General features: G+C 41.9%; 2 protein-coding genes across 4 annotated transcripts in view; one reads left to right on the top strand and one right to left on the bottom strand.

Annotated features, from left to right (window-relative positions):
• The first annotated feature begins 410 nt into the window (after positions 1-410).
• On the top strand, positions 411-71493 carry slc5a9 (solute carrier family 5 member 9). 2 transcript variants are annotated; one of them, XM_053321749.1, is made up of 14 exons: positions 411-504; positions 11780-11898; positions 37141-37212; positions 39216-39320; positions 41034-41198; positions 41305-41410; positions 43797-43877; positions 45280-45485; positions 49551-49686; positions 52699-52806; positions 56371-56521; positions 57180-57348; positions 65009-65224; positions 71182-71493. In XM_053321749.1, the coding sequence occupies exons 1-14, from the start codon at positions 483-485 to the stop codon at positions 71491-71493; spliced, it is 1968 nt and encodes a 655-aa protein (XP_053177724.1). In that variant the 5' UTR covers positions 411-482. The 2 variants fall into 2 exon arrangements, with proteins under 2 accessions (XP_053177724.1, XP_053177725.1); XM_053321750.1 differs by lacking the exon at positions 11780-11898 and having other exon boundaries at positions 468-504.
• A 7317-nt stretch (positions 71494-78810) lies between these two features.
• Positions 78811-108469, bottom strand: part of trappc8 (trafficking protein particle complex subunit 8) — a 79611-nt gene continuing 49952 nt past the window's right edge. For both annotated transcript variants that reach the window (XM_053322040.1, XM_053322039.1), the window contains 11 exons: positions 104966-105123; positions 91711-92150; positions 87435-87591; positions 87179-87275; positions 86564-86632; positions 86407-86465; positions 85638-85844; positions 84524-84625; positions 83617-83756; positions 80648-80737; positions 78811-80276 (listed from right to left, as the gene is read on the bottom strand). In XM_053322040.1, coding sequence (XP_053178015.1) covers positions 80042-80276; positions 80648-80737; positions 83617-83756; positions 84524-84625; positions 85638-85844; positions 86407-86465; positions 86564-86632; positions 87179-87275; positions 87435-87591; positions 91711-92150; positions 104966-105123 — 1754 coding nt within the window. In that variant the 3' untranslated portion in view covers positions 78811-80041. The remainder of the gene's footprint in view (positions 80277-80647; positions 80738-83616; positions 83757-84523; positions 84626-85637; positions 85845-86406; positions 86466-86563; positions 86633-87178; positions 87276-87434; positions 87592-91710; positions 92151-104965; positions 105124-108469) is intronic.

Here is a 108469-nt window from a genome sequence, read left to right on the forward strand (position 1 = left end):
TTAATCTGCAAACAACAATTATTAAAAGGCCATCATGCCTCAAGTGACATGACATTATTATTTAATATAATGCACAGAGTTGCTTCACAACCAACAATAATATTATCTCTGGATGCTGAAAAAGCATTTGTCTCACCAATAATTTTTCAATACTTTATTTATTGTTTCCTGATTTATGAGAATGTAGCGATTTTGGATGCTTAAACATGTTTAATCTGAATGCTGGGCTCATCCAACTTTTGGTACATTTCCCTGTGGTGACCTCATGCATGTCAGTCTTTGCCCACTGATTATAGCTAACCCGTGAAGTTTGACTGACTTGATAACTAACTGATTAATAATTAAGCTAAAGGTTGACCCCATAAACTCACATGCCTCTATTGGGTTTACAAGCAGGATTAACTCACTACTCCTACAGAGTAGAAGCACTGGCGGACCAAGTAGCTACAGAAGTCAACACAGTCTGGAACACTAGAATCAACATGTCTGCTAGTCTCACTACAGGTCTGGATTTTCTTTCTCTCAGTTTTATGCTTATAGGTTCTGTGTGCCACTACTACTACTACTACTACTACAGCTTTACCACAACTGGATTTATTTGTATGGCACATACATCAAAAGCTGTCCATATCTATTCCTATCTTACATGTCCATACATGTATGGACATGTAAGATAGGAACAGTGGTAAGCCGAGAGACAAATTATAAATGAGACATCCATGTTATGCCACAAAAAATAACAATTCAACAATTCTTAACAGGCAGTGGCAACTCATTATATAGTCTGCTTGGGCTTTTCACTCTTTGTGTTATTTTACCTTCAGCCTGAGCTAGACATTTGTTTTGAAGACCTTTGGGCCATGGGGTATAATAAGGAAGTAGCAGTTGAGCAACGTATCTTTGGTGTCTGTTAACAAAGCACTATTGCTGCATGCATTCATGTCCATGTAAGAAAATATTTTTCACAATATTGGAAGAACCAGTTTTATACAAGCCTATGCCTAAGCCTAACAAACTATGCATTTTCCTTTTGTGTTTGGTTAATTTGCCTTCATCAGAGCAGTATCTCAGGTTATTTCCAGATTCTTTACATGCAATTCATCATTAGGCATACAAATCACTTGAGACTCTAGATTATTTTTCACAATTGTCTTTACAGCATTGATTATTTCCCCCTAGAGATAGAACATATTTACAAGAAATAAGTAAATTAAGTATTTCTCGTTTGCCAAGTTTTCTTGTGTGCACCATCTTTTCAAGAATGTACTCTTGATTTTGGAAAACCAACTACCTTTGACCTATATTGATGTAAACCTATACAAATCAAAGTTGAGAATTATCACTATAAGGTTATTCTCATTACTTAGTTTCAAATTGAATGTGCTGAAGATCCTGCATTTTTATGGGAGGAAAATGATTTGTGTACGGAAGTAAATAATGTGATTTTAATGAATAATCAATTTATTTAGAAAAAAATACAACCAGCAAAACAAACAGGTGTATGTAACTTTTTGTCCTTTTTTTAAACATTTTATTATAGGGGGAATTTCCATTGACATAAAAGGTTTCATGGAATGACTCTGGATTGCAATTATTTCTGGGACAATATATTGTCCAACAAATTAGTTGTCTGCCTACTGAGTAGAACTAGTGCTGTTAAAAAGTCAGCATTTGCCTTACTCAGCGTTGTGTTGTGTGGAAGGCAAGGACTGTCTTTGAGCAATTTATTTTCTAGTCAGTAGCAACAGCAACTGCAGTTGTGAAGAAACAAAACATTTACAGAGTTTCCTTTGCATAAATGCTTTCTGTGCCTGTGTAACATCATGAATAAAGTCACTAAATACCCCATGCTAGCAAACACAGTCTAAACAGTACACTCTAGTTTGGCAAACTACATAGCAGTCCGACGACACACACAGACCTCAACAAATCCCCCAATTAGCAGATTTATGGATGAAAATAAATAAAATTACAGCTGTAAAACATGACAATGTTAATACATTGACTTCACATGTATTTTTATGTAACGTAACTTCAAATTTACAACAAAAGCAGAAAAAGTACCAGAGCAAAGAAGTTGCATAACTTCCCAGGAAAAGGCCAACATGAAGAGGATACATGAAACCAATTTCATATTTCCACAATTTCATGAGAACATATTGATAACATACAACAGCAGAAATGCTAACCCACATCCTTAAAATAAGTCTGTGCTTCGATCTATATGGTATTCTTCCATGATGTACAATGCCCTTTTCATAATACAGTAACAATATCAGACTAATACACATACTCACACCCAGTATCAATTTCATTTAGGTTTTTCTGTTATGTTCTATATGAAGTTAAATGATAAATAAAAAATATTGGCATTATTTTTAAACCATCCTCACTTTACTTTTAGTGTCTCAACCCTTTGCACAGTATTGTATATGTATCATATATTTTTGTTTTAGTTAGGGTTAGGGTTCAGTGTATCATTTTCTAACTTCAAATTCATTTAACTTAAGGAATTATGATTCCAGGCTTATTAATATTCCCTGTAAAGAAAGACTGAAAGTGGACTAGGTTCAGTAGGTTGATGCCACTATGATTTAATTAATTATTGAAGAAAATTAATCTTTTTTCAGCCCGACTTAAAATAATTCATCCACCATGCACAATTCTAATAAGCAATTACTCCCACTCAGGCTATTTTAATGTGTTCACCCAGACCCTAAGGCTACACTGTCATGGGCAAGTCTTTTTGTTTTGTAGAACTGATTTTTCATTGACATTAATTGGACATTCAGCCCATCTGCCATTAGTACTTACAGCGTGGCATCCTATACTGTCTTGCTTAGTGACAGCCTGTACTTGTACTTTGTATGTATTGTACTTAAGTGAAGTGAAGTTTATTCATTTGATATTAGTATCATATTGGAATTGCAACATACAATTATGCACCAGATGCACTGTGTTTAGGGTTTTTTGCGAAACGCTAGATTTACAACACCTGGCTTAAAAAAAAGTCAGAATATAAAAATCAAGTGTAAAGAAGAAATGAAAGAAAGATATGAAAGGAAGAAGAGAACACACACGAATAAATGCATAAAAATGCAGGTATTTTCAACTCAGATGGCAGACAGTTCCATAGTATGACTCCTTTAAAAAGAGAAAACTGATTGTCCTAATGCAGTTACCATTTATTGATGGCCATGTCCTGACTCTTCTTGAAAGCTAGAGACAAATTCACATCAAGCAAAGAAGAAGCATGACCAGGCATTAAAAATAAGCTTTAGGTTGGAATAGCATATGAAGCTTTTTTAAGCCAAACACAAGTTTCTACAAGATATGACAATGTTTTTTACTGTATGATAGAGCTGAGCTGTGCTGAAAAGCAGATACTTTCTGATGAGCCTGAAACAGTTGAGATTTGCCTTTTTGCAGTGGTTGACTTTGTGATGACACTGATGACTTCATTCTTCATTTTTACCATAAATATTTCATTATTGTGTTGTTTACATAAAGATTGAAACATTTTTAAAAAAATATTTAGAGGCAAGCGAGAGGGCTCAAGCCATTGTAATACAGATAGGGATCCAGTTAGCTGGTCAGTGGCCTCACAAGATGTTCTGGAGCAGATGTATCATCGACATTTGGCAGCCAACCCCAGGACATCTCTCAGATAGATTGCCTTTTTGCATTAGTTGACTTTGTCAACTTCACTGTAGCGGCTATCTCATCCGATGCTCTTAACCACCACTTTTAAGCAGTCCAACTCACTTTTCAGCTTGACGCACACAAGGATCCTCGGAGGCAGTAACTTCAGTTCAAAAAACTTTACTTGAACAAATAAAGATAAGTTACAGGATTCTTCTTATACTGTATGGTCAAAAAACTGTGTAGCTCCCTGGGCTGCTCAAACTAGTCTGCCTAGGGGGCGTTGCTTCATGGTCACAACAACACTAAAGGAGCAATGCAAAATTTAAAGTAACACTTTTCAATATGGCTCTTACATTCCCAGCCCCTAATTGCTTATGCCAAGAGCAGAACAATTACCAGACATTCTTATGCCAAGGGCCATATATAGCTACAAAAGTAACATTACACTATCTAGTAAGATATAAAACTCTTTACATAATGTCTTCAACATTCCTTTTTTTTTCTTCTCTCCTGTTGTGAAGTTCCTCTGTGGTGTCAGCCACTTTTGTCTCTCCTGAAGGAGTGGCAAATATTCTCTTGTCCATCTTGTCCAAAATAGGTTGGCAATATACTGTATCTGCCTCCATCGACGCCGTGCGTACTGATCATCTTTGTCGAAGACTCCTGGTGGGATGTTGGGCTGCGTTTTCATAAGTAATAGGTGATTAGGGGTTAAGGCTTCAACATCATTAAGGTCATCTGAGGACTGGGTTATAGGTCTACTATTTATGATGGCCTCAACTTCGCACATGACCGTTTGGAGTCCTTCTTCATCTAGTGTCTGTTGCTGTAACACAGAGCTCAACACTTTCCTTATAGTGCGAATTTGCCTTTCCCACACACCACCTTGGTGTGAGGCTGCAGGGGTGTTGAAAATCCATTTGATACCTTTTTCTGTCATAGTGTTCTGTATTTTTGTCTGATCCAAGTTCTCCAATGCTTTTCGCAGTTCCTTTTCTGCTGCAACGAAGTTTGTTCCATTGTCTGAGCGTAATATTTTTACCTGTCCTCTTCTGCATATAAACCTGCGTATGGCGTTGATGCAGGAATCTGTGTCCAGGCTGTGAGCAATTTCAATGTGCACGGCCCTTACAGTGAGACATGTAAAAATTACACCATATCGTTTAATGAGGCTTCTTCCACGCTTAATTTCAAAGGGCCCGAAGGAGTCAACCCCCACGTTGGTAAAGGGTGGCTGATCGGGCTGTAGCCTGACTTCAGGCAGGTCGGCCATCTTTTGTCTTCCAGCCTTAGCATTAAGCCTTCTACACACTGTGCATTTTGAGATAATCCTTCTTACCGCTGCATTAGCTTGAGGTATCCAATATTTTTCTCGCAGCACTGCCAACATATAGTTGCGACCACAGTGTCCGACTTCTTGGTGGATGTGTTGCAGTAAGAGGTTGGCTATGTGTGAGTTTTTAGAGAGGATGGCTGGATATTTAGCCTCTTGCGGCATTGCAGCTTTATTAAGACGGCCTCCAACTCTTAGTGTACCGTCTTGCAACACGGGGTCAAGTCTGTAGATCTGACTCTTTTTCTTGACTGGAGAATGTTCTCTTAGAGCACAGATTTCTTCTGTGTAGTGTTGTCGCTGACTCAGCTGTATTAACTGTGTTTCTGCTTCATCCAGCTCTTCAAGTGACAATGGATGCTGTTGTAATGCTGATTTGAACTTCTTCATGTTTTGTGAAATGAGCCTTTTCTGTTTTTCAGGATTGTTCTCTGACTTATTAACTGTTTCAAGCTCTTTTCTTTTGTTTTTCAATAGCAGTAGTGTCTCTTTTAGTCTGAGAAACCACGCGACAGCTCTTTTCAGTCTTTGCCATGATGAGTAGTAAGCAGTAAGCTTGTTGATCGTGTCATAGTTCTCTTCTGTGCTGGTTATGAGTACCCGAGCACATGTTTTGATTTCTGGGTCTTCTTCTCTGACCAAACACTTTTCATCCAGTAGTTTTGGCCATTTACTTTCAGGTTCTGCCAAGAAATCTGGGCCATGTATCCATACTTTGTTCTGCAGGAACTTCTTCACCTTGACTCCTCGAGAGCCCTGATCCGCTGGATTCAGCTCTGTGTTAACGTAGCGCCACTGAGTAGGATGGGAATGATCCCTTATTGTACTGACCCAGTTTGCTACGAAGGTTTTGAAGCGAGCACTTTCATTTGTTAGATATCCTAGCACTGTAGTGCTGTCAGTCCAGAAGGTGGATTTCTCTAATGGGATTTTAAGCTCCTCTTTCAACAGACGGTCCATTTTGACTGCCACGACCGCCGCTGTCAGTTCCAGTCTCGGTATTGTAACATGTTTTAAGGGCGACACTCTTGCTTTTCCTATGAGGAGGGAACAGTGCTTTTTGTTTTCATGGCTGGTAAGCAGTAAATAGGAGGCAGAGGCGTATCCTTCCTCACTAGCATCGGCAAAATGATGCAACTGTGCCGACTGTGTGGATCCAAACTCTTCTGTTTTGATACATCTTTGTATGCTGAACTCTGCCAAGCTCTGCATGTCCGCTAACCATTCCTGCCATCTTCTCGCATGTTCACCTTCGATCTCCTCATCCCAGCCATGTTTCTTTTTGCACAGGTCACGCAAGATGAGTTTTGCAGGCAGTACGAGTGGTGCTAAGAAGCCCATGGGGTCAAAGACGGAACTTACTGTGGACAGGATGCCACGTCTGGTGACAGGCTTGTTTTGCATGTTTATCTGGAAGCTGAACTTGTCCGTCTCTGTGCACCACTGCACACCGAGTGCGCGCTCCATCGGCAGGGTGTTGTGGCTCAAATCTAGGTCTTTGACTTCTGGTGCTCTTTCACTGTCTGGAATAGATGTCAAGACACTCTTACTGTTACTCACCCACTTGGTAAGATGGAAACCTCCTCTGGCACATAAGGCTGTGAGTTCTTTTACAAGGTTGATTGCTTGCTCACTTGTCTCCACTGCCTTAAGGCAATCATCAACATAAAAGTGTCTTAGCACGGTGTCGACTGCCTCGGCACTCATCATTTCCTTTGCATCCTCTGCAGTTCTTCTTAGTGCGTAGGAAGCGCAGCTGGGAGAAGACGTAGCACCGAAGAGGTGTACATTCATTCTGTATTCTTCTGCGTCACAGTCAAGGTCTCCATTTGACCACCACAGAAAGCGCAGTAGATCTGCATCTTCCTTCGGGATAAAACATAGATTCCACATCCGCCATCAGTGCTACTGGATGCTCTCTGAACCTCAATAGGACACCGATGAGGTTGTTGGCGAGGTCAGGTCCCTGGAGTAACTGCTCATTTAGTGAGACACCCTGGTATGTAGCTGTGCAGTCGAAGACCACTCTTATTTTCTTCTTTTTGGGATGATATACCCCGTGGTGAGGGATATACCACACACGTCCGTCGCTGCGGCTGAGCTGCTCAGCTGGTATCTTTTCAGCGTATCCTTTGTCAATGATGTCTCTCATGAATGTTATGTAGTCTTTATGAAAGTCTGGGTTTCTCTTTAACTTCCTCTTGAGATTGTCAGCGCGCTGCTGAGCCATGCATCGGTTATTTGGCATTTTAGTGTTCTCATTTCTCAGGGGTAACCTCAGACTATAATGTCCATCAACTAACTTTGCTGAGTTTGAAATCAGGTGCATGAACCTGCGATCATCCTGAGACATTTCTTCCTTTTCTTCACAGCTTCGTTCAGGGAAATCTGTGTTGTACTGTTTCACTAACAGTTCTTCTATTTCACTCACTTGTATGCGATTGGATGTGTAACTGTGTAGCTTACCACTGTCTGTTTTTTGGCTGTATTCTCTCCTCAGAGGTCCATTGATCACCCATCCCAGGGCTGTCTTAACTGCATACGGCCCCTTTCCATCACTGTTTATGACTTGCCATGGCTCGATGGCTTTTGGGACGTTGGCACCAATAAGCATTCCCACTTCTGCTTCGAGGTGGGGCAGGCGTACTTCTTTCATATAGTGCCATTGTTCAATATCTTCCTGCAGCGGAATATTAGCTTTCTTCACAGGGATGTGGCTATGTGTAAACACCTTTGGGAGTTCAATGTATGTGCTTTCTTCGAGACCACACACCTCAAGATCTGAAAGGACAACACTTTATATTATCTTGTGACTATCAGGGTTGTCTTGAGCCATTGTGTCGAGGAGGAACTGGGTGCTCTTTCCTTTGAGATTTAACTTCCTCTGAATGTCTTCAGTACAAAATGTCGCTGTACTGCCAGGATCGATAAAGGCGTAAGTTTCCACATATCTCTCGCTCTTTCTGGACTTGAGTTTCACTGGTACAACAGCGAGCACACATTCATCATCTCCAGCCCCAGTGTTTCCACATGACTCCTGATCCAATGACACATAGGCACTAGAAACTATGTCGTTCTCTGTGCTGTTTTCGTCTGTCCTTTCTGGATCTCTGTCATCCTCCGTCTTGACATGAAGTATGTCGGGGTGAGACTGGGAACAAACCTGGCATTTATGTCTCTTCTTGCAATTTTTACTGAGGTGCCCAAACGTGAGACATCCAAAGCACAGGCCTTTGGATTTCAGAAAGTCTATCCGTTCTGTGTTCGTCAGCTCTTTGATTTTATTGCAGACAGCAAGGGCATGGTTTTTTGGCAAAACAGGCAGGGGTTATGAAAGGCTGATACAACACCTTTTACAGCACTCTTTTTCTTTGCTGCAGCCTCGATGGTTGTGCCCTGTACACTTGTAGCAAATGCTCTTTGTCAAGTCTTCCTGAGATTTCTCTCCATTGTGTCCTTTTCTTTTCCTTTGTTGGCTTGTGAACCTTCAATGACATCTCCAAAAAGAGGATCCAAAGCTACTTTGACTTGCCGATCTATGAAGTCAACTAGGTGAGAGAACCTTGCTCGTCCTTTTCCTGCTTCATGTATTTCAAATGCAGTTGTTCTCCACTTCTCTCTTATCTTGTAGGGAAGCTTTGAAATGACAACTCGCATATTGGTAGGATTATCCATTTCCTCCATGAATTCAATATCCTCCATTGTATTTCTACAGCCAATCAAGGAAAGAGCGTAGGCGCTCAATGCCTTACCATCTTCTGCTTTAATCTGAGGCCATCTCAGAGCTTTGTCCATGTATGCATTTGCGATCTTCAACTCATCACCATATTGTCTCTGAAGCAACTTTCTGGCCTCCTGGTAGCCTCTATCTGGTGCCATGTGCTCACAGCTACGAACAAGCTCCTGCGGCTCCCCGCTGGTGTATTGCTCCAAGTAGTACAACTTGTCCTGATGACTGTCAGTTCTGTTATCCACGGCATGCTCAAAAGCCCTGATGAAGGATTTGTAGGTGAGAGGGTCACCTTTAAAAACTGGAATGTCTTTAGAAGGGAGATAGGACCTTGTCTGTTGCTTCACAAGCATCTCAGTAATAGCATTTTGCTTCTGCATGACTTCAAACAGTCCTTTTTCAGTGTTTGTTACCTGTGTGAATCCACTGTCACGAGGTTCATTCTGCTGTGTGTTTGGCGAAGGCTGTGCCAACAAGCCAGGAACATATGCTTCTTGTCCTCCTCCAGCAGCATTTGAAATCAGTAGAGTATCCCTCTCTTCTTTGGGTCTGATTTGTGAGTACTTCTGTGATACTTCACTATGACAGCTTCCCTTGATACTGTCATATTCCTTCAAAACTTTGAGCTTTGCATTGGATTCTGCAATAGCTGTCTCGAGGTCATGTTGCTCCATTCTGGCTTTCAACTGCAGCTTTTCAATCTCAAGCGCTTGCTTCTTTTTTAGTGCAGCTGAACGTGCCAACAAAGCTGCGTGCTCTGCTTCTTCTTTCCTTCGTGCTGAGGACCCAGTTGCTGATGAGGAAGTAACTGAACTTTCTTTCTTACTGTAACGACAGCTTTTAGCAACTTGAGATATACTGTCTTCTGCTTGGATGTCATCATGAATAATCATGCCTTCTGTCTTCTCATTTACAGCTTTATATTCACTTGCATCTTTGCTATCTGCTGCCTTCCTTCTCATTACAGCACACCAGTTCTCAGTGTTTTCAACAAAGTCTTTCACAGGTGCTGCTCTTGGTTCATACCAGTTATGCTGATCAGCTTGTCCTTCATCTTCATCCAGTAAAGCAACAACTACAGCATTACTTCCTTCAAACTCTGTGTGTACTTTGTGAAACCTGCCATGAAGCATATCTTCCACTACCTCCACAGGTGAACCATCAAGCTTCATATTTTCAATTTGTTTCATCATGCCTGTCAGCTGAGAGAGCTTACCTCTTCTGGATCCAATAAACTGGCTTATTTTGGCATCAATTGCTTGTTGTGTGGGCTTTGGCGCCCTCTTCTGGTCGGACTCTTCCATGTTTACAGCGCAACCACAGGACTTGAATTCAGCTCAAAAGTGTCCGTTTTCCAAAGGAAAAACAATGTCCATCAGTGTCTCCACAGGCACACCATGTTTCACAGTTGAACAGGTAATATCCACACCCACAGCAATGAAAGGCATCCACATCTGCGCTGCGCAGCTCCGACAGGTAATTAGAGCCACTTGACTGACTCCAGCGCATTAGCTTTCCTTGTGGCTTACTTAGCAGCGTTGCAAACCATCCATAGGCTTACTGTCTTCAACGATGAGGTCTTGTGTTGATTCCTCCTCCACCCAGAAACGGCTATAATCCACAAAAGGCCGTTCTTCTTTTCTTCGGAGCCAAGTTTTTTGACTCTTTATGTAGCGGCTATCTCATCCGATGCTCTTAACCACCACTTTTAAGCAGTCCAACTCACTTTTCAGCTTGACGCACACAAGGATCCTCGGAGGCAGTAACTTCAGTTCAAAAAACTTTACTTGAACAAATAAAGATAAGTTACAGGATTCTTCTTATACTGTATGGTCAAAAAACTGTGTAGCTCCCTGGGCTGCTCAAACTAGTCTGCCTAGGGGGCGTTGCTTCATGGTCACAACAACACTAAAGGAGCAATGCAAAATTTAAAGTAACACTTTTCAATATGGCTCTTACATTCACTTATGACCTCATTCTTCATTTTTACCATAAATATTTCATCATTGATATACATGCTATAATAGGCACAGAAGGTGGATCTTTCCCTATCGCTATCCCTCACACATTGTACGTTTCCCCTAAAGCAGTGGTTCTTAACCTGGGTTCGATCGAACCCTAGGGGTTCGGTGAGTCGGTCTCAGGGGTTCGGCAGAGCCTCATTTTTTTTGAAAATGACATGAGAGTGGCACTTGCCAAGGTGAAGCCACGCATATCTGAACTGGTCTCTCAAAGGCAACAGCAGAAGTCACACTGATTTGCAGGTATGTAGGCCTAATTTGTTGTGAGTTTATGCATTGTGTTGGTTTTGTTCTTTGAATAAGGTGATGTTCATGCACGGCTCATTTTGTGCACCAGTAAAAAAAATATATCTATGTCTTGAATTTGAAAAAAAATCATATTTTACTTTTCACTAAAGAGGGGTTCGGTGAATGCGCATATGAAACTGGTGGGGTTCGGTACCTCCAACAAGGTTAAGAACCACTGCCCTAAAGTAATAGGCTGTGTCCGAAATCACCCCCTAACCACTATATAGTGCACTATATAGTGACCACGCCATTTTGTAGTGGTGTCCGAATGTTTAGTGATTATTAATGTTCCCTATATAGTGCACTGAATCTATCCCACAATCCACCGCGGAATGTAGTGAGCATCCGATGGTCACTAACCGGAGCAAGATATCCCATCATGCATTGCAACGAGCGGAGTAGTGTCCGAGACGTTCCGCCGTTGAGTCCACTATATAGTCCACTATATTGAATTCACTATATAGTGAGTAGGGAGTAGTGAATGAGTGAGTGATTTCGGACACAACCATAGTCAAACAATTGTGAGGCATGGTCAGAGAATTGGAATTTGTGAAATTTGGATATATCAACATGCTGTGGCGCAGTGTGGCAGGAGACTGCTCCCACAACATGACCTTAATACAAAGACCTTTTTATTTATTTATTTTAGTTCATTATTTATATTTCTTCTGTGTGATTTGTTTTACACATTTGGGTATGGTGCATTGATTAAACAGAAGTATAGTTAATAGGTGAAATTCTTGTTCTGTTCTTGTCATGCAGAAAGAGGCTCCTCTGGGTTCTACAATACAGCACCTCTCAGCACAGGTCTCGGTGTGGAAACTGCTGACATCGCTGTGGTTGTTGTCTACTTAATCTTTGTCATGGTGGTTGGAATCTGGGTAAGACCTGGAAGTGGCTCAAATCATTTTACATGAACACCTTAAATATATCGTAAATAATTATATAAATACCTATGAGTGCACTCGAGAGTACCCATGAGAGTACATATATACATATATATATATACATATACAGGGACGTGTACACGATTATAGAGGGGCAGGGGCTCAAAGTCAGAAAAGGGGGGTATGTGCATGTGCGAATTGCGCCAAATTTTTTGGCATTGTGCTGCAGGCATAATCAACATGAATCAAGTTTAAATACAGATGGTAATATTTCAAACACAGATAACCTACAGCTTATATCCCCAGAATGCTGAAATTATTATTATTATTATTATTATTATTATTTTGTTAGCCCAGACAGTAGTAGCAAAGTCACAATAAACTTTATATCTAAACCTCGGACCTGTACTTCAGACCTGTAGTTAGGGAAATATGCTTCTCTCACTCACTCACTCACTCGCCCGCTCCCTCTCTCTCTCTCTCTCTCTGGCGGCTCTGTGAGCGAGCGGAGCCACAAGGGACAGAGAAGTGGCAGGCTCAACACACACATCAAGCCTGTATTACAAGAAAATGGGTAAACAAAACAAAACACACACACACACAGAGGGCACTTTTTAATACGAGGCTAAAAGGGCAGGGGCTCAAGCACCCCTAGGGCCTATGTGTGCACATGCCTGTATATATATATATATATATATATATACAGAGAGAGAGAGAGAGAGAGAGAGAGAGAGAGAGAGAGAGAATGTTTAATAAAAAGAAAAAAGTTACTAAAAATGATTGGACTGTACATGGGTAACACATGGTGTCTTTTTATATACAATGTATGTGTTGTTCCCTGATTTAGGTCAGGCCAAGTTGTAACTTGATGGTATATAATTAACTACACTGCCCAATCATCAAGTGCTATGAAAGTATTCTAAAACATACTCAGAATAAATATGCTAAACCATCTAAACTAAATTTACCAAGACCCAATTTGGGTTTGAAAAGTTCAGCACTTTTTTCATGTCCCCTTGATAATTCAGTAGTACAATAACAGATGGTTACATGGTAACCTAGGTTCTCTGAGTGGAGAGACTATCTCTCCACCCTACATATTCCATATGTACGGGGACTGACCCCACAGGGGCAGCTGTTGTGGATTGCTCTTTAAGACACATCACCTGTGGTGGCCACACTGATTAGCAACCTGGGGCTATGTAAGCACCACACCTGTGTGGCCACTCCGATTGACCTTGATTGGAACATGTTTCAGAGCGCCTAATAGCTGGAGAGATAGTCTCTCCACTCAGAGAACCTAGGTTACCATGTAACCATCCGTTCTCTATCGTGTCAAGACTATCTCTCCACCCTACATATTCCATATGTACGGGGACTCTGTAAGACACACCGCGTGGAAACCAAGCAGACGACAATTCGAATGAGACGTCACCGCCACCAGAACCACCCACGTGCTCAAACCAAGTAACTATGTACACATCTACACTGTATACACACCCCTGACCCCAGCGCGAGACGCCACCAAGGCCCATCTGGCCCCACCAGACGCTAAGGCCAGCCACAAATGGGTGGAAGGTCATCTAGGCTGCCAGGCTAGCCCGAAAGAAAAGAAAATGACATCACTCCGAGCCAAAGTGCTCTTTAAGAGCTATGGCACTGGAGGCATGGTATGTTCGGCCATGTCCTACTGCACCATGCCCAGCACACGCTCAGTGAACGGGATGCCGGCTGCCACATTCATGCAGTAAGACCTTATAAAGGTGGACGGGCTCGACTAAGAGTCCGCCGTACAAATCTCAGACAGGGGGGCACCTCTCCACAAGGCCCAGGAGGTACCGAGGCCCTGTGTGGAATGTACACGTACCCCTTCCGGGGCAGGCACACCTGCCTCTTTATATGTCTTTTATGTGCTCTTTAGCACATTGGCGGGCTTCTTGAGCCTGCTGAAGCATCACCTTGGCATCTGGTCCAAACATAGCAGATGGGACCACAGGCAGCCTGAGTAGACGGGCCCGGTCTTCCCCCTGTAACCGTGATGAGACAGCCAGAGATGGCGTCTAACCATACAGAGCGAGGCCAGGGCCCTACCGGTCGCCACCGCCTGCTCCTTCATCAACTTGGCCAAAAGAGATGGCACCTGCTGCACCTCCACAGTTATATCAGAGTCTCCCACTAACTGGCTCGCCAGCTGGTGTTGGTACAAGGCTAGAATAGCCCTGTATAGCCATAGCCCCATGCAGCTTATTGAGCATGGCATCCATCATCTTGGTGTTCCTGCTCGGGCAACTCGGTGTCCCCAAGGCTGACTTAGTGGGGGACATCAAGGGCCCCAAAGCCTGATCCATGGGAGGAGGAGGTCCACAGCCAATCGTCTCTTGACCATGCACACCTGCCAGCCTTCTGTACAGACCTGACCAACAATGGACTTCAGATGGTGTTTCAACAACAGATCCTTCACGTCAGAAAGGCAGCCTCTCCTCCTGTCGATGATGCTATACTAGCAGCTGAAGCTAGCCCTCCGTGTGCTAGTGTGGAAACAGACGCGGGCTTGAACAAAGCTTTGGAAGTAACGACGACAAATATTGCTCTTATGATGGATGAAAAGTTGGAGAAGATGGCACATGATATAAAAAACAACATTTCCCAGAGTTTGAGAGAAGTCACCGAACGTGTTGGCGAGGCGGAGCAGAGGATCCACCTAAAAGCACACTTTGCTTGGGGTCTTTTGAGTTGACTCATAATGCGTCTCTTTAAGCTCCAAATGGACACCCTGGTATTTCTTATTTAATAAGTTTCAGTTATTAAAGAAATGCAGGTAGTGATTATTCATGCAATTTTATTCAGCAATAAGTTTGCTCACTGCCAGCCAGGCAATAACAATTGTTCTGCTTTCCTTATTCATTAACATAGGGATATCTGTTTAATCTTAATCTAGCACCCCTCTGTCATTTTATTTCATTTATTTTAATCTTTAATTTTTACTTGCCATCAGGATTTATAACCTAATTTACCAAATGCCCCCCCCCCCTCCTTTTTTTAAATTTGTATTTATTTATTTATTTTTATGAAGGTTAGCCCAATTTACTTTGGTTTCATCAGTGGTAGGGAGACTCATATACTCTTAGTCACTTTAATTTAATTAACTGTGCCAGCTCAATAAGAAGTATGCTTGCATTTAGGGATGGGCGAGGGGTCTTTCAATCTGAAGAAGGGTTTGAGTTTACCCTTTGTTTGCTCTTAAGTTTAAGGGTCTGGGTATGAGTCAGTGAAAGACCTAGTGTTACTGTTTGTAAATAGTTTCGTTTCAGAGTTGGCCACTCTTTTGTTACAAGTTTACAATGCGCTTAGTCTGAGCTTCACTAACTCTTGGAGGTTTAACCCAACTACTCAGTGACCCCAAATGTATCTCATACTTTAAGTCAGAATCTTTTATTCAATAAATAAAACTCCAGATGTATCTCCCTCAATACTGTGGGAAACCTGTAAAGTGTATGCTAGGGGCTTAATTATTTCCTACACAAGGAGTAAAAAACGCAAATCTCTGGAAGCCCTAAGGAAATTAGAGGGTGAACTGTCCAATCTTGAAAGGACGTATGCTAAATATCCATCTGAGGCTAATATGAGGGCAATGTTGGCCACGAGAGCATCTCTGAATTCTCTTCCCACAGAGCCGAGCAAAGTATTAGATTTGCTAAACTAAGACTATATGAGTGTGGCAACAAACCGAATAAATACCTTGAAAGACTAGTAAACAGGAAGAGAGATTCTCAGACAACTTCATCTATTAAAGACACAAATGGAATTAGTAAATCTGACACAAACAATATTAATAGGGTGTTTAGGGATTTTTATAGTAGTGAGGAGCCCCCAGGAGTACAGGATCTGATTGATAAATTCATGTTTAAACTCACTCTACCTAAATTAACAGATGAACAAAGACAAGACAAGGAATGAATAAACCGATTATGAAACAGGAGGTTCTGGAGGCACTACAGACCTTACAGTCAGGGAAGGCCCCGGGCCCTGACGGCTTTAGCTGTGAATTCTATAAAGAATTTAAGTCAGAACTTATGGAGTCTTTTCTGGAGATGCTAAATGATGCATTCATTAAAGTGTTCTTACCTAGGTCCCTCAATGAAGCTAATATCAGTCTCATACTTAAAAAGGGGAAGCCAGCTGATGAATGTCCATCGTATTGTCCTATTAGCCTCTTAAATGTCGATTTTAAAATACTTTCCAAAATATTAGCACGACACCTTGAGAAAGCTCTTCCCTCCATAATAAATGTCGATCAGACAGGATTTGTTATTGGTAGGAACTCTTGTAATAATATGAGAAGGCTGTTAAATGTAATGCAACTATCACATCAGCAAAAACTGGCCAATATGGTGATAAGTCTGGATGCAGAAAAGGCCTTCGACAGGGTCGAATGGCCTTTTCTTTTTTCTGTTCTTGACACTTTTGGGGTAGGAGACACATTTTGCAGTTGGGTTAAACTATTGTATAACAGACCACTCGCAGCTGTTCGGATTAATGGGCAGACCTCTTCTTACTTTTCCCTGGGCAGGATGACCAGTGAAGGGTGCCCGTTGTCCCCACTGCTGTTCACGATAGTTATAGAGCCCCTTGCGGAAGCTATAAGGAGCAGCCCAGATATTACTGGAATCTCCACTGGTGGAAAAGATCACAAAATAGCCTTATACACAGATGATATTTTGCTTTTTTTAACAAATTCACAGACATCTGTACCAGCTGTTTTAGAAGTAATACACCAATTTAGTGAATTCTCAGGGTATAAAATTAATTTTCCAAAATCTGAGGTTATGCCTCTGGGCAACCCGTGTCGCCCTACCTCATCTCCATTTAAATGGTCACCCCAAGGTTTCACTTACCTGGGGATCTCAATTACCCCATCATTAGACGCGTTGTACAAGGCTAATTTTGAACCTCTTCTAAAACGCATTAAGGACAACTTAGTCAATTTCTCTCTACCATTGTCTATGTTGGGGAGGGTCACATTGCTCAAAATGAATATTTTGCCAAGACTCCTTTATTATTTTCATATGGTCCCTATCTTACTTAATAATGAAATTATTAGGAGGGTGAATAGCTGTTTCAGCACATTTATTTGGAATAAAAAGAAACCACGATTAAAGATGGCTAAGCTACAGATGTCTGTGGAGAAGGGCGCCTTAGCTGTCCCTAATGTCAGGTTTTATCAGCTGGCTGCACAGCTTCATTACATAGCCGATTGGATTAATGATGACCCGGAATCAGTGTGGATAGATCTAGAAGCACTCAATGCAGGTAGCCCCTTACCAGGTTTGTTATTCTCCCAAGACTTAAAGAAAATTAAGAATGTTACAGCTAATAATATCATAATTAAAACAAGTCTGCACGCCTGGCAAGCAATAAGAAAGCTGGAAGGTCGTGCAAATACACTGTGGGATTCTAACTCTGAACCCAAGTTTGTCGGAAATGTGCTTAAACTGCCATGTGGAGGTGGGGAGTTATGGGCACTGCGTTTGGTCATGTGCACATATAGAAGGGTACTGGGGTAAAATTACTAATAAACTCAATTAGATTTCTGATGTCTATCTTGACCCTGTGCCTGAGGTTCTGCTCCTAGGATTTCCTAGCCCTCATATTAAAGGCTCTTATCAAAGAAGGCTGTTCAATATTCTCACATTCGCTGCCCGGAAAAATATGTTGCTTAAATGGATTGATAATACACCTCCTACAATTATAGGATGGCATAGATTGATTGAGCTAATACCTATGGAATATTGAACGTACAGATTCAAATGTAAAACTGCAGGTTTTTTTTTAAACTTGGACATCCTTCTTTAGATATGCTGGTAAAAGACTCACAAATATTGTCTTAAAGGGAATGACTGACTGTAACACAGACACCTGTCAAAATGACATCTTTGGGTCGTAAGGTCAGATTTCTACTTGTTTGGTGATCAATTGTCATTTATTTATTACTCAGATATTTTGTTTCATAAAAGTTGTTGGAAACATTAAATATTTTAATTTTGAAGGTATGCATCCTTTTTTTTTTTTTTTAAGTATATTTATTCGGGCTTTTTTTGCCTTTAATGTACAGGACAGTGGAGAGAGACAGGAAACAGGGGGAATGACACGCAGGATAAGACCGCTCGGCTCGGGATTCGAACCGGGGTCACCTGCAACGAGGACTGTAGCCTCAACACATGGGGCGGGCGCTCTACCCGCTGAGCTATGCTCAACCCATGCATTCTTTTTTTTATTTTATTTTTTGTCAAGACTGTCGGTTGTTGCATCACTGTCAATTGTAATGGACTGAGCGCTCGTATGTACATGTTTATATAGGTGCCATGACTCCCACTGTATACCTATACAACTGTATACAATCACTTTTTCTATTAGGTAGTGGGCTTCAGTGTAATGTGTAACTTTTGTGGCCACTGTTTGTAGTGTATGTTTGTATGTTTATGGAAAATCATAAACATATTTGTTAAAAAAAAAAATAATAATAATAATAAAAGCCAATTAAAATAATAACATTAATTATGTTTAGTATCAAATATGCACACAATAACCAAACCCTTTCTGGTTATGTCAGGAGAAGAAAAGTCAATAGGTGAAATTCTTGTATTGGATATTGGAAGCCCTTTTGAGCCTCTGGCTCAGTTGAGTTCACAGAGTACACAAGCTATAGACAACAAATAACAAACAATTTAACTGGCACTTTTATCTGGAATTAAGATATAAATGTACTTCTTACAACTTGTTTTATAAGCAACATACTACATATATGTGTAACACCTGCAATACGAGGATCCACTGGCATTACATTTATATTTGATTTGTCTCGTTGTGTAACTAATAAGGTTATTATCAGGCTGCCCTAACAAGTCTCTTAAGACTCTCCAGTTTGCAGAGATTGCAGTTGCATGTGTAATAACAAAAACTAGGAAAAGAGATCATATCTGTCCCATTTTAGCTTCACTACACTGGCTTCCTGCAAAACCTGGAATAGAATTTCAAATATTTCTCGTCACCTACAAAGCCCTTAATGATCAGGCTCCATCACATCTTAAAGAGCTGTATGGAAGCGATGGAAAAGGAGCTCAAGAAAAAGATTGAAAGATTTCGATCACCTGATTCATCAGCCTTGGCTGCTCCTGAGGAGGTGGATTGCCCCTGGGCTGAGTCAGTGCCTCCTCCAAAATACTTAAACAATGCTCCTCGGGAAGTTTCATAGTCAGTGCATTGTGAAAGCAATCAAAAGCCGGTTTGCAGCAACTCTTGACTCCAAGGATGCATTGCTGGCTGTTGTCTCACTGTGGAAGTTTAAACTTTGCTGGGTAAGTGAGAAACCAAGAAAAGACTACATCAAGTTCCTGCACACTACAGAGTGCAGCTTTTTGTCAGAGGAACCTCCTGCCCAAATGCCTGACCCTCATCCAGCTGCTGCCGCCCACAGTGAGGATGACTATTTTTCTTCTGATGCACAGCCAGATGACTCAAATGCACCCATGTCCGTGGAAACAGAGGTAACAGATTATCTCAAACCCATGATGGAAAGCCTGCACCACTTTCCAAGAGTTAGAAAAGTGGCACTCCGGTATCAGGCTGCAACACCATCCAGTGCACCAGTCGTAAGACTTTTCAGTGTAGGAGGACTTGTACTCCTGTTGCACTATGATAAATACTTTAGTGGTATGGAGTAGCTCTGTAGAGCCTTAGGCTAAGATCAAGGCTAAAGTAGTTGTGTTCGGACGTTTGTATTTTACTGCCCTCCGAAAGGCTCGACAAAAGTACATCGATGGTTAAACTCGTGTTTTCCTTGATCTTCTTTATTTTCACTTGTTAATGATCACAGATTCACAGCCTCTCACTCAGGTACACAGTTGATTACACTGGTACACAGGTTACACACAGTGGTTCACACAGGTCATAAACCTGGAAGGAATAACCAAAAAATACCAAGTTATATAAACCATTTTCATAAAAAATATAATTCTTAGCTTCTTTAACTTCTTTACTTTAAGTAAACATTGACCACTTTAATATGTATTAACACAATAAACCGTAATGAATAAAGTGCACCAAATGACTAAATAAGTGTCAGTAACAGTCAGCACAGGATGCTAATAGTGCTAGCATAACACGCTAATGCTAACGAGCGGAAGCGCTAAAGCTAACTAGCGGAAATGCTAATGCTAGCTCGCGGCGCTAATCGCGAGTACTAATCGTGAGCTATAAATAGCAAATAACACTCTTATTCGTCTGCTGACTAAGAGACAAGCTCGAACACATTATTCACAATCTGCTTATAGTTCGCAGGCTTATTTCTTACGCTAGTAGCTCACCACTGGGCCATGTACTCCTGCCGAAATCCCGGACACAACTGATGTGATCCGTAAAAACCGGAAGTCATGTTGTTATACCGGAAGTCATACTAACTTTTCAAAATAAATACAGCAGTACACAATGTATAAAATAAATGACTCAGAACTGCAAATAATGATTAAATAATGAAAGTCTTAACACCTCCCACTTGGCTGATTGATCAGAGATCCAAAGAGGCCACAATTAACAGTCATTTGAGTCTCTCAACGTAAAGTGTTCTTCAAGAATAAGTGTTCTTCATAGATCCAACATGAACACAAAGCTAACTAAGGAGGTAGGCACCACCACCTTGCCTCCCTACTGAGTGCAGGTTTGCCCACTAATCACTCAGTTGCCTCCCAGAGTTACCTACTAACTAAACAGAGTCCCTTAGGTACCCTTGGCGAGGACTTGTCTACTTCAAGTAGTCCTCAACTGGAATCAAAACCACCAGCCTTCGCACGTCCCTGCGAAGCACAATGGTTGTAGGTAAGTCAGAGACTTCACTCCGTACTCTGTGGGGGCCAGACAGTCCAATGCAGATTTTCAAGTCCACATCCCGGACGATCCCTTTCTTGTCAGGATATGTAGCAACGACTCGGCCAAGTCGAAACTGTCCTCTCAAGGCATTTTGATCTGCTAACCAGACCACGTCACCAACCTTGACACTTCTCTCTGTTCTGTGCCACTTGTGCCGGATAAACAAGTTTGGGCCAGCCAACTCGCTCCACTTTGACCAGAACTTGTCAACTCCAGCTTGGACGGCTCTTAGCCTCCGCCAAGGATGGGTTTCCATGTTTATTCCGTGCATGTCTCCTCCTAGTCCTGTACGTCCCAGGATAAGAGAGTTAGGAGTCAGGTACTCCACTGCGTCTTCTTGCTCTTGCGCCTTAGCATCAATGGGTCGATCGTTGGTCAAGTTAGCTGCTGAGTAAAGAAGGGTTTGGAACTCTCCCCAGGTGTAACAGCTAGTTGATCCACAAAGACTGTGAAGAGCTCTTTTGATGAGTTTAACCGCTGCCTCTGCTGCTCCATTTCTGTGGGGCGCGTCCGCAGGGTGGAAGTCCCATTGCCATTCTGTACCATTTCTGGCAGTCATGTCCTCAACAGAATCCTTCTGCAAGCAGGCGAGATGTCTGTGTAGCTCTTTTAGTGCAGGTTTAGCGCCTACGAAGTTTGAACCTCTGTCCGACCACAACTTCTTGGGATGCCCCCTGAGCGCTGTGAATCGAGAGTAGGCCTGAAGAAAACTCTCAGAAGATTGATCATCGACGAGGTCGGCATGGACGGCTCTAGAAGCCATGCAACAGTACACTACTCCCCAGACCTTCTTCTTAACCCTCTTCTTGATGGAGTCTCTCACCTCAAAAGGGCCGAAGAGGTCTAATGTGGTGTACTCAAAAGGGTTTGCTCTGCTGGTACGTTCCCGAGGGAGGTCGCTCATCACCTGCTGGCACAATCTGGCTCTCTGCTTCTTGCAAGTGAGACACTCATTGATCACCTTCTTGACTATCCTCCGACCTTGCACCACCCAAGCCTTTCTTCTTGTACGCAGAAGTGTGGCGGCAACGCCTTCATGATTTGACTCATGAGCTTCTCTTGCCAGCAAGGTTCCAAGCCATGACTGGAAGAGGATTAATGGAACAGCTGTTCCGTCTTCGTTCCAAGACTGGACTCTACCTCCACACAGCAATAGTCCTGTTTTGTCGTCTTTGAACACAACCAGGCGGTTTAGAGTCGTGTCATGAAATTCCACGCCGTCCTGGGACGCAAGAACCAGATCTTGGAAAGCAGTTGCTCTTTCTTCTGCAGATAGCCTTGAATACTTTGCCTCCCACTTTGCTGGATCTGAGATTTTTAACCAGAACTCCACAGCTCGTCGAGTCCAGGCAACGGTCCCACACAACTTTGACAGCGTACTGAACCGCTTTGGTTCAACAAGGCGCACAAGAGCTACACCACTAAGTTTCCTCTTTGGTTTCTCTACTGCCGAAGTTGGCTCTTGATCTTTTGGTGAGGGCTGTAGCGGGAGACGACTATGGTCATCGGATGAGACTCCCATGTCTGAACTGACATCAACTTGGCTGGAGTTTGGCATTTTCTTCGACTGAGCTCTAGTGGTCACAGCTGAGAAAGCTTTCCTCTTAAGCCTTTTAACGTCATCAGCAACGGTAGCCACTATCTCACTGGCTGTCTTCACTGGCCACTCAGCCTCTGGCCACTTTAGGAACTCAGGTCCTCTTTGCCACTCAGACTCTTCACCGAGCTCCTCAGGAGATGCTCCCCTTGTGATGATGTCTGAAATGTTGAGGTTTCCTTCAACCCATCTCCAATCTTCTACTGGTCCAGCCTTCTGGATTTCGCCGATGCGATTCGCGAAGAACGTTTGATAGCCATAACTATCCTTCTGGATCGCTCCCAAGATTGTTTGGCTATCTACGAAGTGGATCCAGTGGGTGACCTCAATGCGGCAATGCTTCTCGAAGTATCTTTTAAGACGAGTTGCGAAGACAGCGCCGCATGTCTCTGCCTTGATCACATCCCCTTTTTGGTTGAGAGGAGTGAGTTTGGCTTTTGACTCAACCAACCTCACAACAACTCCGTTCTCTGTTTCCCACCGAAGGTAGAGCACAGCTCCGTAGGACGCCTCACTTCCATCTGAAAACGTAACTCCTACTGGGCGGCCAATGACTCCACGTGGTGTAAGGCTTCTCTCGAATCTGACGTGACCAAGTCTTACGTACTCCTCGAAGAGTCTTATGGATGCCTCCCGAAGTTTTGGCGAGAGAGGGTCGTCCCAAGTGTCTTTGGTCGAGTTGTCTTTCCCAGCTTCTTGGTAGGATTCCCTTACAAACATAACACCTTTCTGCTTAGCTGGTGTAGCAAGGCCAATGGGGTCGTAGAATGCTGCAATTTGACTTAACAACACTCGACGCGTTAGGGGGTTTGGCGTGTTACTTCTGACTTCATCTTCTCGCAGGTCGAGTCCCGTTCTCATTTTGCCTCGCTTCTTTGAGAAGTTGATGGACATCATTATCCGAAGTTTGTCTGTCTCTGGTTCATAGCCGACTCCTAATGCTTTGCTCTCTTCGTCTTGCATTTGGTTAGGCAACACCAGAGTTTTGGGCGCAGACACGACTTTCTCGCTCTTACTGGAGTTCGCTGTTGATTCTGACCTCCCACTTTGGCCAGAAAAGATCCATGGTTTAAGGGAGAAGCCTCCAGCTTTTAAGATCTCTTCCACTCCTTTGGTGATCCTTTCCAGTGTCTTGACTTCATCGTGGGAAGTTAAGATGTCGTCCACGTAGCTGTCTTCTACTAGAACTCGACGTTCTTCAACCATAGCAGCGAACTGTGGCAGGTTTGCCGTTTCTCTCATGGCAACCTGGGCTATGCAGCCTGCAGGCTTGTCACCGATGTTAACTCTGACTACGGCAAAGGCTTCAATATCATCTTCCGGGCGGTCTCTCCAAAGAAAACGATGAAGATGCACTTCTTTGTCTTTTAGCCAAACGGAGTTGTACATTTTTTTCACGTCTCCTAAGGCAGCATACAATCCACTCCTGAACCTCAGAAGGACTCCTCTGATTGGATTGAGGACATCCGGACCCTTGTGCAGGAGGTCGTTCAGACTCACTCCCAAGAATTCTTGGCTGCTGTTCCAAACAATCCTAACAGGCGTGGTGGTTGAATGAGGATTAGGAGCAACCAGGTGACTGATGTACCACTTTGGTCCCTTCCAACTTTCAGTTTCCTCTTTAGTGAGTTTGGCGGCAGCTCCCCTGGAGACCATATCGTGGATCTGCTCTCTGTACGCAGCCTTCCAATCTGGCTCCTTTTCGAGACGTTTTTCTGTGTTCAGAAAGGTTGCCTCAACTGCACGTCGGTTATCAGGAAGCGTCGCAGGATCTCCTTTCCATGGGTAAGCCGCATCCCAGTGAGGGGTTTCGCAATGCTTGTCCGCTTGCACGTAGGTGAGACATTCTTTGATTTTTTCCAGGTCCCTTTCCTCTCCCAGGGTCATTTCCTTGCCTCCAGGGGGACACCTACCACATTTGCAGCCACCACATTGAGGATCACAAGCTGCGCCAACGCTATCCCACTTGAACCACTCGAACACTTCTTTGTTGGAAGTTGCAGTACTTCGGATGATCGTCTTTTCGTTCTCCACTTTGGCTTCGCTAGGTGCTGCAGGGTCCACAAGGATCTCTCTGTATGCTTTTGATGCTGTTCTCATTGATCTTGCGAAGTGCGTGTCAGACCTATGCACTGCAAGGTCAACTTCTTCAAAAAGTTCAGGGTGAGTTCCACCGACAGTCTTACCTAGAGGTAGGGCTGGGCGATATGGCCTTTTACTAATATCCCGATATTTTTAAGCCATGTCACGATACACGATATATATCTCGATATTTTGCCTTAGCCTTGAATTAACACTTTGATGCATACAATTATGCCAGTATGATGATTCTACACTAAAACATTGTTCATACTACATTAATATATGCTGATTTTAAACATTCATGCCAAAAGGGTGAATCACAACTAAACAAATTCATCAAAACTGTATTTATTAAACAGCTATTAAGCAGTGGCACAAACATGTCATTTCAAAACAAATAAAGTGTCTTTTATGCATGATGTAACTAATATGACACATCAAAATAACACTAAATTAAAGTGCACATTTTGTGCATAATGCCACTAGGATATAAAGGTAGAGCTGACTCTGCTACGTAGATTATATCAAGTGTGTCGATGATCTTTCTGAAACCGGGCTTTTAACCACACTCACTGGGGCCATGTCTATCTCTGTGTGGTGGGTTACTGCGGACGTTATCTCCTTCTGTTTTTGACTGTTTTAGTCGTATTGCTGTTCTGGAAAAAGAAGACGCTAGACTCAGACGCTAGACTCAGTTGCGTCAGTGCTTTCTTCAATATGTCACTGGCCGGAGATGTGCTCTTGTGGAGTTTCAAGCACACATGGTGATATAACTTTGTTGTACTACCAGCTTTTGTGGTGACGCTTTTATGACATACTTTACATATTACGGTTTGTTGTTCAACGTCCTCCCTCTTGTACCCAAACCACCGCCAGATGATGGATCCTGAATTGTTTTTTGGGGAATTAATCTCCCTCCTCCACTTGTCCATATCACCTGCTGCTCCCGCGACCTGAGATCGCTGCTACTGCTGCTACATGCTACCGGGCATATGACGTTGCACGCACAACAGAATGTGATGTACGTAACTAGGTGCGCTTGTTTTATCTCTCTGTGCGGAGAGATGAGAGAGTGAGAGAAACCTGTAGTTCAACGGGCCGCGACTAAAAACAAACTGCGTGTAAATTGAATGTATACTCGAATATTCACGATATAGTCATTTTCTACATCCCACAGAGAACAAGCCGCGATACATCGAGTATACTCGATATATCGCCCAGCCCTACCTAGAGGTCCATCCCAGAGGACGAGGTCTCCCTCTACTTTGGTTGGCTGTGGGACCAGGCGACCTTCCCTGTGGCTTACTAGAAGGTCGATCTTCTTGGGGCGAATCAAGTCGTTGATTGCAACATCAGGGAAGAACCTTTGTAGTTGCTCCGGTGTGACTGCTTGGTTCACCATAGCAATGTTGTCCAAGCCGTAGCAGAGGAGTTTGTGTTCTGTTACTGTACCCTTGGGGGTCTTTATTCTTAGTCTCAAGGTGTACCTTTTAGTAGAAACTGTCTTTTCCATTCCTCCGACTCCTTGGACAATCATCTTTTTTTTTTTATATATATTATTTTTTATTACTTTTTCAGTTTATACAGAAAAGTCTTGTACAAAAGCATAAAAGTGCCTTATACTACACAGAACGTGGTGAACAGACAAACAACAACGACAACAAGAACCCACACTGTGAGAGAAAGAATAAATGAATAAAATAATAATAAGTACAAAAAATCATTACAAATAATAATAGTTTAGAGGCAAAAAAAACCAAAAAAAAAAAAACAGGAGATATAATCAAAAGATGTAAAGTACAGACATGTCATGAATCAGAGGGATAGGTAAACAGATATTCAGGTATTACAGCATTACTATGGTATTTGGTTGATTTCACAACTTAAGTGCGGCTCCCTTTAGAAATGTCAGACCAGATGAGACCATAGAGGCCCTTCTGTAGAGTCTGTGCACTCTCCATGCCGATATAGTCTAAAAAAGGATTCCAAGTTTTGTAAAACAACAGAGGCTTGTCCTTAAGCCAGTAGGTCATTGCTTCCAGGGGAATAAGTTCTCTTATACTCTGCAGCCACTGTGGTAGCTTTGGAGGTTTGTCAGAGATCCACTGAAGTAGGATACAACGTCTAGCACCAAACAGGAGCACATTGAGCAGTCTCAGCATACTAGAATTAAGGTTCAGCGCAGGATGTAAACCAAGGATACAAGACAGTGGGGTTAGGTCCAGGTCTTTACCAAATATATCAGAGATTTCTTTACAGACCATTCTCCAGAAATTTTTAATGAAAGGACAATCAAAGATGCAATGGTAGTATGATCCCTCTGATATCTTGCATTTATTACAGTATTTTGAGAGTGTGGGATTAAATTTATTCCTTAGCACTGGTGTAATCTGGAGTCTGTGGGTGATTTTGAATTGAAATTCCTTAACTTTGTTAGTGGACAAACAGCCGATAGAGCTCGACCACATATCATCCCACTCCTCATCAGCAATTGATACCCCCAGATCGGCCTCCCAGAGCAATTTAAGATGACCCGTGCCCTCAACTGAGGGAAACAGAGCACCATATAACCTGGTAATCAGTTTTTGGGGCTCAGGGTCCTGTAGTATCTCTTCTATATTAGAGCTAGAGAACCCACCAGGACATAACCTTGTTTTGGAGGAGATAAAACTACGGACCTGCAGGTACCTAAATAAATGTCTGGAGGGAAGGTCGTATTGTTCGATTAACTGGTTGAAGGATTTGACCGTGCCATCGGCTACCAAGTCTCCTATAGTACAAATACCCTTTTCAGACCATAAAAGAAAAGCGTTGTCTTCAAGACCAGGGGGAAACTCTGGGTTAAAGTGAATGGGGGTGGAAAGAGAGAGGCAGTCCTCCTGAGTCCCTATTTTATTGAAAATTCTCCAGACCTTTAATGTGTTTTGGAGGAGGAAATTTCCTCTTACTTTGTCCAACACCCATTTTTTAGAAACATATACAATATTACGAAGAGGAATTGGATCCAGAGAGGCAGCCTCAATGCCAAGCCAAGTAGATCGGGGGTCGTTCCTAAACCATTCCCAGAGATAGCGGCCGAGGCAAGCCAGTTGATAATATTTAATATTCGGCAAGGATAACCCTCCTTCTTCTAGGCGAAGATGTAGCTTTTGTAATTTCAATCTGGCACGTTTGTTCCTCCACAAAAAGGAAGATACAGAACTATTCAGGATAGAGAGTGACTTTCTAGTCAGAAGAACTGGGACCATTTGGAATACATAAAGCAGACGAGGAAGTATGTTCATCTTAAAAAGGTTTACCCTACCTATAAGAGATAATGGAAGACTGGTCCAGCGTGCCAGATCATCTTTAATTTTACGGATTAAAGGTACAAAATTGGTTTTATAAAGACCAGAGAGGGAAGGAGTTATATGTATACCAAGGTAAGTGAACCCAGAAGGTGACCATCGAAAAGGTGCTCCACTAGAGGGGGACCAGGGGGTGTGGAGGGTTAGGGGCATAGCTTCTGACTTTGAATAATTAATCTTATAGCCCGAGAACTGGCCGAAATTTCCAATAATTTCAACAATTCTGACAATAGAAATCTCAGGGTTACTTAGAAAGAGCAGCACGTCGTCCGCGTAAAGGGAGATGGTGTGTTTCTGGGGACCTATGTTGATGCCAGTCACCTGAGGATCGCTCCTTATCGCCTCTGCCAAGGGCTCAATGGCGAGCGCAAACAGAAGAGGAGAGATTGGACAGCCCTGGCGTGTGCCACGCGCAACTGAAAACGTGGGAGATTTCCAACCATTTGAAATGACGGAAGCACGAGGGGAGTCATATAAGAGAGAGATCCATTTAATGAAGCTATCTCCTAAATTAAACTTAGAGAGGACATTAAGTAAATATGACCATTCGACTCTGTCGAAAGCCTTCTCGGCATCGAGAGAGACTACGACTGCTTTAGCTTTCAGATTTGCGCCAAATTGAATAATATTCAGCAGTCTCCTAATATTATTGCAGGAATTACGTCCTTGAATAAAACCAGTTTGGTCCATTGAAATAAGGTCTGGAAGAACACGCTCTAATCTTCTAGCTAAAATTTTTGCAATAAGTTTTCTATCAACATCAAGCAAAGCGATTGGTCTGTATGAGGAGCAATCGTCTGATGGTCTGCCTTTCTTCAGAATCAGCGAAATGTTGGTATCCATCATAGTATTTGGAAGGTGGCCAGAATTAAACGAATGGGATAACATTTTAAGCAGAGGGTCGACTAACAGGCTCTGAAAAGATTTAAAAAACTCGGGAGTCAGGCCATCAGGGCCAGGGGCCTTGTTATTTTGCAGTTCAGTAATAGCAGCAATAACTTCCTCTCGTGAGATGGGGCTGTTTAACAGATCTTTCTGGGTCTGAGAAGCCTGAGGTAGAGTAATGGCTGACAGAAAATTTTTCATCAGGGCCTCAGATTGAGACACAGTTTCAGATTTATATAAAGATTCATAAAACCCTTGAAAGCTTCTATTAATATCCTTACTATAATGGACTAAGTTACCTGTCCCATCTTTTATTGCAGAAATAGCTTGTGAGTCAGATCTGGTCTTAACTAAGTTTGCCAAGTATTTACTAGACTTATTCCCAAACTCATACATTCTGTGTTTGGAAAAGAACAGGGATTTCTGGGCCTCTGATGACATCAGTGTATCTAGGGCTGCTGTTGTAGTATCAATATGAGATCTCAAGTCACTGGAAGGGTTGGTGTCAAATTCTCTCTGGAGCTTCTCTAATTGTTGTTCTAAATTCTGCCGTTCTGCCTCCTTTTTGTGTTTGAGATGGGCAGAAAAAGATATTGTAATGCCCCTAGACACAGCTTTAGCAGTCTCCCAAAGCACATTAGGGGAGACATCTGGGGTATCATTCTCAGCCAAAAAGAGCTTGAACTGTTCAGTAAAGCATTTTATAAAATCTGGGTTTTTAAGCAGGTGGTTTTTAAAGCGCCACTGAGGCGGTGGACGCTGTTCTTTACTAGACATAACTAAAAACAATGGGGCGTGGTCTGAAATAACGATATTACCAATTGAGCATGAGAACACTTTTGAGAGAGCGTGGCTAGGGGTGAAAAAATAGTCGATCCTCGAGGAGGATTTGTGTGCCTTAGAATAAAATGAAAATTGTTTGTCTGTAGGGTGGAGGGCCCTCCAGGTGTCGATGAGATTTAAATCTTTACAGCAGCCCACAAGTGACTGACTAGCACTAGCATTAGACCTCGATCCAATATGGGATTTGTCTAGGCGGGGATTGAGACAGCAATTAAAATCGCCTGCAATCACCGAGGATGCAACAATCCAATCAGAAAAAAGGGAAAATGCTTTGGTGTAGAAGTCAGGAGGACATATTGGTGGAGCATAGACATTTAAATAAGAAACAGTGTCACCATATAGAGACCCCGAGATCATTACATAGCGTCCAAGTTTATCACTCTTGACCTTCACTTCAGTAAGAGGCAAGGCTTTATGGATCAGAATTGCGACCCCTCTGCTCCTAGATGTAAAGGAGGAATAAAATATCTGGCTAACCCAGTCTCTCTTTAATCTCTGGTGCTCCTCATTACTCAGGTGGGTCTCTTGGATGAAAGCTAGTACCTTTTCCCTCTTTAAAAAGTTAAGAACTTTCTTCTGTTTAACAGGGCTCTGCATCCCGTGTACGTTCCATGAGCAAAGTTTAATTGTTGAGCTATCAACCATAGTCAAGCGAGTTTCGAATAGCTGAAAGCATGCCTGAGATATCAAGAAACAAAAATACAAGAAAAAACAAACACATGTGTGGGAGATAAAAAACATATGAAAATAACAAAGCCCGCCCCACCCCCCCAGTACTTCCCCAAACGAAGCACCAGAATCCTAAACCACTGTGCATCTAAACTGTGCACTAGACCAGTACTCCCGGTGTAAATATGCATTAGCAAAACTACCATCAGAGGAGAAATTTTACACATGAAATTAAACTGTTATAACAATTTCAACAGATTAAAGAAACAATATCCCAACCGGCCACCCGGGTGGCATCCCAAACACTTGGAGAAAACAGGTTTCAAGCAGTATAAATTGTCGAGTCAGGCTTAATGGGAAAAAAAGAGGGGGAAAAAAAAGGGTGGGCTGTTTTGTAACAGCCATCACAGTCCCATACATCATGTGGCATAGTAAATAGATTGTGGAGCCAGTTTATCAAAACAGTTCAGTTCGCATTGTCTGTGACTCACCCTGAAGTAGGACGTTGTGGTGTGAAGAACTTAGTCCCAAACGTTAAGTCCACGGATTTCTGCCTGATCGACCGGGTGCATAGTCCCTGAGTGTAGAGATAACAAGACCCGGAGAAAACTTAACCATTCGGGGCAGGAGATGTAGGGCCCGTCCGCGGTGGCCGGGCTGGGCCAATCTTTTCCTCGTAGTATTTTTCGGCGGCCTCTGGGGTGTTGAATATGTGCTTCTCATTGTTGAACGTGAGCTGCAGTCGTGCGGGAAACAAGAGGCCATACCTGACCTTGGCAGCTCGGAGTTTCTGCTTGATGCCGGTGAATGCAGCTCTCCGTTTAGCAACGTCCACGGTGAAATCCGGGAAGATGCGCACCTGGTGTCCGCGGAACATCAGCGGAGCTCTCTCCCTCGCAATCCGGAGGATCCGTTGTTTAACCTGAAAGTGATGGACCTTGACAATCATCGGGCGCGAAGGGGTTCCTGGTTGGGGCTTGGGAGCTAGAGAGCGGTGGGCTATATCTAGCAATGGGAAGGCTCCGGAGTTGTCAATGCCCAGCAGCTCAGCAAAAACGTCTGACATGAATGAAGTTGCCTGTGGCCCCTCGGTGTTTTCCGGGATTCCCAAAACCCTCAAATTGAAGCGTCTGCTTCTGGACTCCAAGTCTTCAGTTTTCGACACAAGCGCCATGCTGGTTTTACTCAGCGCCTCACATTTTGCCTCGAGCTCGGTAACCCTGCCGTCAATATCTTGAAGTGAAGATTCAACATCTGTGAGATGAGAGGCGTATGAATCAATTGTGGATTGAAGATTGCCAATGGAGGTGCGGGATTCGTACCGGAAGGATTCAATCAGCTTGACCACAGAGGAGAGGGAAGGCTCGTCGTCCTCCGAGTCGTCGTCGCCATCATGTGGATGCGGGCTAGCAACAATGTTAGCTTCAGCCGTATTCCGCGTCGAACGGCCTCTCTCGGCCCGTTCTTGGCGAGAACTGCCTTTCCCTGTCATCTTGCGGATCTTATCGACGAAAATTGGGCCGTGTAGGAAGGCAAAAGAGTAGTTTGCTATCTTATTTTTAACAAAATGTGCAGGAGCTGGTCAGGACGCGTCTACTCTCTATCCATGCTCCACAGCGCCTCCCCGGACAATCATCTTGATGCTCTCACCTTTCAACTTGAGACGCTCTGCGGCTTCAGTGGAAATGTAATTTGTGTCTGACGCCAGGTCAATCAAGGTGCCGATCAGCTGGCCTGAATTTGTCGTCACTTCCAGTAGCATCATTATGACTGGGTACTCTTTCAACTTGTTGCTGCTGCTGGCGCATAGTGACGTCGAAGCCTTGTTTGAGAAAGCTTCCTTGAACTCCGCTTTTAGCTCTGGAGAGAGTTTAGCAAGAAGCTCCTCCTGCTTGTCAGTCAGTCCAAGTCCTCTTCTCTCTTTTGAATCACTCTGCACTCTGTTCGTCTTTTCCCTCTGCTTGATCGGTGGCTTTGGACAGAGCAAGTAGTTGTGATCTGAGGACGCTCCTCTTCGACAGTCATCCTTTGAGCAGAGAAACTTCAGGTTGCAACTGCCGTCTTCACCATGGTGGCGCAAGCACTTGAAGCATGCACCTGCTTTCTTAAGATGAGCCTTTTTACTTGACAAATTGAGTCTTTTGAAGACTTTGCAGGCAAACAGTTTGCCTGCATGCACATCGTCTCCACACACGATGCATGAGTTTGGTGGAGAGTTTTGAGTGTTTCCCAGCGTAGCTCTAGTGAACGCTTTCTTCTCTCTCAACCTCTCAGGTTTGTTCACTGGGCTGGGTTGTATTTGAAGTTGATCTAACTCCTCAAGAATGTCTTCTTGCCTTTTCAGGTACTGCAGCAAACAGTCAAAGTGGTTGCGTGATGAAAAGCCGCTTGCAGGATCATTCTTGTGAGTAAACCACTTTTCTTTAAGTGAATCAGGCAACTTGCTCTCAATCGACTGTGCTACTATTCGATTTTTCACAGCATCTTCTTCACCCAAGACTTGGAGATCATGAAGAGCTCTCTCAACGGCCTGAATCAGTTCAATTGTCTTTCTTGGTTGATTTCCCTTCACAGGGGGAAGTTCTTGAACTTCTCTTGAGATTAGTAGCACTATTTTTGGCTTGTTTCCATATTTATTGTCTAGAACCCTGAACACGTCGGCAGCGGATCCACAGCTGGATAACACAAGGTCCCTCTTGACTTTGTCGTCTAGGTTTCCTAGAAGGTGGAATTTCCTCACTTTCTCCAATCCGTGTGGGTTTCCTAGCCGCTGCAAGTCTTCCCATTCAGCTTTCCAACGGTAGTAATCTCTCATGTCACCGGAGAATACGGGCAGCCGTGCTCGTTCCAGACTAATGAGGGGCTTGACATTGTAAGTTCCAGAGTTCATGCCAGAACCACCTTGCAGTGCATTGAAGGTTCCATGTGGCGTGCTTGCTGCATCTGGGAATACGCCGTAGCTGAGATTTGGTGGACGGTTGGGCGAGCTAGGCTGGACGCCTCCTACAGGAAGTTGAGTTTTCCCAGGGTCGAATAAGTCTGGCGGTTGAACACCAGGAGGCGCTGCTTCCTCACTAGGCTTGCTTTGTTGACAGTCTTGGTTTAACTCTACCGCCTCAGCTGGTTCCTCCTCTTCAGCTCCAGAAAAGACCCAGCCTTGGTTGTCGTCTTGCCACGCCCACTCGTCCCATAGTTTCTCACGACGTTTTCTCAGTTTCCTGATGCAGCCTTTTGACTCTGTTATCTTGGGTCTGGGGATAAAACTCATCCATTCATTTACCTCTCTTTCGGGTTCACAGATCTCCCGTTCCAGGCTTCTATTCATCAGGTCGCGTTGTTTCCTGGTCAGCTGTTTGCAGTCGGTTGCCTCAGCTTGGTCCAAGGCTGATTCAGCTTCATGGGCGAGGGTGGTAATTGCCTCCTCAGCAAACCTGGTCCAGAAACACTTTAGGACAATCTGTTCAGTCTCATCAAACTTACGGTCACATTCTGCTGTTTTAGCATCAATTTGCGCCGCCATTTCTTCGGCATGTTCATCGCCTGCTTCTGTCAGGGCTGTTACGTACTCGAAGCCTGCATCTCTGACTCTTAAGTGTTCTGATTTAAAGCTTCTCCACTCACCTATCAGTTCACTTTCTCCTAGTGCGTTCGCTCTGGAGGTGAGATGGTTGGCTCTCCTGGTGAAAGCGGTTTGGACTGCTGAACGCCTCTGCTTGAGCTTCTCCAGCTCCTCCTTTGAAGCTGCCATGTTGTTACCTTTTCTTGCGTTAACCAAAAGTTGAAGCTTTTTATGCCACTTGGGTTTTAATAGTCTTTTGCCTCTGCTGGACTTGTAGACTTTCTCCCTTCTTCTGGCTTTAGCTTATTGTTTTCTTGGCTAGCGAGCAGGTGAGCAGACAGAGTGGTTGAGGGCTGTTAGCTGAGCTCAGCGTGGTTAAACAGTCTTCGGGCTTTGTCCGTTTTACAAGGTTTTCCAGTTTATTCTTATGTAAGCTGGTGCCTTGGTTTATGACTGTTCGGACGTTTGTATTTTACTGCCCTCCGAAAGGCTCGACAAAAGTACATCGATGGCATAACTCGTGTTTTCCTTGATCTTCTTTATTTTCACTTGTTAATGATCACAGATTCACAGCCTCTCACTCAGGTACACAGTTGATTACACTGGTACACAGGTTACACACAGTGGTTCATACAGGTCATAAACCTGGAAGGAATAACCAAAAAATACCAAGTTATATAAACCATTTTCATAAAAAATATAATTCTTAGCTTCTTTAACTTCTTTACTTTAAGTAAACATTGACCACTTTAATATGTATTAACACAATAAACCGTAATGAATAAAGTGCACCAAATGACTAAATAAGTGTCAGTAACAGTCAGCACAGGATGCTAATAGTGCTAGCATAACACGCTAATGCTAACGAGCGGATGAATGACTCAGAACTGCAAATAATGATTAAATAATGAAAGTCTTAACAAGTTGTGTTCATTATTATCAGCTCTTGCTTGGCTGTATATTTAGCCCTTGTTTGGCTGTAAATAGGAGGGAGGAGATATCGTTGCTGTTCAAGTTTTTTCAAAGTGCTGTGTGAAATGCAAGAAAGGTAAGAGTCGCTTTAAATCTTTGTGTGGCTGCACTGTAACTCAGGAGCTAATAAATGAGGCATAGAAAAAGAGTTTGTATCATGTCGTGGAAAGGTTTTGGTTGTTTAATTATTCTATCATTACATTATTGTAATTCTGCTATTCATGGTAACCACTACTTGTAGATGCAATATAGACCTCATTAGATTTTAATGTTGCCCCCCTCCCCACTATATTTATGAGGAATTACAGTTAACTGAGGACTATTCGCCATGACAAAATATTGTGCGCCTTCATTTTGTAATACCTTGTCCTAAATGTTTATTTTGATTATAGTAACTAAAGAAACTTGGAAGTAACTTGCCCAATACTGTTCAGCATCCCATGACTTAAACGCTACGTCCCTCACCTTCAGGAGAGAGTGTACGTCAGCATTCAGCCAGGGTTTCTGGTTGGCAGGCCTTATGTTCCCACAGCTCTATGTTCCCACATTTCTAAGACATTATTAAAAGTTAGGCCTTATGTTCCCACAGCTCTATGTTCCCACATTTCTAAGAGATTATTAAAAGTTAGACCCTATGTTCCCACAGCTCTATGTTCCCACATTTCTAAGAAATTATTTAAATCTAGACCCTATGTTCCCACAGCTCTATGTTCCCACAGCACCTATGTTCCCACATTTCTAAGAGATTATTAAAATTTAGGCCTCATGTTCCCACAGCTCTGTTCCCACATTTCTAAGAGATTATTAAATGTTAGGCCTTATGTTCCCACAGCTCTATGTTCCCACATTTCTAAGAGATTATTAAAAGTTAGACCCTATGTTCCCACAGCTCTATGTTCTCACATTTCTAAGAGATTATTAAAATATAGACCCTATGTTCCCACAGCCCTATGTCCCACAGACATGTGGGGTGTCCTGGTACCTCTGTGAGGCTACGAGTGAAAGTCCCTCATGAGCAATTATTTACAAATTAAACACTGGGGCGGGTTCAAAGCTGTCCTGATTGGGACATCTTTTTGTGCTAATAATGGACCAGCCCTACTCCCAACTGAAGAATATTATTGTAATTGAATAGGTTAATTTATCTTTAAGGTATATTTATTTTAAGTTATTCAAGAAAATTTTCCATTAAGAATTTTAACTTAACTTAATTACATTTAACCTGTAAAGTGTGGTATATTTAATCACATACATTTTAGTTTACATTTATCAGATCACAAATAACCTATTCACTCAGTAAGTGCATAATCACACACATCTCTTCTTTTAGCATAATGACCTCAGATTTGATTATCTTTAGCAAATAATAGTCCCTTTTAGCAGATAAGACAATAATCAATGTCAGTAATTGTCACCCGAATTTTCCAGATGACATGGATTTCTAAAAGCACTGTGCCCCAATTATTTCTACCAGCCCTCTAAGCATATCAGGCTGACTAGGCCTGTGCTGTGCTCAGACACAGAGCTGAGCGGCTCACTGTTTGCTTGTTTATTCAAAGTTTATTAAAGTTGTTGTTTGTCCAAACAGTTTCTTCCTTGGGTCCTCTTGGGTCCTCAGCAGTACAGTGAAGGGTGAAGTTGAGTCATAGCCCAGAAGCCCTGCCCTGCTGTAATGTGATGGAGTTTATGTGTCTCATGTATCAAATTTGACACTGCACATTCTTGGGTCCACAGTAATACATCCACTGAGTGTGAAGTCTGTGAATGGTTGAACAGTTCTTGAGATATGCAAAGGACAGGCAGACAGACAGCTTTGCTTTTTAGTTAGATTAACTGCAATGCCTGTTCAAAACATGCCTGAGACATCCTGCAGTAAGTCTTGAATGTAAATTCCAAGTTTTGTTGACAATAATAGAGCTTACGTCTCTTTAACTTTAGATGTTATCCCATCTCCGATCACAACGTGGGTTGCTGGAGTGGTGCTGTTGTTTATGAGGGATTTTTATTACTCAAGAACTGCTCCACAAAACTTCACACTGGATTCTGGGTCCCCAGCAGTACACCTGAAGTCCATCAGATGAATAATTGTTGAAATATGCAAAGGACACACATAGAGACAGACAGAGATTCCTTCCTTTACAGTTAGATAGAAATATAACATAAGAATAATATTTTATAAAATTAGATTCTGATTATTTTGGCCCTTTGTGAAGGCCTAAAGGGGCTTGACTGCTAGCCACTGCAGATGGTTGATCCAATGTGGAAATGTAAACTTTAATTTTATTGTAAATGTGTGATATTGCATATGAGAACACATCCATTTTCAGTGTTGTTTTTAATCCTAATGTCTGTCTTTTCAGTCATCCATGCGAACCAATCGCAGCACTGTGGGGGGTTACTTCTTAGCCGGCCGCTCAATGACCTGGTGGCCTGTGAGTATCAAACTTCTGACAAGTGTACATGATGATATTTTGTGCTCAGTTCCATGTTAATGTGTTATACAGTATGTTATAAACTGTATTGCTTTGTGAGTATACTGTACTGTCTGAATTCCTGTCCTGTGTTATACTGTGTAGGTGAACCAGCAAAAATTGGTCAGTTGTTTATGTAGTATCCCTGACCAAAAGTGGCACTGGTTGGCAGAGGTTGGGGTTTTGAGTCAAATGACTTGACTCAACTGGACTCAAAATTTGAGGACTTGACACTTGCTTCATAAACATGGATGTTGACTTTGACTTGGTATTCATGACTTGAGACTTGACTTCAATTTGAGATAGATGTGTCAAAAGGATTTGACTTTTTTTTGTTATTAAATATTTGCATTTTTCCTGATACTTCTGATACTTGAGAGGTTACTTATTATTTAAACATGACTGAGTGATTTCCAGTGCAATGTGCACAAATCTGGCAACCTACTAGACACAGACCAGCAGAAAGCAAAGCAGGAGGCAGCTGTTGTGGAAGGAGTAGTCCAAATATATCCATAATATTTCCCTCAGAAGCTGAAAGAAAACTGTTTGTTCCCTCAATATTCAGTGTAAAAACAACTCCAAACACACTGAGTGTTTATCATTCACAGAAAGCCTCCTGTGTCTCAATTGTGTTCATGTCAATAGCAACAATGTACACATCAGCAATGAGCACAGTGCCAAAGCTTTGTTTCTGTCCTGTAGGTACTGTACTTTACATCTATAACACAACACATTTAAATGTCAATGAGAAATCAGCTATTTATGTGACTCAGGAAGTTCTGAAAAGTGTTAGATTAATGTCTTTGTAACCCTTAATCTTAAAATAATGTTGTTCAGGTGTCGCTGAATGTATCCAGAATGCAGCAGAAACTTCAGTACTGATGTTGTTTGTTGCTCACAGCTGGTGTGTGTCAAATTCTTTCCTTGATATTTATTAAATACCTGCACCATCACACAGCAGAAATGGTAAGTATTGTCATTTGATCGAGAGAAATGTGCGCATTTACACATGTGCAATTACGACATTAATACGCAAATAATTTTCTGCCAGCATTCCTTCCTGGCCTTTGCTGCTGTATCAGAGTTGCTTTTGGACTGGATGATGTGTTTGAATTCTTCATATTTTTTGAAGAATAATTGTATGCTCCTCCATGGTAAAGTAGGCTGCTCTGCAGAGTTTCTCCATGTTTGCGATTGGCCAGACGCTGCAAACACATCCCCTTTATGTAAGCGCCCAGAGATCCAGATTGGAAAACCCTGGGTTCAATTACCGAGTTGATAACCAGCTTCGTAGTACCGCTTATCCCAGATTGCGAATGTCTGGGTAAATCAACCCAGGTAACGGAGAGATATCCTGGGTATGTTAATCCAGCTTCGTAGTAAAGGCCTCTGATGTCAGTACCACTCAAGGTGGCAAAGGTTACTTATAATTTTTGAAGGGATCCATGCCTGTAGATAATATTTTGCTATGATAACCCTTCCTGAGTCACAGCTATATTACAGTTATCAGCTGTTGAAGTTAACCTCCCCCAAAATACGCATTTTAGACACTTATCTTGTGTGGCATATATTGGTTTAAAGTAACGAAAATGTGATACTGAAATGAGCGTTGCAACACAGCTCATTAGCGCCCCCTAGAAAATTTTAAAAATTGAGCCCCTCGCTCCAGATTGATGTAGATGAATGAAATTCGGTACACATATGTATCATGTAAAGCCACTCAAAAAAGTCTCTTAGACCCATACCCTAACTCCAACAGGAAGTCAGCCATTTTGATTTAAATTTTCAATTTTGGCACTGTTTGTTGCCATTCCCACGTATTGTTTTTTAACAAACTCATTCTACAGATTTCAGGGTGGGGCGTGGGTGAAAGCCAGGGCCCGTTCATCGCTGCTTGTACCTTTAATTATTGTTGTTGTTGTTGTTATGTTGTGTGATTGTGTATCATCTGTATGTGTTTACAGATAGGAGCTTCTCTGATGTCCAGTAATGTTGGCAGCGGTTTGTTTATTGGTCTAGCAGGAACAGGCGCAGCAGGAGGCCTTGCAGTTGGGGGATTTGAATGGAATGTAAGAAACGGTGTCAAAAAGGGGAAAGCTTTTTTACCACTTGCTCTTGCACTGGTCTTCACTAGTTTCCACTAGGGATGTGCAGAAAGGCCAGTATTTGTATTTTCTGCCTCAACAAATACAGATACAAAATTATTTGTATTTGTATTTGAATAAAAAACATACAAACCTGTTTTTGTTTTCATGTACTTCTAATTTTAGGATACTAGTGGTGAAGTGTAAAAGTAAACGTCCTTCAATAAACTTTTTTTGCAAAGATAGTGTCTCACACCCCAGTCACCCAGACCACAGATATCTAAGCTGAGCAGGTAGGAGGTTCAACAAACTCTGAGTCTAACCCTGAGCTCTGAATTGACTTACTCTGAGATGGGAAACTCTGAGTATCCGGTTCCAGAACAGCTGATCTGAATTAGTTCAATCAACTCTGAGTATGTCCACCTTGAGTTTGGCGCGTGCGCGACCACTAGAAAAAGCCATCATCAATGGAGCCCCAATACCTTAATTCACCATGGCAACTGCTGAGAAAACATGCTCGAGTTACGTCACCTCACTGTAACTGGAGCTCCCCCTGCAGGTCTGTGGAGAATATGATCACCATATATATATATTTCACCGCTGCAGACGCAAATAAGAAGGGTCATGGGAGAAAATTGCTGCCCGAGTCAATGCTTAAGTTTTAATGCACCACTCCACTGACTAACATACCTCACTTAAAATTGTAGAATTCAGGTGAAAAAGTGGTGTAACGCATTTGGAAAATAAAAAAACATAATTCAGAAAAGTAAGGCACATTTTGCTGGGCTATGATTGTACTTTGCTTTGATTTTATTCATAGTTGATGTCGGCTATTAAACAAAGTAAATATTAATTCAGTGGCTATTTCAACGTGTAGTAATTTAAACCCCCAACAGAAAGCTGTTTAACACATATGTCCTTTCATCTAATATCCTGCTTAGTAGGTTAACATTTTACACTATTTTACTTATTATACATATTGGAGTCATTGATTTTAAGACAAAAATGTGACGATGTGTACAATAAAATACTTCCTAAAAAAGAGGCAGATATGGCCGGACTCCGGCCGCCGGAGGATGTTAAGATGAGATGATTGAGTGTAATGAACAGTGATACTGCATCTCCCGACATAAGGAATTGCGAATTAAGTCTGCCTCGATATCTATCGGATTGCGAAGAAACGGACCATCCATGTCTGGCAGCTTGCTTCAGGTAGGAGGAGACAGGTAGAAACTCAGGGTTTTCTTAAAGAAAATCTGCTGGCGAGCAGGTTATGTTCACAGAGTCAGTTACCATGGTGACTGACTCAGAGTTTCAGTTACCTCTCTTTCTGGAATGGATAACAAGGAGTTTCCTCATCTCAGGGTTAACATACTCTGAGTTTTCCATATAACCCGCTTTCTGGAATACCCCCCAGGTCCACAGCTCAACTGTGACAGATAAATCTGCAGCTGTTTATACACTGATAACACAGATGCTATTTTGACAGTTTTTTTTCTTCCCAGAAACAAATAATTATTTTGTATTTATTATTTATTTATTAACTTGTAAGAAATAAATGTTCATACAAGCCCACCATTTCTGCTTTTCTGAATACCAAATAATCCAGGAGAATATTACAGGTATCTTCATTTAATTTATTATGTGATATCAGACAATACTGAAAATGTGTTGTCACTTTAATGTTTGTGTGTCTAGGCAGCATGGGTGCTGGTGGCTCTGGGCTGGATCTTTATCCCTGTCTACATCGCTGCTGGTGTGGTGACAATGCCGGAGTACCTGGCCAAACGCTTTGGTGGCCAGAGGATACGCATATACATGTCTGTTTTGTCACTCATCCTCTACATCTTCACCAAAATATCTGTATGACATACACACACAAGCACACATATACATTTACCTATATTAATTTGGCACATCTTTTCAAAGTTAAAATGTGTGTGTGTGTGTGTGTGTGTGTGTTACTCAGACAGATATCTTTTCAGGGGCATTGTTCATCCAGGTGTCGTTTGGCTGGGATCTCTATCTGTCCACAGGCATACTGCTGCTGGTCACTGCTGCTTACACTGTGGCAGGTACACACACACACACAGCCCTTTGACTTAACATCAATATAATATTCCTAATATTTCTTGGCACGAAAGATATCTTAGTAGGCCAAGTAGCAACAGAGACTCCGGTAAGAGCAGGAAGAAAAGCAGTAAGAGCAGGGAGGAGGATTTTGTACAAATGTAAAGATTCTTAATAACCACTGCTCTGACATGGAATGTTTATTACTCGAATGTTTCCCCCACTATATGCCATGAGAATTCATGCCATAATCACTGATGTTCATAGCTTCAGATGCTAATACTACAACAACCTTGGGCTCACCCAGACAGAGTTTTTGTAATAGCAGATGTAGGGGTGTGATGAGATCTCAACGTGATGATATTTCTCGTCGAAGTGAATTTTGTCTCTCAAAGCTATAATTAAGGGGCACATCAAAAAAAAAAAAAGACGATTGGTTTTCTATCGCCCATTCGCACTTCATTTCTTCTTTAACATTTAACATTTTTACAGCTTCTACCTGCTGAAAAGATCTCAGTCAGAAGTATGAGATGAGGAGAGGAGCATTGGTTAATTGACCTCAGGTCTCTACACTGAGAGCCTGAGGTAGGAGGAGTGGAGGAATCTAGCGCACTATGGAAGCCTAATGATGCAAAAAGTAAAATGAGTCACACTAACAAATTATAACACAATTTGTATGTTGTTCTACTTGTGTATTTATGTGATACAGGATTTGTGCAATTTACTTTTATTTCTGTTTTTTTTATTAGCAATATGTTATAATGTTTGATAATTGGATACTTTATTTAATTTATATTTATATATTAGAATTTTTTTCTACTCTTTATAATTTACTTTTTGGTATTTGTGATTGTATCTAACGTTTGTATTTATGGTTGTTATTTAATACCAAAAATGTAATACCAAAATTATCCATCTATAAAATATCTATATGGAGAAACCTTTTACAATGCTGCATACTGCATATGATAATTATATATTTAGAAACTAGAACTTAACTGATTCATTACAAGATGATGGTAGAGCGCCCGCCCCATGTGTTGAGGCTATAGTCCTCGTTGCAGGTGACCCCGGTTCGAATCCCGAGACGAGCGGTCTTATCCTGCGTGTCATTCCCCCTCTCTCTGCCTCCTGTTTCCTGTCTATCTCCACTGTCCTGTACATTAAAGGCAAAAAAACCCCAAAAAATATACTTTAAAAATATAGTTAAAATCTCGTCTCATCTCGATCTCGTGAACCCAATATCGTGTCTCGTCTCGTCTCGCCTGGAGCCTTAGGTATGCTGAGCTGGCAGCTGATGCTGAACAACGTGGGTGGAAAGCCAAGGTTTGCCCAGTGGAAGTTGGCTGCAGAGGCTTTATGGGTAAAACAACTACCAGGCTGCTTAAGGATTTGGGAATTATAGGCCGGGGGCTCTGGGTGAAGAGGAGAGATGCCACCTGGGCCCCAAAATAGTAACTGTGACACAGAAGGGTTAAGCAAAGGGGGGCACACCTGTGACGCCAGGTGTTGCCGATGAGCCCTCTGGAGGTGTCGTGGGCCTATCATCGAAAACACTAGAGAAGCCCACCTGACGACCCCAATGAGGCTTTTGTCCCATAGACAGCACTATGGCTCCTACCTGCATCAACCTATTCCACATCTCAGGAGTGTAAATCAATAAGGGATTATTAATTAATTAATCAAAATTATTAGTTTGGACCCACCCACTTTTACCATGTCTATAAGGAGTACATCAGTCTATCTACTTTGTGTCAGTGCTTCATTATCAAACTCATTCCACTCACTTACTGAAAGAATGCTCAAATCATTGAACCTCCATTGCAAGTTTTCACTGCTTACCTTACCTTACATCTAGGCAGATTCTCTCTCTCTCTCACACACACACACACACACACACACACACACACACACACACACACACACACACACACAGATGAGTGAGCGCTGCTGACCAGCTTGTGATTTATGCTCAGACAGTCAAGTAACTGAGTTAAAGTGGGTTGCACCCACATTTTGAATACCTCCAACGCCCATGCTATAATGTCAACATACAGAAAGACACTGCACTCTTGAATTAGCTAATATGTTCACAAATATTTTCAACCTATCCTTGGCATAGTGCATTGTCCCCATATGCCTAAAGACATCCACAATAGTGCCAGTGCATAAGCATACCACAATAACCTGCCTCAATGACCACAGGCCAGTGGCATAAGTAATGATGAAATAAGCATGGAATTTGGATCACAACAACAGGTGGTCGTATACTGGGAAGATGGACGATGTGGTTGAAAGCTCTGGAAAAATGTAACATGTAGCCTACAGTTTGAGTCAAGATTATTTTTTCAAATTCACAATGTGTGTGTGTTTTTGTGTCTGTTTGTGTAGGTGGTTTGGCAGCAGTGATCTACACTGATGCACTCCAAACGTTGATCATGGTGGCGGGAGCCTTTGCACTAATGTTCATAGGTAAGACACACACGCACACTATGGGTGTAAGAAGAGTCATCAAAATACTACATGTGTGCAACAGTGTTACAAGCTATTACAGTAATATATTGTTTTAGCAGTAACAGAGTAATATAACGTGTTACCAATAGGATGTCAGTAATACTATTACAGTTACTATGTCAAATAACCTGTGTTACCACCCGAAATTTGTTTCAGGTTTTGGGTTTATTTTCTTTAAGAATTTATCCACATTGCATGTTATTACACCAATAGGAAAAATCCCTCCAGACTGATTTAATATTACTTAAAAAAAGTATATATATATATATATATATATTTTAAACTAAAAGCCTTAAAGCCAAGATTGTAGGAATTTATACAAAGAGGGAGCTAAATTATAGTTGACAAGCTTCCTCCTCCCACCTGCAGCTCTGCTTCCTGGTTGTTGATTGGCTCCTTGCAGCCCTGTGTGCATCTTTTTTTGTTTGTTGTTGTTTTGTTTATTTAACAGGGATAGTGCATGGCTCTCAGCCGTACCAGAATTAGCTACTAGCTAAATTTCATCTGTAGTCCCTGGGCAGGCTGCCAGTCCTACTGCTCAATCAGATTACCAGCTCTCCATATCCTGCTGTGTGACATACGTTTCAAACAAAGTATAACATTTTGAGGATTATGAATGGCATTTAAAAGTTGAATGTAACCAATGCTATATGAAAGATGCTGAACATTTTAAAATTTGAATGGAGTTTCTACTTGCAAGTATGAATCATTACAGCATAAAATGTCAAAACATTCTGTCCATTCATTTGAGTGGGGAAAACAGAAAGCATTGAAAAGCTGAATATATCTGATAATGTCCTAATTTAGCTGAATGCGTTCATGTTTGAACAAAGTTTCTGTGTTGAAGAGTGTGGAACTAGCTAGGTGCCAAAAAAAGCCCAACAACCCTACCACTTATATTGTAAGTAAAACCTGAAGAAATCAAAGAAGGTTTAACTGAAGGAAAGTTTAAGAAGGAAAGAAAACATGTAGAGACATGAACCAATCCAAAGACTGAGGCAGAATATTAGGGTCTAACTTGTACCTACATATTGAAAACTGCTATAAAATGATATTTTAATATAGGTGACAATAAAACAACTATATGGACTATATGGATGCTGTAAAACAGTTGTTGACCTCAGTTGTTGTAAACAAAGCAATACAATTATCAATTTAGTTATTATGGAACAAAAATGCAGCTTCTTCATCTACAAGTCAAACTGTTGATTATATTTTTCAGTTTTGTTAATTTGTTGATCTATAATAAGCTTTAATTTACCACTACAGCCATGATGATGACTGATAATTAATCTTTTTGAATAATGAGGTTTTAGAATGACTCTGTTTAAAGCTAATATCTTATTTGTGCATTGTCAAGCATTCTCTGAAGTTGGCTGGTATGAAGGCCTTGTGGACCGCTACATGTCAGCTGCACCCTCAATGACGGTCACCAATAATACCTGCCACCTACCCCGTAGTGATGCTTTCCACTTGTTCAGAGATCCAGTGTCTGGGGATTTACCGTGGCCAGGTCTGGTGTTTGGGCTAACTGTACTGTCTACATGGGTCTGGTGCACTGATCAGGTACCTTTACCTGCTCTAATACACTAATACATGCCTTGCATAGAAGTTTTGCATATTGACATATTTGTGTCTTCTTGGATTGGAAATGCATTCTCAGTATTAGATGAACAGTAAAGTAGCCTACTAATAGTAGAAGTAAAAAAAGAAGAAGTAATAATACTAGGGCTGGGCGATGAAACGATAGCGATATATATTGCGATAGACACGTAATCTGGTAGAAAGTTCGATAATTTCACTTCATTGGAAGAAAAAAAGGCAAAGCAAGGTTGGTTGCAGGAACAAACTCACTCGCTCCCTGGTAACCTAGCAACGTATAACTATAACGATGTGAGCATCCACACTTATGAATTATAACGTCCTATAAACAGCGCTGTCAAGCACGCGCTGAGTGCTCCAGCTGTGTCGGCAGCTAATGAAAATAGAACCGTTAATGCTGTATATTGTACAGAAAGATGAGTGTTGATGATAAGTATTTCAGACACTAGTTGCTGTGATGTTTCAGTATTTACAGACCAAACTGATGTTGAAGCGCAATGCAATGTGCAAAAGCATGACTCGGGTGCAGTAGTCTATTTGCGCACAGTGACAGCTCTGATGAAGAGATTTTGTCTCGAGTAGGCACACAGGTAGGGGAGACTGGGGACAGTTGCAACAGGGGACAGTTGCAACAAGTCTTATTTCTCCAATCAGAAGCATGCTAGAGTGATGACACTCACACTGCACATGCTCAGTTAGACCCTCTGCCCACTAGTGATGGGAACGGCAGTTCTTTTTACTGTACTGAATCTTTAAAATCCGTTCATTAAAATGATTCGTTCAAAAGATTCGTTCACCGAATCGTTCAGTGCTCTCCAACTCCCTGAACTGATAAACAGCCAAATAATCCGTCATTCAGTTCATGATTCAGCCCTGAGGTTCACGTTCACTTACTGAGGGACGGTGCGTTCAAGGACTACAATCATTCGCGGGAGACGCAACGCTGCTTATACATGCACTAAAAATATTACACAGTGAAAGTGTCCTCTGTGCACAGTAAAATAACATAACATGATGCTACACTGATGTTAGCAACACAGCGCTAATGTTAGCAGTACATGTACTGAACGTGAATCAACTCCTCAGCCCTCAGTGTCCTGAGTCAGTGAGTGACTGACACAGCGCCACTTTCAGCAGTTCGCGAACGTGATTCGTTCGCGAGCGATTCATTGAACGACATGCTGAGGACGTGAATCTCGTTCACGTACTGTGCTGAAAGTGGGCTGAATCATGAACTGAATGACGGCGAATCACGTTCGCGAACGAATCATTGAACGACATGCTGAGGACATGAATCTCGTTCACGTACTGTGCTGAAAGTGGCGCTGTTTCAGTGTTGTCGTTCACTGAGTGATTCGTTCGCAGTGAACGAGTGAGTGAGTCGCGGCAGTTCCACTCCCGACCGGCAGCCATGCTCGCGGCTGAGCTCAACTGAACTGAACTGAGAAAGGAACGAATCAGTTCATGAAGTGATTCAGTTCACTTCGTTCACTCAAAAGATTTGTTCGTTCGAACGACACGTTCGCGAACGACACAACACTACTGCCCACTAAGAAGAGAGAGGCAGTATTGAGCATCTGGTCCTGCTTTTATCAAGAAAAGTTGTTTTGGAGGTATGAAAGTAGCTTTTTTCATGAGCTGTATTTGTGTCATACTGTCCTGACATTTTGTATGAGTGAATCCAAACTTACCTAGTTTGAATCATTGTTTTGTTGACTATTCAGTGACATGGTTAGCATGTGTCAATGTCAGTGTGGCTAGCTAGCACATGATGTTTTGTCATGATTGATACCATGGGGACAGTTGCAACAGTTGCAACTGTCCCCATGCTAAGTTGGCTAATCATATCAAAACAGACCACAAAACAGTATTTCTGAAGATTGTTCAAAATAGGCACAATTCATGTATTTTATTGTGCCTATGCTCATGATGAACAGAACTGGCAATTATATTATAAGACAATGAGAGACTAATGCTATTGATAAACAAAATAAATCCCCAAATATCTAGTTGAGTAAAAATTAGAAATGATTGTTCTGTTCTGTTGTATCTGTTGTGCTATGGGACAAACAGCCACATACATTTTCCTGTGAAAACAGGAAATTTATTTGTTGTCCTATAGTAAATAAATCATCTAAAAGTAGAAATTGTATTCTGTTTTTCAGTATGCCAAGAGTGAGGAAGAGAGTCACTAACAGAGGGGTTTCCCTCAATATTTTGGAATGAGCCTCAGATATTGTAAGAGATTAGGGCAAATTAGTCAGGGCACTAGCCAAGGCCTTCGACACATGCCACACCACATTATTCAGGTTCCACAAAAAAGAGAGACTTGCAAGCGGGACATCAAATAGTGGCGCTTTTCCACTACACAGTTCCAGCACGACTCGACTCGCCTCGACTCGGGTTTTTTTTGCGTTTCCACTAGGGATAGTACCTGGTACCTGGTACTTTTTTAGTACCTGCTCTGCTGAGGTTCCAAGTAAGCCCAGCCGATACTAAATGTGACGTCAACAGACTGCTGGCCGCTGATTGGTCAGAAGACTTGTCGCTGGAAGAGTTATGAACCAACCCCCACAAGAATCAAACCTGGTACTTTTTAAATACCGGCAACAGCGTTACAGCCATACTTCTCAATTTTGTTGCTTTGTGTGTGACAGAAAGTCACATACAGCAGCAAGTACACCACTGCCTCCATGTCCTCCATTGTTTATGTGTTTGTGTCACGTATAAAACGAAGTCACGGCAGTATCACGGAGCCATGCTATGACGACCCCGCCCACGTTGAGTATGTACTTTCTTGTAATGGAAAAGGTTGTTCCTGGAACTGAGCCGAGGTGAGGCGAGTCGAGTCGTGCTGGAACTGTGTAGTGGAAAAGCACCATAAGATACCGCTTGCAGGGTACTGGACCAGCAAAAAAGTATTCTCAGAGGACCAAGCAAATTATTCCATTCTTCTTTTCTCACACTGAAGTTCTAATAGCTTCAGTAACATCTGCACATTGACACAAGGTAGGCCTATGATAAATATCACTAAATAAATATTAATTAATTAGTTAAATTGAATGTGTTTAATATGTTGCAAACGTCCCTGATCTGTGTTGCAACTGTCCCCATGTTTGGGGTCAGTTGCAACATCTGAATTTTTCAATTCAAATCAATATTGTGATTGACATGTTACATGTAACCATCTTTAAATGGTATGGGTAATAAGCAGACATGTGTAAGTTTAATATGTAAAGGTTTGGTGGGCCTAGTCCAAATAGTCTCTGAGTAACTGAGAGTAATGTAAAAAGTGTTGCAACTGTCCCCAGTCTCCCCTACACACTATATTGAATAAGTCAACTGTGTTCTTTTAAAAGGTTTAATTGAAACTCTAACCCGAACCTGGTCAGAGTTAATATATCGGTCCAGATCAGGTAATCATTACTCTGATTTTAATCTCCTGTTATCAATCAAGGCAGACAGGGAAAATAAAAGGCCAACACAACCACGAAAAACACTCAAATAAATAAATAAATGTACACATACTGTATAAACCTACAGTATTTTACTATATTAATCTATTTCTCATGCTGGGAAAGGCCTTTTCTATTATAGACTGATTACCAAAATAAAACAGGAAATTACAAACTCAGGAACTAAACATTACAATTAGTGTCTGAAATACTGATCAACACAATCTTTCTGTACAACATACAGCATTAACGGGTGTATTTTCATTAGCAGCCGACACAGCTGGAGCTGTGCGCGTGCTTGACAGCGCTGTTTATAGGACGTTATAATTCACATCGTTATCTTTATAGTTATACGTTGCTAGGTTACCATGGAGTGACTTTCTACCAAACTTATTTTTTATTAGATATATCGCTATCGTTTTATTGCCCAGCCATAGTCCCATTATAACTGTATAGGCCTATACATACACTCAAACAAAAAACAATATCAAAAATAAAAATATACAATGTGTGTGTGTGTGTGTGTGTGTGTGTGTGTGTGTGTGTGTGTGTGTGTGTGTGTGTGTGTGTGTAGGTTATTGTCCAGAGGTCTCTGTCAGCCAAGTCTTTGTCCCATGCCAAAGCAGGCAGTGTGTTGGGAGGCTACCTTAAACTGCTGCCCATGTTCTTCGTTGTCATGCCAGGCATGATTAGCAGAGCACTGTTCCCAGGTCAGTTTGTATACCTCTTTCTGTGGAACTGTAATGTCAGATGTTAAAGCACGTTCATTTTGATTCATTCTTCAATTATTACTTCATTAAAATACCTAAAATACTTTAATTTAACCATTGTGCATTACCACAATAGACAAACATATTATATTACAGAGCAGGCATAATGTGCAAGATGTAATATCGGGAGGTTGATTGCCATACTGTAAATGTTGGCTGGAAATGTCATTTTAGCAAATATTGCATTTAAGGGAGGATTGCGCAAATAATAGGTCATTTTACCATAGGTTGATTTTGTTTTCTGTTTTCTAAAATCAAAGTCTCTCAATTTATGGCTGTTAGATTTTGGAAGAAAATTCTCCACACAGGGAGTGTGTGTCTGAACAAAGCACAAATAGAATTACAAAGAACGTTGTAGTGCATATAATAATAAAAAACTTTTATGACTAAACTAAAATAAAAGATGGATTATTAGAAAGAGCAAGAAAAGAAATTAGTTTTATTAATGAACACAATGGGCCATGCTCTTTCTGAAAAAGGTCAAAGGTCACAGGTACAATCCAAGTCTTAATTCCTTGTACATGGTCCATGTGACCAACAGCTTCCTGACCATCAGTGTTGGCACAACCCAGACTTAGCCAGACACAATGTTGAGGAAAGACTGAAGACATTTTATTGGGAGAAATACAGAATCAGCAGGTTGGGCTAGTTTCACTAATAGCCAGTTGTGAGTTCCTATCATTCCCTTTAAATGTAGCAACAGTTAAATAAGGAATATTAAAATATATAAATTCAGAACACCCCAAATGTCCAAATACATTACTCCAAATATGCTGACAAAAAATAATTACATTTTTCAACTTAGTTTTAAATTTCATTTCATAAAAATGTCATCCATATCCTGAGAACAACTGCTTTACTTCAGATGATTTTATTGTTAAACAGCCTGATGTTTTGGATACTACAGGACATCAATTATTGTAAATTAAAAAAAATAATGAAGTTTCCTCTGCTGTACAATCCTAATCAGAGACTGTAGATCAAAAATATCATTCTTGCTGCTGTGTAATGACTATGGCTGTTTTAAGAAACATGAAAAAGATCCAACATTATAAGTTGTTATGGAGAAAGTCACACATCCAAGACATATACTGTATATGAACTCCAGGATGGTATAATTGATAAAAAATCTTACTTAAAAATTGTGTTTTGATTCTCATGTGAATCTGCAGTAGATGAAAAAACATGCAAAGTCAAATGGCAAAGCTTTTTTGTAGATGAAAAAAAGATAACTGGATACAGTATCAGAAGCGGTGCCCCATTAATTTCCATGAAAGTAGCTCAGTTCCGCATGAAACCAAAAAATCTACATCCCAAAAAATACCCGATGAAAACATACTGCACACGGTCTATAGGCCAAATGCGTCCATGGAGCATGCACAGTAGAGGCTGCCAGCTGAGACCACCAACTTCTGACTCGGCCCTCCGGCTAACTTGAATGGTTAAAAAAAGATTCAGTTGTGCAGCTCTTCTAAACTTTTGCTGTGAGATCAGACCAAATGTATCACATTCTGGGAAGTGAGTCATTTTACAGGGGTTTCAACATTTAAAAAAATCTCTATATCTATGGAAAAAAGGGGCCCAATAGTATTACAATAAGATAAGATAAAATACAATACAATACAATACAATACAATACAATAAGATGTATATATAAAACAACAATTATTGAAAAATGTCAGTTCATTAAGATAGTTAAACATTTAGCCCTGGCTGCCACCCTACACACAAAAGTGAATCAGAATAAATGCTACATGCACTGGGATTAACACAGCACACACAATGTACTCAGTACACTGCCCACTAATGTAGCAACACAATGCATATAGGGACCACTAAACTGTAGGCAGGTCTAAACCACTTCTACCAATAGGGGGAGGCAGTGGGCCCCCTTAGCCACAGTGTTACCTTTCTATGGTCTGTTACTGAGTGTCAAAAAAAGTCTAATTTAAGATAAAGCATACACTAAGACAATACATAAACATTAAACATGCAAATGTATAACCTATCTCGCCCCGCCTCCCATAAAGCCAAAAAGTGCCCAGGAAAACACAGTTGGAAGGGAAGAACACTGATGGATGATGTGATGTATGGATCCACAATGAAAGGCAAAGGCACTTAATGGTTTCTGGTCCCTCGCTACCTAAAGCTTAACTGTCTTCACTGTCTGCAACACTAAAAGTTGCAAAAAGCACCCTCCCACCACAGTGCCACCACAGCCATGGACAAAGTAGTTCAGTCTCCCTCACACATCATACAGCTGTTGAGCCACACTTTTATTAACTCGTGATCCTCCCAATCCCTGACACAGGTGAGATTCATCAGTCATTAGTCTTCTCCAGTTTGTGGGCATCCTCCCCTGCAAGTGCCCACAAGTAGATAGAAACCCTCTCGACCATTTCCTCATTACAAAACTATATATAGTAAACAATCTCTTTTGTCAAAATGGCTTCAAAGCCCTTCACTCTTCATGGTTTGGTGTATCCTCGCTCATGGCTTCTCAGGAATCCTCCTCCCTCCTAGCTCCTCAAAACAGAAATAAGAGCTTTCGGACTGCGTTCAAGAACGACTACTTCAGAGAGGAGCAAGGACAGAGGAAAGATCAAGCAAGACTCAAAAAATAGAATTGTGCCTGAGGTTAAGTGCATTATTTATAAGTGCTGGCTTTGCGCCTCAAGACAAATAGGGCACATCATCTGTTTATTTTGGATTTGGGATTACTCTCTGTATCTTGTTACTTTCAGGATTAATACAGCTATCTATCTATCAATCTATCTATCTGTCATGGTGTCTGTCATTGAAAAAATGGAAACACAAGCAAATTAAAATATGAAGTTATTGTGTTTTTTGGAAAAGAAAAAATCTTGGCCTTTTTATATGTTTTCTTAAACAAAGTGAATACCTAAGTTTTTACATCTCCAATTCTCACCCTGTCTGTGTTTGCATTTATAGATGAGGTTGGTTGTGTGGATCCAGTAGTGTGTCAGCGTGTGTGTGGAGCTGCAGTTGGTTGCTCCAACATTGCCTACCCTAAACTAGTGGTGGAGCTGATGCCTGTTGGTGAGTCTCTCTCTCTCACTCACACTCACACTCACACACAGGTTGTGTTAAGAGCGAGACAGAGTCGTCTGAAAAGAAGATAAATCTGAAAGCGGGAATGGTTGCATGGATTGGATTGGAGAGTTGCGACTGTGAACCTGGAGAACGAGAAATCTGAAAGCTGCGATAGATAAGTGACTTCGAATTTCAAGCAGTATAAGGAATGCTATGTCTATAGCTGATAGTGTAATAAGGGCTGACCCATGTATCGGAAGCCGGTGAGGATTTTAGCTGGCTTTTCATTTCCAAGTGTTTTTTATTAGAGCATGTTGAAATACCGTTACATATTTACAGTATACACACATCTGTGTGCATAGAGTACAGGTCCTAGTGCACTTTCTTGTTTTCTTAGAACATAATAGATGAAAAAACAGATATAAAATGTGAAATACAAAGAAAGAAAACTATCCAAGGATAAAAAACTCAAATAAATAAAAATAGAAAATATATAGACAGCCCCCCCCCCCATTCTTCCCTCTGTTTACTACTATGTTGATGTGAACGGGAAATATCAATTTCTGATAGGAGGTGTGACATAATGAGTGAGAGGAGACCACATTTTTTCAAAGTATGCAAGTTTATCCATAAGAGTATATCTTATTCTTTCTAAGTGGAGTGTGTTCGTAAGGTCACTGAGCCACATCTTTGTGGTGGGTAACTTTTTTGCAATAATAAGACTATAGGAGAGGAAACATTTTTGGAAGTTGCTTAACTTTATAACATCATCTGATGTTCCTAAAATAATAATGAATGGATCAGTCTCTAGCTGTATGTGAAGTATTTTGGATATTAAACTGAAGATATTAAAGCAATAGGTCTTAACTTTGGGACATAGAACAAAGCTGTGAAGCAACGTATCGTCTGCTGGGAGGCATCTGACACATGTAGGAGAAAACTCAGGGTATATTCTATGTAACCTCTCCTTAGAATAATGAAGACAGTGTATCTTATATATATATATATATATAGAAGATACACTGTATCTATTATATATCTATTATATTATATTATTATTATTATTATATTATATATCTATTATATATCTATTATATTATATATCTATTATATATATAAAAAAATATAAGGTATCGATTTTTCTGAGCAAGACATAGGCCGGAGTCACCTGGCAAGGTGAGAGCCTTTGAAGGTCTCGAAATTTTGCAGATTTGTTCTTACATAGTCTCTTATTTGCAAGTACCTGAAGGAACTACTTCCAGGTTGATGGTATTTATTCTGTAACTGTGCAAAAGACGCACATATGCCTTTAATGTATAAGTCTCCTATTGTATGGATGCCTGCCTTTTTCCAGAGATTAAAAGTATTATCCATATTGGATGGTGGAAGGTAGGGTTCCCAGTTACCGGTAATGCATAAAATATTTGTTTCAACTTAAAGTGTAACTTAATTTGTGTCTAAATGTACTGTGGGTCATCACGTTGGAATTGTATAAAGATTTTTCTATAGTGTAAGGTGCCAAAAGGATGGCAATGAGTCATTCAGGCTTCAGGTGACCTTTAGAGGTAGCTCTAAAGGTCAAACCCATCCGTCTGACAACAACCTCTATGAACAATTTCAGTCAGGCTTCCGTCCCCTCCACAGCACTGAGACGGCCCTAGTGAAAATCACAAACGACCTCCTGATGGCATCTGACTCTGGACTTCTCTCCATTCTGGTTCTCCCCGACCTGAGTGCAGCCTTCGACACCGTTTCTCATGACATCCTCCTGGACAGATTAGCCTCCATTAGAATCACTGACATCCCTCTGGCTTGGTTCACATCATATCTCTCTGGCCGCACACAGTTTGTTCAAATCAAGAACCTGAGATCCAGCTGCTCTCCAGTCTCTAGTGGTGTTCCCCAGGGCTCTGTCCTTGGCCCCCTCCTGTTCATTATTTATCTTCTGCCTCTTGGTCACATTCTCAGGAAATTTGACATACAATTCCACTGTTACGCTGATGATACACAACTCTATCTTTCCACTAAGCCTACTTCCACTCTGCCACCCATAGCTTTATCCGACTGCTTACTGGAAATTAAATCATGGCTCTCACTCAATTTTCTTAAACTCAACGGCGAAAAAACTGAGGTCCTCCTCATCACTACCAGATCAACCTTAGCAACACTCAACACTTTCTCCATGTCCATCGACAATTCCACTGTTCCTCCATCCCCTCAAGTCAAGAGCCTGGGTGTCAGCACATTATCTTTCGAAGCCCACATCAATAACGTTACTTGGTCTGCATACTTCCATCTATGTAACATCAATCGTCTCCGTCCCTCACTTTCACCAACCTGCACCGCTATCCTGGTAAATACCCTGATCACATCCCGTCTGGAATACTGTAACTCTCTCCTCTTTGGTCTTCCATGGAAATCTCTCCACAAACTCCAACTGGTACAGAACGCAGCCGCTCGTATCATAACCAGAACTCCCTCTATTGAACACATCACTCCTGCCCTGCAGCAACTTCACTGGCTCCCTATCAAATCCTGCATTGACTTTAAGATTCTACTCCTCACGTTCAAGATCCTTCACAATCTGGCACCATCATATCTCTCTGAACTTATTCACATCTACACACCTTCTCGAACTCTCCGATCCTCCTCTGCCAACCAGCTCTTTGCCCCATATGCCAACTTAACCACCATGGGGTCAAGAGCTTTCAGCCGATCTGCCCCCCGCCTATGGAACTCTCTCCCACCAGACATTCGCACTTCAGACTCTGTCTCCACCTTTAAATCCCGCCTGAAAACGCACCTATTCAGAGTGGCCTACTCTGTCTCTCACTAACTATGCAAATTTTCATTCTTGTTTATTTATTGTACTAATGCACTTTGTAGTCACATTCATATTTATTCTTTATCTTTGCACTAAATGTCACCTGATTTATATTGTTTGATGTACTGTTGTTGTGTTATATGTGCCTTGTAAGGTGACCTTGAGTGCTTTGAAAGGCGCCTTTCAATAAAATGCATTATTATTATTATTATTATTTTTATACTATTTACTAAGATGTTCGTGTTTAAGTTTTTAACACTCATTTTCTCACTTTCATGCTTTGTGTGGTTTCAGGATACAGTCAGGAATGTGTCTTTTAGTTTATGATCGTGGTCTGTGTGACTCTAATCTGATGGAAGAAGTCTCTCCGATAAGTTATGACGTCCGAAACTTTTGTGTAGTTCTTGTCACTTTTTTGTGGCTCCATGGAATGTTAATGGATCTTTGTTTGTCCAAGACAGAGACCATGTCAGTCTCTATATCAAACCTGGTCCAATTTACTCATCTCAGGGTCAAAGGTGACTCTGACCAGATGATGTTCTGAGCCGTACTGGTGCTGTGTCCGCTACACAGACAATAATAAGGGTGCACTGTTACCAAACTGTCAAAATGCTATTACATTTATGTGTATGTAAGGTTGTCAGACATTGAATTGCCCTGTGTTTCTTAGAACCTTGAGTAGTATCATACAAACATCAAAATTATTCACTGGCTATTTCACCATGACCAGGTTTCTCTCTGTTCAGGTATGCGTGGTCTGATGCTAGCAGTGATGCTTGCTGCGCTGATGTCATCTCTGACCTCCATCTTTAACAGCAGCTCCACTCTGTTTACACTGGACCTCTATCACAGAGCCAGGCCTAAGGCTTCAGAGATGGAACTCATGATTGTTGGAAGGTAGTGTTAAAAGAATAACAATAGTCACCTGTACAAAACACACCCATGCCCAAAAGCTAGTATGCTACTTGGCAAGCAAAATTAAGATTCTCAATCAAAGGATACCTTAAAGCCTTTCAAAGACTTGAAAACCCCTTCTAGACTTTATCAGCACTTAGAATCACTCATGAGATTGTTAGTACTGCTTTAATAGAAAATACTTACCTTTCCATCTCACAAATTCGCGACCTGTTCTATTTATACACCTTTACTAATCATTTATTTTAATTTAGTTTTCTCCTCTGATGTAAGTAATTTTTCTTTGTATTTGTGTTTTTTCAATGTCAATTTATTTACTCATTTATTTTATGTTTTCATAAGAAACAAAATAAATACATAGTCTTTCCATTTGATGGCTGTAACCATTTTGATTGGTGGGGTGCAATTCTGGTTGTTCAACTATGGACACTTTGTTTCTTAATGTTTTTTTTAATTGAACTGCTTTGTCTGCTGAAAACTCAATATTTATATTTTTTAATGAGTTATGGAGGCGATCAGAGTGATGTTCCTTTGTTTTCCTTTCTATTCAGTTGCTATTTGTATGCAGCATTCTGTAACTTTCCTCTCTTTTAGGCCTCTTCCACTGCTGACAGAATTATTGTATTTTGTGTGTTTTCAGGGTGTTCATTCTGGTCTTGGTGTGTGTTAGTCTCTTGTGGATACCAGTCATTCAAACAGCTAATAGTGGACAGCTGTTTGATTATATCCAGTCAGTGACCAGTTTTCTAGCTCCACCCATTACTGCTGTATTCCTAATGGCTATCTTCTGGCCACGTGCTAATGAGCAGGTAGGTTCCTCTCTCCCTCTCACATACACACATGTAATATGGGAAACTGTTTTGTGAGTGTATATGGTTTTGATGATTGAATAGAATTTGAAAACTGCCAGGATCGTTGTAATATTGGGGTGAGAGCAACACAAACAATGACCAAGGAGACTCAGATGCAAATGGTTGTACACAAGCAGATTTACTAAAGCAGTAGTGATTTTAAAACAACAATTTAAGCCACAGATAAAATACTAAAAAAGTCCAAATAAAAGGGGCAAGGAAGGTTTAAAAAGTCCATTATAAAATTATGTGGTCAAAATAAATAAAAAAGAATAAAATAATGGTCTCTTTCCAGCTGCAGGACGCTCCACTCATGTAATCTTTGCTTCGTCTGTGGCTCTGGAGGTCACACACACACCCGCTAAACCAGGCACCTGTTAAAACAGAGAAGGCCACCAGTATCAAACTTATAAAACATGAGTCCTGATAAAAACTCCATGGTCAGAGTGTTATGTTTCTCTGAAAGGATACTTATACCGCGGGCAGTTTCTCACTCTGCTCGTCCTGCTGCTAGCCGTGACTCACTATGTCCTTGACCCCGTTCTGTGCCGTTGTGCTGTGCTCCTCGATGCTGTTCTCCGCTCAATAAAAGTACTCTTCTCCTCTGCACTCCAGGCCCTCCCCTCAGCTGTGAATTCGCCACGGTGTAACCTGTGGCAAGGGTTAGGGTTAGTCATTGGGCGCTAAAACTGCCAATCAATGTCACAGAGCTTGCACAAGTGCGTTCAATCAGGTAGTCACTTAAGGCGGGAAGGTGGAGGGGCAAAATGAGATAAGCTCTTAAGCAACTTCCCCGAAATTTACATGAAACTTGGAGTTTTGTTAGACGTTGAAGCAAGTATAGGTAGCGATCAATACGGTAACTGTAGCCTTGGAAAATACCATCCTCGCCTGCCACTCCAACGAAGAACACTCCGCAGCCACCTTCAAAGGTAAAAAGCTCAAGAGCCACCTATTGTCCCAAATGAGGCGCATGTGGCATATGACTTTAAGCCACAGTACCTGAAGTCACGGCAGGTTGATGTCACTGCCGTAAAGTTTCACTGTAACAAAAAGTAACATGATAGTCGTAGATGTAAAATAAACTACAGTGAGCACAGAGAGGTTATCCGCACATTCTTGGATATAACATTGGCGACGAAGATGGAGTTTCCATTCTCACCTCTTCCTCCGTTCCTCGCTCTACCCGGGGAGCCGCCAGTCCCATGGTCCCGCTAGTACGAGTCTTTTCGGACATTTATTGAGGCCATCGGGTTAGCCGATGCTAGCGACGCGCGGCTAAGGGCGATGCTAATCCACAACCTGGGCAGCGAGGGACAACGGATCTTCTGGACTCTTGGACCAACCACGAAGTACGCCGACTGTGTCACCTTGCTCTCCGGACATTTCGCTGCCCCACAGAGCGTCATGGTACGGCGTATCGTCTTCAGGCAGCGCCGACAGCGAACCGGTGAGTCGGTCCACCATTATATCGCCGACCTCCGGTGTTTGGTCAGCCTCTGCAAATTTGGCGCTTTGGAGGAGGAGATGATCAGGGACCAGCTAGCGGAACACACGACGGACCCTAAGCTGCGAGAGAAATTGTTTATGGCACCGGACGACATGACGCTATCAAAAGCAGTGGAGATAGCCTTCCAACTCGAGTTGGCTGCTCTGTTAGCATCCCGGCTAGTGGCCTCGGACCCAGCCCCCTCTCGCCTCGCTCCACTGGCTCAGACGGTAGCTCTCACTGCCCCGCTCTCCGAGCACACCTCTCTCCCCGACGAGCTCGAGGTTAATGTCGCGGGACGCCGGGGCGCCACGGCACGTCAAAGCTGTGGGAATTGCGGCTCTTCATCACACTGCACACGCGCCCGCCTGTCCAGCCATGGGACCAAGACCATGGCGCCAACCTCCTCGGATTTGACCTGTTCTGTGCCCTGGGCTATTCCATCACAGACAACGTGGGTGCCACCATACTCACGGTGGCCACACCCTGGCTGCACCGCTGGCCTTCGCTGTTCGCCGGGCTGGGCTGCCTCATTTCCTTTAACCACCAACCGCTCTTAAACCCAGCTGTGACCCCGGTCATCCAACCCCTCCGCCACCTGCCCCTTGCTCTACGTGACGATGTCACAGCTGAGCTGCAGAAACTCTTAGACGCTGGCATCATTGAGCGGGTGGACGCATCACCGTGGATCTCCAACCTGGTGGTGGCACGGAAAAAGACAGGCGGCCGACCCTGCATCAACCTCAGGCAGGTGAACAAGGCGGTGATTCCTGATAAGTACCCATTGCCCACAACAGAGGAGCTCTCGGCCAAATTTCACGGCTCGACGGTCTTCTCCAAGCTCGACCTCCGCCAGGGCTACCTGCAGGTTCCCCTGCACCCAGAGAGCCGCAACCTCACTGCCTTTGTGACACACATGGGGGTCTTCAGGTACACCCGCATGCCTTTTGGACTTAGCTCCGCCCCCAGCTGCTTCCAGAAGATCATGGCCACTATCTTCGCTGGTATCCCGGGTGTGGTCGTGTACCTGGATGACATAGTGGTGCATGGAGCGACATCAGCCTTGCACGACGACCGCCTCTCCAAGGTGCTTGATGTGCTCGCCCACCACAACCTCATGCTGAACGGGGAGAAATGCATCTTTTCTGTGCCCACTCCACTCAAACGTTGAAGCTATCCTGCGGCTGCCTGAGCCCTCCTGCCCGGCGCAGCTGTCCTCATTCCTGGGTATGACTGCGTTTTACCTGCATTTCCTTCCCCACTACTCAGAGACCACCGCACCGCTACGTGCCCTCCTTAAACAGAATGTGCCCTGGTCTTGGACACCTGCATGCTCTGCCGCAGTCAGTCAGCTAAAAGCTCAGCTCACCTCTCCTCCTGTGCTCGCCCACTTTGACCTGCAGAGCCCCACGTTAGTGACCTGTGATGCGTCCAACACCGCAGTGGGTGCTGTCCTGTCCCAGCTCCACGGGGAGACTGAACGTCCTGTGGCGTTTGCCTCGAGGTCTCTTACCCCTACTGAACAGAAGTACTCTGTGGGGGAGAGGGAAGCTCTGGCCTGCGTCTGGGCGTGCGAGCGGTGGCACATGTACATGGCAGCACTTCACACTCCGGACCGACCACCAGGCACTCACAGCTCTCCTGGCCACGACTGGATCGGGACACAAGCCACTACGCCTGTACCGGTGGTCAGAGAGGTTGCAAGCCTATAACTTCACCACAATGTTTACACCTGGCAGGGACAATGTTGTGGCCGACCTGCTATCCAGGGCCACGCTCACCTCTGCACCGGACACCACCCAGGATTGCTCTGAGCCGGAGCTAATTCTCAAGTTGTATGAGCCCCTCCAGACAGCTGTCTCCCTGCAGGAGCTCCAGGCAGCGTCTGCACAGGACCCCCTGTTGACTCAGCTCCGCACTTTTATCCAGGAGGGTTGGCCCACCAAGGTGCCTGAGGAGCTAGCGCCTTTCCACTGTGTCAAAGGCGACCTCTCTTGCTGGAATGATGACTGCGTCGCAAGAGGGCTGTGTGCTGTGATCCCCAGTGCCTTGAGACCACGCATCCTGGCCATGGTTCACGAGGGTCACCTAGGCATTGTGAGGGTTAAACAACGCTGCAGGGGTCTGGTTTGGTGGCCAGGCATTGACAGAGACATTGAGACAATGGTGAAGGACTGTACAGCTTGCCTCACCAGTGGTAAGACGGGCCCGCCACCGACACCCCCTTTGCAGCCCCTACCATGGCCAGCGACGCCATGGACCCACATCCAGGTGGACATCTGCGGGGAGCTTCACGGCACCCCTCATCACCAACGTTTCTTCCTGGTAGCCTACGACCTCCACTCCAAATGGCCTGAAGTCCTCCCGGTGGGGTTGGTAACCACCAAGGCAGTCACTGACTTTCTCTCCTCCCTGTTTGCCCGCTGGGGTGTGCCAGACGCCATTACCACCGATAACGGCCCTCAGTTCATCTCAGGCGACTTCGCCTCCTTCATGGAGGGGAGAGGAATCAAACACATCAGAACTGCCCTGTACCACCCGCAGGCCAACGGGGGGGGTGGACGGTTTAACCAGACCCTCAAGAATGGGTTGAGAGCACACCTGGCTGAGGGCTTCCCGTTTGTTGCTGCGCTACAGAACACCTTGCTACACTACAGGGCTACACCACACGCCACAACAGGCAGCTCCCCAGCCCTCCTGATGCTGGGATGTGAACTCCAGCTTCCCCTAGATCGACTGCGGCCTCCCACGGAAGACACTCCGCCAGTGAAGTCCCCTCCCAGCGACACTGTAGCAGGGAGGCAACGCCGGATGAAGCAGCGCTACGACAGGGTGCGTCGGGCGAGATGTCCCACACTCACAGTGTCCGACTGGGTCCGTATCCGCCGGCCCAATCGGTCCCATAAGGGGACTTCTCTTCTCTGCAGCCCGAAAACCCACCAGAACCTGACGCACCGGAGGCGCCCGGGAGCCTGGGCCCCGTCCTGTCCGGGCTCGCCAGAGGCCCTCTTACTTCAGAGACTATGTTCTAGATTAGTGCATGGCCTGTCGCATGGCAGAATAATCCACAAGGCTATGCGGGTAAACTGACAGTCTACCTTGTTTACCCAGTCAGGTTGGCTATGTTCAGGCCTAAGTGATGTTATGTTGCACTAACTTGTTTGAGTATGTTCAGCACTTTAGAAGAGGGGGGGGGTGAATGTGGCATATGACTTTAAGCCACAGTACCTGAAGTCACGGCAGGTTGACATCACTGCCGTAAAGTTTCACTGTAACAAAAAGTAACATGATAGTCGCAGATGTAAAATAAACTACAGTGAGCACAGAGAGGTTGTCCGCACATTCTTGGATATAACAGCGCACGTACAGGCTATTGTAAATCTAACCAATAAAAATGATAACTTCGGCGATCAGCTAAGCGAAAATTCCATCATGGTGGCTAACATTTCCCAGCTTGTGGAGATGAATGCAGCTGAAATTAAAGAGTGCAAAGCTAAAATGCAATCAATGGAAAAGGAAATGCCCCAGCTCATTTAAGAAAATGAGGAACTGAAAGAAAAAGTGACTGAGTTGGAGTGATACAAGAGACGCTGGAACCTCAAAATTCATAGCCTGAAAGAAAAAGATGACAAACACATTTGAGACATCGTCATTGGTATCCTTTCAAAGATTACGCCACAGTGGGCTACGTTGATGGAAACCGAAACCGTGGTTGACATCATTCACCACCTTGGGAGACGAGAGGAAGGGAAAAGTCATCATGCAGTTCACCATGAGATATCACCGGGATGCCTTCTCGAAGCTGTCCAAGAACATAACAATTGCTCATTCTGTGATGATGAAATTGAAACCACGGAACATTTATTTTATGATTGCAAGTTTATTAATGTCTTTTGGGAAGATTTACATGACTGGTTATTCCCCAAATTTGTCAATTTCTCTAATTTAACAAAAGAGAATATTTTATATTGTATACCTGTAAAAGATCCAACACATGACCTGGGAATTAATACAATCATCATTCTTGCAAAATTATTTATACATAAGAACAAATTCATGAAAACAAAACCCCAAATCTATGTTTTTCATAAGGAATTGTGTTATTAGTTCTCATCTTTAAAATGCATGGAGAAAAAGACTCCTGTCAAGCTTTGTGATTTAGTAGAGGAGCTTAACCTCACAGAATTCCCCTAGCTCTCCCCCCTTATTTTTTATTTCTCTACTTATTAAGTTTCTTCTTTTTTTATTTTCTTTGATCTCATTATTTGGGTAAACTTTTACTGTGATATTTTGACTATTTGTACTGTTCAAACCTATCTTGAGGCTTGTCTGTAGCCTATGGTTGTATAACGCTGTACTATGCCAAATTGTTTTGTAAATGTGTCAATTAAAAAAAACAAAACTTAAGGCAGGAAGTCGTCACACTCAGCCACTTCAAAATAAAAGCATGCAATAAAAACCATAAAACACAGTAACAATTCAGAATAAAATCATAAAACACAGTAACAATTCAGAATAAAATCATAATTTAATTAAAACTAAAACAAATAAAAGATATAAAAACATGCAACACAAAATACTCTTAAAAACAGACTTCCACCTTGTGACACTCACACACATTTTCTTTTCACATTTAAAGTACTGTGCAAAAGTCCTAAGCCACCACCATCATAAAATACTATGTACACAAATGTAACATTAATTATTAAATATTATTATTAATTGAGGCTCCATTCCATTAAGGTTTAAAAGAGCCAGGTTCCTGCTATTGCTCAAGTGTAAGGGGAGGTTTGGAGTGTGTAAGGGGAGGTCTTACACACTTTAGCCTGTATAAGCTGTTTTCTTTTCTGTTTTGTAATACTGCATACACATTTCCTGTATTTTTTGGTTGTATTCTAATTAAAAGACTGAGAAATAATTATATATGTCCATTATAGCATTGGTAAAACAACAAATCTAATGGTGGCCTAAGACTTGTCAGGGAGGACTTGTGTTTCATTGGCCCCATTATCTGTAAATAGCAGGAAAATCTGTCAAATTCAGTAAAAAAAAATCTGACATCATTTTCCACATCATCTTTTTCAGCTGACACACCTGAAAGTCCCTCATCACTTTGCTTATAGTCCGCAGATATACAGACTGCAAAGGTTTTAGGCCACCATTAGATTTGTTGTTTTAGCAATGCTATTATTACCATATATAATTATTTTTCAGTCTCTTAATTAGATTACAACCAGAAAATACAGGAAATGTGTATGCAGTATTAAAAAAGAAAAAAAAATAGAAAAGAAAGTAGCAGGTATTTAGTGTCCCATTACACTTGAGCAATAGCAGGAACCTTAATTGATAATAATATTTAACAATTAATGCAAGGAGGTAATGGGAGTCACACTTTCATTACCTACAGCATAGGTTCTGATATAGTTCACCTTTTTATAGCACCCCTGCTACACAAATGTATATTTTTATTATCAGTTTGTGTCGACTGCTATCTTACTTTTTGTTTCTCCATAGCGAGTTGCTTCTCGCCCTATTGATGTATGTTGCATGCATCCAATTTAGCGACATGAAAGCAAAAGCTCAAGTGTCACTCACTACTTGTTTGTGGGTATTGGTCACCAGTTAGTGGCATCATATCCCCTTTGCACATACATTAGCATTGTATTTGTCCACCAGAACATCATAAATTCACTTTTCCGGTGAATCTGGTGTTAAGCAGAATACAGCATAACAAATGTGTGACAGATAACTGCCGTGCCCTCCTGTGATGCATCCAGCTAATATTAGCCCAGTTGTATGCACTAGTTGAAAACCTAGTTCATTTTACATCCAGGTGCCATCTCAGTACAGAATGAGAGATTGCTCATGTGAAGTTGTCGTGTCAAATAATTCACTGATACAGAGTGGTGATAGTGGCAAGTAGAACATTTGCAGTTGAGATCACTTTGCTAAATGTGTCTTACTGAAAGAAAGAACACTATTGAGTATATCTTTAACTTCTTTAATATTATTGTTAGTATTACCAATCTCTACCTGCATCAGAAACACAAGCAGCCAATTACAGTTGTTGTGATGTTGTGTGGTCTCATCTAATGTGTGTGTGTTTGCATGTGCATGTTTGTTCATCAGGGTGCATTCTGGGGTCTGATGACTGGACTAGTAGTGGGACTAATCCGGATGGCTCTAGAATTCTCCTACACAGTTCCTTCCTGTGGTCAGCCTGATCATCGGCCTGCTATCCTGGCTGATGTCCACTACCTGTACTTTGCTCTCATTCTGTTGGCAGTTACCAGTCTGACCATTGCTGCCGTCAGTTTGGCCAGTGCCCCAATACCTAAAGAACATGTGAGTAACATTTCATTACGTGTCATGTGAGTAACGTTTCAGGCTAAGCTTGTTGTTTCTCTCGTTCAAGATGACGCTAACTCACGAGCAAGCTAACTTACTAACACAGGTAGAACATGATTGTCAAGATAATACAGTAGCTGGTCTGCCTACAGATATTAACGAGCCACAGCGGGGCCTGTGGCGGCTTTATCTGCTGTTTCCACACGACAAGGCCTTATTTCCTTTTCAAAAGCACAGCAACATGAGTCCTGGCGGACTAACAGAAACAGTTGAGCATATCACTATGGCAACAAGTGTAAACAAAGCACGGCCGGTGAGGGTGCGCGGGCTTGGACGGCAAGCGTAAACAGCAGCAATACAAAATAATACTAAGCTAGTATTATAAAACACATTAATAATTCTCTGCCCAGACAAAACCCTTTACTGTCCGGACCACCATCGACAAGCCGGGGAGGGGCGGTGGATTCTTCAGTAGAAAGGAGGTCAAAATCTGATTGGAGAGAGATCCTCTTATTATAGAGTGCTGGAGAGGGTGTAACCGAGTGTTGGTGATCAACCTTTAAAATTTAAACCAAGATCTCTGACAAGTTAGGAGCATACACACAGACTAGAGTCAGTGGGACATTGTGCAGTTTCCCTTTCACTACAAACCCCTCCCTGAGCTACTACCTTCTCGTGGTGGAGGGGTTTACGTGTCCCAATGACCCCAGTTGTCGGCAAACAGGTCCGGGGGGATGGGCCAGACAAAGGGTAGCTCGGAAGACCCCTTATGATGATGTCTATAAATGGTTTTTCGGTGTCCCTCGCCCGGACACGGGTCACACCTGTATGTTGGGGTTTACCCCAGTAGATGAGAGGGTAGCCTCCCTCCGCCTTCGGGTGGGGGGACGGATCCTGACTGTTGTCTGTGCCTATGGTCCAAACAGCAGTTCAGAGTATCCACCCTTCTTGGACTCCTTGGAGGGGGTGCTGGAAAGTACTCCCTCTGGGGAGTCCCTCATTCTGCTGGGGGACTTGAACGCCCACATTGGCAGCGACAGTGAGACCTGGAGGGGTGTGATTAGGAGGAACACCCCCCCCCGATCTGAACACGAGTGGTTCGGTTATTGGACTTCTGAGGTCGTCACAGGTTGTCCATAATGAACACCATGTTCAAGCATAAGGGTGTCCATATGTGTACTTGGCACCAGGGCACCCTAGGCCACAGTTCGATGATTGACTTTGTAGTTGTGTCATCGGACTTACGGCCGGATGTCTTGGACACTCGGGAGAAGAGAGGGGCGGAGCTGTCAACTGATCACCACCTGGTGGTGAGTTGGTTACGATGGTGGGGGAGGATGCCGGTCAGACCAGGCAGACCCAAACGTATTGTGAGGGTCTGCTGGGAACGTCTGGCAGAGTCTCCTGTCAGAGAGAGTTTCCATTGGCGGCTGACCGAAGCTGTGGCCGCAAGGTGGTCGGTGCCTGTCGTGGCGGCAATCCCCGAACCCACTGGTGGACACCGGCGGTGAGGGATGCTGTCAAGCTGAAGAAGGAGTCCTATAGGACCTTATTGGCCTGTGGGACTCTGGAGGCAGCAGGCAAGTACCGGCAGGCCAAGTGGAATGCAGCTGCGGCAGTCACTGAGGCAAAAACCCGGACATGGGAGGAGTTCGGTGAGGCCATGGAAAACGACTTCCAGATGGCTTGGAAGAGATTCTGGACCACCATCCGGCGTTTCAGGAGGGGGAAGCAGTGCATCGTCAACTTCGAAGACCTCCTCAATCCCACCGACATGTCTTCCGGTAAGGAAGCAGGGCCCCGGGGGTGAATGAGATCTGTCCTGAGTTCCTCAAGGCCCTGGATGTTGTGGGGCTGTCATGGTTGACACGACTCTGCAGCATCGCGTGAACATCGAGGGCAGTGCCTCTGGATTGGCAGACTGGAGTGGTGGTCCCTCTTTTTAAGAAGGGGGACCAGAGGGTGTGTTCCAACTATAGGGGGATCACACTCCTCAGCCTCCCTGGTCAATCAATCAATCAATCAATCTTTAATCAACCAATCTTTATTTGTATAACGCCAAATCACAACAAAGTTATCTCAAGGCACTTTACACATAGAGCAGGTTCTAAACCGAACTCTTCAGGTTTTAACTTTAAAGAGACGCAACATTCCCACATGAGCAACAGTGGCAAGAAAAAACTCCCTTTTAGGAAGAAACCTCTAGTAAGGTCTATTCGGGGGTGCTGGACAGGAGGGTCTGTCAGATAGTCGAGTCTCGGATTCAGGAGGAGCAGTGTGGTTTTCATCCAGGTCGTAGAACTGTGGACCAGCTCTACACCCTCTACAGGATCCTTGAGGGTGCATGGGAGTTTGCCCAACCAGTCCACATGTGTTTTGTGGACTTGGAGAAAGCATTCGACCGTGTCCCTCTGGGAATGCAGCGGGGGGTTCTCCGGGAGTATGGGGTATCAGACCCCCTGATACGAGCCGTCCGTTCCCTTTATGACCGGTGCCAGAGCTTGGTCCGCATTGCTGGCAATAAGTCGGACTTGTTTCCGGTGAGGGTTGGACTCCGCCAGGGCTGCCCTTTGTCACCGATCCTGTTCATAATTTTTATGGACAGGATTTCTAGGTGCAGTCAAGGCGTTGAGGGGGTCTGGTTTGGTGACCTCAGGATTGGGTCACTGCTTTTTGCAGATGATGTGGTCCTGATGGCTTCATCAGACCGTGACCTCCAACTCTCACTGGATCGGTTCGCCACCGAGTGTGAAGCAGCCAGGATGAGAATCAGCACCTCCAAATCGGAGTCCATGGTTCTCAAACGGAAAAGGGTGGAGTGCAGTCTCCGGGTCGGGAATGAGACAGCTGGTCTGGGTATGCCTCGGGATCCCCCGGGAAGAGCTAGACGAAGTGGCTGGGGAGAGGGAAGTCTGGGCTTCTCTACTTAGGCTGCTGCCCCCGTGACCTGACCCCGGATAAAGCGGAAGAAGACTACGGCAGCGACCTTTTACTACAACATATCTGCCCTGCCTGTCAGAAAAGGATTTGGAGCAAATACAAGGGATGGCCTTGCTTATTAACAATAATAATATAGACAATAATAAAACTGCAACTGCCATCGCTAACAACAAAACACAAATAAGAAGAACCATAACCCCCCCACCCACCACTACCTTTACCCAACTGAAAGGCATAAAATACCCACATTAGTTTCAGACTAAACCTGGTTTAGTCTGGCTGAACTAATCAGCTTCAATTTTAGCACCCTAGAATATAAAAGGTTACTATTACACCCTTCTGGATACAGGTGATAAAAAAGTGGCACTATCAAATACATTGCAAGCTTTATCATTTCAAACACAGAGCACATAGTACACATTCAGTAATCTGGATAATGGGGGTTACCAAATCTGCCTGCCCTGCGTGCCTCTTTGAGAATATTTAGTAAATTGGGTTTCTGTTATGTTGCTGTTTAAGTTGCCTTATTTTGTCTTCTAGTTCTCGCTGTTTTTCTTCCCCTTTTCTTTTTCAGACACTTGCATATAAAATAATTCAGCCTCTAATATATGTCTTTGCACAGTCCCTGTAGTGATTTTTGACAGAGTTTGTGTCTGCACACATGCACTGTGCTAATACTGAGAAAGGTCTGCAGCTGTGTTTTTCTCTCTGCATCCTGTCATATTATACCTGTTTGACAAACACCTTAAAATGAATAAAAACTTGCTGTGTAGTCCACGTAGCACGGGGGATCAACTTGCGACCACAAGCACAATATTGAATTTTTTATTTATTTATTTATTTATTTATTATTTATTTTATTACATATGTTATGAAATAAGAAATTAAGATAAATAAATGACATGTAACACCAATGTAAATTGCACAAATCCTTCACCGCACAAAATTAAGGTGAATAAATAAAATATAGTATGTAAATGTTTTTTTTGTTTTTTTGTTTTTTTTTTGCATTTTATTTATTTATTGCATTTTGACATTACTAATTAATAACTTACATGTAGCTATAACGGGTCTGTATTAATTTTATAAATGTATTACTATTTATTTGGAAGCAGCAGTTTGTGTTGTGTGGCCTGGGATCATAATCATCACAGGTCAGTCTATCCCCCGCCCCTCTCCCCCCCTTGCTTTTCCTGTGAGAGTGAGACTCACTCACAACCTGCTCACAGCCTCTGCAGTCGCAAGTTGACCCCCGCCCCCTCCCCTTTGCATTTTCTTCTGACACACACAACCTGTATACATGACTCTCAGCAGCAAGTTGACGTGGAAGTAGGGGTGCCTCATCATCCACTGCACCAACTTGATGTGGAAATGAGCGATATTAGTCTAGAAAACTAACTTTTTTTTTTTTTTGAGGACGCACTTTTTTCTTCTTTTTTTTTTTAGGGCGCACGTGCGCCCCCAAGTAGATTGCGCCCTGTGCGGTTGCCCACATTGCCCATTGCAAAAACCGCCCCTGTGTGAATGCATTATTTAATAAACCAGAATATGATCAGGGTGCTTTTTGAACACTAAAAATTAAATTGTTTATTAGGCTAAATGTTTAAGGAAAAGTTGATATGATGTATCGTAAAGTTAAATCATTTTCAGCCTCACATGGACATGACAAATCTGTTTAAAATGTGTCTCTTACTGACGAACAGACTTTCCCTTATGTTAATTTAATTCATAATAATATATAATGTCCATCCATAATAACAGTTGGGGGGAATGGGGGAAATAACAGATGATGAAAAGAAAAATATTTCAAATAAATGAATGAAGTTGTTTATTGTTCTATTGTTGATCAGACGGACAGTTAACTAGATGATGAATCAGAAAACAAAATATAAAACTTCAGAGCATTATGCTTGAGTTTATTGTGTTATCTGTCTTCACTTCAGTGTCAAACCGCAGTGATGTATCAGATCAGTCTGATCAGCTGCAGCTACCAATCAATAAATGATGTGGTGTGTCAGCCGATGAAAGACTTCTGTAGAGGCTGCTCTTGTGTATCCCCGCTCATAGCTGCTTCCTTGCTCCTTGCTCCTCACCTGAACTGGAAGTTTGTTCAAAATGCCACTTTGAAGGATGTCCCTATTCTCTTATTTCAGTTATTTACAAGCAAAGACTCTCCAAAGCACAAACAAAAAGGGGAGTAAAACTTTCTGCCTGACAACATGGACAAACTCTTGCACACTGCAGTCTTTTCCTGGTTGACTTCTAACCTACAAATCATTAGATCTGAACTGACCACTGAAAAAACACTGAAAAAATACTGCACAACAATAATCTTTTTTTAATGTATTCCCTACACTGTTAGGCTGTGTGTTGTATCTGCATTTCTGACAGGCACCAGTCATTGACATCACATCTGTTTGGTTAATCAGTATTTGCAGCATTGCTGCTAGCAGTTGAAAGTATATGATATCCTGCATAAATGTGTGCTTGATATATGAAAGAACCAAGACATTGTATTCAGTGTCACCCCCTTAGCAGTGCTATGTTGGCTATGTTACATTCCTGCTGTTGAAAATGGCTAGTTAACATTCAGTGTTCTCAATTGGGTATACTGTTTTTCACTCATTTGGAAAAAAATAAGAATATATGCAGCATAAATTTTTGGCATCAATGCTCTGGGGTGCTGTGGTGGAGGTGTGGCTTTTGAAATGTTCTATGAACAGCAGTAGCCATAGTAGCAAGCCACAGTAAAACGTGTGTTAGTGTGGCAGCAGGCATGCAGCAAAAGTTCAAGCAGAGTATGGCCAGCTTAAGTAGGCTGCCATGATTAATAGTTGATTAATTAAAGATGTGCTTAATATGCAAGTCAAGGGTCAACTTGAGTTTTGCCTCCTGAAAAGCCTCACAGTTGTTTAGTTTCTGCTTTAAAGCTAGGGGAGTGTAATGAAAAATAAACCTAAGAAGACTGACATATTATGTGTATGTGTATGTTTTTCTCCTCCTTTCCTGTCCAGCTGTACAGGCTGACCTGGTGGTCAAGATATAGCCAGGAGCCTCGGATCGACCTACCGGGTCCCTGGCAGACCTCTGACCCAGTGAACCTTGACACCAGCCCTGACTCTAACCTCTTGCCTGACTCCTGGTGGCAGAGAGCTGCTCTGCAGCTCTGTGGTCTGATTGGTTCCAGCTCTGGCTCTCCATCTCCAGTGACTGAAAACGTTAAACTGATCTCTCTGCAGGAGGAGCCACTCTGGGGAATAGTCTGCAATGTTAATGCTCTGCTACTGTTGACCATTAATGTGTTTCTCTGGGGATACTTTTCCTAGTTCGAAGGGGTTAATAAAATCCTGAATCAGTAAATGTATAATGTAATGTAATGGTGATTTTATAAATTAAATTGCTTGGTTCATCAATCAGCTCCTCTGCTTGATTTGTCTTCTATGCAACAGAAGACTTTTAGGGCCCCATCTTGCAGTCGGCACACAGCTGATGGTGGGCGTGGCGCATGTGTCTTTGTTAGCAGTTAGCATTTTCTCTCCCTGCGCCCGCATTGTCTAAATAGCAAATGCACTTGCACCAGTCTGTGCGCCTATGGGCGTGTTGGTCTCAAAATAAGGTGTGGTCAGGCTCATTGGTGGCACGTTGCTATTTTAAGGCAGAGGAAAGCGATTGCGCTACTGACCAAAAAAAAAACCAGGTCTAAAGTACATTATTAAGATTTTAATAGGCGTGTGCACATTGCATATACACTCTGTTACACACACAGGGACAGGCAGCAGCACACAAACATGCAAAAAAAAAATCCAAGAAAGTATTACATCAACATATTAAAAATACATGTCATATTGGTAAATCATAATATTTTATCAGATTTAATTAATTGTAAATATATTTTAAAAAACAGATTAAATGAGAATGATCCTTCCACTGTTTGGGTGAGGGGTTCAGAACCTTGGACAGTGTCGCTGTGGACAGTCCTACCAACTGTATGAAGGGTTAACATGAATAAAACAGTTGAACAATATTAACTCATATTATTGAGATGACATGGATCAGGTTTACATAGGATTTTCAACAGTTAAAACCCTGCTGAGTTTACCTCTTACTCCATGACTGACCAAAATGATTTTAAAGAGAACTAAAACTGTAAAGCAAAGCAAGGCAAGGCGAGACCGGCAGCAATACCTGTCTCGCTCCCCATTGAACCTAATGTAATTTTCTTTTTTTTTTCAAAAGAATCTCACTCTGTGTTCGCACTGAGCTTACTCGCTCATTTTAAGGAATATCTGAATAAAATAAACACTGTCAGAATCTGCTGGCTTCTGTGTCTCTCACGGTGTTTTCGGTTTTTGGACAGGAGTTACGGTTTTCTCACAGTTTGCAATTGTTCGGGACCTTGTCAGAAGCCAAATTCTTCAGAATTTTGAGAATTCTTTCCAAGCAGATCCGCAAATCGCCGTAACAACCGCAGGGCCTTAGCTGACCTTGGCAACCTGTTGCTGGGCAGAATCTGACCTACTTTTTTGTGATTGGCTAAACTGAGCTACATTTTTGTAATTGGCTAAATCTACCTATCTGTCTGTTTTGCCAGTTAACTGAGCTAATTCATTTGAATGGAGTGATTAATTCATGTTTACTGTGGACAAAATTAATAGTTTTATTGTATTGTATTGTTTTGTATTGTAGTTATATGATTTGTGGTATATAAAAAGATTCAACATTTATCAGTAGAAGATGAACAAAATGTATATGATATAATTTCATACAACCAAGTAACTTAAAATAAAAAGTGTAATAAAATCTACTCTATAAATGATTTGAAGATTTACTTAATAATTTCATAACAGTGATGTTCCTGTCTGTGGAAAAAATGAAGTTCACTTTAATTAATAAGTTTAAATAAATATTATTTATGCTTAAATATGATTAACATTCACTTAATATTTTCCGGGATGTTAAGTTGAGAATAAAGTACATTCATAAGGAAAAAAAATTGTGTACTCGTCCCGGCAGTAGCCCCGTGGCACTCAAAATTTCCCTGGAATTTTCTAGTTACAAATATTCTTTTGATGAATTAAATGTGAGGTTAGCCACTCATCAAAACAATTTTGCTTGACAAATGTGCTGTTCTAATATTAATCGACCAAAGTGACAACACTCCTGGCTTTTAAAGGGAATGGGAGATAACTGTTATCTCCCATTTCCGGGGACAGTCCACGTTTTGGGTGACCTGTCCCCGGTCAAACCTGTCCCCGAAAATGTCCCCGATTTTGACACTGAATGGGGGAAAATGTACACAGACTCAAACACCAGTTATTACGGTAGACATTAAACGCATCGCCAGAGGAGACGTCGTATGACGTACGACCAGATGCAGCAGCGTCAACAGCTACAATCTAGAGGCGGCAAAAAGGAGAGAAAAGAAGACCAACAGCAGCGATAAATGGTCTGTTGTGTATGAACTTATTATTATTTTATGTGAACTGGCAGTAGACTTGGCTGTGTGTGTGAAGTGATGTAACGTTAAAGTAAGTGTGATTGTTTATCTGAACTGAAGACCTAACGAAACGTTATAAAAGTCAGTGAATGAACGTTAACATTATGACGCTGTTTTCATATCTGTCATTAGTGAAGCTGTAACGTTAACGTTAGCATGAGATTACCAGGTGACGACATTGTATGTGGCTCTGTTTTGGAAGAGAGGGAGGTGGAAGACTGCTTTGGTAGCATATGATTTTCCCGTAGGCATAGGGACCTAGGACTCTAGTAGGACTGTTCAAATAATAAATTAATTAATAATAAGTCAATGGTTGATAGTTGTGTGGGAATACAGTGCTGTGTGGGTAACCAATGACGGTAGTAGCTATAAATGCAGCCCATCTGATTAGCTGATGCCCTGAGTCACTGTTTTGTATGTTAGTAAAGGCGTAACTTGTTATATTAGATTACAATGATATTACAATATTATCTCTATGTTGCTCTGTTGTAGATTAGGAAGAAGACAAGTATAGGAGAAACTGATAGTAAAGAGAGAAGAGGAGAAGAGCAGGAGAACAGTGTGGAAAGGCAGAAATAAGGAAGTAAACAACAGAGTGAAGGAGAAAAGAGGAAAAGAGCAGGAGAACAGTGTGGAAAGGCACCTTTTGTGTCATAAATATCAGTTCAGTATTCAGTTGTGAGTAGACACTTTTGACCAAAAAAATCATAACTCAAGCTAACAAGACTAAGATATTTTTGTCTTCCTCAGTGGATGGATGGTTGGTGATGTCACCCATTTGTTTCCAGTGGCACACATTATGTGATCCACTTACATCTTTTTTATATGTTTTGACTTGGTAATTATTATTAATTACATCTTGATGATATTTACTAGCTACTGGTCTGGCAGCTGTATTTGCACATGACTCTTAAATTTGGAAGAGATGTTTTTTTTCATGTATTATTCTATATTTGTGTTTTTGACACTGCTGTTCACTACTTACACATGATATTTGTGAGTGCTGACATTTTGATTTATTAACCTTTTAAAGGGGCGCCACCAGGGATTTTGGGCCCCAAAAGATATCACACTGGGTCCCACCATCAAACACAGGCAATGCCGACCATGTGCAGTTTCTGTAACCACACCTCTACCTGTGAAGGCTTCAACTCAGTCTGATACTAACTGTACAATATCTACTGACACTGAGCTGTGATAATATAACACTGTGTAGACATGCAGGAAACATTCTGCATACAGATAAAGTGTTTGTTTAATTATAAATTAAATATTCTATTAAAATCCATGAATGATATGTTAATAAAAAAAAAAACTAATGTTCTAATATTTTTTCAGGGCCCCTGTCAGTCACAGGCCCTCAGAATTGTACTGACTTTTTGCCCCCTAATGGAGCCTTTGACCTTTTGTGTAATAAAAACTGGTTAAAATACATGAAAAAGTACTTGTCCCCATTTTTTATTTCATAATGATAAAATTTAATGATTTTTCACCGCTGTATTGAAAATGTCCCCGATTTTCATTTCAGAAATCTGGTCACCTTAAGATAACACTCTGATTGGTTTACCACGTTACACCCAAAACACACCTATGATTAATGAGGGGACTTAAATCCCTTTTAGATCATGCGCCTGGCCCAGTGACCATGTTTCCACAGTTAAAATAGCAAAACTGGATTTGAATATGACCCAAAGGCACTTTCACCACACGCTTCACGCCATGCACTATAGATGGTTAAAATGGGGCCTTAAGTGTCTACTAATGATCATGCTATTCTTCAGTTTAACCACAAGCACTTTAACTCACTTAATTGTAAAACTTATGATCACTTCTTTAACACACTTAAAAGCCATGATTCCATCTCTCTCTGCACCATTACAACTAACTGAGTGATATTTGTGCACTTATTCGGACACCCCTCCCGGAAGCCTGGCAGGTGTAGATTAGAGGTGAATGTATAGGCATTCCATAATCTGCATTCCGGCCAAGGCCGCTGCTGAAAACAACTCCCCCATGAGATCGCTGCAGCGAGAAGCCCTGTATTGTTTTCCCTTCCTCCCTTTTTCATGGACACCTGTTGATTGTTGACTCGGCCTGGGACACGATCAGGGACGTCTCCATGGCAACTTGCTGTGTTATCGCGATGACACCCTACGAACTGAGGCACTGATTGTGAAGCGGGACGAAGAAACTCTCCGGGCTTATGTACACACACGCATCCATGGACACTTACACACATGAACATATACTACACTTCAGTGACGTGCGGTGAGGTTCATGTCTGGTGAGGCACTGACTTCATCACAATCAGATTTACAAACATATGAACCCTACAGAGTAGCTTATTCACCATTTGATTGGCAGCAGTTAACAGGTTATGTTTAAAATCTCATATCAGCTTTCTTTACACATACAAACTGTAGCACACAAAAAAACACATTTAATTTAAAAAACGTTATTATGGTCTTACCTTTACTTACTTATCTTACTTACTTTACTTGCCGACTAGCTCACTGTAGTTGTAGCATAGACTGTATGAGTTGTAGTTTACTGTCACTTATTCTGCAGCTAATGAGTCGTAATAAGAATCACTGGGATCAGGAGCGCCCCCTGCCATGAGGCCGGAGAACTGCGTGCCTCACTTAGTGACTTTTTGCAGCCGTTTTATGCTGCGCAGCACACGAAACACGCTACAAACACTGTACATTATATCATCATCTAAACTATGGAAATTTAGTTCATATAGTAAAAGTGTTTGAACATGTTAATAGCGACATACAGAGAGACAGCTGTACAGCTGTACTGTCTCACTGCATAGCATGCCAGCGCAGTAAACCGAGTCATTGCGCAATCCATGGTGAGGCTCGCCTCGCTGCTGCCTCACTGCGCGTCTCTTTTCAGTGTTTGATCAGTACATGTGAAAATTCAGCGATTTTGAATTAAAAATAATCCGAAACTGGTAAAGTTAGATAGAAAATAACGTTATAGTGCAAATCACTGGACAAATATAACCATTTATTATTTTTTTCATTTTTAAGTCTTTTTCCATGATAACAGGTGAGGCACGGCCTCACCTGCCTCCCCTGACCGCACGTCACTGCTACACTTCCCCACCCCCCCCATCCCACGCCTTCGCCGCTTTTACCCCCCGGTGCGACAGGCGGGGTCCCATGGCGGCGCCGAAGATGGCTGCGGCCGCGGCTGGCTGCCTGTCTGAACTGGAACATCTCCCTCTCCCTTTCCCCCTCCCCCAGTGCAAAAGTTTTTTTTTTTTTTGTGTTTTTAATGTGGTAAAATGTGCTTATATGTGCTCATGTTGCTGTTTTTTTTCCCCCGTTCCCAGACTGTACTCAATTAGAGCACAGTCTGGGTGCTGCTTTTTTTATCCCCCTCTCTCCTCGTTTTTCTTTCCCCTCTTTTCCCCTCCGTCCTTGCTCAGTCATCCAGTTCTGTCTTGTTATGTATTGTATGTTGTATATGTACGGACGGGTGATTGCTGTAATTTCGCTGTACTTGTACTTGTACTTGTTATAGTGACAAATAAAGCTATTCTGATAAATAGAGAAAATGACAGGAAAAGCAGAAAAAGGAGTTAACTGTTATGATGGCTGCATTGCATTTATGTGAGCCAGGTTCTGGGCTCTCATGCATGCCCATTCACTGACAAGGCTTACTGGGATGGTTAATGAAATTGAGCTATCATTAGTGTGATAGTTTTCCTGCTTTGACAATAAAAATGTCTGTTATGGAAATGGAAAAAACATAATATATTGCCTCAAAGTAATGTGTGATATATTTCCTCAGAAACAATGTAAAGATTTTGTCGCACAGAACCATTGTTTCAGTGCTCATCTGCATTTCGCTTTGAGTTGAAAATTGTAAACCAGATTGATTAATGTATCACTACTATACATAGGTAGAGTAATGTGTCCACTTTGAGCCATATTGTGTCCATGTTCTTTTTAATGTCTTCTTCCTAAAAGACAACAGTTTCTGAGCGAAGAAGGTTTTCTATGGTTCTTTTATTGATCAGAACACATATCCACTATTTTAACCCGATGCTGAATCAAAAAACGAATAAAAAAATAAAATAAGTTGGGAATTATAGACTACACTTGAGTTGAATCTGTTATTTGTCCTTCACTCTGTGACTTAGTCCCCTTAAGTCCCTAAACAAATTGTACACCCTCCCACCTACAGTAGTTTTCACAACTACAGTATGATCATACAGTAGTAAAGTTTTGTTTGGGTCGACATGTAATTTCATTTATTCTACATTGTTCTTGACTCTGTGAATGTATTGAGAGCTACTGTGTCAAATTCCTTGTCATTATACTTCAATGTCAAAGTGTTTGATTTGTATATAAGATTTTTATTCCAACAACTCATCCATATATTGTTTTTATACATAAACATTATATACATAAGGCTGTAGCTGAGCTTTCAGAAATACCCCAAAGTCCCCAACACAACCCATCCTGAGAACATTTGCCCCACACATTTGAATTCATTCTTAATTGATTTGATCATATTTTATTCCCCTGAACTTTAGCTTGTTAATTTTACTAATTACTTACTATCCACCATGAAAGTCTGTTTCATGTTCATATCCACACTGCCTGCATCAAATTCTGCATGGGGAATACTTCCTTCATTGATTTGATTTTTGGCCTAAAATACCTACAGTACAATGAGCACTTGAGTGTCAGAACTGGACTAAGGAGCAATGGAAGAGGGTGAACAGTGATGAATAATATTTTCTTTTAGATCATATGGATGGTCAGGTGCATGTGCATGGTTTACCTGGGGAAGAGATCGTACCAGGGAGCACAATGGGAAGATGGCAAGCTGGCAGAGACAGTGCAATGTTCTGCAGTGAAAACTTGGTTTCTTGCATTTGATGGGTCAGAGCTGTTTTAGTGTTATGGCTGAGTGTATTTAATTCTATAATGTAGGTTGCAAAAAGAACCAAATTGACAAAAATGATATGAAAGACATGACCTTAGAGGAACAATGGCTTTTGTTCCGAATTGTGTGTGTGTGCAAGTAAACCTTAGCACTCCGTAAAATCTAAACCTGTAATGCAATGAACTATTCTGCCATGGACAATAATTCCAAAACATATTTGTTGCAGAGCCTGTTTTAAGCATATGTCTTAATATTTCACCAGCAGTAGAGTAGTATTTTTTTTATTTCTATATACTTTCTACAGAAGACCTAAAACTGTCACAGCATTAATATCTATAAATGTTGCATTTGTGCTGCCTATATATCAGACAGTATCTTACACTACATACAGTAGCATTAGTTACATTTTTATTGTCTATTTACATCAAATTTGTTATATAAATATAATACATAATTTTCAGAAAAGCAGTCAAGTCAATGCATATAAGAGCCTGATCACAATATAGTGAGGTAAAACACACAGGTTAGACACTGATTGGATTGGCTGGAGTCTAGAAGATCAACTGCATGCACACAAGGACAGTAGTCTGTTGTACTGAGTGAAAATCAAGCAGTAAAACCGTCAGGGTTCAGTCGTTCGCCTCCATCTTGTCGAGCACTTCAGGAGATGCTGGAGGCTCTGGAGCTGTACAGACAGCTGGTAAGGTGTACAATATTCCGGATATAAACAGCTTTTGTCATGTCAGAGTAACTGACATTTCAACGCTACTGTTCAGTCCGTTTAGGAATTTTAATATCTGAGTCCTCCAAAGTTCAGTATATTTGTTGATTTGAGTAAATAAAACAGACAGCATTGGCCCACAATGTTACAGTCTGGAACTAAAGGCCAGTGCAGCAGAACTGGTTGACCAAAACATACAGAGAGCTAACCCCCATTCTTGTGACGTGGCTCGATGTTGAAAAACACCCTGTTCAAAACAAGGGCAGCAGTTTGTCTTTGCTTGAAGTGTTTTTTGCCACAGTATCCAGGTACTGTACTAGTTTAGAGTCAGCATATGTCTGTCATGTTTTGTCAGGTTCCAAACACATGGGTGCTTGAGATGCAGGTGACAGGTGGGTGTAACTGGGTGGGTGGAGACAGAGGAGGGGAGGGTTGGATGGTATAAGAGTCAACCTGCATGTTGATGTAAGAAGTTTAACTCTTTTATGATTGATGAAACTAAATAGTCTGACAACTTCATCTGTAACATTGGTTAATCAATCTCTGAAAACTGTAGCTGTTTCTTTTAAATAAGCATTTTGTATTTTACTAATTAGTATAAAACATCTGTGTTTCTGTCCAGTATTAATCAAAAACAAGAAGTTTGGTCATGTGAGTAGATGAGTAGCTCAGTAGCTGGCAGGCTCTCTCAGTGGTTTCAATGTCCACAAAATTCAGGTCATCCCGTCAGCAGGCTGTGACGCTCCACTCAGACATTGTTGATGATGATGAGAGCAGGACTAGCAGTCTGCTGACTCGTCTCACACATGGAGTCCTGTTCTGCTGGTTTGGCGAAGACTCGCGGTGTGTTAAGGTTGTAGACTCCTGCCTGGAGGAAACAGGCTCGCAGAGTCAGGCACAGCACTTCCTGAGGCTTCAGCTGCAGCTTGTACTGAGTCTGACCCACCCAGGTGAATGAGCTGTGGACATCCAGGGACTCAGGGCTGTAAAGGCAAATAAAATTCTTGTTATCAACATCTTTCTGCTACCAGACTGCTACAGTAGCATACCTTCACTGTGCACTGTTCATTGGGATACACAACTCTATGAAACATGACTTTGTTCATTGGAATGTTACAGAATAACAAAAAAGGGTCACTGCAATCCTCTTTTAAAAAAAGTTTGTCTTGACAACACTTGCAAGCCCATATGTTTTTTGTAGAGTTATTGGTGGCTGTAAGCATTTCTTCTCTCCATACTGGCTGTAAACAGATGTCCTTCCTTGAGTGTGTCATATTAGCTTCAGCTGAACTTAGAAAGCATTTTACACTGGATTTTATCCCCCAAGTGGAATTGTGTTCAGAAAGAAACTTACCTGGTGCTTTTGTGCCGCAAGTCAATGACGACATCGACTTGAGCCAAGGAGCAGTTTGACAGAGTCAAAGTAACTGGCACCACACACAGACTACAGTAAAGAGATAAAACAACTGTTAGTAAATCAGTTCATCAAAGAGATTAATCTCATCTCCTTCCACTCTAAATTTAACTTTTTGTCTAAATGATTTGTCCTTTGAGAAAAAAACAACAGAAACAATAGGCAGAAACAATATATATGTATATATATATATGTGTGTATATATATACACATATATATTTATACACACACACACATATATGTATACACACACATATATAGGTATGCACACAAATATATGTATACACACACAAACATATATATATATATATATATATATATATATGTGCATACATACATATATACATACATATACACATCGCATCTCAATAAATTAGAATATCATGGAAAAGCTCATTTATTTCCATAATTCAATTTAAAAAGTGAAACTCATACTATATGGATTCATTACACACAAACTGAAATATTTCAAGCCTTTATTTGTTTAAATCTTGATGATTATGACTTATAGCTAATGAAAACCCAAAATTCAGTATCTCAGAAAATTAGAATATTACATAAGACCAATAAAAAACAAGGATTTTTAAAACAGAAATGTCACCCTTCTGAAAAGTATGGTCATGTATATGCACTCAGTACTTGGTTGGGGCTCCTTTCGCATGAATTACTGCATCAATGTGGCATGGCATGGAGGCTATCAGCCTGTGGCACTGCTGAGGTGTTATGACAGCCCAAGTTGCTCTGATAGTGGCCTTCAGCTCATCTGCATTGTTGGGTCTTGTGTCTCATCCTCTTGACAATACCCCATGTGTGTATATATATATATATATATATATATATATATATATATATATATATATATATATACATATATATATATATATATATATATATATATACATATATATATATATATATATATATATATATATATATATATATATATATATATATATATATATATATATATATATATATATATATATATATATATATATATATATATATACATACACACACATATATATACATACACACACATATATATACATATATATACACATATATATACACACATATATATATACACACATATATATATATATATATATATATATATATATATATACACACACAAGCACATATACATATATACATACACATACACATATACATATACACGCGCACAAAAGACGACTGGTTTTCGACTGGTATCACTTTTACGCGTCATATTAATGTTATAATGTCACTGTGTGGATCATTAACCTTGTTGCAGTGTGCTCCCTGGTTATAGTTAGTGAACTATCAGCTTCTACCTGTTCAGATCTCACAGTCAGCAGTAGAAGCAGAGGAGAGCAGCAGGGGAATGTAGCACACATAGTTTGTATGGTAGCCTACTGATGGAAAAAGTAAAACTGGTAACTAAACAAAAACAAAACAAAAACAAACCATTATTATTATTTATAATAATAGTTTGAGTTTGTAACTCAAGTCAACTGAAGTGTTTGCATCAACTTTTCAAGGCTTCATTTACTTTTACTGCTGGAGAAAACCTACACATTTTTAACCCATTACTTAATCCTTGAACATTTTAAATTATTTTTCAGTATTGGCAGCCAAAAGTCTGGCAGTTTACTGCTTACCTTTATACAATGTAATGCTATTCATTTGACTTGAACTGCTTAAATCTGCATAAAAACTGGAAAAAAGGGGTGCTCTAAAACTCAGCCAGCTGAAGCTGACAACAACAGGACATTTAACTCATATTTCCTCAAACATTGTGTTCCTTTTGAGGGATGAATAAACTCTTGCACTTGCTGAGAAGATATTGCCCAGAGTATATAATACACTGCTATAAATCTATGGAAATTCATTGCTAAATCAAGTGTTCCAAACTAGGCATGGGATGATAACCGTGTTCAAGGTATACCACGATATGAAAAGTCACGATAACCGAAACCGCCAAATTTTCTGTCATACCGTTCCTAAGGTATGAGCTGTTTTTTGTCTGGTCAAAGACAGAAAGTGCTGGTCAGAAATCCCTCAGGTGGTGCAGCTGCAGCGTAGAGTATCACGACCCCACACACTGTCATTACAGATTCAGGTTAAATCGTAATATCGTAATACCGCAATACCGCAATACCGTGAAACCGTGATATTTTTGCTTATGGTTATCATACCGCCAAAATCTCATACCGCCCCATGCCTATTCCAAACATAGACAGTATACACTGTAGATGGACATAATGAGGTCTGACATCACCCGTTGGTTTGCATTGGAGCTGCTTTGAAGCCCAAAATGTCAGCTTATGGTTGGCGCTGTCTGGAGCCAGGACCTTCCAGAAAAGGAGTGTGAGGTGTTGCTTTTGACACTCTGGAAACACGCTGCGCAATGGCAGACCTAAGCTAATGCTAGCTTAATAGGACTAGCAGCCACTGCACACTTGTGCCAACATTAGCTACTGTAACTGAATTGTGTCAACAGAGCAGGTATCATAACTGACTAACATGAAACTTAGTAGAGCCAGCTACCAGTCATAGTTTTAAATCAAAGCCAACTTGGCACACATCAAAGCTGCTATAAATGTTCAAAACTTATTAACGGAACAATCATTTTCAAAATGGCCACCAGCACACTTAATAGAAGGACTGAATTTAGAGATTGGGAACATAGTGACTTGATGACTGACTGATGAGAGAGAAATTTAGGTTTTTTAATCAGGAGTCTATTGAACATCTAGTGACTCCTGGTGGTATTGCACTTTAAGAACTTCCATATTGGTTTCAGCCTCAAGTCATGTTACTTTCCACTTCCAGACAGACATATCAGGGAGAGAGCTCACCTTTCCTTCTTTATCACATTGTAGAATTACAGATGTTGTTGATGAAAAGGACTGTGTGTCTCTCACCTATTCTGGAGAAACGGATGTGTGTAGGTCTCTGGATAGTGCAGGTTGGATTTGATAATTTGGGACAGTTCTGCAGAGGGCAGAACGACTGGAGGAGGCAGCTCTGATTTAAACTTGAACAGCACCATCTCCTGAGCTTCCTGCCACAAAAAACACAGAAAGTTACAGTGCAAAACCACTTACTTTTTATTTATGGCCTCATACAATTAGCCAATCAGTTTTCAAAGTAAACCCCCACTGACAAACAAAGTCTCACAATAGATTTTAAGCCTAGAACTACTAAAATTCTGTATTAGTTCAATGCTATATCTGGTCAATGGTCAATGTCTGCTACGTTGAACTTGTCAGAGAGATGTGGTCATGGTTGTGGATTTTGGGTGGAAGCATCACTGAGTCATGTCAGATGACATGGTCCATACACATATGGTCCAGACATCTCGACCATATCACCTCAGACAGCTTAGCCTCTCTATGGGGGTCCAATGAACCTTCAGTTCTAATCTTGTGGAAAGCCTTCTAACTGGTTTGGGAACTAGAAATGCACTATTCATATTGGCTGATAAAGACTCAAATAACTGGATTGGGTGTCAGTGACAATGGGCTGATCTGGTATCAGATACCAATATTTTAATAAATAAAAATAAACTAAATATTTATTTATTCACTAAATATTTTTTTATGTGTTACAATTTGTTTGACAAAGTTAAGGAAACAATGTGTAAGTCAAGTCTGATGTTGACTTACACAACATGGGCTATGTCAATGTTTTCAACTTGTTTTTAGGAAAAAAGCAAGTTATGTAGCACAATAACCAAATCGTGGTCTCTGACCATTGAACTGTGATCACTGACTCATAGAGAGAAAGAAACACACTGTTTTTGTGTTTGTGTGTATATGTTTGTTGTACCTCTTTGGAATTCAGAGAACTCGCCTCTTTGCCGATGGTTTGTAGCGCCACATGGAGTTGGCCCTCAAGGATCAGCTGTTTGTTGTCCTCAATCACATAGGCCTGTATAGACACCCACATTACAAACTGGAAACTGAAGCACTCATCTATTTGAATCTCTTTTCCACCACATGGTACAAGCTTGACTTACCTTTTTTGGTTTTCATTAGGAAAATGTGTGAATAGTACATAATAGCTGGTATCTGGTGCTTAGTTATTTGGTATAATGTGAACACTTTTGTTTCTTGAAAGAAACTGGCACTTCAGATTATGATGATACAATTAACCTTTTCAACTCAAAGCCCAGAAGACTCTGCCTTGTGTGGACATCATAGCTGCAGGTTTGCCAGGATGATTTTTCTTCTGGCCTGCCATGGCATGTATTGTTTCTGAATTGTAACATATTCATTGTTCATTTTGTGTTTGTATCTACTCTCTCTCTACTGGGTTATGCAGTGTTGGATTTGTTATTATTGTGTTTTTTCCTCTTTTATATATAAATAGCAATTCATCAAAAAGCCACCATTCTTTTTAAAAACGAGTCAAAGCCATAAATAAAAGATAAAAGCTAACTTTTAACATAATAAACAAAGAGAAATGTCCTCCAATTTGTCATAAATTGTAGCCTAAATCAATTTGAGAGTAGTTCCTTGTTTTATGAATGAAGGGAGGTTGAAGTATGAACAAAACATTTCAATCTACCTGATGTGTCAAATAGTCTCTATTTAGCTGGTGTGATTTACTTCAAGGTGTCTTTCTTGAATTTATACTCATAAATACTTATAGTTACAATTCATACATTTCTCAATTGGACAGTTGCTGTGTAAGCTGGTGAAAACAGCTACTTTTTTCTTATATACTGTTGCTTGTTAAGCTGTTGTACAAGATTTACGTTAGAATAATAATTTAGGTTTTGCAGTTTTGATAAAACACATGATTAATCATTCAAGCTGAATTATGTATTATTTTGTATGTAAATCAGGAAGGATGATAAAGCAGTCTCTTACTTCTGGGGCTTTACAAAGGCTGACACAATATCATGCAGTTGGTCATTATTTGGCTGTGTGACACATACCTTCCAGATGATGATTATATTGAGATCCAGCTCATTACACTTCTTGGCCATATTAGTGATGTCAGTAGTTCTATTCATAGGAGGGACAGAGCCCTGAGTCTTGCTGCTGGATGATGTCCTGGCTGAGGCCACATCTACTTGCTGAAACTCTGAGGAACGACAGCAACGGAAGAAGAAATCTCCACAGGGTGTGGCTGAACTGATGATCTGCACGGAAAGAGCAGCAAGAGGTGAGGGGAACGCAGAGGTGAGGAGAAAAAAAAAAAAAAAAGTAGCATGTAGAGCAAAGAATATCAATGACCATTCTTTAGGCCATTAGGCTGCAATAAGTAGTCCATTAGTAAGTGCATTTGCTCACGTGTTACCTTGGTAACCTTTATCATGTTGATTTGTAGTTATGTGGTACTTAATTGTACTCGCACCCTCCTGGAGTAAAATACTAATCCATATTTTGTGCAACCTTAAATGTTTTGTATAGTACATTACATGCATATGTCTGGAGAAATGAAAAAAATGCTAGTCTAGATCGAGATACCTGTAGCTTTAATTTTGTTTGACAAGTACCAAACACCATAGGTATTCAGAGACAAAATAAAATTAGGCCTATGTCTGATCACTAAGCTCCAAAGGATCTGGCGACAGACTACAACTAACTACTACAATTATCAAAATGAGAACATCCATTTGACAAACTTATATGACAAAAGCAAAATAGAAATTGTGAGTGCAATTCTTCGTTCTCTAATTTTAATGTTTGCTTTCAATTTACCCGTTCATTGCCAAGATTCAGGTCTGCAAAGGTGTATTTCTTTACGGCATCCGAGGTGGCTAGGAACAATAGTGAAAACACAGTCAAATCAGTGCTTATTACAAACCCTAAATGAATCAAAGCAGATTGATGAGGTTGGTATTTTCTGTTGAAGTACCTTGGCGGGGTTTGCACCGTGTGGCCTTGAAACACAACTTGGCTCTCTCTCTGCTGGTGAGTTTACAGTCTGGAGGGGGACAGAGCCGACAGAGAGAAGCTGTTTATGGCAAGATAGGGATGCATGAAAACGTAGCATATGCATCAGAAAGGATGTATTTTGTTATCCCACATAGATCTTGGGCTTAGGGGAATGGCGAGGTGGCTCATTAGCGCCACCTCTCAAATAGTATGCTGGTAAATTTGCATGTTTAAATGAAATGTTGTAATACGACTTTGTCACATCTTTATGTCAATACTGTGTCATAGTCATAGCACCACCTATTGACAACAGGAAGTCAGCCATACTACTCACACACAAATATCTGATTTACATGTAATTTACATGTTGTGGTCTACACATCATAGACAGCAGAGTGATGAGTGACATGCCTTTATCCTTTCAATGGGCTACTTCTCAAGGACTGCAGCAAAAGGAGATACAGGAGCACACAATTCACTAGAGCAAAATTCAGGTGCAAACGACTAATGTTCTGACGCTCACTGCGTCTTCAGAGTCAAAAACAGCTTTTGGCTTTGATGAAGATGCAGTGAGCAAGAGATTCCCTCTACAAACCTTTATCCTTGCCTGGGTTGATACACTTGTAGAGGCGCCAATTCTGACTGCTGCTGGACACCTGGACAATGTGGAACTCACGCACACCAGCTTCACTCTGAGAGCCAAGAGGAAGCAGATTAAAACAAAGACTCACACTTAGAGATGAAGAAAGAAATTTGTTTCAGCAAATTGTTAAACTTGACAGCAAAAGAAAAGAATTGCATATTGTATGACTTTGCCTACTGGAGGTGTAAAGCATGCTTGTACATCTCACCGTATTGATGTTCTCCACATCAATAAAGACCAGCGTTCCACTGCTGCCTTTGTCATCCAGACCATGATGTGGAGAGACACTGCTGCGACAGGCTGATGCCTGCACACTCAGAGAACGGCTGGCACAGATAAACACTGTGTGACGTAACACCCGATGACTTCATATGAAAATAGAGAGAAAAAAATGAAGACGGGTTATGACAAAAGGCTTCGACATGTTTATTCAGAGCTCCTGCACTTTCAGCATAAAATCATGATCAAATGTATAGAGTATGTAATAAATAGGGCTGTCAATCGATTCAAATACTGAATTGCAGTTAATCTCATGATTGTCCTGAGTTTACTCGCGATGAAACACAAATGAATCGCATATTTTTTTCTGAATGTACTTTAAAAGCAAATGTATTTTTTGTTAAGTTTTTAATACTCTTAACATGGGAGTGGATACATTTGTTTGCTTTATGCAAATGTATGTTTATTATTATTGAAACAATCCAGAACAATGAAATACCGCATGCTGTCAGGTATGATACCAGTTAGGAACTAGTTACTCAGCCATTCACACACACACACACACAAAAGCACAGAAGAATGTAATAAGAGCAAATACACACACAGTCTGTCTCTCTTTCTTGCTCACGCATGCACAAAGTTGTGTATGCACGTGTGAGCAATTTCAGTTTCAAGTTTTTCCTCTTGAATATTTCAAGGATAATTCTATATATATTATATACAAGTTGTGATATTGTGCTTGACTTGCCTGGCTATTTTAGGTAAAAGAGTTAATAAAGTTGTTACTCAAATTTTAATTTACACATGAAACTGGATTAATTTGTGGTAGAAATAAATTATGGATTATAGAGACAGTTTTCATATATCATGAAATATCATACTACTCGAGTGGGGGAGGCTTTTTTCTGTCCCTAAACACAAGCATCAATATTGTGTTATTTCAGCGTTTACTTCATTTAATACAAACAAATTGGATACAAACACTATTCAAGCCCATTGGCCTCAGGCAAAGTAAAGTCCCTACCCAAAAAAAGATATTTTCTTCTTATTTTACATGTGAGCATCCACACTTATGAACGATAATGTCCTGTAAACAGCGCTGTCAAGCACGTGCTGCGTGCTCCTGCTGTGTTGGCAGCTAATAGAAATAGACAGGCTATTGATGACCTGTTACTGTTTTATGTTGTATGGAAAAAGAAAAAAGAAAACCAGGCGGGTGCTGATTCAGTGTGTTGACCAGAAGCATTTCAGACATTAGTTGCTGTGATGTCGAGTCAGTTTGGTATTTACAGACCAAACTGACTCGACAGACAGCGGCAGAGGTTACAGTGTGATGTGTAAAAGTGCAAAGACGATCAAGCTTTTATTGCACTGTGGGCAGTAACCCAGTATGAGCACAGTTCTGAAGCTTAAAAGATTCACTAACTTTGTTGTTTTTTCTCTGGGAACAGAGCATGATACTTTGTTTGCCTCTGGGACTAACACAGAGTCAGACGATGGTGTGCTGAGTGAGCCCTACAGTGACCTGTGTGGAATCTTTGCTTTCAAAAGGTTTAATTTACACTCACAGCCTCGCCCGAACTATTAAGAATTAATAGACTACCTACTGGTGCAGTTGAGATAAGCAAAATATTAATGGTAGTTACTAACTCACTACTAGTTAGCATATACCCGACACACTGTTTCAGTTATAATATGTGTGTTTTGATTGTGTTTTATTAAAAAGTTTTGGAATAACTTATATAAACGTATGTGTTTATTAATGAATAGCTGATGGTACATTCAAATGAATCAGAAAAACATTTTCCCAGCATGAGACCTTCCAAAATAGACTGTGTCTCACACACCGGTACTTATTTACCAGTTTTTAGGTATATATATTTGCACATCTATAGATTCTGGATTCATAAATTCTTCTATATAATGAGGGAGAAGGAGTGAACACCATTTGGAGCCTTTGGATTGTATGATTAGTGGAAAACAATTTTACCTTGCAGGTTTAATGACAGCATACTTGGCCATGTGGTGATCTGGGAAATCTTAAACATATAACTGAGAAAATATTTTTACTGACGTATTTTTGACTATGAGCATCAGCACAGACTCACTGTCACCTCGGTGCCAGTTTAGCTTGTTAGCCTAGATGCTAGCTGCGGGAAACTTGTGGGAGCCTAATGAATGAGGACTTTGTGTGCAGTAGCATCCTCCAGAGTTGCTGGAGACAGACCAGACTGGGGGAACTGCCAACTATTCAATATATACACACTGAAGCCTAACCCTAACCCTCATAAAAAAAAGACAAAACCTTGCCAATCACTCTGGTTTTTATGTTGTGGTTATGTGAATGTGAAAGCCCTAATTATAAATGTATAAAGGCTATAGAATATAACATTGTAACATAGTTGTAGACAGAGGAACTTACTGCATATCCAATTGTTTGCAAATAGTTTTTTAGCCTTTGGCTCAGCTTATTTGGGATAACAGTTATATTAAAATCATCACTGTGACTCAGAATAAGTTATTGCTATATGCTGATGATTAGCTTTTGTCAGTATGGATATAATTTAAGTATATTAAAGTTGCAAGCATCGTTAACGGGCCCTCACACCTGCAGTTGGTGGGTTTGCACAGTGGGCACTTAGATGTTTTTGCATTCGGACCTTCATTGAACATTGTGTGATGGGGTTAAGTGACACTTCCTGTGTCCACTATGTGGCAGTAGAGACTACCCATCAATTATATGTCATGTTGTAGTGTATTATGTGGAGAACACATCCTATGAATTTCATGCAAATCCGAAGATGTTTGTCATCGGATGTGCCTGTGTCCAGTAGTTTGCGCTATAGATATGACACAGTATTGATGCATAGACATGTTCAGGGTGGGACCCTCTACATGCGTGAGCAATTTGGTGTAGATCGAACTATGTATGTAGGAGTTATAAGGACTTCCTGCTTTATGGCAAAAAATGGAAATTGTCTGCATTGCCACACCCAACAGATAAAAGGTCAAAGATTTTGATAACTTTTCATCTTCAAGATCTGAAGATGATACTGACTTTATATGAGGTCTGTGGAGTCAAATCTGTAGGAGGAGTTTGTTAAAGTACAAGACGTGGAAATGGGGAAAAACTTCTTCGGGGATGTGGTAAAAACAAAAATATTGACCCATTTGCATTTTCTCCTCCCTGTATTTTGCACACTGGGATAAAAACACCCCATATTACATATTCATTATGGCAACATACTAAATGGACAACGCGTACTATCTTGCACATTTGAAAGTGCACTATGTTAGTAGATCAGCTTGCATATTTTTTTGCGAGTGATGTCAAGTTTAAACACGTTTTTACACACGCAGACCTTTAGTTAATCAGGCCCTTGGGGTCATAAATTAAGAATTATACACATACTCAGTAGCTTGATATCACAAGGTGTGCTAAATCAGAGTACTACATCTTTCCTAGTGTGGTTGTAATAAAAAGGTCTACACAAGAACTGCTCAAATTCATTAACTGGTACAATCACTATCAGACAGGAACCTGCCGTGCACACTGCACGCACGTGAAGCCTCGTCCCCACAGTGAGAGAGGAAACCTGTTTGACCAGTGAGAGCATGCACTGTGTGGGAGAGGGGGGGGGCTGCCAGCAGCATGTGTACAGCCTCATCGACACACTGATTGGTTTTTCCACTCGGGAGCGAATGGATTCTTGCAAATCATTTTATGACCACAGAGAAAGTGAATTATGTCACAGCTTATCTGTATCTTATTCAACTGTCAACAATTTTAGCAAATATGACACAACAATAGACCCCAACCGGTCAAGGCAGATGGCCGCCCACTCCGAGTCTGGTTCTGTCTAAGGTTTCTTCCTGTTAAAAGGGAGTTTCTTCTTGCCAGTGTTGCTCATGTGGGAATGTTTGGTCTCTTTAAAGTTAAAACCTGAAGAGTTCGGTTTAGAACCTGCTCTATGTGTAAAGTCCCTTGAGATAACTTTGTTGTGATTTGGCGCTATACAAATAAAGATTGATTGATTGATTGACTGACTGCAGCTTCAATATCTCTGTTTTTATTGTCTGCTTTTCTCTTTTTAGCTTCTGTGACTGTAGTCTCTTGTCTTGCCCCCTGTGTGTCCTATATTGATCACATTTATATTTCATTATATGCACTTTTCCTTTATAATACAGACTTCTAATGATTGGGTTGTACCTAGAAAGCATATAATGCACACATTAAGTCAATTCAATCTCCCTTGATTTTTTACCTGATTTTGATTCCTTTCTCTGAGCTCTCATAATAGAACAGGAAGTTTATTTCGTGGACTCCCTCCTGATCCGGTCCTCTGAGCCAGAGGGGTAGCTGGGTTGATTGACCTGGTTGCAGGGTGCTGCCATCTATTGGGATTTCCATCACACCAGATAGCTGAGTGAAATCCTCGGCTGAAACCAACATCTCAGACACCACTGAGCCTGGCTGGGCCCCAGGGGGTGTGGCCAAAGTTTTATAGGCAGAACAGTTTTCAGATGAGGTTGGGCTGAGGGGTGTGAGGGGTGTTGTGGCCCGACTGCCAAAGGTGAAGAAATCGGGATGTGTGGACGCCACACGCAGGCCACACAACTGAACACCACTGACGTTGCAGAACTCAACATATGCCTTCCTGATCTCACCACACAGCAGAGCAGTCGGGAACTGTAGGAAGAAGACCTGACACAAACACAGACACATACAAGCTGACAATCATCTAGAATTTGCATAACTGCACAACCTTTTTTTTGTGCATTTTGTATGGGTGGTATCATAGAAGAATTTGTGAGCAGATGATGAACTGAATCATAATGCACTTACACTGCACAAGATGGGAGCCAAACTCTTCCTTTTGTGATAGATACAAAAACTAATATGAAGCTAATATGAAGTGCCAGCCGCCCATATGAGCCAAATGCGCCAAAATGTTTCAACGTTACAGTCTATTTAGAGGCAAAGTTCCTCTTTTTGTTACTATACTTCCACCACAGCTCAACAGGGAAACACTAAGAGGGAATTTGATGCTAAAAAGACTGTAAATGTGTCAGATATCACTCGATATGACTAACTCAGCTGAATAGAAGCTTCAGATAAACTTTTAGGAACCTTCTCAGGAACAATACATCTGATATGGATCTCTGTAGATTTTAGATTTGTGAAATTATGTTAGAATTGCAATGTAGGATAAATATAGGTACAGTTAGTGAGTGAGCGGTACCTCAAACAGGTGTTGTGACTAGATCCAGACATCGATCAGAGCCATGTTGTATACCGTAGTTACAGGTACTTACACGTAGTTTGCGGTTTCAATAGCCTAACCACTATTCATCTTTGTTGCAGAGCACTGAATACCACTCTTAAATCTAAATAGTAATTAAAACTGCAAGCAGTGATGAACGGGCCCTCGCGCCCCCATGCACCGCCTTGTACGCGCATGCCGGTGCATGCTGCAGTCACATGCAGACACAGCGGGTACGTAGACGTCTTGGCACCCGGGCTTGTAATGAATGTTGTGTGATGGGGCTAAGTCACATTGCATGTGTCCACTAGGTGGCGCTAGAGATCACCCACCAATTACATGTCATGTTGCAGTGTGTGATGTGGAGAACACATCCTGTAAATTTCATGTAAATCGGATAATGTTTGTCATGTGAGGCTGACTTCCTGTGTCCAGTAGGTGGCGCTGTGTATTTGACACAGTATTGATGCATAGATGTGTTTAGGGCGGGACCCTCTACATGTGTGATCAATTTGGTGTAGACGGGACAATGTCTGTAGGAGTTATAAGGACTTCCTGCTTCATGGCGAAGCATCGAAATTGTCTGCACAGCCACGCCCAACAGGAAGAAGTCATAAAAAAGCTTTTGATAACTTGTCATCTCCAATGTCTCAAGCTGACTCTGTGTGAATTTGAAGTGGATGGGATTAAATCTCTAGGAGTAGTTCGTTCAAATATGAGGCGTGGAAATGACCAAAACATTCACCAAAATTGAGCATTTTTCCCAAGATGGCCGACTTCCTGTTGGACTTAGGGTATGGGTCCAAATGGCGTTTTTGTGCGCCTGGAGATGATACATAAACCTACCGAATTTCATTCTTCTATGTCAATCGGGAAGGCTGAGGTTCAATTTTGAAATATTCAAGGGGGCGCTATTGAGCCGTTTAGTCACGCCCATCCCATTGAAGTATATAGGATGTTAAATGACCGCACTCCAGACGTGTGTGTTGAGTTTCGTTACCGTGGAGGCATCCTTTGCCTCTGAAAACTGTAATCGTATTTTCATGGCGTTGAATGCGTTGTCATGGCAACAGTATTTGATGATGGGTCATGAGTTGCAGAATGTAGTATCACCAAGGTCTTATGTCTCAGCTGAGTAAATTTCAGGTGGAAATACTTAAGATTATGGGAGTAATTAATGAACAAATGAAGCAAGTCACTTCCTGTCGCCACTAGGTGGCGCTATGTCTGTCACTAAATATGAGACTGTACATGTGTTCAGACCAGGACGCTGAACAAGCATATTAAATTTGTAAAAGCTCAGACCATGTGGAGTCAAGTTATGAGAGTTTGAAATTTCATGGCGAAGCATCGAAATTCGCCGCGTCACCACGGCAACCAGGAATGACGTGGGAAAAAGCTTTTGATAACTTTTCATCTCCAATGTCTCAAGATGACTCTGTGTGAATTTGAAGTGGATGGGATGAAATCTCTAGGAGTAGTGCGTTCAAATATGATGCCACAATTTGCATTAAAATCAATATTTGATTCAAAATGGCCGACTTCCTGTTGGTGTTAGGGTATGTGTCCAAGAGACTTTTTGGTGCGTCTTGACATGATGAACATGTGTACCAAGTTTCGTTTCTCTATGTCAATCTGTCACGAGGGGCTCGCTTTTATTAATTTTGTAGGGGGCGCTAGAGAGCCATTTTGACACGCCCATTTGTGCAGACCATAAAATATCGAAATTTTCGCCGGGTCTGGCTTGCGTGCAAACTTTGGTGACTTTTACGGCACGTTCAGGGGGGCAAAAAGGCCGTCGTTGTGAGAGAAGAAAAATAATAATAATTAAAACTGCAAGCAGTGATGAACGGGCCCTCGCGCCCCCATGCACCGTGCCGTACGCGCATGTCGGTGCATGCTGCACGCACACAGCAGACACAGCGGGCACGTAGGCGTCTTGGCACCCGTGCTCGTAATGAACGTTGTGTGATGGGGCTAAGTCACATTGCATGTGTCCACTAGGTGGCGCTAGAGATCACCCACTAATTACATGTCATGTTGCAGTGTGTGATGTGGAGAACACATCCTGTAAATTTCAAGTAAATAGGATAATGTTTGTCATGTGAGGCTGACTTCCTGTGTCCAGTAGGTGGCGCTGTGTATTTGACGCAGTATTGATGCATAGATGTGTTCAGGGCGGGACCCTCTACATGCGTGATCAATTTGGTGTAGACGGGACAATGTCTGTAGGAGTTATAAGGACTTCCTGCTTCATGGCGAAGCATCGAAATTGTTTGCACAGCCACGCCCAACAGGAAGAAGTCATAAAAAAGCTTTTGATAACTTGTCATCTCCAATGTCTCAAGCTGACTCTGTGTGAATTTGAAGTGGATGGGATGAAATCTCTAGGACTAGTTCGTTCAAATATGAGGCGTGGAAATGACCAAAACACTCACCAAAATTGAGCATTTTTCCCAAGATGGCCGACTTCCTGTTGGACTTAGGTTATGGGTCTAAATGGCGTTTTTGTGCGTCTGGAGATGATACATAAACCTACCGAATTTCATTCTTCTATGTCAATCGGGAAGGCTGAGGTTCAATTTTGAAATATTCAAGGGGGCGCTATTGAGCCATTTACTCACGCCCATCCCATTGAAGTATATAGGATGTTAAATGACCACACTCCAGACGTGTGTGTTGAGTTTCGTTACCGTGGAGGCATCCTTTGCCTCTGAAAACTGTAATCGTATTTTCATGGCGTTGAATGCGTTGTCATGGCAACAGTATTTGATGATGGGTCATGAGTTGCAGAATATAGCATCACCAAGGTCTTATGTCTCAGCTGAGTTAATTTCAGGTATAAATACTTAAGATTATGGGAGTAATTAATGAACAAATGACGCAAGTGACTTCCTGTTGCCAGTAGGTGGCGCTATGACTGTCACTAAATATGAGACTGCACATGTGTTCAGACCGGGACGCTGAACAAGCATATTAAATTTGGAAAAGCTGAGACCATGTGGAGTCAAGTTATGAGGGTTTGAAATTTCATGGCGACGCATCGAAATTCGCCGCGTCACCACGGCAACCAGGAATGACGTGGGAAAAAGCTTTTGATAACTTTTCATCTCCAATGTCTCAAGATGACTCTGTGTGAATTTGAAGTGGATGGGATGAAAACTCTAGGAGTAGTTTGTTCAAATATGATGCCACAATTTGCATTAAAATCAATATTTTGATTCAAAATGGCCGACTTCCTGTTGGAGTGACGTCATGGAACCCATAGACTTTTTTGTGCGTCTTGACATGATGAACATGTGTACCGAGTTTCGTTTCTCTATGTCAATCTGTCGCGAGGGGCTCGATGTTCTTGATTTTGCAGGTGGCGCTAGAGAGCCATTTTGCCACGCCCATTTGTGCAGACCATAAAATATCAAAATTTTCGCCAGGTCTGGCTTGCGTGGAAACTTTGGTGACTTTTCGAGCACGTTCAGGGGGTCAAAAAGGCCGTTGTTGTGGGAGAAGAAAAATAATAATAATCTTGACAGATACAATAGGGCTTCGCGCTGGTCAGCGCTCGGGCCCTAAATATGAAGCTCATGCCAGGAGAGGATTAGCTTAGATAAGATGTTTATGGCTTGTACATGTACATTTTGAGTCATCTCATGTCATCTCCTTTTAATTTCTCCTACGGCATTAATAATTACACATAACCACTATAAACACTTTTATAGTAATATTTTAAGTAGACCGTAAGTAAAAGTTTTACTAACTTAAATAAATGTTTTGGAATATGGATCACTGCATTATTATTTATTTTCTGACATTGGTGATCACATGGACATTCCACTGTTGAGCCACGCCTATGAGATACCCTCTTCTCCCACTGTGCATGGAGGGCTGCCCCAGGCACACTCAGTTAGCTACAAATGTATAATGACCCTCTGTCTTATATATCCATAACTAAATACACGCAGATTGCAGCCACAAATTCAATTAAAGCTGCAAGCAGTGATGAACAGGGCCTTGCTCCCCGGCCCGCCCCAAAACAGCTAAATGCCATATGTGCATGTCGGTGCATATCACAGTCGCAGGACAGACACAGCGGGCACATGGACGTCTTGGCACCCAGGTTTTTATTGAACATTGTTTGATGGGGGTAACTAACACTGCCTGTGTCCACTATGTGCACACGCCCATTTCCGTGAACCATAAAATATAAAATTCTTCGCCGGGTCTGCGCAGTTTTCAGGCATGTTTAGGCTGCCAAAAATACCTTTGTTTTGGCAGCACGATAATACTAATAATAATACTAATTAAAACTGCAAGCAGTGATGAACGGGCCCTCGCGCCCCCACGCACCGCCTCGTACGCGCATGGCGGTGCGTGCTGCAGGCACACGGCAAACACAGCGGGCACGTAGACATCTTGGCACCCGGGCTCGTAATGAACGTTGTGTGATGGGGCTAAGTCACATTGCATGTGTCCACTAGGTGGCGCTAGAGATGACCCACCAATGACATGTCATGTTGCAGTGTGTGATGTGGAGAACACATCCTGTAAATGTCATGTAAATCGGATAATGTTTGTCATATGAGGCTGACTTCCTGTGTCCAGTAGGTGGCGCTGTGTATATGAAGCTGTATTGATGCATAGATGTGTTCAGGGCGGGACCCTCTACATGTGTGATCAATTTGGTGTAGGTGGGACAATGTCTGTAGGAGTTATAAGGACTTCCTGCTTTATGGCGAAGCATCGAAATTGTTTGCACAGCCACGCCCAACAGGAAGAAGTCATAAAAAAGCTTTTGATAACTTGTCATCTCCAATGTCTCAAGCTGACTCTGTGTGAATTTGAAGTGGATGGGATGAAATCTCTAGGACTAGTTTGTTCAAATATGAGGCGTGGAAATGACCAAAACACTCACCAAAATATAGCATTTTTCCCAAGATGGCCGACTTCCTGTTGGACTTAGGGTATGGGTCCAAATGGCGTTTTTGTGCGTCTGGAGATGATACATAAACCTAGCGAGTTTCATTCTTCTATGTCAATCGGGAAGTCTGAGGTTCAATTTTGAAATATTCAAGGGGGCGCTATTGAGCCATTTAGTCACGGCCATCCCATTGAAGTATATAGGATGTTAAATGACCACACTCCAGACATGTGTTGAGTTTCGTTACCGTGGAGGCATCCTTTGCCCCTGAAAAGTGTAATCGTATTTCATGGCGTTGAATGCGTTGTCATGGCAACAGTATTTGATGATGGGTCACGAGTTGCAGAATGTAGCATCACCAAGGTCTTATGTCTCAGCTGAGTCGATTTCAGGTGGAAATACTTAAGATTATGGGAGTAATTAGTGAAAGAATGAAGCAAGTGACTTCCTGTTGCCAGTAGGGGGCGCTATGACTGTCACAAAATATGAGACTGCACATGTGTTCAGACTGGGACACTGAACAAGCATCTGAAATTTGGAAAAGCTCAGACCATGTGGAGTCAAGTTATGAGGGTTTGAATTTTCATGGCGAAGGATCGAAATTCGTCGCGTCACCACGGCAACCAGGAATGACGAGGGAAAAAGCTTTTGATAACTTGTCATCTCCAATGTCTCAAGATGATCCTGTGTGAATTTGAAGTGGATGGGATGAAGATTATAGGAGTAATTAGTGAAAGAATGAAGCAAGTGACTTCCTGTTGCCAGTAGGTGGCGCTATGACTATCACTAAATATGAGACTGTACATGTGTTCAGACCAGGACCCTGAACAAGCATGTGAAATTTGGTAAAGCTCAGACCATGTGAAGTCAAGTTATGAGGGTTTGAATTTTCATGGCGAAGGATCGAAATTCGCCGCGTCACCACGGCAACCAGGAATGACGGGGGAAAAAGCTTTTGATAACTTGTCATCTCCAATGTCTCAAGATGACTCTGTGTGAATTTGAAGTGGATGGGAAGAAATCTCTAGGAGTAGTGCGTTCAAATATGATGCCACAATTTGCATTAAAATCAATATTTTGATTCAAAATGGCCGACTTCCTGTTGGTGTTAGGGTATGTGTCCAAGAGACTTTTTGGTGCGTCTTGACATGTTGAACATGTGTACCAAGTTTCGTTTCTCTATGTAAATCTGTCACGAGGGGCTCGCTTTTATTGATTTTGTAGGGGGCGCTAGAGAGCCATTTTGGCACGCCCATTTGTGCAAACCATAAAATATCGAAATTTTCGCCGGGTCTGGCTTGCGTGCAAACTTTGGTGAGTTTCAGGGCACGTTCAGGGGGGCAAAAAGGCCGTCGTCGGGAGAGAAAAAAAATAATAATAATAATAATCATGGCAAAAACAATAGGGCTTCGCGCTGGTCAGCGCTCGGGCCCTAATTAAAACTGCAAGCAGTGATGAACGGGCCCTCGCGCCCCCATGCACCGCCTTGTACGCGCATGCCGGTGCATGCTGCAGTCACATGCAGACACAGCGGGTACGTAGACGTCTTGGCACCCGGGCTTGTAATGAATGTTGTGTGATGGGGCTAAGTCACATTGCATGTGTCCACTAGGTGGCGCTAGAGATCACCCACCAATTACATGTCATGTTGCAGTGTGTGATGTGGAGAACACATCCTGTAAATTTCATGTAAATCGGATAATGTTTGTCATGTGAGGCTGACTTCCTGTGTCCAGTAGGTGGCGCTGTGTATTTGACACAGTATTGATGCATAGATGTGTTTAGGGCGGGACCCTCTACATGTGTGATCAATGTGGTGTAGACGGGACAATGTCTGTAGGAGTTATAAGGACTTCCTGCTTCATGGCGAAGCATCGAAATTGTCTGCACAGCCACGCCCAACAGGAAGAAGTCATAAAAAAGCTTTTGATAACTTGTCATCTCCAATGTCTCAAGCTGACTCTGTGTGAATTTGAAGTGGATGGGATTAAATCTCTAGGAGTAGTTCGTTCAAATATGAGGCGTGGAAATGACCAAAACATTCACCAAAATTGAGCATTTTTCCCAAGATGGCCGACTTCCTGTTGGACTTAGGGTATGGGTCCAAATGGCGTTTTTGTGCGGCTGGAGATGATACATAAACCTACCGAATTTCATTCTTCTATGTCAATCGGGAAGGCTGAGGTTCAATTTTGAAATATACAAGGGGGCGCTATTGAGCCGTTTAGTCACGCCCATCCCATTGAAGTATATAGGATGTTAAATGACAGCACTCCAGACGTGTGTGTTGAGTTTCGTTACCGTGGAGGCATCCTTTGCCTCTGAAAACAGTAATCGTATTTTCATGGCGTTGAATGCGTTGTCATGGCAACAGTATTTGATGATGGGTCATGAGTTGCAGAATGTAGTATCACCAAGGTCTTATGTCTCAGCTGAGTAAATTTCAGGTGGAAATACTTAAGATTATGGGAGTAATTAATGAACAAATGAAGCAAGTCACTTCCTGTCGCCACTAGGTGGCGCTATGTCTGTCACTAAATATGAGACTGTACATGTGTTCAGACCAGGACGCTGAACAAGCATATTAAATTTGTAAAAGCTCAGACCATGTGGAGTCAAGTTATGAGAGTTTGAAATTTCATGGCGAAGCATCGAAATTCGCCGCGTCACCACGGCAACCAGGAATGACGTGGGAAAAAGCTTTTGATAACTTTTCATCTCCAATGTCTCAAGATGACTCTGTGTGAATTTGAAGTGGATGGGATGAAATCTCTAGGAGTAGTGCGTTCAAATATGATGCCACAATTTGCATTAAAATCAATATTTGATTCAAAATGGCCGACTTCCTGTTGGTGTTAGGGTATGTGTCCAAGAGACTTTTTGGTGCGTCTTGACATGATGAACATGTGTACCAAGTTTCGTTTCTCTATGTCAATCTGTCACGAGGGGCTCGCTTTTATTGATTTTGTAGGGGGCGCTAGAGAGCCATTTTGACACGCCCATTTGTGCAGACCATAAAATATCGAAATTTTCGCCGGGTCTGGCTTGCGTGCAAACTTTGGTGACTTTTACGGCACGTTCAGGGGGGCAAAAAGGCCGTCGTTGTGAGAGAAGAAAAATAATAATAATTAAAACTGCAAGCAGTGATGAACGGGCCCTCGCGCCCCCATGCACCGCCCCGTACTCGCATGTTGGTGCGTGCTGCAGTCACACAGCAGACACAGCGGGCACGTAGACGTCTTGGCACCTGGGATTGTAATGAATGTTGTGTGATGGGGCTAAGTCACATTGCATGTGTCCACTAGGTGGCGCTAGAGATCACCCACCAATTATATGTCATGTTGCAGTGTATGATGTGGAGAACACATCCTGTAAATTTCATATAAATCGGATAATGTTTGTCATATGAGGCTTACTTCCTGTGTCCAGTAGGTGGCGCTGTGTATTTGACACAGTATTGATGCATAGATGTGTTCAGGGCGGGACCCTCTCCATGCATGATGAATTTGGTGTAGACAGGACAATGTCTGTAGGAGTTATAAGGACTTCCTGCTTTATGGCGAAGCATCGAAATTGTCCGCACAGCCACGCCCAACAGGAAGAAGTCATAAAAAAGATTTTGATAAGTGGCGTTATGTCTTAGCTGAGTCAATTTCAGGTGTAAATACTTAAGATTATGAGAGTAATTAGTGAAAGAATGAAGCAAGTGACTTCCTGTTGCCAGTAGGTGGCGCTATGACTGTCACTAAATATGAGACTGTACATGTGTTCAGACCAGGACCCTGAACAAGCATCTGAAATTTGGAAAAGCTCAGACCATGTGGAGTCAAGTTATGAGGGTTTGGAATTTCATGGCGAGACATCGAAATTCGCCATGTCACCATGGCAACCAGGAATGACGGACGAAAAAGATTTTGATAACTTTTCATCTCCAATGTCTCAAGATGATTTTGTGTGAATTTGAAGTGGATGGGATGAAATCCCTAGGACTAGTTTGTTCAAGTATGATGCGTGGAAATGACCAAAACACTCACCAAAATTGAGCATTTTTCCCAAGATGGTCGACTTCCTGTTGGTCTTAGGGTATGGGTCCAAATGGCGTTTTTGTGCGTCTGGAGATGATACATAAACCTACCGAGTTTTATTCTTCTACGTCAATCGGGAAGGCTGAGGTTCAATTTTTAAATATTCAAGGGGGCGCTATTGAGTCGTTTAGCCACGCCCATCCCATTGAAGTATATAGGATGTTAAATGACCCCACTCCAGACGTGTGTGTTGAGTTTCGTTACCGTGAAGGCATCCTTTGCCTCTGAAAACTGTAATCGTATTTTCATGGCGTTGAATGCGTTGTCATGGCAACGGTATTTGATGATGGGTCATGAGTTGCAGAATGTAGCATCACCAAGGTCTTATGTCTCAGCTGAGTAAATTTCAGGTGTAAATATTTAAGATTATGGGAGTAATTAGTGAACGAATGAAGCAAGTCACTTCCTGTCGCCACTAGGGGGCGCTATGACTGTCACTAAATATGAGACTGTACATGTGTTCAGACCAGGACACTGAACAAGCATATTAAATTTGGAAAAGCTCAGACCATGTGGAGTCAAGTTATGAGGGTTTGAAATTTCATGGCGAAGCATCGAAATTCGCCGCGTCACCACGGCAACCAGGAATGACGTGGGAAAAAGCTTTTGATAACTTTTCATCTCCAATGTCTCAAGATGACTCTGTGTGAATTTGAAGTGGATGGGATGAAAACTCTAGGAGTAGTTTGTTCAAATATGATGCCACAATTTGCATTAAAATCAATATTTTGATTCAAAATGGCCGACTTCCTGTTGGAGTGACGTCATGGAACCCATAGACTTTTTGGTGCGTCTTGACATGATGAACATGTGTACCGAGTTTCGTTTCTCTATGTCAATCTGTCGCGAGGGGCTCGATGTTCTTGATTTTGCAGGTGGCGCTAGAGAGCCATTTTGCCACGCCCATTTGTGCAGACCATAAAATATCAAAATTTTCGCCGCGTCTGGCTTGCGTGCAAACTTTGGTGACTTTTCGAGCACGTTCAGGGGGTCAAAAAGGGCGTTGTTGTGGGAGAAGAAAAATAATAATAATCTTGACAGATACAATAGGGCTTCGCGCTGGTCAGCGCTCGGGCCCTAATTAAAACTGCAAGCAGTGATGAACGGGCCCTCGCGCCCCCACGCACCGCGCCGTACGCGCATGCCGGTGCGTGCTGCAGTCACACGGCAGACACAGCGGGCACGTAGGAGTCTTGGCACCCGGGCTCGTAATGAACACTGTGTGATGGGGCTAAGTCACATTGCATGTGTCCACTAGGTGGCGCTAGAGATCACCCACCAATTACATGTCATGTTGCAGTGTGTGATGTAGAGAACACATCCTCTAAATTTCATGTAAATCGGATAATGTTTGTCATATGAGGCTGACTTCCTGTGTCCAGTAGGTGGCGCTGTGTATATGAAGCAGTATTGATGCATAGATGTGTTCAGGGCGGGACCCTCTACATGCGTGAGCAATTTGGTGTAGGTGGGACAATGTCTGTAGGAGTTATAAGGACTTCCTGCTTCATGGCGAAGCATCGAAATTGTTTGCACAGCCACGCCCAACAGGAAGAAGTCATAAAAAAGCTTTTGATAACTTGTCATCTCCAATGTCTCAAGATGACTCTGTGTGAATTTGAAGTGGATGGGATGAAATCTCTAGGACTAGTGCGTTCAAATATGAGGCCTGGAAATGACCACAAAACTCACCAAAATTGAGCATTTTTCCCAAGATGGCCGACTTCCTGTTGGACTTAGGGTATGGGTCCAAATGGCGTTTTTGTGCGTCTGGAGATGATACATAAACCTACCGAGTTTCATTCTTCTACGTCAATCGGGAAGGCTGAGGTTCAATTTTGAAATATTCAAGGGGGCGCTATTGAGCCGTTTAGTCACGCCCATCCCATTGAAGTATATAGGATGTTAAATGACCCCACTCCAGACGTGTGTGTTGAGTTTCGTTACCGTGGAGGCATCCTTTGCCCCTGAAAACTGTAATCGTATTTTCATGGCGTTGAATGTGTTGTCATGGCAACGGTATTTGATGATGGGTCATGAGTTGCAGAATGTAGCATCACCAAGGTCTCATGTCTCAGCTGAGTCAATTTCAGGTGGAAATACTTAAGATTATGGGAGTAATTAATGAACAAATGACGCAAGTGACTTCCTGTTGCCAGTAGGGGGCGCTATGACTGGTACTAAATATGAGACTGTACATGTGTTCAGATCAGGACGCTGAACAAGTATATTAAATTTGGAAAAGCTGAGACCATGTGGAGTCAAGTTATGAGGGTTTGAAATTTCATGGCGAAGCATCGAAATTCGCCGCGTCACCACGGCAACCAGGAATGACCGGCGAAAAAGCTTTTGATAACTTTTCATCTCCAATGTCTCAAGATGACTCTGTGTGAATTTGAAGTGGATGAGATGAAATCTCTAGGACTAGTTCGTTAAAGTACGAGGAGTGGAATACGCCAAAATCGCACATATTTTTCAAAATGGCCGACTTCCTGTTGGAGTGACGTCATGGGCCCCAGTGACTTTTTTGTGCGTCTGGACATGATACATATATATACCAAATTTCGTTCATGTACGTCAATCTCTCACATTTTTATATTCAATAGGGGGCGCTAGAGAGCCATTTTGTCACGCCCATTTCTGCAAACCATAAAATATCAAAATTTTCGCCGGGTCTGGCTTGCGTGCAAACTTTGGTGACTTTTCGCGCACGTTCAGGGGGGCAAAAAGGGCGTTGTTTTGGGAGAAGAAGAAGAATAATAATCATGGCAAAAACAATAGGGCTTCGCGCTGGTCAGCGCTCGGGCCCTAATAATCTGGACGATTACAATAGGGCTTCGCGCTGGTCAGCGCTCGGGCCCTAATAATAATAATAATAATAATGATAATATTCCCTACAGATTCAATAAACCTGCAATGCCATTTTCTCAGTATTCAGACAGTAGATGGTTGTGACACTCTCTATAAAAGATATAATAGACTACACTGTAGGACAATAATAAATGACTGCTGGGATGTATGCTTTGTTTTCTTAATGCAGAGCTAATTCACAGTCAGAGATGTTAAAACTGTTATGGTAATCCTTAATGTAAACAAGTCCTCCTGTGCAATGGACAGTTATGTTACATCGGGCATCGTATGACTAAAATTGAGTTAAGGAGCACTAAAACCTGGGCCTCCATAGCTTTTAGATTTGCCAGACTGTTAGCATTGTACAATGGGATATATATATCTACACTCAGTGAGTCAGCGGTACCTCCATCAGGGGCATGGGTGGTGTTATGATCGGATCCAGACGTCGATCAGGTCCATGCCGAACCAATGTCTTGTCCTCTTTGGTCTGGTTAAGTCTTGGGCCCTGAATCTTCAGGTCCTGTTTACCACGAACCACCATCAAATCCAATGTTTGCTGGCCTGTAGATGGGGCATCCTGAAGTCAGTTCAATGATCTGTCATGTGATTTTGATTATCTTTTATACATTTCTGTGGTTATACAAGCAGGGTTGAATTCAGGTCAAATAGACTTGGTTGTAGATACAGTACTTGCAGACCTGTCATGGATGAAGTGACAGCCCTGTGGGATGAGTGTTACAACAGCCAGGAACACTAACGATCCCAGACTCAAGAGGAAATACCTGGGACTCTCCAACAGTCAGCCTTCAGTTAGAACTGAAGAAGCCCCTTGGATGAGAGGCAAATCATCTTCAAGTATCTACAACCAAGTTGCCCTGAATTTGACCCTCCTTGGATCTGTCATAGAGTATCTTCCTTCTGTCATACAGTGTATACAAATATACATATACACACACTATGGCATGCCGTTCAGGAAATTAATATTTCAATCTATTGAATGAAACTCTGAATATATTGAATGAACCTTTGAATATATTGAATGAAACCCTGAATATATTGAACGAAACTCTGAATATATTGAATGAACCTTGAATATATATATATGAAACTCTGAATATATTGAATGAACCTTGAAAATATATATATATATACAGTATATATGTGAAATTCTGAATATATTGAATGAACCTTGAATATATATATATGAAACTCTGAATATATTGAATGAACCTTGAAAAAAAAAATAAAAATAATTAAAACTGCAAGCAGTGATGAACGGGCCCTCGCGCCCCCACGCACCGCCTCGTACGCGCATGGCGGTGCGTGCTGCAGGCACACGGCAAACACAGCGGGCACGTAGACATCTTGGCACCCGGGCTCGTAATGAACGTTGTGTGATGGGGCTAAGTCACATTGCATGTGTCCACTAGGTGGCGCTAGAGATGACCCACCAATGACATGTCATGTTGCAGTGTGTGATGTGGAGAACACATCCTGTAAATGTCATGTAAATCGGATAATGTTTGTCATATGAGGCTGACTTCCTGTGTCCAGTAGGTGGCGCTGTGTATATGAAGCTGTATTGATGCATAGATGTGTTCAGGGCGGGACCCTCTACATGTGTGATCAATTTGGTGTAGGTGGGACAATGTCTGTAGGAGTTATAAGGACTTCCTGCTTTATGGCGAAGCATCGAAATTGTTTGCACAGCCACGCCCAACAGGAAGAAGTCATAAAAAAGCTTTTGATAACTTGTCATCTCCAATGTCTCAAGATGACTTTGTGCGAATGTGAAGTGGATGGGATGAAATCTCTAGGACTAGTGCGTTCAAATATGAGGCCTGGAAATGACCAAAACACTCACCAAAATTGAGCATTTTTCCCAAGATGGCCGACTTCCTGTTGGTCTTAGGGTATGGGTCCAAATGGCGTTTTTGTGCGTCTGGAGATGATACATAAACCTACCGAATTTCATTCTTCTATGTCAATGGGGAAGTCTGAGGTTCAATTTTGAAATATTCAAGGGGGCGCTATTGAGCCATTTAGTCACGGCCATCCCATTGAAGTATATAGGATGTTAAATGACCACACTCCAGACGTGTGTGTTGAGTTTCGTTACCGTGGAGGCATCCTTTGCCCCTGAAAAGTGTAATCGTATTTCATGGCGTTGAATGCGTTGTCATGGCAACAGTATTTGATGATGGGTCACGAGTTGCAGAATGTAGCATCACCAAGGTCTTATGTCTCAGCTGAGTCGATTTCAGGTGGAAATACTTAAGATTATGGGAGTAATTAGTGAAAGAATGAAGCAAGTGACTTCCTGTTGCCAGTAGGGGGCGCTATGACTGTCACAAAATATGAGACTGCACATGTGTTCAGACTGGGACACTGAACAAGCATCTGAAATTCGGAGAAGCTCAGACCATGTGGGGTCAAGTTATGAGGGTTTGAATTTTCATGGCGAAGGATCGAAATTCGTCGCGTCACCACGGCAACCAGGAATGACGAGGGAAAAAGCTTTTGATAACTTGTCATCTCCAATGTCTCAAGATGATCCTGTGTGAATTTGAAGTGGATGGGATGAAGATTATGGGAGTAATTAGTGAAAGAATGAAGCAAGTGACTTCCTGTTACCAGTAGGTGGCGCTATGACTGTCACTAAATATGAGACTGTACATGTGTTCAGACCAGGACCCTGAACAAGCATGTGAAATTTGGTAAAGCTCAGACCATGTGAAGTCAAGTTATGAGGGTTTGAATTTTCATGGCGAAGGATCGAAATTCGCCGCGTCACCACGGCAACCAGGAATGACGGGGGAAAAAGCTTTTGATAACTTGTCATCTCCAATGTCTCAAGATGACTCTGTGTGAATTTGAAGTGGATGGGAAGAAAACTGTAGGAGTAGTGCGTTCAAATATGATGCCACAATTTGCATTAAAATCAATATTTTGATTCAAAATGGCCGACTTCCTGTTGGTGTTAGGGTATGTGTCCAAGAGACTTTTTGGTGCGTCTTGACATGTTGAACATGTGTACCAAGTTTCGTTTCTCTATGTCAATCTGTCACGAGGGGCTCGCTTTTATTGATTTTGTAGGGGGCGCTAGAGAGCCATTTTGGCACGCCCATTTGTGCAAACCATAAAATATCGAAATTTTCGCCGGGTCTGGCTTGCGTGCAAACTTTGGTGAGATTCGGGGCACGTTCAGGGGGGCAAAAAGGCCGTCGTCGGGAGAGAAAAAAAATAATAATAATAATAATAATAATAATAATCATGGCAAAAACAATAGGGCTTCGCGCTGGTCAGCGCTCGGGCCCTAAATATATATATATATATATATATATATATATATACATATAGTATATATGTGAAACTCTGAATATATTGAATGAACCGTCTTTGAGAACGGGTTTCTCAAGCCAGGTGGCACATTAGACCAGGGGCTCATCTCCTGTTTCCAAAATATATCACAAACTACTATGATAATTAGTGATGAAAATAAATCATGTTCAATAAGATGTACTTGTGTTTACTAACTGTTTATTCAGTTAAACATGAATTTTGAACTGTAGGCCTGCATAAGAGGTCGTGATGAACTGTTTACAGTCAGTAGCTTTGTGTCAATCAGTCCAAGCTCTATTTCTCCTTTCTTCCACCAGTCACTCAGGCAGACCAGCTTGTTCACATTTTCTGGTGACAAACTCTGCGCTACCACTACATCCGCGCTAAAATATTGTAACGAACTGGGCATGTTACCGTTTTGTGTTTTATAAATTTGAGAGTTTAAGCCACATTCTGTTCTGTTCAGTTAAAGTGCTGTTTTTTCCGAGTGTCTGTGAACACGTCTTGAGAGTGAGCCTTGCAGCTAGCATGTAGGTGTGTTTGTTGTTGTTAGCCTGTGCATAAG

The sequence above is a fragment of the Scomber japonicus genome, chromosome 7, assembly GCF_027409825.1.
Source record: "Scomber japonicus isolate fScoJap1 chromosome 7, fScoJap1.pri, whole genome shotgun sequence".
Classification (NCBI taxonomy): domain Eukaryota; kingdom Metazoa; phylum Chordata; class Actinopteri; order Scombriformes; family Scombridae; genus Scomber; species Scomber japonicus.

Coding starts and splice junctions, on each gene's coding strand:
- slc5a9 (XM_053321749.1), top strand. CDS start 483: ATGTCTGCTAGTCTCACTACAG. Junction 43,878..45,279: donor CTTTGCACTAATGTTCATAG/GTAAGACACACA, acceptor TGCATTGTCAAG/CATTCTCTGAAGTTGGCTGG. Junction 45,486..49,550: donor GGGTCTGGTGCACTGATCAG/GTACCTTTACCT, acceptor GTGTGTGTGTAG/GTTATTGTCCAGAGGTCTCT.